Source organism: Lepidochelys kempii, chromosome 7 (genome assembly GCF_965140265.1).
Source record: "Lepidochelys kempii isolate rLepKem1 chromosome 7, rLepKem1.hap2, whole genome shotgun sequence".
NCBI classification, from domain to species: domain Eukaryota; kingdom Metazoa; phylum Chordata; order Testudines; family Cheloniidae; genus Lepidochelys; species Lepidochelys kempii.
Genome location: NC_133262.1, coordinates 702,530 through 840,763, shown reverse-complemented (window position 1 = coordinate 840,763; position 138,234 = coordinate 702,530). Strand labels below are relative to the sequence as shown.

General features: G+C 57.9%; 4 protein-coding genes and 1 long non-coding RNA gene across 14 annotated transcripts in view; 1 reads left to right on the top strand and 4 right to left on the bottom strand.

The window, feature by feature from the left end:
• Window positions 1-1,470, bottom strand: part of OGG1 (8-oxoguanine DNA glycosylase) — a 6,903-nt gene extending 5,433 nt beyond the window's left edge. Inside the window, exons 1-2 of the mRNA XM_073350805.1 lie at window positions 1,297-1,470; window positions 396-724 (exon numbers count right to left, since the gene is read on the bottom strand). Of these exons, the coding sequence (XP_073206906.1) occupies window positions 396-724; window positions 1,297-1,394 (427 nt within the window). The 5' untranslated portion in view covers window positions 1,395-1,470. The remainder of the gene's footprint in view (window positions 1-395; window positions 725-1,296) is intronic.
• A 221-nt stretch (window positions 1,471-1,691) lies between these two features.
• BRPF1 (bromodomain and PHD finger containing 1) lies at window positions 1,692-24,680 on the bottom strand. Of its 2 annotated transcripts, none has more exons than XM_073350798.1 (14): window positions 24,514-24,680; window positions 23,502-24,110; window positions 21,058-22,017; window positions 16,664-16,820; window positions 15,412-15,543; window positions 14,785-14,931; window positions 13,527-13,839; window positions 11,197-11,499; window positions 6,384-6,671; window positions 6,143-6,290; window positions 5,270-5,406; window positions 5,059-5,177; window positions 2,818-2,972; window positions 1,692-2,641 (listed from the first exon to the last, which is right to left on the bottom strand). In XM_073350798.1, the coding sequence occupies exons 2-14, from the start codon at window positions 24,098-24,100 to the stop codon at window positions 2,458-2,460; spliced, it is 3,642 nt and encodes a 1,213-aa protein (XP_073206899.1). In that variant the 5' UTR covers window positions 24,101-24,110; window positions 24,514-24,680; the 3' UTR covers window positions 1,692-2,457. The 2 variants fall into 2 exon arrangements, with proteins under 2 accessions (XP_073206899.1, XP_073206900.1); XM_073350799.1 differs by having other exon boundaries at window positions 14,803-14,931.
• A 5,092-nt stretch (window positions 24,681-29,772) lies between these two features.
• On the bottom strand, window positions 29,773-74,924 carry CPNE9 (copine family member 9). Of its 2 annotated transcripts, XM_073350800.1 has the most exons (20): window positions 74,715-74,914; window positions 67,998-68,038; window positions 59,352-59,398; window positions 57,917-58,020; window positions 54,651-54,690; window positions 50,125-50,201; window positions 44,336-44,399; window positions 43,902-44,005; window positions 43,675-43,779; window positions 42,821-42,862; window positions 41,799-41,874; window positions 41,365-41,418; window positions 40,031-40,092; window positions 39,400-39,446; window positions 38,050-38,231; window positions 37,505-37,632; window positions 36,967-37,069; window positions 36,030-36,087; window positions 30,708-30,781; window positions 29,773-30,261 (listed from the first exon to the last, which is right to left on the bottom strand). In XM_073350800.1, exons 1-20 carry the CDS (start codon window positions 74,789-74,791, stop codon window positions 30,109-30,111), a joined length of 1,638 nt encoding a protein of 545 aa, XP_073206901.1. In that variant the 5' UTR covers window positions 74,792-74,914; the 3' UTR covers window positions 29,773-30,108. The 2 variants fall into 2 exon arrangements, with proteins under 2 accessions (XP_073206901.1, XP_073206902.1); XM_073350801.1 differs by lacking the exons at window positions 29,773-30,261; window positions 30,708-30,781 and adding an exon at window positions 34,781-34,929 and having other exon boundaries at window positions 74,715-74,924.
• Window positions 74,925-75,644: 720 nt separating this feature from the next.
• Window positions 75,645-131,000, bottom strand: MTMR14 (myotubularin related protein 14). 7 transcript variants are annotated; one of them, XM_073350792.1, is made up of 20 exons: window positions 130,929-131,000; window positions 126,993-127,113; window positions 123,547-123,695; window positions 114,939-115,047; window positions 113,157-113,232; window positions 111,998-112,058; window positions 110,424-110,546; window positions 109,641-109,714; window positions 105,291-105,361; window positions 104,057-104,131; window positions 100,898-100,964; window positions 99,623-99,708; window positions 99,094-99,170; window positions 98,768-98,804; window positions 97,663-97,733; window positions 96,786-96,835; window positions 96,440-96,578; window positions 92,966-93,133; window positions 80,419-80,574; window positions 75,645-76,002 (listed from the first exon to the last, which is right to left on the bottom strand). In XM_073350792.1, the coding sequence occupies exons 2-20, from the start codon at window positions 127,023-127,025 to the stop codon at window positions 75,822-75,824; spliced, it is 1,803 nt and encodes a 600-aa protein (XP_073206893.1). In that variant the 5' UTR covers window positions 127,026-127,113; window positions 130,929-131,000; the 3' UTR covers window positions 75,645-75,821. The 7 variants fall into 7 exon arrangements, with proteins under 7 accessions (XP_073206893.1, XP_073206889.1, XP_073206888.1 ...); XM_073350788.1 differs by lacking the exons at window positions 126,993-127,113; window positions 130,929-131,000 and adding an exon at window positions 124,086-124,506; XM_073350787.1 differs by lacking the exons at window positions 105,291-105,361; window positions 130,929-131,000 and having other exon boundaries at window positions 109,603-109,714; window positions 126,993-127,080.
• Window positions 125,841-137,763, top strand: LOC140913995 (uncharacterized). Of its 2 annotated transcripts, none has more exons than XR_012159729.1 (3): window positions 125,841-126,091; window positions 135,293-135,402; window positions 135,869-137,763. It is a non-coding gene; the product is annotated as an uncharacterized lncRNA (long non-coding RNA). The 2 variants fall into 2 exon arrangements; XR_012159730.1 differs by having other exon boundaries at window positions 125,841-126,099.
• Window positions 137,764-138,234: the final 471 nt, after the last annotated feature.

Sequence of the window (138,234 nt, the reverse complement as noted above, 5' to 3'; positions counted from 1 at the left end):
ATACGGCGAGGGCCCCGGCTGGGGCGAGGCCCAGCAGGGCTACCACACACAGACCAGGCAGCAGAGGAGAGGAGCCGCCCTTGGCCATGGCATCGCTCAGGGCTCAGCGAGCGGGAGCCGTGCTGACCAAGCAGCCCCGGCCCAGGTGCAGCTTGGTCAACGGAAGAAGGCTCCTGCCCTTAGCTCAAGGTAGCCAGTGTCTGCCCTTCGGGGTCAGGGCGCTGGAGCTCGGCCAGGCCAGGCCCCCAGCGAAAAGCCCTGCTGGCCGGACGTGCAGAGCACTGGCCAGACGGAAGTCCCAGCGAGACATCGCGCCCTCCCAGCCAGCCTGCCAGGCGAGACACGACACGTGCGCGTTCCCCCAGCTCAGCCCTTGGCTCTGGCCCCCAATATACCTGGGAAATTGGCAGCCACTTTCCGGAAGTGCGGGTCCATTGCGCCCCAGGCCTCGTACAGCCCGGCCAGGCCTACGTCCAGCTGGAAGTAGTCACGGAGGATCTGCTGGGCATCACAGCCGCCCGGAGCCGCCCTGGCAGGGGCCTCAGGCTGCCAGCTCCCCGGGTCGCTTCCCCTGGGCAGCAGCTCCTGCCCCGTGGCCTCTGCGCGGCTGCCTTCCTCCTCCTCCTGGTGAACCATGTACCAGAGCCGCTCTTCCGTCTGCCTGAGCGTCCACACGCGGCCCGCCAGGACCCCGGTCCAGTGCCCGGCGCTGCTCTCCCTCCAGCTGACACACACCCGCCGGTCAGGGCTGGGGCGGCTGTGGCAGCTCTAGGCCAGGGCCCCCCCCCCGCCCCAGCCTTCCCCTACTCCCCCAGGCCCCCCCCAGACTCCCCCCGCTCCGGGACCCCGCCCCAGCGGCCCCCTACTCCCCCAGGCCCCCCCCCGCCCCAGCCTTTCCCTACTCCCCCAGGCCCCCCCCAGGGCCCCAGCCTTCCCCCAGGCCCCCCCCGCCCCAGCCTTCCCCTACTCCCCCAGGGCCCCAGCCTTCCCCCAGGCCCCCCCCAGACTCCCCCCGCCCCGGGACCCCGCCCCAGCGGCCCCCTACTCCCCCAGGGCCCCCCTACTCCCCCAGGCCCCCCCCGCCCCAGCCTTCCCCTACTCCCCCAGGGCCCCCCCGCCCCAGCCGATCCCTACTCCCCCAGGCCCCCCCCAGGGCCCCCCCGCCCCAGCCTTCCCCTACTCCCCCAGGGCCCCCCCCGCCCCAGCCTTCCCCCAGGCCCCCCCCAGACTCCCCCCGCCCCAGCGGCCCCCTACTCCCCCAGGCCCCCCCCGCCCCGGGGCCCCGCCCCAGCTGACCGGAAGGCCTGGCCACAGCGCAGCACCAGCTCCAGCCGCAGCTCCGAGCGCCGGCAGGGCAGGTGGCCCCACAGCGCCGGGCCCCCGCCGCGCCCCATGCCGCCCCCCCGGCGCTCTAGGCTGCCGCCGGCAACTCTATGGCGAGCCGAGGCCACCGAGCCCCGCCCCGCGGCGCATGCGGCCCAGGCCCCGCCCCAGGGACGTGCCCTACCTAAGCCCCGCCCCTTGGCACTGCCCAGGCCCCGCCCCCAGGGACGTGCCCTACCTAAGCCCCGCCCATTAGCACTGCCCAGGCCCCGCCCCCAGGGACGTGCCCTACCTAAGCCCCGCCCATTAGCACTGCCCAGGCCCCGCCCCAGGGACCCCTGGGCGGACCACGCCCCCCCGCCCGCAGCACCAGGCCCACACCGGGGTCCCCAGAGACGGTTTATTTTCTAAGAATCAATAGATTTTCTTCCTTCCAAATAAATACAAACGAGCGTCCGACCGCGGCGGGGAGGAGACGCGAGTCCAGTGGGGGCGGGCAGGGCGCAGCCGATCCCAAGAGCTCCCGTATCAAAGTGTGCGAGTAAGAAGGTTACAAAGAGACGGCCCAGGCCACGCAGGCGGGAAGGGCCCGGATAGGAAGCGCTGTTTAGTACCAAAATGCTTCCCCCAAGACACTGAAACGGGCTACAAATGAGAATAATTTAAATTCTCCATCCTGTACAGTATTTACAGTGCCCCTGCGGGCATGGGAACTTCACCCACTGGAGGTGTGCTCAGTGAGCGAGGCACCAGCCCCAGGCAGCCGGGCCTCGCCCCTGGGAATGTGAAATTCGAGACCGAGCAGGGCCCGGCAGGGCAGCACAGTAGGAGGGGAGGCTCTAGCAGCGCCAGCTGGAAAAGAGGGAGGATACAGAGGGCACTGCTGGGCCCTGCCTTCTGCAGCAGGCTACAGCTCTGCCTGCTTCCGCTCTAACACACTCACTCCTGCGCTGCAAGCGCCAGGTGCTCAGCCACAGCTGCTTTCAGGAGCACGCTCTCTGTCCCAGTGACTAGGGCAAGCCCCTGCTCCTGTGCAGACCAGCTGCACTAAGTGCCCAGGACTGAGAGCCCTGTTTGCCCTGAGACTGAGAAGCCATGAGCAGAGCCAGTGGATCAACGAGGGAGCAGCTGGTGTCAGTCGCTCTCGCTGGAGTCACTGCTCTGTTCGCCTTGCACCTTGTTGCGATGCTGCATGGCACGGTGGTAGGCGATCTGCACAGACTTGCGGATGTTTGACTTGCGGCCCTCCAGCATCTTCTCCTTATCCAGGTCCTGGTTCACACCCAGTGGCACAAGCTTGGTCCGGGGCAGCCACTGCCTGGAGGAAAGGACATCACACCTCATTTGAGGCTTCCCATCATCTGCATACCCCACCCCCTCCCTGGTGGAGTTCACTGACTTGCCCTCACCACCACCCCCAGCAGGCCATGCTCTGTCTTGCTGGGGGGCACAGAGCTGGCACACATCAGGAGAAAGCCCTGGCCCGGCCCTTACCAGGTGCGCTTGTTGTCAAAGAAGAGGACGAGGTAGAGATGCTCTCGTGCTTCCTGAGTCATCTGCTCTCCCAGCTTCAGCACCTCCAAGGGAGGCACTGGAATGGGGACGCCATGATGGAACATACCCTCCCGTGGCATCTTCGGATCAATGATCTGCCAAACCAGCAGGGAGACAAAGGTGAGATCCCAGGGAAGGGGCAGGAGGGGGAGCATAGAAGCCCTCACCAGCCCCACTAAGACACTGAGGAAAGCCTTTCCTGGGGGGTATAAAGACAGAATCAGGATTGGAACAAGCAAAGTGTTGCCCGGCCCCTAATAATCCGCTCTTGCACCCCCGCTCCCTCCCCCCGGCTCAGCTCTTGGCAGCAGTATCCCTTGGAACCCCACCCAGCAGGACTTGGTTTGAACAGTTCACTCTTAAGTCTTGTGCTTAGGACCCAAAGGCCCCGTGTCAGTGATTGCACTGGAAAGCGGCTGGCTGACACCAGCTCCCTGAGCGCCATGTCGGTCACCGTGACAACCCGAAGCAAAGGGGCTGCAGGTGTGTGCAAAGAGGCAACACCACAACCAGTTCAGGCTAAGTCACAGGGGCTCTCTCCAGCTCACATCCCCACTTCAGAAACAGTCTTAGCTCATGCTTGTGTTTGCAATTCCTTGCCTTCCGCGATGGGCCTCTGGCATCACTGACAAGACAGCAGCTAGGCAGCTGGTGTGCAGAGAGCACTGCCTGCCATGCTGACCAACAGACTCATTGTTTCCTTCTGTCGTCTCTGCTCTTCGGTTTAGACTGCGAGCTGACTGGGGCAGGCTCTGTGCATACAGCACCTAGCACAGCACAGGCCTGGTCTGTAACTGGGGCTCCAAGGCAATGCCCCAATACTAACAAACCAATTGTCTTGAGAGCCTCAGGGAAGAAGAGCCTCCAGCTCTCCAGGGGCTGCGCCTACCACTGGACTCACAAGTGAAGCCGTATTGGAGACCCTAGAGCCCGCAGCTCAGCCTCCCGTCACCTTGGGGACCAGATCTGCAGGGACAGGGGTATTTCCACGCTCAGAGCTCAGGCTGGAGAACCTCCCTCTGAGGTTTGATTGCTAGATTTTAAGGCCAGAAGGAACTTTATAATCTGAGCACCTGCATAACACAGGCCAGAGAGCGCCACCCAGTGATGCCTGCACTGAGACCCACCACTGGGGCTGACTAAAGCAGGACTAGTTAAGAACTGAGGAACAGCTGGGGCCAGGATCACTAGCCAAGGGAGCCAGCCAGCAGGCCACACTCTAAAGGGATTCACATATGATCATCAGTAGGACTGTGCTGGGTCAGACCAATGGTCCAGCTAGCCCAGTGTCCTGGCTCTGGCAGTGGCCAGGTGCTGTAGAGGGAATGAACAGAACGGGGCAGTTATCGAATGATCCATCCCGTCGCCCACGCCCAGCTTCTGGCAGTCAGAAGTTTAGGGACACCCACAGCCCGGGCTTGTGTCCCTGCCCACCCTAGCTAACAGCCGTTGCTGGGCTGTCCCCCATGAACTTGTATCGTTCTTTTTTTGAGCCCAGTCATACTTTTCTTCACATCCCCTGGCAACGCGTGCCACGCGAGAAGTACTCCTGCCTAACCATGTTATGTGAAGGGGCAAATGCTGCTTCCCTGTTCACCCGCCCCACCAGTCACGATTTTACAGGCCTCTCTCCCATCCCCCCAGTCCTCTCATTTCCCAGCTGAACAGCCCCCGTCTTCTTGCTCTCTCCTCATACGGAAGCCGTTCCATGCCCCTAGTGAAGACCATGCATAAGTGTTCTCTCTGGGAGGCCGGGGGCAGAGGAGACCTGAGGCCACCCCCAGATCTCAGTATAAGACCCAAGAACAGGGGTACCCCACAGGATTTGCACACTGGAGCAAATGGCAGATGTGCTTTAGCCCTAATTGTTATGGGAAACAGCAAGCCCCTTAATTCCCCCACTAGTCACAGGGCTCAGGGAGACTAGCCTACTATTGGCACAAGAGCAGCAAGCCTCCAGCCGGACTGGCCCAAGGATGGCAGTGACATGGGGTGCAGATCATTTGGGTGCAAAGGGAGGGGATTCCCAGAGTTCTGGCCCATCCAGTAAGAGTGTCAGCTCGTTGGCCACAGAGAGTCCATCCAGTCCCTCACTATGAGCCAGGCAAAGGTTCTGCCAGGCCCCGGATCCTGCAGGGGGAGCAAAAGGAGAGACGAGGACACGCAGCCTGCTGTACCCACCAGTGCTGGGTACGATGGGTACCCCCGGCACTTAGCCCACACCAGGTCCAAGGCATCCAGAGAGGAGTCTTCATCTTCCGACAACCACCCGGCTCCACGCCCAATGCTCTTCCGCACCACTGCGCCAAAGAAAAGGGGGGAAGAATTAGCACCGATGCTTCCAGACAGTGACAGGAGCTGGAGGCTGCTGGCCGAGGCCCAAGATACTCACTGCTGTGACCCACCCCTCGCCCAGCACCAACAGAGTACGACTCGTTTTCCGTTCCAGAAGTATCCTCACTGCTGTCCTCTGGGAAGTTCACACGGGAGAAGGAGGGCTTCCCTCTGCCCTGCTTCGAGGGCGTCGTGCTGTGGGAAGGCAGGGGAGCAGTCCTGTTACTAGGCGCCACATTACCCTTCCAGGCACTGCGTGCGTGCGTGTTTGTGTGGTGGGAAGGGACCTTAGGACACCCACGCTTTGGGGAGGAGGCCAGCTAGTGCCCTCAGGAATAGAGCCCACAGCGCTCGGCAGAAGAACTGCCCACAATAGTGTCCTGAGATATGGGGCTCTCCAGGTGCCTTTGAAAGGGGGAGTCAGTGGTTAAGTGAGAAGGGTTCCCCCAGATGGCATGGGCCCCCCCCACTTAGCCTGGGTCTTCACTCCAGGGCAGGCCTGGGGTCCCTCTATCCACAGAGAGGAAGGAACTGGCACAATCCACCCCGTCCATGCTGGCCTCCAGCAGACACACGTGCGGGAGCAGCCTCTGTGCAGGTCTCTGGTTCGGGCTCTCCGGCCGTGGCCTCACCAAGAGGGCTGTTTGACAGCTACCCGCAGGGCAGGGCAGGGCTGAGCGCTGGCAGACTTATAGCTTGCCAGGCCCAACGAGTCTCAGCGTCTGGGCCTTCTGCCCCTCGGCAGGCGTGGCTTTGGGCGCTGCATGTGACAGGAAGGGGCAGCGGTGGCGGGTGCTGCAGCCTTGAAAGGGTCACTGCTCAGGGGCTTTACGAGCAGGCTGTCGGCCCCACTCCTGGCACAGCCGCTGGGACGGAGCCCCTGGCTGGCCTAGTGCCGGGGCCAGCCGGAGCAGAGCCGCCGGCGCGGTACCTGGTGCGGTCCGAGGCAGCGCTGCTGCTGCTACTGCTGCTGGACTCCGAGTCAGAGCTGCTCCGCGGAAGGCTGCAGTCGTTCCGGTAAACCAGGAAGCTCTTTTTAACCGGCTGGCTCCCGCCACTGAAGCCATTGGCTGACAGGTCTGCAGCAGAGCCAGGTGAGGGACAGCGTAAGTCACACACACGGATCCAGCACAGCCCCCGCCGACCCACGCTGCTGCCGCGGCCACACTCACCAAGGGGAGGCTCTTCGGTGGATTTATCGCTGTCACTCTCTGAGCTGGAACTTGGCCGTGGGCTCCTCCCTCTTTTCCGCTGGCGCTGCGACCCCTCCATTACTGGAAGCTGGGGGGGACCTACTGGGCTACTCCCATGCCCTGCAGCTAGCTGACTGTCCCGGTTCTTGGGTGGGCGTCCGGGGCGTTTTGGGGGCCCTGCGGTTTTGGGGTTCTTTTTGGAGAAGAGCACAGAAGTCCTCCGGCCGACCTCATGCGCTGGGGTGGAGGAAGAGTTGGGGCCCAGACCTGGAAGATGAGGAAGAAGAGAGAGGATGAGAGAAAGCATGTTCAGAAGCTGGGCAGCAGGCTCCACCACCCTGCCCCACTCCCAGCTCCCCAAGGGAGCTCTGGAGATCTGCCCCCACAGCTCCCACCGCCTCCGGTGAGGCCCTCGGGCAGCAGTGTGCACAAGCACGAGGGGAGAGCTGTGGGGAGCCCAGAGCTAGCACAAGAGGCTTCCGATCAGCAGCAGAGCTTCATAAGGAAGGGAAAGTCCCATGCCTTGTCCCATCCTGCGGGAGCCTTGCTCCTGGGCCTTGCCACCACTGCCCTCACATCACCAAACCGGGGCAGTTAGTGGAGTTGCTGAGACTCCTCACCGGAGGGGATCTCTGGAGAAGACTCCACCCTAGCAGGTGCAGCCACTCCCTCATGTTCAGAGACGCCAAATTCAACGAAAGGAAGCAAGATGAGCAGCAACAGCATCTCCCGAATTCCTCAGGCTCCAGCTGGGAGCTGCCCAGCCCTGCTGCACCCCTGAAAAGCTACTGACATCTGAAGTGCTTGTGAAAAAGCTTGCACTTCCTTGTGCTAAAGGCCCAGCAAGCCTGCAGCAGGAAAGTCGTGCAGCCCCCCAGGGGCCCGGACTCCCACTGGGCCCCATGCCCACAGTCAATTCATGGCCTGTGGTTATTTCTGAAAGGGACTGGTTTGAAGGATGGAATTTCTGCCATGCTCTCAAGGCAGCCAGGCCCAAAGCCTCCTTCCTCGTGTGCACCAGGGAAGGGGGAGCTTGTAGCTGGTCAGTGGCTCAGCCCCTAGCTCTTGGTTGCTGCATTGTCCTCCAGGAAGCCTAGCTGACCAGCCAACACTGCTGGCTCCCATCCACCTCTGACTCCGTCCTCTGCAGCCTGGCTCCAAGGCACAACGCAGGGAGCATGCCCTGTCAGCCAATTAACTGCCTCTTGGGGGAAAGCTGCCAAACAAGTGGCAGCTGCAGGCAGGTCCTGGCACAGCTAGGAGACAGGAAATGAAATGCTGGGCACCTGGTGCAGCAAAAAGGGAATCCTGGATTGGAAAATGCCCAACTCTACACTCTGGAGTTGGCAGCTGTTCCATCTGAGACGAACAGGACAGGTCATGCCTGCCAAAGCTATTGATCCCAGCTTTCCTGACCTTCCTGGGTCACGCTCACGCATGGCCCTGCTAAGGAGTGCCAATATGTGAGGTGTGGTAACCCTGCCCTGGCACTAGCCCCTGCAAACAGCAGCACAGAATGCTGCCCTGGGGCGGGCCGGCCAAGGAGGGGGGCACGAGCTGGGAGGGGGCTCGGGACTCACCCGAAGAGGCAGTTGGAAAGAGCTATAGTGGAAGGAGGAGGATGCAGAAGCTGGAGTGGGTGGAGCTGGGGAAGAAGGTAGGGGATCAGATAACAGAAGAACTGGGAAGTGAGAAGGAGGAAAGCAGGAAAAGAGGAAAGTCAGACCTGGCTCTGGGACCAGACACTCAGAGAGGGAAGTGGAGGGAAAACATCTACAGATGTGCAGCAGAGAGCATCAAGGCAATCTACCCGGTTAAAACAGGACAGGCTCCAAAGACAGTTTAAACCAGATCCTGCAAAGGGTAAGCGAGACATCCCCTGCCCCCAAAGAGCCTGAAGCATGTGACCAGAGATTGACCGTTGTCAGATTCAGCAGGGAGAGGGGAGTGTTGACCTGGGAATGTGCCCTGGGGATTGGAGACCTGAGAGCCTGTCACCTGAGCCGGGAGGAGGAAGGGGAGGTAACACCTCTGCCCAGGAATGTGAAGACAGGCTGCAGGAGAGAGCCTGCTGGGGGGGGGGGGTTGTTTAGTTTCAGTTTGGGGCTGGGTGGAGGAACGCAGGGAACCCCAGGGCTGGGGTCTAAGCTCCCTGCTCCCCCAGAAGGACTTGACTGAGGGGTCCTGGTTGTACCCACAAGCTCTGGTTTGGACTGTGTTCCTGTTGTCCAATAAACCTTCTGTTTTACTGGCTGGCTGAGAGTCTCAGTGAATCCCAGGAAGAGGGGTGCAGGGCCTGGACTCCCCCACACTCCGTGACACCGTCTAGTGACACAATACAGGTCAAAGGGGCCCAGTGCCCAGGTGAAGGCCCCAAGTGAAGAAACCCGCTTGGGGACAAACTGGGTGCAAAGGGACAGCCTCAGGAGCAGCCACCCCAAGGAGAGGCAAAGAACAGGCCAGCGAGAGCAGAGATGCACTGCCAGCCCAGGAGAGGAAAAGCTGCCCAGGCTGCCGGAGAGCGATCTCTGTTGCTGACAGCACGGCTTTGGACCTAGCTGGGCAGCGTGGCCAAGGCCCCATGGATCCTGAGCAGGGATCCTAGAGATGGCCGTTCTAAGCATCATGCCTTGGCCACGACTGTCCAAATTTCAGCTCCTGCTGCCTGTAGGGCTTTCCCGTCTCACTTCTCAACATGTCAAAGGAGCCCTTGTCTTGGTTTGCTCCACCTCCCCTCCCAGTTAGCCCAGCCGGGTCAGCCCACTCCTCTCAGCAGGTTCCTGTCCCCGCCCACACCCCGCCTCTCCTCCTCAAGGGCCCAGCCCGACCCCCATCCAGAGCCCCACCCCCACCTAGGCTTCCCCCTGCCCCCATACAGGCTCTCCTGGCCCCACCACCACCTGGGCTCCTGCCCTGCCCCCATCTGGGCTCTCCTCCCAGTTAGCCCAGCCAGGTCAGCTCACTCCTCCCAGCAGGTCCCCATCCCCTCCAGCTCTAGCGCCCCCGCCACGCGACTTCACCCCACCCTGGGCTCTCCCGGCCCCTCCCCCACCCGGGCTCCTGCCCTGTCCCCATCCAGCCTCTCCTCCCCAGGGGCCCAGCCGGACCCCCATCCAGAGCCCAACCCCCACTTGGGCTTCCCCCTGCCCCATCCAGGCTCTCCCGGCCCCACCCGGGCTCCCACTCTGCCCCCATCTGGGCTCTCCTCCCAGTTAGCCCAGCTGGTTCAGCCCACTCCTCCCAGCAGGCCCCCTGCCCCCATCCGGCCTCTCCTCCCCAGGGACCCAGCCCGATCCCCATCCAGTGCCCTGCCCCCATCCAGGCTCTCCTCCGCAGGGGTCCTGCCCCTACCTGAGCTCCTGCCCTATCCTCGTCTGGGCTCTCCTCGCAGTTAACCCAGGCAAGTTGGGTCACTGCAGGGAACTGGCCAAAGGGTTCCATCAGCCTACAGGACAGGCCCCAGGTGGAGCAACGGGTAGTGATCAATGGCTCCATGTCTAGTTGGCAGCCGGTATCAAGCGGAGTGCCCCAAGGGTCGGTCCTTGGGCCGGTTTTGTTCAATATCTTCATTAATGATCTGGAGGATGGTGTGGATTGCACCCTCAGCAAGTTTGCAGATGACATTAAACTGGGAGGAGAGGTAGATACGCTGGAGGGGAGGGATAGGATACAGAGGGACCTAGACAAATTAGAGGATTGGGCTAAAGGAAATCTGATGAAGTTCAACAAGGACAAGTGCAGAGTCCTGCACTCAGGATGGAAGAATCCCATGCACCGCTACAGACTAGGGACCGAATGGCTAGGCAGCAGTTCTGCAGAAAAGGACCTAGGGGTGACAGTGGACGAGAAGCTGGATATGAGTCAACAGTGTGCCCTTGTTGCCAAGAAGGCCAATGACATTTTGGGCTGTATAACTAGGGGCATTGCCAGCAGATCGAGGGACGTGATCGTTCCCCTCTATTCGACATCGGTGAGGCCTCGTCTGGAGTACCGTGTCCAATTTTGGGCCCCATACTACAAGAAGGATGTGGAAAAATTGGAAAGTGTCCAGCGGAGGGCAACAAAAATGATTAGGGGACTGGAACACATGACTTATGAGGAGAGGCTGAGGGAACTGGGGATGTTTAGTCTTCAGAAGAGAAGAAGGAGGGGGGATTTGATAGCTGCTTTCAACTACCTGAAAGGGGGTTCCAAAGAGGATGGATCTAGCTGTTCTCAGTGGTAGCGGATGACAGGACAAGGAGTAATGGTCTCAAGTTGCAGTGGGGGAGGTTTAGGTTGGATATTAGGAAAAACTTTTTCACTAGGAAGGTGGTGAAACACTGGAATGCGTTACCTAGGGAGGTGGTGGAATCTCCTTCCTTAGAAGTTTTTAAGGTCAGGCTTGACAAAGCCCTGGCTGGGATGATTTAGTTGGGGATTGGCCCTGCTTTGAGCAGGGGGTTGGACTAGATGACCTCCTGAGGTCCCTTCCAACCCTGATATTCTATGATTCTATGATCTTTCCCTCCCAGAAAACTGGAAAAAACAGCATCTCTAGTTGGTTCCCAATCCCCTTGGGAGGGGCCCCGCTGCAAGGAGGAGCTCCCAGCCATCTTCAGGGACACTAATGAGGAACCAAGGAAGGAGCAGGACCTCCCCCCACCCCAGCCTCTGCTCTGGGAGGGAAGGTCCATGGCTGCTGATTCTGCATCCTCCACCCTTCTCATGCCCTGCCCAGATGTGGGGTTACGCCAAGCCCCTGGGCATAATGTGCTGTGCCAGAGCGTCAATACCACCTCCCAGCCAGTACCTTTGCCAGTTTCCTGGCTGCTGCTCTCCTCTGCAGCGCTGTCGGTCTGCATGTCCTTCTCACAGGGGTGGTGGGCCTGCAGAATCCCCCTGGCGGAGGGGCCGTGTCTGTCCAGCACATCCCGTGGGTAAGCCAACTTCCGGCGCAGGACTGTGATCTCCTTCTTGATCATCTTGGCACGGCGGGAGCGCCCGATGCTCTGCTTCCCAGCATTGACCTCATCCAAGTGCTCCAGCAAGATCTTAAGCTGCTCCTCCAAGGGCAGGTGTTTCTGGTTCTCTGACAGCAACAGCCGCACCTCCTCTGTGGGCACAAAGAGGGGCAGATAGGTGAGAGAAGCCAGGTAGGTCTTTGGAATTCCCTTCCTCCTGGACAGGGGACATGGCAATCCAGAGGGGATTAACCCACGGGCACTGAACAGTCACCTGAAGGGGCCCAAGAGATGAGCTCCTTGGGAATGGAGGAGCCGAACAGGCTTAGCCTCAGAAATGCACAGAGAATAATCCACATCATGCTGAATGGGCCAAGGGACTGGCAAGAATAAGACAGGGGTTTGCAACTGGATAAAGCAGCACAAGAATCAATTCATTCGGGGGTGTCCTGGAACAGGGAGAGAAGGGTCGTTCCCCCACCACCACCCCCAGCTCTGGGGAGACCCCACTTCCTGGGCCCTGTGCTCAGCTCCAGGCCCCTCAATTCCTCCAGCAGCCCAGACTGCAGGGACAGGGCCAGCCCTGCGGGTGGGTGGTCCAGGCGGTGGCCCAGGGCGGCCCACCAAAGGGGGTGCCGTGCAGGGTTTGCCCAATTCCTACCTGACCTGCTGAGAGCTAGCTGGGCTAACAGAGGCAGCAGACAGGAAGGTGAAGCAGCTCTGGAGAGGGGGGGAGGGACCCGAGCTTCAGGGGGTAGCTGGACGAAAAGCTGAGCGAGAGAACTCCTCCAGAGCCGGGGTGACCATCCTCCCCCAGGCCCCACTGCTCCTGTCCCCCCCTCCCATTCCTCCCCAGAGCTCCTGGTCACTCTGGACTGGGCATATCCTCCTGTCTGCTGTGTGCGGGGGACTGATATCAGGGTGTTCCCCCTCCCCACACCTGTGTACCTGGTCTCTACTGACCTGGGATGATGGGACGGGGGAATCGGTGTGATCTGCTGCCTCTATGGGTCCCAGTAGCAGCTGCTTGGGTCTGAACAGACCTTCAGGCACCTGACCCTGAGTGCTTTCTTAAAGAGATAGCGTGCTCGCCATGCAATCAGCACACACATGGTCTTTCACACACTCCCCTCAACACATACACCTCACAGCACAGTCCTGATATCAGGAGCTGCTGCTCTTTTGCCCTTTCCTTACACAGCCTGCAGGGAAAGTGACCTGGATGCAGGGAGCCCGGATGTCGCTCCTTGCTCCCCCCACACAGCTCCTGTCACTGCATCCAGATCAGTTTTCCCATGTGGGGGCAGAAGGGGGATGCAGAGGCTAGGGGCACAGGAGGGGGGCAGAGGTTGAGGTGAAGAGGGCACAGTGCAGGGGTTAGGGGTTCAGGAGGGGAGTGCAGGGGTTGGGGTCAAGGGGGCACAGTGCAGGGATTAGGGGCACAGGAGGGGCCAGGGGTTGGGATGAAGGGGACACAGTGCAGGGGTTGGGGTGAAGGGAGGGTGGGGAGCCCATGGGGGCCAAGGGCAATGGGGGGGACCCACAGGGACCAGGGTCACCAAAATGCAAGTTCACCCAGGGTGCCATGTTCCCTAAGGCCGGCCCTGTGCAGGGGCGTGGGGATGGCCCTGATAAGGGCAGTGCCCTCCATTCTGCACCCTCACTGCTCTGCTGGAGGGAGCTGAGAGGGGAGCAGTGACTGAAGGGAAGAGTCTGGCTCGGAGGCACACAACAGCAGCTTGCCAGAGGCCCCTGCATGGCACAATATGCACGACGTCACCCTCGAATCCTTAGCACAAGACCACAAAAACCAGATTCTCTTGTTGCAGGCTGACCCTGCGCACCAACAGCACCATGGGGCAAGCCAGGAAGCCCGTCTCCATCTGGGCAAGCGTGTCACAGCTGCCAACCAGCAAAATGCACCTGACCCTTGGGGTCCAGAACTGACCTGGGACTGGCCCTGTCTCTTTGGGGAAAGGGCATGTGGGCTGGCTAGGAGACATAAGAGGATGTGGCAGAGACTGCGGGGGGAGGATGGGGGCACTAGATTATGCGCTGAGGAGGGGGGACAATCTTGCCCTGGCCTCCAATGATCTAACAGAAATTCTCAGCTGTGACTTCCACGGGTGACCCTCCTGCATGCAGCCTTTGCACCCTCGGACGGGGTGTCAGTACCCACCCTCCTCCGTGTCTCGGTGCAGCGCTTCGTCCACAGGGATGCAGTGTGGAAAGTGCATGCCTGTCTCAAAATCAATGCCCATCTTCTCCGCTTGCCGGCGAGCCTGGCGCAGCACAGCTCCCCCCTGCTCTCGCAGCCGGACAGCTGCACGGTAAAAGATTGTGTCCTTGGCATTGTATTTCAAGCAATTGCTGACAATCAGGTTGAAATCTTCCTCAAAGTCATCAAAGTTCAGGTAACGATAGGCCTCCAGGTTCTGCTTCATGGTATAGAAATCCATTGGCTTCTTGATGTGATCTAGATAGTCTGGGACCTGCACAGGGAGAACAGTCAGATCTGAGCCTGGAAGTCATACCTCAGAACTACCTGCTCCAAGAAAACAGCTGTTAGAAGAATCCAGTCCTGGTGCTTTGCCCCAAATGGCGTTGCATACCCTGCAAACACTGCCCGCTCTGTGTAGACACAGGGAACGGCAATACCCCGGCATGACCAGACTGGGGCTAGACAAGCGGCCCTGCATGCTGCAGCCCAACCCAATGCTGGGAGTAATACAATTAGAGGTATTTCAGAGGTGCCATTGCACACCGCACAGCCCTAGCCCTCTCCTCCAGCCGGTGGCAAGCAGGAATCCGGCCCCGGCTCTGGAATTCCCCAGGGCATGGCAGAGGCTTGCTTTAATTCCAGATGGGTTGGAGGGGGTGGAATTTCATAGCCCAGTTACACAGGGCTCCAAGACATACAAACACACAGAAAATTGGCAAGAATGGGGCAGCGGGTGCAGGCAGGCACAGTGCAACCCTCTCCCGAGCCCCTGGCAGGACAAGGCCGAGAATGGCAGAGCTGACAGACTCCGACAGTGTTTTCTGCTGCACCCGCTCGGGAGAAGCCTGAGACCAAACTCATTTCATGTCTATGCCTAGACAGAGTGCTTCCAAGGGAACGGATGGGAGCGTGCTGAGGGTCCCACTGCACCTTGCCTTTCCAAGCAAGGAGACCCGCTTGCCTGGCCTGGCTTGGCCCACCGTGCACACAGAGAGACAGTTGACACACAAGAGGAAGACGGACCATTAATCTCTCTGCCAGTCCCTGCTCGATGCTACAGTCACAGCTGTGCTCAGCTCAGCTGCCCATGTCCCCACTTAGCTAACTGCCCCGGGCTGCCCGCTAGCTGTCTGGAGAGCACCATTTGCTGCCCTTGGCATGGGCAGACGGGGTTGAGTTCGAGCGAAGTAGAAATCTGGGGGGAGGGGGTTCTTACTTCGTAGATTTCTGTTACCTCAGACAGAGGGACCGGCTCGCTGAAGATGTTGCCCGTATCCTTCTCCTGGAGCTGCTCGAGAGTCCTGCGGAGGAGGATGAGGAAGGGGGTCAGCTGCATCTCCAGCGCCACCTGCTGGATTTTAATCTGAAACACAAGAACAGGGCGGGACTGAGCCTTTTGCCTCCTTGACCATGCTACAGCCAGCCAGGACAGCTACTGCCCTTGGGACGCAGACAAGGCTCACAGGGCGAGATCTGGACTTCAGAGAGATCCGCTTTGTAGCAAAGAGGAGCCATTTCCCAGCTGCTTCAAGAGGCCAGCCTCCCCGCGTGCTGGCTGCAGGCGGGGTACTCTGACTGGAGAAACAGGCTCTGACTCAGCCTGTCGATGCCAGTGAAAAGCAGAGATGCAGGGACTGCACCTGCACTTCCCAAAGCCCCACCCCCGTTCAGACCCTGCTGGGGCAGGGCACCGTGTGGGCACAGACAGGAGAACCAGCCAGTACCCACAGGGGGATCCTGCGCTCCTCTCCCTCCCCACACTCTATGGGCTCGCCCCACAGCTCCTGCAGGATGGGCCTGTGCGGTCACCCCCAAGCTCCCGGGAGGGACACACAATGGTTACCGTCTCTCTCTTGAGCTTCTCCCGTTTGCGTATCAGCTCCACCAGCAGGCGCGCACGCTCTAGGTCATGGCGAAGGCGCTGCCATGATTTCAGCTGCTCCTTCAGGGCCCAATTCTTATCCTCTGTCTCCCTCTGCAGGAACATCAGAGACCATGAGATGGAGGGAAGCAGCTCCCTGTGGCAGTGTGCGGGCACTCTTTCCCCCGTGAAGAGGGAGGGGCCTGACCTATCTTTATTTTAAAAAACCTGCCTACATTTTCAGAAGTGACTTGTGATTCTGGGTGCCCGGCACACCCAAAAATGGGTTGATTTCCAGCCAGTGCCAAGCCCCTGCGGTGTCTCCAGTTGGGCAGTCGCTTCTGAAAATGCAGGCTCCTCGTCCCTGAGGTTAGAGAGACCCTTCCCAGCACTGACCCCGCGCAGCACGGCCTGCCAAGTATGCAGATAGAAAAGCTGGCGTCAGCTGCTCAGAGCTCTGCTAAAGGACAGCGGAGCAAAGCTGGTAACACTCCGGCCAGTTTCGCTGCTGGGGCAGCAGGGAAATGGTGAATTTCACTCTGCTGGGGATAGCTAGGGGCAGGCAGTGGAGCTGCTCTCTGGGAGCAGCCCACAAACCTGAGAAGGAGCAGAGTAGGGGAGACCTCTGCCCCATCCCAGCACCCAGGGTGCCGGAGAAGAGGTAGGGTAAGAGACGCCCACGAGCCAGGAGGCTCTAAAGTGGTGAGCAGGGAGCAGAAACCCCCTGCTCCTTTCCAGAAACCAGAGGCACCCACTAGCGACAGACTGACGCAGATGGTAGGAACAAGAAGGGCCCAGAGCCAGAACTCTGGTAGGACCCCTGCATCAGGAATGGGGGACTGTGTTTTTCCTCAGGACACTGCCATGGACCTCACTAGTAGGTCCCCCACTCTCAGCTGGCCTCTGGCTAGCACTCTCTAGTAGGTTTTTCCAACCCCTGCCAGCTGGAGATGGGCAGGAGAGACCAAGCCAGCAAGACACACTCTTTGCATCCCTCCCCACGGTGAGCTTTGGAAGGTCATTGCCTGGCAAGTCTAGGATGCTGAACAGAGTAGAGAAAGGGGAAGCAGCTGTGGTGCGGAGCTGGGACTGCCCTTTCCTCCCAAGGACAGGTCGGGCCATTCTCCGGCATGGCTCTGAAATTGCAGGCATCACGTACAGGAAATGCTTCGGCCCCAAGGCCCTGGGATGCACAAAGCACACAGGGCATCAGTGCCCAGAGCCCACCCCGTACCTGGTCACAGTTCCTTTGTGACTGCAAGTGTGTCTGCAGCCGGCGCAGCAGAGGCACCCCATTGCGGGACTGTCTCTTCAGTGTCCAGTAGCTGTGAAGTCTCTGCATGAACTGGCTCTTCCTCGGGATGGTTAAACGGTTAGTGATCTTACTGAGCCTGGGGAGGAGAGGGAAAGCACGTACATGATCAGCCAAGTGAGCCCTGCCACTACCAAACCAGGCCCAGCAAGAGGGGCCTAGTCACACAAGCCAAACACCAGAGACCCAGCTCAGGGTTGGCTGGGGAGTTTCCTGCAAGGCAGCAGTCCAGCTGAGAAGGGCATGGGACAGACAGGCTTCTCTGCGGGACTGTGCTCCATGGCATTCTGGGGGACAGTTATCATCCTTCCTCCTGCACACCAGTCTGGCAGGCGGGGCTGGGAGCTCTGCACAGGGGTGTCGCAGACAGGATGGGCCTTCGCAGGCCTCTGTGAAAATTACAATTATTATGTGCACGGTCGTAGCGCCCACATCCTGGGTCTGGGCCCCGTTGCTGGGCGCTGCACACACAGCGAAGGTCCCTGCCCTGGAGGGCTCCCAACACACAATCCGTGTGCGTAAGAGGAGGAAAGGGGGGATCACGGGGCTACAGGGTTAGCACCAGGCCCAGCTGAGTGACAGGGCCCAGGGACTCCAGGGACATGGGTTTCTGTTGTCAGTCACCAGCTGAGGGGCCATCACTGGCCAGCCTCAGGGCCCTGTTTCTTGTGGGGCTCGCTGCAGGGCGGGGCTTGAGGAGGGCTGTGCAGGCAGCAGCCATGTGGCCTGGGACGTTGACCCAGCCATGGGGGCCTACAGGAAAATCTTAGTCCAGCAGTTCTCAAACACATAGTCTATGGGAGTCTGCCAGACACCTGGCGCTGACTCTCCTCAGTACTGCACATGTGTTCCCAGTGCTTATTTCCCACCTGGGCATCCATCAGGCTCATGACAGCAGTGGCTAAGGAGCTAGCAAGAGCCAGGTGCTGTACAAAGTCCAGCACAGAGCCACCCTGAAGAGCTTACGGTCTAACGAGACCAGAAAGACCCAGGGCGGGGGAAGGCGTCGAACGCCAGCTGAGTGACCAGTGTGGTGGCAGCAAACAGCATGCTAGGGCCATCACTTTTGGGGGGCGGTGTTAGAAGGAGATCAGCTAAATGGAAAGGAAAGGGAAAAGAGGGACAGAGGAGAAGAAGGGGAGAGTGAAGGGCCAGTGTGGCGTAAAGCTGAGGTGAAGAGACTGGGGAGGGTTGGCGCAAACAGACAATCCGCACAGTCCAGTCCTCTAGACACCCAGAGTCCCTGCTTTGGCTACTCCTGCAGCTCCGCAGCTGGAGCCTCTGGCTGACTCTGGTCTGTGGGGAGCTGGGGGCTGGGCAAGGGGTGGAAGGTGCCCCTAACAGACCCTCTGTTTAGATGTGATCCATTCTTCCCCGTGTGCCACATGCATTTCTGAGGGAGCAGGGGAGGGCAGCCCTGTTAGATACTTGTTGCCACAGTTTGCACAGTAATAGCCAGCATTTTCACACACAGTTTCTCAGAAACAGGAGGGCCCCAGGTCAGAGCAATCACTTCTCCATGTGCTCCACTGCGACATAGTGACAGCAGCAAGCACACACGCAGGCTGGCAGGGAGTCAAACAGGAGTCAAATCACCAAAAGGAGAGACTGCAGGCCCAGAATCAACCAGGAGAAAGGCAGTGAGCCAGCCTAGTCGGCAAAAGGCCACAACCCCAAGCCATCAGCTCAGGAACAGAGATCTCTCCCTGCACAATACACCACAGCACTGTCTCTGAGCAGTCTACACCCATGTGAACCAAACCCCACCACTTCTGCCTATCCATCCCCCAGCCAACAGGGACCCAACACAGCCTCAGAGATCTACTATCAGCCTGAAAGAGAGAGTTGGAGTCTAGCCACAGGATGTGCTCCAAGGAGGAAGTAGACTCAGTAAATATTCAGTCCTATCAGGCATCCAGCGTGCTAGGATTTCACATGGTCACTGTCCAGGCCCTAGTTCATCCCTTCTCCCCATATCACAACACAAGAACAAAGAGGCATTTAATTAAACGGAAGATGGCAGACCGCATGAACTGGCTCTTCCTCAGGATGGTTAAATGGTTAGTGATCTTACTGAGCCTGGGGAGGGAGGGAAAGCATGTACATGATCAGCCAAGTGAGCCCTGCCAAGCCCAGCAAGAGGTGCCTAGCCACACAAGCCAAACACCAGAGACCCAGCTCAGGGTTGGCTGGGGAGTTTCCTGCAAGGCAGCAGTCCAGCCGAGAAGGGCATGGGACAGACAGGCTTCTCTGCAGGACTGTGCTGCATGATATTCTGACCTCAAACCCAATAAGAGGAAACACTTTATTCACACAACATGTAGTTAGTCTGTGGAACTCTCTGTCACATGATCTCACTGAGGTCAAGAACTTCAAGGCTTAAGCCAGTTTCTAACTATTAGAGACCAGGATAAGGTCTAACAAGGAGGGGCAGATCATCCCTAGCGTGGGGTTCTCCTTCCTCTGAAGCTTCTGGGGCTGGTCATGGTCAGATACAGAAGACTGGATTAGATAGACCCTGGGTCTGATCCAGTCTGGCAATTGCTATCTCCTTGCAAAGCCCCACTGCTCTGCTGGTTACCAGCCCTTCATCCTCTTACCCAGCTCACTTAGCAAGGCCACTGTACAACTGGCATGCTCCCTGTCCTGCTTGGAGGGTAAACTGCAGGTCATGAGACAGCTAACAGGAGGTGAGAAACACCATGAGGACACCACAGATCCTGAGATTAGATGACCCTTGTGGTCCTGGCTAACCTTATGGGTCTGTGGAGCACAGGGGGTTTCCTAGTTCCCACAACTTCTAGTTGTGCTCCAGAGGAGAGCAGGTACCACTACAGGCTGGGAGACGGGGCTGGTTAACAGCCAGCAGAAAGCATAAAGTTAGTGCCTTTCCTGGGACCCTCACATGGTATCCCAGCAGCCAGCTCCATTCTGCACAGACTTCTTCAGCAGGATGGCCTTGGCCCTAACAAAGAGCTGAAAGAGCAGTAGGGCCAAGGGGAGAAATACAAGTCAGATAAATTAACAGTACCCCCTTTCTTCTACAATGGTTTGTTCCAAAGTCCCTGAGGTTAACATAACAGGAAGGGAACCCTGGGAACCCCCAGCTGCTTCCTGCTGTTAGACTAAGAGAAGCCCCCTCCTGCTCCTGCCCCAGCCACACAGAGGAGAAGAGGTCAACTTGGACGGAGGAAACTGGCAGCAAGCCCCGGAGTCACACTGCTTGCCAGATCCACCAGCAAAGCCACCGAGCACCGCGAACACGGAACGAAATAAACAGAGCTTGGAGGGGCTAATGACAGGGACACAGACTGTCTGGACAGGCGGGCCGTACCTGTGGGGGGCACGCAGGGCCCCGAGGCAAGGGGCCATACTGGGGGGAGGACAGGGGACGCAGGACCCCAAGGCAAGGGGCTGTCTGGACAGAGGGGAGAGTGCTGGGAGCCGTACCTGTGGGGGGCATGCAGGGCCCCAAGGCAAGGGGCCATACTGGGGGGGGGCCCAGGACCCCGAGGCAAGGGGCTGTCTGGACAGAGGGCAGAGTGCTGGGAGCCATACCTGTGAGGTGGGATGCAGGGCCCCAAGGCAAGGGGCCGTACTGGGGGGGGCCCAAGACCCCGAGGGAAGGGGCTGTCTGGACAGAGGGCAGAGTGCTGGGAGCTGTACCTGTGAGGTGGGATGCAGGGCCCCAAGGCAAGGGGCCGTACGTGGGGGGGCCCAAGACCCTGAGGCAAGGGGCTGTCTGGACAGAGGGCAGAGTGCTGGGAGCCGTACCTGTGGGGCGGGATGCAGGGCCCCAAGGCAAGGGGCCGTACTGGGGGGCCCAGGACCCCGAGGCAAGGGGCTGTCTGGACAGAGGGCAGAGTGCTGGGAGCTGTACCTGTGAGGTGGGATGCAGGGCCCCAAGGCAAGGGGCCGTACTGGGGGGGGCCCAGGACCCCGAGGCAAGGGGCTGTCTGGACAGAGGGCAGAGTGCTAGGAGCCGTACCTGTGGGGTGGGATGCAGGGCCCCAAGGCAAGGGGCCGTACGTGGGGGGGCCCAGGACCCCGAGGCAAGGGGCTGTCTGGACAGAGGGCAGAGTGCGGGGAGCCGTACCTGTGAGGTGGGATGCAGGGCCCCAAGGCAAGGGGCCGTACCTGTGGGAGGCACGCAGGGCCCAGAGGCAAGGGGCTGTCTGGACAGAGGGCAGAGTGCTGGGAGCTGTACCTGTGAGGTGGGATGCAGGGCCCCAAGGCAAGGGGCCGTACTGGGGGGGGGCCCAGGACCCCGAGGCAAGGGGCTGTCTGGACAGAGGGCAGAGTGCTGGGAGCTGTACCTGTGGGGTGGGATGCAGGGCACTGACACCACAGGTGCTGCCGCTCGCTTTTCTGCCAGGATCTTCCTTGCCTTCTTCATTTTGATTCTGGATTTGGCCTTTGCCTTCTTCACCTTCTCTGAGCTCCAGCCTTTGCCCTCCTCCTCCTCCTCCTCGTCCTCCTCCTCCCCTTCGCTGTGGGAGAGGGCAGGCAGCCTGCGCACAGAGCCGGGTGGCGTGTGGATGTCACAGTAGGCAGTTTTGCGTACACTGAAGGAGGTGCCGTTTGCTCCCGTCTCCCGGACGGGCTCCATTTTCATGTAGAGTCCAGCCTGCTGGGCACAGGTGACATGGAAGGCAGTGTAGCAGTTGGCTTTATGGCACTGGATGCAAGCCCCAGAGCCACGCTGCTTGCAGATGTAGCAGGTCAGCTTCCACCGGGCAGGTGGGATGTGTTCAATGCTGTCTATGGGCTCCAGGAACACAGTGTTGGCAAAGCAAACCTCTGGGATCCAGAGGGCACAGACCACATGTGCCCAGCGCCCATCATCTGTCTGCTTGAAAGCACCACCCTTGTTCGGGCACAGAGCACAGTCCACTGCCCTGGAGGGGGACTGGAGACACCTTCTGCAGAGCCACTGGCCCTCGGGGATGTAGGGCACCCCATAGCACTCCTGATGGACAGCCAGGTTGCACATGTCACAGAAGAGGATGACATTGCTGTTCTGACACTCTCCATCATTGCAGATGCAGCAGACTGCATCCTCATCAACCAGGGCATTGGGGTCCCCCTTGTTGTGACTCTCAAAGTAGGACTCCTTCTCCAGCCGGTCCATTAAGTACTCAAAGATCTCCTGGGGAATGGGACTCACACCCTCTGTCTTCCGTCGGTCATTCATGATATCCAGCCAGATATAATCTTCCTCGTCCATGTCATACTCCACCTCCTCATCCAGCTCCTCTGCTGACTTTTCAATGTACCTGAGAGGCACATAGAGAGGGAATGAGTGACTGGGAGGGACCAAGAGCTAGTCCAGCCTAACCTTCCAAAGGGACGAGAGGGGGAGATTTTACCACCAGGGCCACAAAGCAGCAATGAGCCAGAAAGAAAAAGGAAGGGGAAGGAACCCACTGAAATGAGAGTTGTTGCCGCACGCCCCTTTTCTCAGTTACTGAGCAGAACTGCAGTATGCTGGTGCGGCCAGCACAACACAGCAAGCACACTGCACCAAACAATGCTCCTGCTTGGCAACTGATGAAGCTTGGGGTGTCTCACGAAGACAAGGCAATCAAACGGAACATGGTAAAAACCCCCAAGCAAGTTCCCATGTGTTCCGGGGCCATTTGACCTAACAATGCTGAATTCTGTGGAGAGAAGGCATAGAGCACAGTTTGGGTTTGTCATGAAAAGGGACCGAATACTCTCTTTCCCTCCCAATTGGGGGATTTGGTTTTTGGAGGAAGGGCTTGACCTTCTGGTTTCCTATTCCAGCAGCTAAGGGCAGCACTGACCTCGCCATTATCCTCACCCCCTCCCAAACAGCCACCCCGATGAGGCACAGGACTTGGAGATCTCTAGTACAGGGATCAGAAATTCAATAACGCTGGCCTCACATTCCAGAGACAGAACAGCAAAGTTCAGCTAAATGGTCCCCATTAGTCTGCAGACAAGTGGGGTAGTTCAGCTATTCTCATGGGCTGGCTGCCACATCAAGTCCCACTTGGAATCTCTTCTTCACGCACATAAGAGGAGAAACTTGTATTGTGTTTTAAACACTTACATTCTGGAGCAAATTCTGCAGCCAGTTACACGGAGCAGAACAGTGGAAGACACAGGGTACGTCTACACTGCGGCAACACACAGCAGCTGGCCTGGGTCATCTGACTCGGGCTGTGAGACAGTAAAATTGCAGTGTAGACCTTTGGCTTGGGCAGGAGCTAGGCCTCTGAGACCTGCAAGGGGGGAGGGTCCCAAAGCCTGAACGTTTACACTGCAATTTGCTAGCCCCCAGTCCAAGTCCGGTGACATGGCCCAGTCACGGGTATTTTACTGAAGTGCCGACGTACTCTCAGGAACCATCAGGCTCCCGTTCCTCCACCTGCTATGGGACTGTACCAGTGAGAAGGGATTTGATAACAAGAGAGGTTTTGGCAGCCAGACAAGAAGTGGGAACCGAGTCTCCAGCTTACAGACCCCAGTCCAGGGCTAACGGAACACCACAAAGGGGAGCAAAAGAAAAAGTCCCTGGAGCCTGAAACAACAGTGCAGCAGGATCTGTAGGATTCGCCTCCCCAGACAGGCACCAGAGAGGCCCAGAGAAGGATCAGACAAGTACCATCTACACAGCGCCTGGACAAAGTACTAGTAAATAGAATATGGGGAACAATCCTGCCCCAGCCCCTGGGGGACAGCTTAGATGAAACCTAGCAGGGAGTCCCCCCGCCCTCCAACATGCAGATGGTACCTGTAGTAAGAAGTGGGGCGAGGTGGTGCATCAGGGGTGTCCTGCTCCAGCTCCCGGTACACCACCTCTGGGAGCTTGGGGGTGGTGCCTGCAGAGGCACTGTGGTGATGGTGGTGGTTGGAATCCTTGCGCTTCTCCTTGTTCTTGTGCTTGCCAGCTTTAGGGGTGGTGGCCGGGGTCTCGGTGTTCTCCTTGTTGCTCCCATTCTCCGGCAGCTCCTCAGGAGCCTCCTCATCCTCTGACACTACATCCAGGTTGTCAAAGATGCTGATGCGGTGCACGCGTCCGTGCAAGTCCACTTCCACCATGCGCTGGGCCTGGGCGTAGGTCATCACTTCACGGCCCGGTGACTGCGAGGTCTCCGAAGCGCTGGGGGACTGCTTGTTGGCGGCGCGGGCCTGGCGCCCCTTCTTCTTGTGTTTGCGGATGGGAGTATGCTGGGGTGGAGGGGGGTTGTCATGGTCATAGTGGTAAAGATGGTACTCGATGCCGCTGTAGCTCTTGTAGATCTTGCGGCAGGTGCCCACGGGGCACTCGTAGGGGGGCTTGGTTGCCCGCAGATTGTGGCAGAATGTCTTCACGTCAAAGTCCACCCCCATGGCGTCACCTCTACAAGGGAGAGGGGTGCGAGACAGGCATGGGGTGCTGTCACGTGCCCTCGCCCCCCAGCGCTCTCACTACCCGCCCTGCCCCCTCCCTCATCCCCTGCGGGCTCGCCCCCGGTGCCCCCCGCCACTCTCCCGCCCCCCGGTGCCCCCCACGCCCCGGGCTCGTCCCCCGCCCCACGGTGCCCCCCCGCGCCCCCCGGGCTCGCCCCCCCCGCCCCGGGCTCGCCCCCCACGCCCCGGGCTCGTCCCCCACGCCCCGGGCTCGTCCCCCGCCCCACGGTGCCCCCCCCGCCCCGGGCTCGCCCCCCCCCCGCCCCACGGGCTCGCCCCCCCCCGCCCCACGGGCTCGCCCCCCGGTGTCCCCGCCCCGGGGCTCCCGCGCGGGGCAGCGGCCTGGGACGCACCGGCCGCCCGGAGGCCGCGCTCAGCGGCGGAGCCCGGTCGCGGCGGGCGGGGGCGGCGGGGCCATGGCGGCGGCGGGGCCGGGCCGGGCCCGGAACAATGGAGGCTCCGGCGGCTCCTGGCGCGGGGCGGCCCCGCTGGGTAAAGCGCCTCGCGGCCCTTAGCAACCGCACTTTCGCCACGGCCGGGCGGGACAGCGGGCGGGCCGGGCGAGGCCGCGCCGGGCCGGGCGGGACAGCGGGGCCGGGCCTGGCTGGCGGGCCGGGGCGGGCCGCGCCCTACAGCGCCCCCCGGAGCCGGGCCGCGCCGGGCCGGGCGAGGCGAATCTGCGGCCGGGAATCACTGGCGGCTCCGGCCCAGCCAATGAGCGCGGGGGGCGCCGGACGCCTGGGTTCTCTCGCTGCTGGCGGTTCGAGGAGCAGGCCCCGCCCCCCCCGCGGCCAGCTCGGGATAGGCCCCGCTGGGGGGGGTCGGCGGGGGGCTGTGGGGGATGCAGGGAGGGCTGTGGGGGGTCGGAAGGGGGGATGGGGGGCTGTGGGGGATGGGGAGGAGAATGCAGGGAGGGCTGTGGGGGGTCGGCGGGGGGCTGTGGGGGATGGGGAGGGGAATGCAGGGAGGGCTGTGGGGGGTCGGCAGGGGGGATGGGGGGCTGTGGGGGGTCGGCGGGGGGCTGTGGGTAATGCAGGGAGGGCTGTGGGGGGTCGGCAGGGGGGATGGGGGGCTGTGGGGGATGGGGAGGGGAATGCAGGGAGGGCTGTGGGGGGTCGGATGGGGGGCTGTGGGGGATGCAGGGAGGGCTGTGGGGGTCGGCGGGGGGGATGGGGAGGGGAATGCAGGGAGGGCTGTGGGGGGTCGGAAGGGGGGATGGGGGGCTGTGGGGGATGGGGAGGAGAATGCAGGGAGGGCTGTGGGGGGTCGGCGGGGGGCTGTGGGGGATGGGGAGGGGAATGCAGGGAGGGCTGTGGGGGGTCGGCAGGGGGGATGGGGGGCTGTGGGGGGTCGGCGGGGGGCTGTGGGTAATGCAGGGAGGGCTGTGGGGGGTCGGAAGGGGGGATGGGGGGCTGTGGGGGATGGGGAGGGGAATGCAGGGAGGGCTGTGGGGGGTCGGAAGGGGGGATGGGGGGCTGTGGGGGATGGGGAGGAGAATGCAGGGAGGGCTGTGGGGGGTCGGCGGGGGGCTGTGGGGGATGGGGAGGGGAATGCAGGGAGGGCTGTGGGGGGTCGGCAGGGGGGATGGGGGGCTGTGGGGGGTCGGCGGGGGGCTGTGGGTAATGCAGGGAGGGCTGTGGGGGGTCGGAAGGGGGGATGGGGGGCTGTGGGGGATGGGGAGGAGAATGCAGGGAGGGCTGTGGGGGGTCGGCAGGGGGGATGGGGGGCTGTGGGGGATGCAGGGAGGGCTGTGGGGGTCGGCGGGGGGGATGGGGGGGGGAATGCAGGGAGGGCTGTGGGGGGTCGGAAGGGGGGATGGGGGGCTGTGGGGGATGGGGAGGAGAATGCAGGGAGGGCTGTGGGGGGTCGGCGGGGGGCTGTGGGGGATGGGGAGGGGAATGCAGGGAGGGCTGTGGGGGTCGGCAGGGGGGATGGGGGTCTGTGGGGGGCTGTGGGGAATGCAGGGAGGGCTGTGGGGGGTCGGAAGGGGGGATGGGGGGCTGTGGGGGATGGGGAGGAGAATGCAGGGAGGGCTGTGGGGGGTCGGCGGGGGGCTGTGGGGGATGGGGAGGGGAATGCAGGGAGGGCTGTGGGGGGTCGGCAGGGGGGATGGGGGGCTGTGGGGGGTCGGCGGGGGGCTGTGGGTAATGCAGGGAGGGCTGTGGGGGGTCGGAAGGGGGGATGGGGGGCTGTGGGGGATGGGGAGGGGAATGCAGGGAGGGCTGTGGGGGGTCGGAAGGGGGGATGGGGGGCTGTGGGGGATGGGGAGGAGAATGCAGGGAGGGATGGGGGGGGTCGGCAGGGGGGATGGGGGGCTGTGGGGGATGCAGGGAGGGCTGTGGGGGTCGGCGGGGGGGATGGGGAGGGGAATGCAGGGAGGGCTGTGGGGGGTCGGAAGGGGGGATGGGGGGCTGTGGGGGATGGGGAGGAGAATGCAGGGAGGGCTGTGGGGGGTCGGCGGGGGGCTGTGGGGGATGGGGAGGGGAATGCAGGGAGGGCTGTGGGGGTCGGCAGGGGGGATGGGGGTCTGTGGGGGGCTGTGGGGAATGCAGGGAGGGCTGTGGGGGGTCGGAAGGGGGGATGGGGGGCTGTGGGGGATGGGGAGGGGAATGCAGGGAGGGCTGTGGGGGGTCGGAAGGGGGGATGGGGGGCTGTGGGGGATGGGGAGGAGAATGCAGGGAGGGCTGTGGGGGGTCGGCAGGGGGGATGGGGGGCTGTGGGGGGGTCGGCGGGGGGCTGTGGGGAATGCAGGGAGGGCTGTGGGGGTTGGCAGGGGGGATGGGGAGGAGAATGCAGGGAGGGCTGTGGGGGGTCGGCGGGGGGGATGGGGGGGTTGTGGGGGTTGTGGGGGGTTGGTAGGGGAATGCTGTGGGGGGATGGTAGGGGTGCCATGAAAAATGCATTTTGGGGCCGCTTTGCTGGTAGGTTTCTCCTGAAATGGGCCATGGTGGGTGGAGCCCCGTGGGGAGCAGGCCTGCCCTGTGCTGGGCCGGGCCTGCCCACCCCTGGGGCCGGGTAGGTGATGTTGTTGCTCCTGGAACCTGTGTGCTCCTCTCTGCCAGTCGCTTTGCCTGGTTATTCTGGGCTGGGCCTGGTGCCTGGGCTGGGGACAGGAAATGCCCCATGTGACACCCGCCTGACCCTGTTCTTCATTGATTCCAAGGCCAGAAGGGTTCCTGGTGATCCCCGAGTCTGACCCCTGTGTAACACAGGCCAGAGACCTGCCCCCCTCCGTAACCCCGAGAGCAGAGCTGTTAGAAAACAGCCACTCCTGGTTTAAACCCTGTGGGGCATGGAGAATCACCAGGCCCCAGGGAAGTTGTTAGAAGGATTAATTACTCCTCCTCTCAAACCAGGGGGTGTGGAATGATCCAGACCTAATGCAGGAGTTTCCACACCGAGTCCCCCCCCCCCCAAAAAAAACGAACCCCCTCCCAATGGCCCTGGCCCTGGGAATTGAGTGCAAGAGGCAGTGGGTGGAGCCCTCCACTGAGATTCCTGGCTCTGCTGCTGGGTGGCCTTGGGCAAGTCCCTGCCCCTCCCACCCCCTGTCTATCTAGATGCTGAGCTCTTCGGAGCCAAGCTTGACTATCAATGTTCATCTTGTGATGCTTTCTGGTGGGGTGGGGGTCTGTCCCACGCCCGGCACAGTGGGGCCCTGATCTCTGCTGGGCGGGCAGGATGCTGTACAGGTCTGGTTTGCACTGTGGGGCCCTGATCTTGGGGGGTGGGGGTCTGTGCAGCAGGTGGTATAATGACGCCTGAGTTCTGTCAGGGGGAGGGGAGGCTGGGGGCTGTGCAGAGCCCGGCACAGTGGGGCCTGATCTCAGGCATAGCCATAACATGAAATGCATTCAAGGCTTAGCAGAGAGGCAGGCCTGCTAGCAGCATGCTTCATCTATAATAGACTCCCCCGCCCCTCCAGCCCCCAGAGCTGTGAGGCACCCAGGAGTAAAGTCGTATCGGAGACCCTAAAGCCAGCAGCTCAAGCTCCGATTACGATGAGGAGCAGAGCAAGAACAGGCCTGTTCCTAGACTCTGGAGTTTGTCTACATCTGTGCAAAGGTGACCTGGGAGTTGGGGGAGAGGGGAGGATGGAGGTGGGCCCAGAGCAGCTCCCTCCATGCTGCAGTGCTAGAACCCACCCAGGGGATCAGTGCTTCCTGCAGGGCGCAGCTGGGCTCCAGGCGTCTGTGAAGGCAGGTGGTTCCGGATGCTCCCCACCTACAGTTGAGCAGTGAGATCTGGAGGGGCTGCTGCCACAGGCCTGGGCTGGTGCTGTCTTGGCCCTGAGTGCTCTGTGTCCCAGGACTGGCCATGATCTTTCAGGTGGGGTGAGCCTGCGTGGGTTCGCAGCATAGCTAACAGGTTGCTGGGCGTGCAGAGGTGCTTTGGCCACACATGCCCACGCTGGTGAACGGCCCTCAATGCTCGTTTAGAGAGAAGTTAACACAAGGGACATTGCTCTTGGCTGGCAGAAGTCTCACCAAGCTGTCCTGGTGACCAGGGACTGGCTAGGATGCAGCCTGCACTGACCTGCTACGGGTAGATCACTAAACCCTTTACTGCTAAACTACTTCCTTAGCTGTAGGCTGTGCCAGCCACATAATGCCTCATGGCACGGCAGCACACGAGCGCCCAGCACAGAACCCCCCAGGGGCAGCGGTGGTACTGTGTCGTGGCCCTTCCCTGCCCCCTACCGCACCATCACGGCATGCCCCGCCTGTCACCTGGGAGTGTTTGCACTAAAGTGTGTGTGGCGGGGGGGATGCGGCAGTCCCTTAACTGGGGCAGCTGCTTGGCCCATCCAGAGCAGGAGGGCAGGCCAGCTCCATAGCTGCCTGCCATGATCTGCCCTGAACAGAGCTGGGCTCCCCAGCAGGGACCACAGAGCCCAGCCGAGGCTGGCAGAGTTGCCCTGATTGATCGGAATAGGGACTGGCACCCACCCCCAAAAGCTGCAGGGTCTGTTTGAAGAAATGGCCTCGGCTAGGGTGTGCTCACAAATCATGGGCTGGCTCCCTGGCACGTGCCCAAGGCCCCATTAGCCCTGCCCCCAGCTTGTCCCTCTGCCCGGCTCAGGCTGAAGAGCCTGGGGCAGGGGGGTGTCTGGGGCTCGATTTGGCCAGTCCCTGGCAACCATTGAGCCAGGGATTTCCTGGGCGAGTGCTCGGCGTGAAGGAGCTGGTGGCCCAGTCGCCCTGTGCCCTCACCCACGGTCCCCAGGGGAGATGGTGGGTGGGAGCCCCAGACAGGTTTGGAGGGGGGCAACCCACTGGCCGAGCCGTGCAGCATGGAGCCTGCTGCCCATGATCAGCAGGTGCCTGAAGAACAGCAGCCCCTGCCCGCAGCTCCATGTGGCAGGGCCCTGGGACCAGGTGCAGGCAGCTCTCACACCCCACTGCCATCTCAGGCCCAGGCCTGGCTCTGCCGGGGACACTGCCATGGCCTGGGCAAGGACCCAGGAGGAAGCCCTGAGTCCCAGCTGGGGGCACTAGCCTGACGCTGCCGTGTCAGCAGGGAGCAGTGTGGGGGCTGGCAGGAGAACAAGCCTGCGGGGCCTGAGCCAAGGCTGCCCCGAGCCCCAGCACAACACAGGCACGGGGCACCAGGGCGCCTATAAAGCTTTATTGTTAGCGTCTGGACAGAGCAGGGCTCCGCGCCCCTTACTGGGCTGGGGGGCTGACGAGACACTGCTGAACACCTCTGACCTCACCGTGCTCCCAGGCCCCTGGGCTGCCTGCAGCTGGCAGGGAAGGGAGCCCAGCCACGGGAAGGGCCGTTCGTGGGGCAGCTGCCCTCCTGGCCGACGGAGGCGCAGTCCCAGCCCCGCGGGGCCGAGCCAGCCTCCGGGGGCTGCATCCAGGGGGCGACAGCCAGCCCGGCTCTGGTGGATGCATGCTGGAGGGGTGCGGTCTGTGTCTGGCTTGGGCAGCACACAGGAGGAGCTACTGTGGGTCGGTAGGGCGGGGCTTGATGTCGTGACTCTTCATGTAGGAGAGCAGCTGCTCGGGGATCTCGGCCAGCACATCCTTGGCCAGGCGCGCCATGCTCAGCACCTGGTTCCCGGAGCGATCCACGTAATCCCGGAACGGCACGAACTGCAACACGAGACAGGCAGTGCTGGGCCCCGAGCACCCCGCTGCAGCCAACAGGGGGGCAGTGCTGGGCCCCCCAAGCACCCTGCTGCAGCTACCAGCAAGGCAGTGCTGGGCCCCCAAGGGACAGGGCAGTGCAGGGCTCCCTCCCAGGGGACTGGCCTAGGGAGTGGGAGCTCCGGAGCCATGCCCTCAGTCCTGGGCCACGTTCTCAGGTAAGCGACATCACACCCTGGCTCGAGGGAGAGACAATACAGCAGGTGCCGCCCTCCTGCCCCATCCCCATCGCAGGCCAAGGGCACTGTGTGAGGGTCAGAGACGGGGGCTGCATGCATGCCGAGGGGCCCGAGGTCCTTCCCCAGCCCTTGTGCCCCTCTCTACTGTGCCGTCCTGAGGGCCATGCTGGGTCGGGGGCAGCCCAGGGGGTGCTGGGGGTGGGCACGAGTTACCTGCACGATGTCCCGCTCTGCATAGCGCCCCCTGGAGGAGACCCGCACGTCATCTCCATCCAGTTCTTCCATGGCTGGGGATGGGGACTCCAGTCAACATTTACAAGCTGTCACCATCGCATCCCCCCACCAGCCTCTCATGCCTCCCCCCCACACCCGTCCCCATGGGGCTGGGCTGGGCTACCCCAGTGCTGTGACGTGGGGGCGCTGCCTCCCCCACCTCCCCGGGTGCTCTGTGCATCTGGCCCTGCTGCCAGCTTTTCCTGCCCTCACAGCAGACACATAGTGCCCTCGGACTCTGACTCCCCCACCCCCGCAGCACCCCTGGACTCCAAACACCCTGCAGCACCCTCAGACTCTGACACCCCCACCGCCCTACAGCGCACTCGGACTCTGACACATCCCCCGCACAGCAACCTCAGACTCCGACACCCCCACCCCTGCAGCGCCCTCGGACTCCGACACCCCCCACACACCCCTGCAGTGCCCTCGGACTCCGACACCCCCCACACACCCCTGCAGTGCCCTCGGACTCCGACCCTCCACCCATCAGAGGAGACCTGCCCAGCTGAGCCAGTGCCCTGTGAGCAGCCTTGAGCCATGGCTAGCGCTGGATGCTGTGACGAAGTGGGACTGTTCTTAATGGTTCCTCTGAATAGTGTGGGGGTGCCTCAGTTTCCCCTATGCAGTTCTTAAGTATCTAGGTGGTGGGATAGGGGTGTATGATCCTTGCAGAGCCCTAGAGGGCAGGTGTGTGCAGGGGTCTGGACACAGAGAATGGCCGACACCCTGTTTCCTGGCAACTGGTGGCCTGGGCCCTTCCCCCCTGCAAGGTGAGAGCTAAAGGGTTGGAGAACAAAGGAATCAGGTGACCTTCTGGCCTGGAAAAGGGACAAAGCCCAGAGGAGGAGGAGGGGCTGGAAGGAGTTTCATTTTGGGGCTGGCTAGGACATGGAGTGAAGGGCAGACATGGTTGTCTAGCTCACTGCCCCCCAAAATGGACCCAGCTGAGGGGTCCTGTTCTCTGCACCTGCAAACTCTGTTTTAGACCATGTTCCTGTCGTCTAATAAACCTCTGTTTTAGTGGCTGGCTGAGAGTCACGTCTGACTGTGGAGTTGGGGGGCAGGACCCTCTGGCTTCCCCAAGACCCCGCCTGGGCGGACTCGCTGTGGGAAGCGCACGGAGGGGCAGAGGATGCTGAATTCTCCGAGGTCAGACCCAGGAAGGGGGAAGCCAGGTGAGCTGTGTGTCCTGCAGACAGGCTGCTCCCAGAGAGGAGACTGCCCCAGAGTCCTGCCTGGCTTCATGGGGAGCAGTTCCAGAGCATTGCCCGGGGACTCCGTAACAACTGGTGGCAGAGGTGGGATCTATTGCACTCTGTGGACTGCGCTTCCTGCAGTAAGTGACTGGGAAGCAGTAAAACGAAGGGGGATTGACGGGGACCAGGCGTGCTGAAGATTCAGAGAGAGACGGTTTCAGGGGGTGGTTAACTCCTGGGAGTGTGTGAGCAGCGAGAAGGACTTTTGCAGGAATAGGGTCCCCTGGGGGATTGCAGTGAGCAGTCCCAGGGGCGGAGGAGTCTGCAGCTCAACCCTGGCAAAGAGGTGGTGACCTCGAGAAGGGCACGCTAGGGGTTCTCCCTGGAGACCGTGGGAAGCTGAGAGCACACAGGCCTGTGAGTCCACAGCAACCTGGGAAGAGCGGAGTGATGGCCTGTCACCGTCTGCTGAAGAAGGACATTGTAACCCTGTGCAGAAAGAGAGGGTTGAGCATTGGAAAGTTCACCAAGGCACAGTTAATCGTGCAGCTGGAGGAGGATGACCGCTCTAAGGAACAGATTCCTGACCCCAACTGGGGCTATAGCAGGATCTGGGAGCAGCTGGAGTGGGAGCCAGGCACTCCCAAGACTCCTGTCCCCGACCCGACGAGGGTGTTCATGATCGGGTTTCCCATTGGGGGAATCAGAAACAGATGGGACTGGAGCTGAGTCTGAGAGAGCAAGAGGACTGTGAGAGACAGAAAGAGCTGCAGAAGCAGCAGCAGCATGAACTGGCGGTGGGGGGGCGGAGAGACCTAGGGGACCTCCCCGGGGTGAGTGGGGATAGACCCCGGGGGGCCAGTTCCGCAGGGAACCTCGAGACTAAATTGCTGCCCCTGGTTAAGGGGGGGTGCTGTGGATGCCCACCTCACTGCCTTTGAGAAGGCTGGAGATTTGAACCAAGGTGACCCTGCGGAAAAGCCCTGGTGTCTAGCTCCCTTGCTGGGTCCCAAGGTCATAGACTCTTATCAGCCAGATGGGTGGGGAGGTGGACAGGCTCCCACTCCTGACCCCAACCTATATGTCTGTGTGGAGTTTCCTTGGGCCAGGCCCCTCGGACCCTCAGTGGGAGCGTAAGGGGATGGTCAATGGGGAGACATTCCTGGGGTGGCAAGATCCTGGATCAGAGAGAACTGGTGTCAGGCCCTGGGTGGTGCAGTCTCAGATGCTGAGGGGCTGTGTGAGCTGTGTGAGGGTCCCAGGGATGAAGGCCCTCACCCTGCCTATGGCCCACATCCCTGTGCAGACACAGGAGGGGTCGGGCTGGCTGGCTGGCTGTTGGGGTGCTCCAGGATACCAGCTGCGAGACCCTGTTGTGGGGTGACTGTGTCTCTTTGGGACAGGATCCAGGCCTTGCTCCTGTAACTGCTGAGGGTTTTGAATTTGAATCCAGGGAACCAATCGGCAGAGAGGGAAATGGTCAGTGAAAATGCATATGACCTGGCTGGCAGCAGGGAGGAGCTGCTAGGCTCAGGATATCTGCCTGCCTGTAACCAGACCCCTGGGGCTGGGTGGGACAGAGAGATGCTCCCCGCCCCCTTGCACACCGGAGAGGGGGCTCACGCTGGCTCTGATGCAGTGAGGAAAGCAGCGAGCTCGCTGCCTGCCCCCACTGGGACAGCAAGGGCAGCGCTGAGCACAGTGGGAGCTGAGACCCCAGCTGGGGGCGGGGAGACACAGGGGGCAGGGGATCTGTGGGGAGTGGCAAGGTGGTGGGTAAGGAAAGTTTGGATGAGCCTAGGCAGCCTTGTGAGCTGATGGCTGTGTCTAGTCAGCAGGATGGGAAGGCAAGGAGAGTGGAAGATGAGTGTCCCTGAACCTTACCTGTTAGCTGGGTGGAGAATTGTGACAGTGAAGGAAATGTGTCTGTCAGGGGTATTGACTTGCCTATGGAGGGAGCTACCCTGATCTCCAAGCAGTTGTCTGTGACCAGCCTTGTGTGCTGGGACAAGGGGAGAGAGGTCCCAACCTGTGTGTCTGGTAAAGGAGAAAGTGTGTCCGGCTCTTCTTGGTCTGTGGAGCAGACAGCAGGGGCCTTTCAGCCTGTGATGGTTGAGGGTCGTGAAGTTGTCTCAGAGTTGGTTCTGGATTCAGCTAAAGCCCAGGAAGGGAATGGCCCTAAGTTTGTGTCTGCTCGGGAGAATGGCCCTGTAACTAGGTCGCATCCAGTTAGTGTCTATGTAAAATCCCAGAGACCAGACAATTCTGGTGCTTGTATTTTGCCTGTTGCTAGTGTGTGGCTGGGAAAGGGTGGAGCAACTCTGTCTAATCAGGGTGAGATCCTAGCCAGGGCACAAGGAGAGCAGGAAGGTGATGTGATTGTGTTACCTACTGAGGGTGTGGAAACCTGTAGCAAGAAGGAAAAGATTTCTGAGCTTGTGTGTGGCAAAGGGAAGGAGAATGCTTCTGACCTGTTATCTAGGAAGTCTATAAGTTTGCCTGAAAGGGGATTGTGTAGGAATCCACCGGATGGGCCAAAGGTAATTCTGGATGTAAGGGAGACCCAGAAAGAGTCTGTTGTTGCTCAGGAAAGTGTTCCTCTAGAGCAAGCCCTAGGTAAAGAGGGTAAGAGCAGAATTTCTGGGAGGGGTGAATTGTTGCATAGAAAAGTCCCAGGGAAAGGAATCCTCATGGAGTCTTTGCAAGCAGTTTACTGCAACTGAAGGGTGTGAAAGTGATTTAATCAAGAAAGTTTCAGTTCCTAACGGCCAGAAATTTTCTGTTGTGAATAGAAAAGGAGTACTTGTGGCACCTTAGAGACTAACCAATTTATTTGAGCATAAGCTTTCGTGAGCTACAGGACACGGCTGTTACTCTGAAATCTGTTGTGAATGGATCCACTGACTTTTCTGTTGAAAGACCCAGTGTGGATAGCTTTGAGAAGGTCTCAGATGGAGTGAAAGCTGTTAAGAAAGTTAAACAGTCCTATAACCAAGTGGCTGTGTTTGGCCAGCTTGTTGGGGAGAAGACCCAATCCCAGTTTGACCCCCTGGGACTTTGGGGTGGCCAAAGGGCACAGGCCACATAAACCTTCCCACATGCGGCCTGCGAGTGCTATCGACCACCCCCAACCTAAGGGAGGGCATGAAACTGGAAGGGCCTGGTGTAACTCCTACCAAGGAATGGGAGAGATGCTGGGGCATCCATGGGAATGTTGGTGGCTTCGAACTTCCCCAGGTCACCGGGTAAAGTGACCCCGCTCAGTTCGATCTCGAAGGGGAGAGAGATGTGACGAAGTGGGACTGTTCTTAATGTTTCCTCTGAATAGTGTGGGGGTGCCTCAGTTTCCCCTATGCAGTTCTTAAGTATCTAGGGGGTGGGATAAGGGTGTATGATCACTGCAGAGCCCTAGAGGGCAGGTGTGGGCAGGGGTCTGGACACAGAGGATGGCTGACACCCCGTTTCCTGGCAACTGATGGCCTGGCCCTTCCCCCCTGCAAAGTGAGAGCTAAAGGGTTGGAGAACAAAGGAGTCAGGTGACCTCCTGGCCCGGGGAAACGAACAAAGCCCAGAGGAGGAGGGGCTGGAGGGAGTTTTAGTTTGGGTCTGGCTGGAGACATGGAGTGAAGGGCAGATGTGGTTGTCTGGCTCACTGCCCCCCAAAATGGACCCAGCTGAGGGGTCCGGTTCTCTACACCTGCAAACTCTGTTTTAGACCATGTTCCTGTCGTCTAATAAACCTCTGTTTTACTGGCTGGCTGAGAGTCATGTCTGACTGCAGAGTTGGGGTGCAGGACCCTCTGGCTTCCCCAGGAGCCCCGCATGAGCGGACTCGCTGTGGGAAGCGCACGGAGGGGCAGAGGATGCTGAATGCTCCGAGGTCAGACCCAGGAAGGGGGAAGCCGGGTGAGCTGTGTGTCCTGCAGACAGGTTGCTCCCAGAGAGGAGACTTCCCCAGAGTCCTGCCTGGCTTCATGGGGAGCAGTTCCAGAGCATCGCCCAGGGACTCAGTGACAGATGGTCAGAACTGCACACCCACAATGGCCCTGGCCACCGAACTTACCATCAAACTCCGCCGGGCCCACTCCCACGATGATGATGGACATGGGCAGGGCAGAGGCCTGCAGGGCAAAGGAGAGAGTTACTGTCAGCCTGGGGCCTGACACCTGTGGCTCCTCCATGCCTCGCCAGCCTGGGCCCCCTGCTGTTCCCAGGGCTGACACAGAGCTCAGATGGCACAGGTAAAGCGTGGGTATCCCAGCCAGTATCCCTTCACTCCAGGGCCTTGCTGCCCAGGGAATGGAGCCCTCAGGCCAAGTCAGCCTGGCCCCGGAGCTGCGGCACTAGCCTCACCCCAGAGGTGGCGGTGCGAAGGTGGGGGAATTGGGCTAAGGGGGGAACAGCACAAGGGGGACGGCCGGGGGAAGGAATAGTGTGCGGAGGGCGGGGGGAGTAGCGTGCAGGGTGCAGAGGGGGGCAGGTGGAAATAGTGCGCGGGGGGGGGAATAGCAAGCGGGGAACGGCTAGGGGTGGGCGGGAATAGCACGCAGGAGCCGCCCAGGGGGAGGGAATGGGGGTGGGGGGATAATAGCGGGATGGCCGGTGGAAATAGCGCGCAGGGACAGCTGAGGGGGAGGGAATGGGGTGGGGGAAAGCGTGCGGGGGGCCAGGGCGGGAATAGCATGCAGGAGCTGCCCAGGGGGGAGGGAATGGGGAGTGGCCGGGCTGGGGGGGGGATAGCATGCAGGAGCTGCCTGGGGGGTGATACTGTATAGGGATTGGGTGAGGGGGGGCCAGGTCAGATCAGCCTCACGTGAATGAGACTCTGCCACCCTGGGCAGCGCTGAGCTTGGGAGACCCAGGCCCGTGGGAGGGCGCTGAGTCAAACCACCAGATGCTGGCTCCAGCCCGGTTCCCCTACGTGGGCTCCCTTGCCTGCAGCGGGACCGGGCTCCCCCCCCCACCCCCGCACTGCCCCTGCCCCCGCCCACCCCACTCACGTTGACGATGGCCTCCTTGGTCTGGAGCATGTCGGAGATGACGCCATCAGTGACGATGAGCAGGATGTAGTACTGAGATCCATCTGTCACCTGGGCAGCCGAACTAGGGCACAATGCAGAGGCAGGGGACTCGTGCCAGCCCCACTCTGCCCCCCACGGGGCAGTTTGCTAGAACTTCCCCCTTTCTCCGCCAGCCAGGTGTGGCTCCTGGGGGCCATGCTGGCGGCTGCACCACCTGGCTGCCCCTCAGGGTGCCCAGCCACAGCCCCACAGAGCCCATGGCTCCTCAAACGCCTGCCCAGCCCAGCCCTGGAGCTCAGCTCTCAGGCCTGGCCATGCCTACTGCTTCCTAGCCTAGCCCACAGCTGCTGGGCTCCAAGCTCTGAGTGGCCCCCCTTCCCCGCAGCCAGCGCCGGGCCCCAAGCTCTGAGCCAGAGCCTCCACCCCACCCCCTGCAGCCAGCGCCGGGCTGCAGGGCTCTGGGGCACAGGAGGGCACCCTCCCTGTGTGCCCGTGGCCCAGCCTCTGCCCCACTCACCAGGCCACCTGGTTGATGACAGGGGCAAAGTTGGTGGGCCCGTACAGCTGCACCGTGCGCAGGCTCTGGAAGTAGGACTCCAGGACGCCATCGATCCCCACACAGCTCGGGTTCTCCACGTCGCTGTTCTAGCAGGGGAGAAAGTCAGGAAGGCTGGGCTCAGCGCTGGGGCAAGGCCCTGGGTGTGCACGCGCTGGAGACAGCCATAGGGCTGGGCCCTCTCCAGAGCTCTGCACCCAGAGGGCTCTCCCCACAGGAGCCTGCAGCCAGCGGATCAGCCAGGACAGACCCATGGGATCGCCAGACCATTCCCAGAGCCGGCGCAGAGCTTGAAGGCCTAGCGGGGTTCCCTGGAGCCTGCCCTCCTGCGTGCTGCCCTATCCCATTCCAAAATGCCCCATGCTGCCCCATCTCCTCCCGGCTCGGCCTGCATGGTGGGAGCAGCAGTCAGGACCCAGGGCAACACCACTGCTGGGAGTCACCTCCCATCCCACCTGGCCCTGGGCTGGTGTGGGGCTGGCAGAGGCCCTGGCACTGCCTCCTACCAGGGGGAACTGATGGGAAATGCTGCCGTCGGGTGGGACCTTGGCACCAAAGCCGTACGCGGGGAAGAGCTTGTCGCTGTCGTAGTCCTGGATGATCTCGCCGACGGCCTTCAGTGCCATGGCGTAGGCGCTCAGCTGGTATGGGCTCACGTAGTGCAGGGAGGTGGGCTGCGACGGGACCCCTGCCGGGCACACACAGCACCCACCTCAGCCTGAGCTGTGCTCCCCGGTCCCTGGCCCTGCCCCATCCGCCCTGGGCCCCTCGCTCCTACCCAATCCACCCCGGCTCCTCCCTCCCCCCATCTTCTTCAGGCCCCTCCCGTCCCTGCCTCCCACAGGGTCCCTCTGCCCCCATATCCTCCCCAGGCCCCGTTTCCCAGGACCCCCATGTGACGAAGTGGGAATGTTCTTAATGTTCTCTCTGAATACTGTGTGGGTGCCTCAGTTTCCCCATGGCATTTCTTAAGTCTCTAGGTGGGGGGATAAGGGGGTGTGATTGTGGCAGAGCCCTAGAGGGCCAGCGTGATGGTGTCTGCACAGAGAATAGCCGACACCCTGTCCCCTGGCGACTGATGGCCTGGGCCCCTCCTCTGCAAAGGGGCCGACTGAAGGGGTTGGAAAACAAAGAGATCAGGTGGCCTCCTGGCCCGGGAAAGAGACAAAGGCCAGAGGAGGGGTGGGAGAGTTTCAGTTTGGAGCTGGCTGGGGAAATGGAGGGAGGCCAGAGGGGGCTCTGGCTCCCTGCCCCCCAAGACGGACCTGACTGATGGGTCCTGTTCTCTGCACCTACAAGCTCTGTGTTAGACCATGTTCCTGTCGTCTAATAAACCTCTGTTTTACTGGCTGGCTGAGAGTCCCGTCTGACTGCAGAGCTGGGGGGCAGGACCCTCTGGCTTCCCCAGGACCCCGCCTGAGTGGACTCGCTGTGGGAAGCGCAGGGAGGGGCAGAGGAGGCTGAATGCTCCGAGGTCAGACCCAGGAAGGTGGAAACCGGGTGAGCTGTGTGTCCTGCAGACAGGCTGCTCCCAGAGAGGAGACTTCCCCAGAGTCCTGCCTGGCTTCATAGGGAGCAGTTCCAGAGCATTGCCCGGGGACTCCGTGACACCCCATCACCTTGCCCCTCTGATCCCCGTTTGAGGAAACCCTGTGGCAGACCCCCAGAGTCTGGGAGGCGGGTAGCTGGGACTGGGGCGAGAATGGGCTGGAGAGCAGCTCCCTGGAGGCAGAACCCCCAGGCCCTTGCCGTGAGATGGGTGGAGGAGGAAGGAGCTTGAGGAAGGACCCAGGGCTGAGCTGTCCCTCGGTTTCCGTGGGAGGCACCTGGGCCCAGCCCGTGCAAGGGGCACTTACCGTTGGAGGCCGTGAAATCGATGGCGACCGTGAAATTCAGCTGTGTCCTGCGGGGGCAGGAGAGGAGAGTGAGAGAGCACTCCCCCAGCCCCCCAACGACCTGTTCCCAGCTCCCCTCACTCCACCCTGCTCCCCCAGCCCCCCAATGATGCGTTCCCAGCTCCCCTCCCGCTGTCCTGCTTCCCCAGCCCCCCAACACATTCCCAGATCCCCTCCCCCCACCCCATCCCCCTCCCATCTCCCAAACCTGCTCCCCCAAACTCCCCTCACACCAGCCTCCCCTTCCCAGCCCCTGCAGACCCCTGCCACCCCTCCCCGCAACACCAGCAGCATCGGTTCCCTCTCCTGCTCTCCACCAGCTCTTCCCACCTCCCGCTGTCCCCTGCCCCCTCAGAGGCCAGGGCCCGTCTCCCCGGCCCAGGGGCTGCTGCCAGCATCGGGTGCACGACTCCCTTGGGTCTTCGCGCGGGAGGCTGGGCCAGGGTCATGGGGGCAGGGTGGGCAGATGCAGCCCATGTGGAAGGGGGGGGCGCAGGGTGAGGAACAAACCCCAAAGGGGCTGAGGAGTGCAGAGGTTTGAACAGAACTGCCTGGGGGGCCATGCCGGGGGGGTCCCTGGGCACCTGCTCACCCGCCTCGGATGTAATCCACAAAGGTGAACTCGGACTCCACGGCGAAGGAAAGAAGGGTCACCTGCCGGAGACAGAATGTCAGAGACCCCCGAGACAGGTCCTCCCCTCCCCACTGACAGACCCCCAAGACAGACCCCCCCCCCCACAGACACAGACCACCGAGACAGGTCCCCCAGAAAGACCCCCGAGACAGGGCCCCCCCCGACAGACCCCCCCTTCTCCCCAGAGACAGACCCCCCCCAAGACAGGCCCCCACTCTCCCCAGAGTCAGACCCCCCTGAGATAGGCCCACCCAGAGTCAGACCCCTGAGACGGGGCCCCCCTCTCCCCAGAGCCAGGCTGTGAGGGAGTAGGGAGTGTTACCCGGGAATGCTGCGTGGCACTTTTACAGGTTACTGTCTGCATTGGTACGAGATGGTGGTGGGATGTCAGGGGGTGACTTCACTGCGGGGAGATACCTGAGCAGGTAACCTGAGCCAGGAGGGGGTCGGGGCCAGGTGACACCTTCTGCCCGGAACCGGTCAAAGGCTGGAGGAGGGGCAGGGGGTGGGTGGGTGAGGCTGCTGGAGGGGGTTTCAATTTGCAGTTGGCTGGGGAGAACCCAGGTCTGGGCTCCCCTCTGCCCCCCAAGAAGGACCTGACTGAGGGGTCCTGTTCTCTGTACCTACAAGCTCTGTTTGGGACTGTGTTCCTGTCGGCTAATAAACCTTCTGTTCTACTGCCTGGCTGAGAGTCACGGTGAATCGCAGGAAGTGGGGGGTGCAGGGCCCTGACTCCCCCCCACTCAGTGACACAGGCCCCCCCCAAGACAGGTCCCCCCAGAGTCAGACCCCACTGAGACAGGCCCTCCCAGGGTCAGACCCCTGAGACAGGGTCCCCCTCTCCCCAGAGTCAAACCCCCCAAGACAGGGCCCCCTCTCCCCAGAGACAGGCCCCTAGAGAGATATCTAGAGACACTTATTGGAAACAGAATGTCAGAGACCCCAACCAGAGACACCCCACAACAGCCTCGCTCTCCCCAGGACAGACCCCCCACAACAGACCTCTGCCCCTCCACATAGAGACCCCCCAAATACCCTCTGTCTCCCCAGAGACCCCCCCAAAGAAATCCTCCCCCACTCCGCAGGGAGACAGAGCTGGAGAAACCCCTCTTCTGTCCCCCCCAGGACAGACTGAGGCTGCAGGGCAGGCGCAGGGCTAGTCGGAGCTGAAGGAAGGGAGCCGTGGGGTGCATCACCAAGGGGGCAGGGGGCAAAGAGGGAGCCGGGGGCTCTGCCTGGTCGCGGCGGGGTGGGGGCACATTCCCTCAGGGGCCCCGGCAGGTTTCACGCACCGTTCCGGAGTTGATGTATTTCTTCTTCTTGCATTTCTTCTTTGGATTTAACACCTGATGGAAGCAGAGGAACAGTTCAGGAACCCCAACATCAGCACCTCCCCTGGCTGTTCCTGACAGCCCCCCCTCCGGCTGCCAGTCCCCCTGGCAGTTCCTGACAGCCCCCCTGGCCACCAGCACCCCCCCACCCCGGCCATCATACTCTGTGAGTTAAATTCCTGAGCCCAGAATCTCGCCTGGATTCTAACCCTGCAGCAAACTCCACAAGAATGAGGCCCCCGCAAAAGCCACCCGAACCGGCAAACGCCCGCCAGCCCAGAGCTGCCCACTGGGAGAACAACTCCATGCCCCAGAGCTGGCCCAGGCCCCCAGCCCCAGTGGGGCTGAGCCAGGCATGGGGGGAACCAGGAGAGCTGGGCAGCAGCAGGCCTCACCTCATAGACAGTGAACTGGCTCTGAGCGCGGGAAAGCTCCCGGTAGCTTGTGGCAAACTCCCCGATGAAATCGTGGCTGTGGGCCAGAGAGCACAAGGCAGGTGTCAGTGGGCAGCACAGATGCTCACTCAGCCTGTCGTGGAGGGAGAGGGCGTGGGGGGCCTCGGCCACTATAACCTGGCACACCAGGGGCAGAGCCTGCAAGACAGCCCCCTGCTCCGACCTCTCCATCCCACTCCCCTTCCAGAACCAGAGATAGAACCCAGGAGTCCTGGATCCCAGCCCCCCGCTCTAACCGCTAGAGCCCACTCCCCTCCCAGGAGAGCCCACACACCTGCTGGGTGTGTGCTGTCCCATCTTGTGGCCCTGAGACCACTTGGAGATTAATGAGTCTGCTCCAGCCTTAACTAAGGGCTGTGTAGCTTTCAGCTCATCCCTTTAGCTCCGGGGGTTTGTCGCCACTCACAGGGAGAGAACCCAGGAGTCCTGGCTCCCAGCCCCACCCCCCTGATCCAACCCACTAGACCCCATTCCACTCCCAGGACTGGGATAGAACCCAGGAGTCCTGGCTCCCAGCCCAGTGCCCACTAGCCCTTGCTCCCTCACAGGCAGGGCAGAAAGGGGGTGGCTGGAGGACGAGAGAAGGGGCAGCCCTGGGGCCCAGACACAGGAGCCTTCCAGCAGGCAGCCCCAGCAGGGCGGAGAGGTGGGGCCCAGCAGGTAGGGGCAGGAACCCAGCCAGGCCAAGGGCTGCTCCCGCTGGCTCTGGACAGACTCAGGGACTGGCTCCCTGGGCCCCAGAGCATGGAGGCCGGCGGAGATCCGCCGGCTGCAGGGTGGCCAGGAGAGCAGTGGCATGGATACAGCCCAGGGTGAGCCCAGGGTGAGCCCAGGGAGAGCCCAGGGAGAGCGAGGGGGAGGGGGTTCTGGCCAGGGCAGGCCCAGGGATCAGGCCTAAGGCCAGGCCATGGCTGGACGGGGTGGGGGCGGGCACTGGGGACATGCTAGCAGCCTGATCCCACCTTCCATCCCGGTCCCAGTCGTACACGTCTATCTTCACCGTCCTGAAATACAAGTGCGGGTAGCAGGTTAGCAAGCACCCAGGATGGGCCCGGAGAGCCCCACGGGGCCTGGCACCCCACGCTCCCCCATCCCCGCCCCCGTTCCCCTGCTGGGGCCCCGCTCCCCCATCCCCGCCCCCGTTCCCCTGCTGGGGCCCCGCTTCCCCGTCCCCGCCCCCGTTCCCCTGCTGGGGCCCTGCTCCCCCATCCCCGTCTCCGTTCCCCTGCTGGGGCCCCGCTTCCCCGTCCCCGCCCCCGTTCCCCTGCTGGGGCCCCGCTCCCCCATCCCCGCCCCCGCCCCCGCCCCCGTTCCCCTGCTGGGGCCCCGCTCCCCCGTCCCCGCCCCCGTTCCCCTGCTGGGGCCCTGCTCCCTCATTCCCACCCCCACTGGGCCCCCATTCCCCCGTCACCACTCCCGGGCCCCCGCTCCTGCATCCCCTCCCCCACTCCTCTGCTGGGGCCCTGCTCCCCCATCCCTGCCTCCACCAGGGATCCACTCCCCTGACCTCACCCCCAGGGCCCCACTCCCTCATCCCTGCCACCCTGCTGGGGCTCCACTCCCCCATCCCTGCCCCTGGGGCCCCACTTCCCCATCTGCTCCCCCGCTTTGGCCCTGCTCCCCGCTCCCCTCCTCCCCCAGGCCAAGCCATGCCAGAGAGCTGCCCCTCCTGCCCCACACAGGACTGGCTCAGAGAGCTGCCCCTCCCCACAGGGCCTGCTGGGCCAGGGAGTTTGCGTGTCTGGGATCTGCTCGCTCTGGCTCTGTGCTTGCAGCCCCCCCCCCCCCATGGCGGGACACGTGTCTAGCTCCTGACCTGTCATAGTCCCCGTTGCACAAGGCTCGCACGGGGATGGAGAATGGCTGCCACACCGGGTTGAGTGTGTTTTTCACCACTTCTGTCTTGTGGCAAATTGTGAACCTGGAGGCGGCACCAGAGAAGTGGGGCTGAGGGCAGGCACTAGCCGGCAGGAGCCCACCCCAGCTGCCCCCCGCTGGGCGCCCGCCCATGCAGAGTGGGGCGTCAGACGGCCCCAAACGTACGTGCCGTCCTCGTTGCTGCGGTAGAAGACAAGGAAGGGGTCGGATTTCCCGAAGAAGTCCTTCTTGTCCAGCTTGTTGGCGCAGAGCTGCATGGTGACAATGTCCTGAAAGAAACGGACTCCGTCAAGGCAGGGGTCAGGATCCAGGCAGGGGGTGGGTGGTGAGGGGCAGCTGCCGACGCGGGCAGGCGGCTCGTTCAGAGCCTGTAGGGAAGGCCCTACCGGACCTGGGCCAGCCCACTGACCTGGGGAGAGCAGCGCCCCACCCAGCCCCATGCCTTCTCCACACGCACACCCCTTCGGCCCCCCCAGCACAGCCCCCCAGGTACACATGCCTCAGCCCTCCCCTGCCCCCAGCGCCCCTCAGCGTCCCGTGGGTCCCGCAGCCAGCCTGGAGCGTGGGCAGCGTGGCCAGGCCAGCGGAGACGCACTCACCCGGCAGTTGCTGAGCTCCTCAGCCGACAGCAGGATGGTCCCACACTTCTTCCCTGGGACCCCCCTGGGACAAGAAACACCCCGTTAGGCCGGCAGGAGTGGACGGCAGGCAGCCCAGGGCGTGGCTGCAAGGGGTTTGGCTGCTCTCCCCGCCACGTCCTGTCTGCCCGATTTCAGCCCACTGAAGGGCCCAAGCCAATGGCCAGAGCAGAGCACTCTCCCAGCAGGGGGCGCTGTGGGGGCAGGGCAGGATGATGGCGGGGCAGGGAAAGCTCCCAGCAGGGGGTGCTGGGGGGGGCAGGGCAGGCACCGGATGTGGGGGGGCTCCCAGCAGGGGGTGCAGGGCAGGCACCAGATGTGGGGGGCTCCCAGCAGGGGGCGCTGGGGGGGGCAGGGCAGGCACCGGATGTGGGGGGCTCCCAGCAGGGGGTGCAGGGCAGGCACCAGATGTGGGGGGCTCCCAGCAGGGGGCGCTGGGGGGGGCGGGGCAGGCACTGGATGTGGGGGGGCTCCCAGCAGGGGGTGCTGTGGGGGGGGCTCCCAGCAGGGGGTGCAGGGCAGGCACCAGATGTGGGGGGCTCCCAGCAGGGGGCGCTAGGGGGGCGGGGCAGGCACCGGATGTGGGGGGGCTCCCAGCAGGGGGTGCAGGGCAGGCACCAGATGTGGGGGGCTCCCAGCAGGGGGCGCTGGGGGGGGCAGGGCAGGCACCGGATGTGGGGGGGCTCCCAGCAGGGGGTGCAGGGCAGGCACCGGATGTGGGGGGCTCCCAGCATGGGGTGCTGTGGGGGGCGGGGCAGGGCGCTGGCTGGGGGCGGGGAGCTGACTCAGCGACAGGTGTGGTGGGTGGCGGGTGGGACGCTGGCTGGCTGGGAAGATGGTGGTGCTGAGGAATCGCTGACCTCGGAGCCCAGGGCCCTGCCGTCGCTCGCCCGCACTGCTAGGCAGGCTGCTGGCTGCAGTGGGAGCCATGGCTCATGTGGGGCAGCAGGCAGGGGGCGCTGGTGTCTCCCTGGCCCTCTACGCTGGGCACTTCCCAGCCACACTGTCCCTGGGAGAAGCTGGAGTGTGGCTGGCCGCCCCCGGCCAGGCTCGGCAGAGCCAGACTGCGCAGCTCCTTGCACTGTGTGTGGCTTGTACACCCCTCCCCTGGGCACCAGGGCCTGAGCCTGAGCCGGGTCACGGCCCCCTGCGCCAGGACCTGCAGATTTCAGGGCGGGTTTGCTTGGCACATCCCCACTGCCCTCAGGAGGGAGAGCACGTGCTCTGCCGGCCGCGGGGACCCCTTCCCTCGGGGAGCTGCACCCCCACAGGGAACTGAGCCCATGGGGACTGGCTGCCCCTCCAAGCCGCCTTTCTGCCAGCAGGCAGGGCCAGGAGCCTTGGGGGCAGGGCAGGATGGTCCCTGGGGCTGCGGGACGTTGTTGGGGGTCCCCCCCTCAGCCCAGCCTCCCCCAGCTACCCCCTGAAGAAGTTGTCTCACTCCCTTCCTGGACCTGTGTCTGAGTGCGGCTGGCCCTGCTGCTCCAGGCTCCATGAAAGGCCTGCCCAGCCCCAGCCCCCCATGTGCACCCTGGCATGGGCCTGGCGGGTTCAGGGGCCTTTCCCCTCTGGGGGACACGGGCTCTGACCTGGCTCCAGGGCAGGGCCTGGCTGGCTCTAGGGGAGAAGTATGTGGCGGGCAGGGACTGGCTGGCTGGGGGCAGTATGTGGGGGATGGGGGCACTGGCTGGCTGGCTGGGGTCAGTATGTGGGGGACGGGGGAACTGGCTGGCTGGCTGGGGGTCAGTATGGGAGGGACGGGGGGACTGGCTGGCTGGCTGGGGGCAGTATGTGGGGGACGGGGGGACTGGCTGGCTGGGGGCAGTATGTGGGGGACGGGGGGACTGGCTGGCTGGCTGGGGGCAGTATGTGGGGGACGGGGGGACTGGCTGGGGGCAGTATGTGGGGGACGGGGGGACTGGCTGGCTGGCTGGGGGCAGTATGTGGGGGACGGGGGGACTGGCTGGCTGGGGGCAGTATGTGGGGGACGGGGGGACTGGCTGGCTGGCTGGGGGCAGTATGTGGGGGACGGGGGGACTGGCTGGCTGGGGGCAGTATGTGGGGGATGGGGGCACTGGCTGGCTGGCTGGGGTCAGTATGTGGGGGACGGGGGGCTGGCTGGCTGGCTGGGGGCAGTATGTGGGGGACGGGGGGACTGGCTGGCTGGCTGGGGGCAGTATGTGGGGGACGGGGGGACTGGCTGGCTGGGGGCAGTATGTGGGGGACGGGGGGACTGGCTGGCTGGCTGGGGGCAGTATGTGGGGGACGGGGGGACTGGCTGGGGGCAGTATGTGGGGGACGGGGGGACTGGCTGGCTGGCTGGGGGCAGTATGTGGGGGACGGGGGGACTGGCTGGCTGGGGGCAGTATGTGGGGGACGGGGGGCTGGCTGGCTGGCTGGGGGCAGTATGTGGGGGACGGGGGGCTGGCTGGCTGGGGGCAGTATGTGGGGGACGGGGGGACTGGCTGGCTGGCTGGGGGCAGTATGTGGGGGACGGGGGGACTGGCTGGCTGGGGGCAGTATGTGGGGGACGGGGGGACTGGCTGGCTGGCTGGGGGCAGTATGTGGGGGACGGGGGACTGGCTGGCTGGCTGGGGGCAGTATGTGGGGGACGGGGGACTGGCTGGCTGGCTGGGGGCAGTATGTGGGGGACGGGAGGACTGGCTGGCTGGGGGCAGTATGTGGGGGACGGGAGGACTGGCTGGCTGGGGGCAGTATGTGGGGGACGGGGGGACTGGCTGGCTGGGGGCAGTATGTGGGGGACGGGGGGACTGGCTGGCTGGCTGGGGGCAGTATGTGGGGGACGGGGGACTGGCTGGCTGGCTGGGGGCAGTATGTGGGGGACGGGGGGACTGGCTGGCTGGGGGCAGTATGTGGAGGACGGGGGGACTGGCTGGCTGGCTGGGGGCAGTATGTGGGTGACGGGGGGCTGGCTGGCTGGGGGCAGTATGTGGGGGACGGGGGACTGGCTGGCTGGCTGGGGGCAGTATGTGGGGGACGGGGGGACTGGCTGGGGGCAGTATGTGGGGGACGGGGGGACTGGCTGGCTGGCTGGGGGCAGTATGTGGGGGACGGGGGGCTGGCTGGCTGGCTGGGGGCAGTATGTGGGGGACGGGGGGCTGGCTGGCTGGCTGGGGGCAGTATGTGGGGGACGGGGGGACTGGCTGGCTGGCTGGGGGCAGTATGTGGGGGATGGGGGGACTGGCTGGCTGGGGGCAGTATGTGGGGGACGGGGGGACTGGCTGGCTGGCTGGGGGCAGTATGTGGGGGATGGGAGGACTGGCTGGCTGGGGGCAGTATGTGGGGGACGGGAGGACTGGCTGGCTGGCTGGGGGCAGTATGTGGGGGACGGGGGGACTGGCTGGCTGGGGGCAGTATGTGGGGGACGGGGGACTGGCTGGCTGGCTGGGGGCAGTATGTGGGGGACGGGGGGCTGGCTGGGGGCAGTATGTGGGGGACGGGAGGACTGGCTGGCTGGGGGCAGTATGTGGGGGACGGGGGGCTGGCTGGCTGGCTGGGGGCAGTATGTGGAGGACGGGGGGACTGGCTGGCTGGCTGGGGGCAGTATGTGGGGGACGGGGGGCTGGCTGGCTGGCTGGGGGCAGTATGTGGGGGACGGGGGGACTGGCTGGCTGGCTGGGGGCAGTATGTGGGGGACGGGGGGCTGGCTGGCTGGCTGGGGGCAGTATGTGGGGGACGGGGGGGCTGGCTGGCTGGCTGGGGGCAGTATGTGGGGGATGGGGGGACTGGCTGGGGGCAGTATGTGGGGGACGGGAGGACTGGCTGGCTGGGGGCAGTATGTGGGGGATGGGAGGACTGGCTGGCTGGGGGCAGTATGTGGGGGACGGGGGACTGGCTGGCTGGCTGGGGGCAGTATGTGGGGGACGGGGGGACTGGCTGGCTGGCTGGGGGCAGTATGTGGGGGACGGGGGGACTGGCTGGCTGGCTGGGGGCAGTATGTGGGGGACGGGGGGACTGGCTGGCTGGCTGGGGGCAGTATGTGGGGGACGGGGGGCTGGCTGGCTGGCTGGGGGCAGTATGTGGGGGACGGGGGGCTGGCTGGCTGGGGGCAGTATGTGGGGGACGGGGGGACTGGCTGGCTGGCTGGGGGCAGTATGTGGGGGACGGGGGGACTGGCTGGGGGCAGTATGTGGGGGACGGGGGGACTGGCTGGCTGGCTGGGGGCAGTATGTGGGGGACGGGAGGACTGGCTGGCTGGCTGGGGGCAGTATGTGGGGGACGGGAGGACTGGCTGGCTGGGGGCAGTATGTGGGGGACGGGGGGACTGGCTGGCTGGGGGCAGTATGTGGGGGACGGGGGGACTGGCTGGCTGGCTGGGGGCAGTATGTGGGGGACGGGGGGCTGGCTGGCTGGGGGCAGTATGTGGGGGACGGGGGGCTGGCTGGCTGGCTGGGGGCAGTATGTGGGGGACGGGGGGCTGGCTGGCTGGGGGCAGTATGTGGGGGACGGGGGGCTGGCTGGCTGGCTGGGGGCAGTATGTGGGGGACGGGGGGCTGGCTGGCTGGGGGCAGTATGTGGGGGACGGGGGACTGGCTGGCTGGCTGGGGGCAGTATGTGGGGGACGGGGGACTGGCTGGCTGGCTGGGGGCAGTATGTGGGGGACGGGGGGACTGGCTGGCTGGCTGGGGGCAGTATGTGGGGGACGGGGGGCTGGCTGGCTGGCTGGGGGCAGTATGTGGGGGACGGGGGGCTGGCTGGCTGGCTGGGGGCAGTATGTGGGGGACGGGGGGACTGGCTGGGGGCAGTATGTGGGGGACGGGAGGACTGGCTGGCTGGCTGGGGGCAGTATGTGGGGGACGGGAGGACTGGCTGGCTGGGGGCAGTATGTGGGGGACGGGGGGACTGGCTGGCTGGCTGGGGGCAGTATGTGGGGGACGGGGGGACTGGCTGGGGGCAGTATGTGGGGGACGGGAGGACTGGCTGGCTGGCTGGGGGCAGTATGTGGGGGACGGGAGGACTGGCTGGCTGGGGGCAGTATGTGGGGGACGGGGGGCTGGCTGGCTGGGGGCAGTATGTGGGGGACGGGAGGACTGGCTGGCTGGCTGGGGGCAGTATGTGGGGGACGGGGGGCTGGCTGGCTGGGGGCAGTATGTGGGGGACGGGGGGCTGGCTGGCTGGCTGGGGGCAGTATGTGGGGGACGGGGGGCTGGCTGGCTGGGGGCAGTATGTGGGGGACGGGGGGACTGGCTGGCTGGCTGGGGGCAGTATGTGGGGGACGGGGGGACTGGCTGGGGGCAGTATGTGGGGGACGGGAGGACTGGCTGGCTGGCTGGGGGCAGTATGTGGGGGACGGGAGGACTGGCTGGCTGGGGGCAGTATGTGGGGGACGGGAGGACTGGCTGGCTGGGGGCAGTATGTGGGGGACGGGGGGACTGGCTGGCTGGCTGGGGGCAGTATGTGGGGGACGGGGGGACTGGCTGGGGGCAGTATGTGGGGGACGGGGGGCTGGCTGGCTGGGGGCAGTATGTGGGGGACGGGGGGACTGGCTGGCTGGGGGCAGTATGTGGGGGACGGGGGGACTGGCTGGCTGGGGGCAGTATGTGGAGGACGGGGGGACTGGCTGGCTGGCTGGGGGCAGTATGTGGGGGACGGGAGGACTGGCTGGCTGGGGGCAGTATGTGGGGGACGGGGGGCTGGCTGGCTGGGGGCAGTATGTGGAGGTATAGGAACTCCAGCTCCAGGCCCTCCCCCCGCATGGAGCCCCCAGGGGCAGGTGAAGGGAGGCTCACGTGAGGGGTCTCTCCAAGCGGCTCCGCTGGGATCCGATCACTTCGCCCAGCGCCACGAACGCCTGGCCCAGAAAGTCCTGCCAACAAGGCTCGCTAGTTAGGGCACACAGAGCACTGTTCTTGCCTGCAGGTGGGGAAGGCAGCCCATGGCGTGCCTCCAGCCCCCACCCCGGGGTGCCTCCAGGGCAGGACATCTCAGATCCCCCCACACCCCATCCCAGGGTGCCCCCACAGCAGGGAAGGTCAGAACCCAGCAACCCCCATATGAAATGATGGGGTCAAAATGAGCTGGGACCACTCGAGAGAGATCTCATAGAATCCTAGAATATCAGGGCTGGAAGAGACCTCAGGAGGTCATTGTGACGAAGTGGGACTGTTCTTAATGTTTCCTCTGAATAGTGTGCGGGTGCCTCAGTTTCCCCTGTGCAGTTCTTAAGTATCTAGGGGGTGGAGTAAGGGTGTATGATCATTGCAGAGCCCTAGAGGGCAGGTGTGTGCAGGGGTCTGGACACAGACAATGGCCGACACCCTGTTTCCTGGCAACTGATGGCCTGGGCCCTTCCCCCCTGCAAGGTGAGAGCTAAAGGGTTGGAGAACAAAGGAATCCGGTGACCTCCTGTCCTGGGAAAGGGACAAAGCCCAGGGGAGGAGGGGCTGGGGGGAGTTTCAGTTTGGGGCTGGCCGGGACATGGAGTGAAGGGCAGACGGGGTTGTCTGGCTCACTGCCCCCCATAATGGACCCAGCTGAGGGGTCCTGTTCTCTGCACCTACAAGCTCTGTGTTAGACCATGTTCCTGTCGTCTAATAACCTTGGTTTTACTGGCTGGCTGAGAGTCCCGTCTGACTGCGGAGTTGGGGGGCAGGACCCTATGGCTGCCCCAGGACCCTGCCTGAGTGGACTCGCTGTGGGAAGCGCACGGAGGGGCAGAGGAGGCTGAATGCTCCGAGGTCAGACCCAGGAAGGGGGAAGCCGGGTGAGCTGCTTGTCCTGCAGACAGGTTGCTCCCAGAGAGGAGACTGCCCCAGAGTCCTGCCTGGCTTCGTGGGGAGCAGTTCCTGAGCATCGCCCAGGGACTCTGTGACAGTCATCTAGTCCAACCCCCTGCTCAAAGCAGGACCAACCCCAACTAAATCATCCCAACCAGGGCTCTGTCAAGTCTGAGAGTCCTCGGAATCCTTGTGGAGACTTCTCTGAAATCATCCACTCACTAGGCAGCGGCAGTCAAAAAAGTGAACAGAATGTTGGGAATCATTAGGAAAGCGACAGATAATACGACAGAAAATATCATATTGCCCCTATATAAACCCATGGTATGCCCACATCTTGAATACTGCATGCAGATGTGGTCGCCCCATCTCAAAAAAGATATATTGGAATTGGAAAAGGCTCAGAAAAGGGCAACAAAAATTATTAGGGGTATGGAACAGCTTCCGTATGACGAGAGATTAATCAAGATTGGGACTTTTCAGCTTGGAAGAGATGACTAAGGGGGGATATTATCGAGGTCTATAAAATCGTGACTGGTGTGGAGAAGGTAAATAAGGACATGTTATTTACTCCTTCCCAAAACACTCCAACCAGGGGTCACCCAATGACATTATAGGCAGCAGGTTTAAACAAACACAAGGCAGTGCTTCTTCGCACACCGCCCGCCCAGCCAGTCTGCGGAGGGCGCCACAGTGTCCAGGCCAGGGGGTGCGAAGGCCAAAAGTGTAACTGGGTTCAAAAAACCAACTAGATCAGTTCTGGAGGATGGGTCGGTGACTTATTGACTTGAACTGGGACCATATAGAACATCGTTGCAACCCAGGTCCCGTAGTGGCACTAAATCTTGTATAAAGGGGGTCAACTAAGGTGTCTCAGACGAGGTGATGGTTTGCTGGTTAGGATGATGCTGTCTGTGTGCGTCTATCATTTTGTAGTTAAAGTTATGAATATTGGCTCTGTCCTGTCTGTAGTTCAAACCTGTGCTCTGCTTCTGGGGGACACCCCAGACACGTTGGGGTCAGCTCTGCCTAGCCTGCTGGACGGCCCATTAAGGACCATCAGCGACACAACTGACCCAGTGAGAGAAGGCAGACGCGCCTGGGGACTCGGCCAGGCGTGCAGGGACCTGCCTAGGGACCGAACTCTGAGGTGTTTCCAGGCCATGGATGGGCAGCTTGTCCTTGGGACACAGAAAGCAGAGACCACACGGCAAGAGACTTTCAAAAGCTGCTGCAGCTCTTCCAGCTGGTCTTCAGTCCTGCTTCTGGCCTCTGGAGGGACTTGGCTACCCTGAAGCTTTGACCCAAGGACTGAAAGACCCATCCCAGCCGGGGATGTTCTCCAGAGACTGGATTTGAACCTGCCGTTTATTCCATCGCTGCTACAAGCCTGACCCAAGAACTTGGCCGTCACTGGATGTCATTGATTCCATTGAACCCGTTCTAGCTCTCGTCTCTGTCTTTTCCGTTTATGAACAAACCTTTAGATTTTAGACTCCAAAGGATCGGCAGCAGCGTGATCTGTGGGTAAGATCTGATTTGTGTATTGACCGGGGTCTGGGGCTTGGTCCTTTGGGATCGAGAGAACTGTTTTTCTTTTACTGGGGTATTGGTTTTCACAACCATCTGTCCCCATAACGAGTGGCCCTGGTGGGGTTACTGGGAAACTGGAGTGTCTAAGGGAATTGCTCGTGTGACTTGGGGTTAGCCAGTGGGGTGAGACCAAAGTCTGCTCTGTTTGGCTGGTTTGGTTTGCCTTGGTGGGCACAGAAACCCAGCCCTGGGCTGTAACTGCCCTGCTTTGAGCAGTTTGTCCTGAATTGGCACTCTCCGTTGGGTCCTGCCAGAACCAGCCTCATTACACGGTCCACCAATGGCTGTTAGCCAGGATGGGCAGGGACACAAGCCCGTGCCCTGGGTGTCCCTAAGCCTCCAACTGCCAGAAGCTGGGCATGGGCGACAGGATGGATCATTCGATAACTGCCCCGTTCTGTTCATTCCCTCTACAGCACCTGGCCATGCCAGAGCCAGGACACTGGCCCAGACGGACCACTGGTCTGACCCAGCACGGCTCTGCTGAGGTTCTGGATTCCTGCCTGCACCCTTCCAGCCAGAGCTTGCTGCTGAAATGAGGCTAGTGCTGCAGTGGGGAGCAGGTGCTATGGGGCACCCCGATGGGGAGGCATGCGCCATGTCTTGGTTGGCAATCTCCACCAGCCCTTTGTGTTCCGGAGCTGCAGAAACAACGGCCAGGGCCCAGGAGAGGATGGGGGGAGGGATGTCCCCCGGCCGCCAGGAGAAGAGAGGCCTCCCGTGGGGGAGGCCTCTGTGCTGCAAGGGCTCTAACTGCTTCTCTGCCCTGGAGGAGTCTGTCTGTCCAGGGCCCCCAGGCCCTCCCTTCTGGCGGGAGGGGAGGGGAGGTGTGGGGCACTGCCTGCAGGGGTTACCATAAGAACGGCCAGACTGGGTCAGACCAAAGGTCCATCCAGCCCAGTGTCCTGGCTGCCGACAGTGGCCAGTGCCAGGTGCCCCAGAGGGAGTGAACCTAACATTCAGTGAATCAGTGATCTCTCTCCTGCCATCCATCTCCACCCTCTGACAAACAGAGGCTAGGGACACCCTTCCTTGCCCATCCTGGCAACATCCTGGTTCAGTCCCTGGTGACAAACGACCCCTGCCCACCTGGGGCTCCCCCAGCCCAGTTCTTGCTCCCGGCTGTGCTTTGCCTGTTTGCCACGGGGGGCAGGAGAGGCACGTACCTTCTGTGGTCCCAGGGTGGGCAGCAGAGAGAGAGCAGGTTAGACAGGGTGAGGATGGAGCCCGGGCTGCCCCCCCGAGGGCCAGCAGCAGGTAGTGGGTCGCCCCATCGCTCACACAGAGCCACGCTCTGGGCCACAGGCAGCACCGGATCCAGCCAGGCACCCTGGGGGCAGGCTCTGGAGAGCAGCAGGGAGGGGATGCCGGAGAGCTGGTGTCAGAGCCTGGGTGAGTGGGGCCAAGCGGCGGCCAGGGACAAGGCCCATGTTCTCTGTGCCAGGTACGCAGTGCAGCTCCTTGGGCACACAGCGCCCGCACTGCGCTCTCCTGCCGGGACCAGACGGCCAGCTGCTCCCGGGCCAGCGCCCAGGGCACTGCCTGGAAACCGGGCTCAGCCCCTGCTCGGCCACACATGCCCTGGGCGGTCTCTGGCCAGTCCCTGCCTCGCCAGGCCGCAGCTCCCATCTGTGCAGTGCGGCTGTGAGGTGCCCCCTACAAACAAGGACAAGCTGCCTCTGCACTCACAGCTGGGGAGACCCTGACACCTCCCGCCCCCCACCCCGTAGGTCACAGAGCCTCAGCGTCTCACTGGTCCAGCAACATGGCAAAACAAGGGACCCGCAAGGCACAAGGGGGAGGGCTGAGCCCAGGGGAGGGAGGGCAAAGCTGGGGGCTGAGCCCAAGGGCAGGGCTGAATCCGGGAGGAGGGCGGAACCAGGGGCTGAGTCCGGAAGGGCAGAGCGGGGGGCTGAGCCTGCAGGCAGAGCCGGGTCCATACTCACGTGTTTAGAGATGTTGCAGCTCTTGGAGTCCACGTTGTAGCTTGGGGGGAAGAGAGGAGAGCCGTGAGAACCCTGCAATGGGTGCAGGACCCCCACAGTGCTGCTCCAGTCGGAGTCCCGTCCCCCCCGCCCATCAGCCCTCCTCACCCAGGAATGAGCTCTGTCCGGGGCATTGCTGGCACGGGATGGGGGCTATAGGGCCCCACATGCAGGGCCCTGAGCACAGCCAAGCCCAGCAGGTGATGGAGGCTGGCGCCTGGTGGCTGCCCTGACACCCAGCAGTGCCCGGAGAGGCCTGAGAGCCCGGAGAGGCTCCTGGACCCCTTCTCATAGGCCACTACTCCGGACACACAGCTGGGGCTGCGCAGCTCAGCGACTGGGAGCACCCTCCGGCCAAGGACAAGCACCGGCTCCCACGGTGTCCTCCGGCCGCTGGAAGCTGGGTCCTCCTGGAGTTCCTGAGCTGCGCTGGGCACTGCACAGACAGATCAGAGACAGGCCCAGATGTGCCCCCTGGCACCAGACACAGCTGTTCTCCAGCCCCCCCGTCTCATGTTCTCGCCCACCCCGGGCGCTGCTGGGTGTTCGCACCACTGGGCTCCTACCCTGAGTTCCAGGGTCATGACGACTTCAGGCCGGCCCCTGTTACACGCTGGCCCGAAGAGCTTCTGTTTCTGACTACGGCAGAGTCAGGAACCCTGGGAGCAGCATGGCAACTGCCCTGCCTTGCTGCAGCCAGCCCGCCACGCCACCCCGCCACCCCCCACCGCCACTACCACCCCGCCACGCCACCCCCACCGCCACTACCACCCCGCCACGCCACCCCCCACCGCCACTACCACCCCGCCACGCCACCCCCCACCGCCACGCCACCCCCCACCGCCACTACCACCCCGCCACACTGCAACCGCCACTACCACCTCTCCACGCCACCCCCCACCGCCACGCCACCCCGCCACGCCACCCCCCACTGCCACTACCACCCCGCCATGCCACCCCCCACTGCCACTACCACCCCCCACCGCCACTACCACCCCGCCACCCCCCACCGCCACTACCACCCCGCCACACTGCAACCGCCACTACCACCTCGCCACGCCACCCCCACCGCCACACCACCCCGCCACGCCACCCCCACCGCCACTACCACCCCGCCACACTGCAACCGCCACTACCACCCCGCCATGCCACCCCCCACCGCCACTACCACCCCGCCACGCCACCCCCCACTGCCACTACCACCCCCCACCGCCACTACCACCCCGCCACACTGCAACCGCCACTACCACCACGCCACGCTACCCCCCACCGCCACGCCACCCCCCTCCGCCACTACCACCCCGCCACACCACCCCCCACCGCCACTACCACCCCACCACACCACCCCGCCACACTGCAACCACCACTACCACCCCACCACGCCAACCCCACCGCCACTACCACCCCGCCACACTGCAACCGCCACTACCACCCCACCACGCCAACCCCACCGCCACTACCACCCCGCCACACTGCAACCGCCACTACCACCACGCCACGCCACCCCCCTCTGCCACTACCACCCTGCCACACTGCAACCGCCACTACCACCCCGCCACGCCACCCCCCACCGCCACTACCACCCCACCACGCCAACCCCACCGCCACTACCACCCCGCCACACTGCAACCGCCACTACCACCACGCCACGCCACCCCCCTCTGCCACTACCACCCTGCCACATTGCAACCGCCACTACCACCCCGCCACGCTACCCCCCACCGCCACGCCACCCCCCTCCACCACTACCACCCCACCACGCCACCCCCCACCGCCACTACCACCCCGCCACACTGCAACCGCCACTACCACCCCGCCACACTGCAACCGCCACTACCACCCCACCACGCCAACCCCACCGCCACTACCACCCCGCCACACTGCAACCGCCACTACCACCACGCCACGCCACCCCCCTCTGCCACTACCACCCTGCCACACTGCAACCGCCACTACCACCCCGCCACGCTACCCCCCACCGCCACGCCACCCCCCTCCACCACTACCACCCCACCACGCCACCCCCCACCGCCACTACCACCCCGCCACACTGCAACCGCCACTACCACCACGCCACGCCACCCCCCTCTGCCACTACCACCCCGCCACGCCACCCCCCACCGCCACTACCACCCTGCCACACTGCAACCGCCACTACCACCCCGCCACGCCACCCCCCACCGCCACTACCACCCCGCCATGCCACCCCCCACTGCCACTACCAACCCCCACCGCCACTACCACCCTGCCACGCCACCCCCCACCGCCACTACCACCCCGCCACACTGCAACCACCACTACCACCCCACCACGCCACCCCCCACCGCCATGCCACCCCCCACCGCCACGCCACCCCCGACCGCCACTACCACCCCGCCACGCCACCCCGCCACACTGCAACCAGCACTACCACCCCGCCACGCCACCCCCCACCGCCATGCCACCCCCCACCGCCACTACCACCCCGCCACGCCACCCCCCACCGCCACGCCACCCCCCACCGCCACTACCACCCCGCCACGCCACCCCGCCACGCTGCAACCGCCACTACCACCACGCCACGCCACCCCCCACCGCCACGCCACCCCCCTCCGCCACTACCACCCCGCCACACCACCCCCCACCGCCACTACCACCCCACCACACCACCCCGCCACACTGCAACCGCCACTACCACCCCGCCATGCCACAGCCGCTCCGCCACGCCACCCTGCAGCCACCCTGCCATGTCCCAGGACACTGCAACTGTCCTGCCGTGTCACACGATGGCCACCACGTCTGTCATACCACAACTGCCCCAGAGCTCTGCAACCCCACCTCCAGTTTCCCCAGTCAGGAGTCCACTTTGGCCCGGTTGGCAGCCATACCACAAATCACCTGGTCTCCGACTAAGGGCCAAGTGGGAAAGCAGGGAGTGAGCAGAGCCGAGGCAGGGTGGGGAGGGGGACCAGGTGTGGGGGGTAACCAAGATGGGATTGGGGAGGGGAACTGGGCAGGTGGGACCTGAGGCAGGGCAGGGGGGCCAGGCAGGAGGAGCCAAGGCAGGGTGAGGGAGGGAGACCTTGTGTGGGGATCAGAGGAAGAGCAGGGGGACGTGGATCAGGTGGGGGAGGGGAGCAGGCAGGGGGAAGCAGAGGTGGGACAGGACAGGGGAACTGGGCAGGGGGGAGCCGAGGCAGGGTGGGGGAGAGGCATCAGGTGGAGGAGGGGGAGCAGGTTTCACTCACACATCAAAGCGCAGATTCTGCTTCTCCTCAAAGAAATAATCAAGGACGAACTTGCGGACGAAGTCGGGGTTCAGGGTGTTGTCAATCACTTCGGTGCGTCCAAACTGAGGGGAGAAGGGGGTGAGGGGACAGCACCCAACCCAGAGGGGCCACCTGGGGCCACGTGGCCATGGCCCTGGGGTCCCAGCATGTATGTGAGGAAGGGGCTGTCCCCCAGAGCCCCTCGTTTAATTTCTGCTGCCTCCCTGGCCTGTAATCCAGATTCCCTGGGATTAAGGCCAATGGCAGAGCCAGATCATTAGTGTGGGAGCAGGTGGCCATATGGGCCTGTTTAGCAGAGCAGGGGATTAGGTGGCCCTGGCTGGGAGCCCCCGCAGGGATCGGAGTGGGGCAGGCCCAGCCCTGCAGCAAGGGGGCGCTGGGTAACCCCCGGCCAGGCCAGGGGCCGCGCTGTTGCTCCTGAGCCGGTGCCCGGAGTGCAGGGACGCGTGGAGCTATGGGTGGGCGCTGCTCAGACTGGCTAGTGGAGCAGGGGCAGCCCCCAGCAAGAGTCTATTCCGGTCCCTGGGCAGCCCAGCCCCGAGGCCCCACCTCTGACTGATCTGGGCTGGGCCGAGGACGGACTGGAAATCCCCAGGCCTGCAGGGCTCAGCCCCGGCTCGAGGGGAGCAGCAGGAGACTTTGCTTCTGGCCACTCAGCCCTCCCCACCCCATGACCTGAGCCCAGGGCAGGAGCCTGGGGCTGCCCTCCCCCGTCAGGGCCACTGGTGGGGCCTCTGCAGGGCGCATGGTGCTGGCACAGGGGAAGGAGACGCCCTGCGGCAAAGCTGAGAACTAGCCCCCACCTGAAGCGAACAGGCTGCCAGACGGGCAGCTCAGTGGTGCAGAGGAGGGGGCCCAGGCTGCTCACTGCACTGCGAGCTGCCCGCTCTGCTGCCAACACAGCACCCTCGGGGTGACCGGGGAGCCAGCGGCCCTGCTCAGCAGCCAGGCCCTGGGCTATGAAGGAGTGAGACAAGGAACCCTCTCTGAAAACGACTCAGAGCCACTGGGCTTGGGGCTGGGCTCCAGGGGAGGGGGAGGAGACAAGGTCAGGTGGCTAAGTCCCACCCTGGACTTCCAGCCGGTCGGTGGCCAGCTGGCGGAGAGGTGGGTGCTCAGGTCTGCTAGCTCCTTGACAAAGACTCAGCCGTGGCAGATGAGCCCACTGACTTGCTTGGGGGTGGGGGGCACAGGGCTAGATGAGCGCATTGGCAGTGGAGCTGGGGTGGCAAGCGGGTCTCCCGAGCCCCGCATAAGGAGCCCAGGGCAGCAGAAGGTCTTTGCCCTTCTCATGCCCGGCCTGTGCCAGAGCAGGACAAACATCGACCCCTGCTGCAGCGGGGGCAGAGTGCTGGCTCCGGGCACTGGGACGGGCCCCACTGCGCTCACTCACCTCCCTCCACTCCTTGCTGCCGCTCCCGTGGATGAACAGAACCACTACTGCAGAGAGGAGAGCGCGGGGTTAATGACTGCCTCTGCATCAGAAGCCACCCCATCCCACTGCATGTCTCTCACACTGCATCCGCCAACACAGCCATCCCACTGCATGTCTCTCACACTGCACCCCCGAAACACCCCGTCCCACTGCATGCCGCACACACTGCACCCCTGAAACACCCCGTCCCACTGCATGCCTCACACACTGCATCCGCCAACACAGCCATCCCACTGCATGTCTCTCACACTGCACCCCCGAAACACCCCGTCCCACTGCATGCCTCACACACTGCACCCCTGAAACACCCCATCCCACTGCATGTCTCACACACTGCATCCGCCAACACACCCATTCCACTGCATGTCTCTCACACTGCACCCCCGAAACACCCCGTCCCACTGCATGCCGCACACACTACACCCCTGAAACACCCCATCCCACTGCATGCCTCACACACTGCATCCGCCAACACACCCATTCCACTGCATGTCTCTCACACTGCACCCCCGAAACACCCCGTCCCACTGCATGCCTCACACACTGCACCCCTGAAACACCCCATCCCACTGCATGCCTCACACACTGCATCCGCCAACACACCCATTCCACTGCATGTCTCTCACACTGCACCCCTGAAACACCCCATCCCACTGCATGCCTCACACACTGCACCCCTGAAACACCCCATCCCACTGCATGTCTCTCACACTGCACCCCTGAAACACCCCATCCCACTGCATGCCTCACACACTGCATCCGCCAACACACCCATTCCACTGCATGTCTCTCACACTGCACCCCCAAAACACCCCGTCCCACTGCATGTCTCTCACACTGCACCCCTGAAACACCCCATCCCACTGCATGTCTCTCACACTGCACCCCTGAAACACCCCATCCCACTGCATGCCTCACACACTGCACCCCTGAAACACCCCATCCCACTGCATGTCTCTCACACTGCATCCGCCAACACAGCCATCCCACTGCATGTCTCTCACACTGCACCCCTGAAACACCCCATCCCACTGCATGCCTCACACACTGCATCCGCCAACACACCCATCCCACTGCATGTCTCTCACACTGCACCCCCAAAACACCCCGTCCCACTGCATGCCTCACACACTGCATCCGCCAACACACCCATTCCACTGCATGTCTCTCACACTGCACCCCCGAAACACCCCGTCCCACTGCATGCCTCACACACTGCACCCCTGAAACACCCCGTCCCACTGCATGCCTCACACACTGCATCCGCCAACACACCCATTCCACTGCATGTCTCTCACACTGCACCCCTGAAACACCCCATCCCACTGCATGCCTCACACACTGCACCCCTGAAACACCCCGTCCCACTGCATGCCTCACACACTGCATCCGCCAACACACCCATTCCACTGCATGTCTCTCACACTGCACCCCCGAAACACCCCGTCCCACTGCATGCCTCACACACTGCACCCCTGAAACACCCCGTCCCACTGCATGCCTCACACACTGCATCCGCCAACACACCCATTCCACTGCATGTCTCTCACACTGCACCCCCGAAACACCCCGTCCCACTGCATGTCTCACACACTGCATCCGCCAACACACCCATTCCACTGCATGTCTCTCACACTGCACCCCCGAAACACCCCGTCCCACTGCATGTCTCTCACACTGCATCTGCTGACACACCCCATCCCACTGCATGCCTCACACACTGCACCCCTGATACACTCCATCCAACTGCATGTCTCACACACACTCCCCCATGGCACACACCCCTCATGTACCTGCCACTGTGCATGCATACTTTGCACATCACAGTGAGTATACACACACCTCACTGCACATACACACCTCGCCCCTACACATTGCACACCCCACTCCTCTGTGCACACACTGCATGTGCACTCCACCACCACACACTCGCACATGCACACCTCATGGACACCATCCCACTGCACTGCACATCCCATCCCACCTATGATGCAGCAGGGACTGAGTGGGGCGGATTGAACTAGGAATGTGGCAGGGGAGTTTACTGGGACTGTCTGATCAGTGATGAGATAGCAGGGAGTGACTTCACTGCCTGGGATGATACCTGAGTCTGTAACCTGAGTTGGGAGGGGGGTTGGGTCCAGGTGACACCTTCCACCTGGGGAAACTGGACAAAGGCTGAAGGAGGAACTGGGGGGAGGCTGGGGGAGTCGGCTGGAGGGGTTTCAGTTTTTGGAGTGGGCTGGGGAAGAGGAAAGAGTCGCAGAGCGGGGGTCTAAGTGCTCTACCCCCCAGAAGGGCCTGACTAAGGGGTCCTGTTTATGCCTGCAAGCTCTGGTCTGGACTGTTTTCCTGTCATCTCTAATAAACCTTCTGTTCTACTGGCTGGCTGAGAGTCACGGTGAATCACAGGAAGTGGGGGTGCAGGGCCCTGACCTCCCCAATCTCCATGACAACTGCTGTCAGAGGTGGGATCTACTGCACCCCGTGGATGGTGCTTCCTGCAGTAAGTGACTGGGGAACAGTAAAACAAAGGGGGATTGACAGGAACCAGGTGTGCTGAAGAGTCAGAGAGGAGTGGGTTTGGGGGGCGAAGGAGCTATGCTTAACCCCTGGGAGTGTGTGACCAGCAAGAAGGACTGTTGCAATAATGGGGTCCCCTTGGACACTGCAGTGAGCAGTCTCAGGGGTGGAGGAGTCTGTGGCTTGACCTTGGAAGAGGGGTGGTGACCTGGAGAAGGGTTGGCACAGTAGGGGTTCCTCCTGGACACTGCAGCTCGAGCACCCAGGCCTGCTCGTGGCCACCAGGGAGATGTACGCTAAGCGCCTTAAGAGCAACCTGGTGGAGCTGAGCAGGCAGAGGGGGCTGCACATTGGAAGGCTCACCAAAGAACACCTGATTGCCCAGCTGGAGGAGGAGGATCGCTTGGATGCACCGATCCCTGCCTCTGAGGGAAGCAGCCTAGCAGATGCAACATGGGCCCTGGTGCCTGACCCGGCTGGGAGGGGTCAGATTGCAGCCAAGGGCATCCCGAGACCCCCCTACCTATGCCTAGGGGAGGGGCTGGGAGGACCCCAGAGAATACCGAAGGCACCCTGACCCAGCAGCCAGCAGGGGATCCTCCGGCAGAGTTCTCCATCCCTGGAGCTGAGGCGGCTGGAATGGGAGAGGGAGATAAAATTGAGAGAGTTGGAAGATCGCGAAAAAGTGTGAGAGGGTCGCGAAAGGCAGCGTCAGCATGAGCTGGAGCTGGCCAGGCTGAGGAGCAGCGAGGCCCCGGCTTTGGTGAGTGATGGGGGACCCAGGACTGCATGGAGATTTGATAAGTGCGTCCTGGCCCAGCGTAAGGAGAGGAGGACATCGATAGCTTCCTGAATGCCTTTGAGAACGCCTGTGAGATTCACTGGGTTGACCCAGCAGACAGGCTCCAGTTTCTCACCCCCTTACTGGACCCCAAAGCCGTGGAGGTGTACAGCCGAATGAAAGGGGCGGAGGTAGGGGACTATGAACTGTTCAAACAGGCCCTGCTCTGCGAGTTTGGGCTGACCCCCGAGATGTACCAGAGAAGGCTCTGGAGCCAGCATAAAATGCCTGAGGGCACATATCTACAACTGGCCCTCCAGATGCAGGGATATGCCTGCAAGTGGGCAGATGGGGCCCGGACGAAGGAGGACCTGCTTGACCTCATTGTTCTGGAGCAACTGTATGATCAGTGCCCTTCCGACCTGAGGCTGTGGCTGGTGGACAAAAAGCCAGAGAACCCCCAGCACGCAGGGCAGCTGGCCGACGAGTTTGTGAACAGTCAGTCGGGGAGTGGCAGGGAGGAACCCCAAACGAAGAGGCCCCCCACGATGCAGAGAGAGAGAGTCACCATGGGACCTCCCAAAGGGGGAATGTAGAGCACCCCATCCCAAGGAGAACATCCAGCATCAGGACCAACCGACCCACTTGAGGGGACCAATGGGACCTGAGCTGCTATCACTGTGGCCGGAAAGGCCACATACAGACCCAGTGCCCCAAGCTCAGGGGCAGTCTGAGCAGACCAAACCCACACAGGGTTAACTGGGTAGGGACCCAGCTGGACGAGGAGCAGGCTTCCCAGGCAAGGGAGGCTGGCAGCTTACCAACTGCTCAGGAGGGAGGAGTGCCCCAGACCAGCTCCTCTGGGGGGCTGGATGCCCCGGACTCAAGGTCCTCAGTTTACAGGATGGGCGCAGGGCTGTCCCTCCAGAGCGAGTGCCTTGTTCCCCTGGAGGTGGATGGGAGGAAGGTCAATGGATACTGGGATACGGGCACGGAGGTGACACTGGCCCGGCCCGAGGTGGTGGCCCCAGATCGGGTGGTGCCCAACACCTACCTGACCCTGACAGGGTGGGCGGGACCCCATTCAAGGTGCCTACGGTAAGGGTACACCTGAAATGGGGGGCCAAGGAGGGCCTCAAGGATGTGGGGGTACACCACCATTTGCCCGCTGAAGTTTTGATGGGGGGAGACCTAGAGGACTGGCCAAGCAACCCCCAGAATACCCTGGTCGTGACCCGTAGCCAGAGCCGGTGAGGGGCACTGTGCCCTGACCGTGGGGAGGGTACCACACTGGAGGCGCAGGACCCTACCTTGGTGGGAAGGGAGGGCCGAGGGGCATGGCTCAGAGAGGCTGAGGCCTCAGACCCGGCCAGTGAGAGGGAACCGGGCCCCATCCCTTCCCCAGCCGCTGAGTTCCAGGCCGAGTTGAGGAAAGATCCCTCCTTGCGGAAGCTCAGGGACCTGGCCGACCTCAGGGTGGTACGGACCATGAGGAGAGGCTGCCAGGAGAGGTTCCTGTGGGAGAAGGGGTTCCTGTACCGAGAATGGGCTCCCACAAGGGAAGTGGAGTCCTGTGGGATCAGGAGGCAGCTGGTGGTCCCCCAGAAGTATCGCCGCAGGCTCCTGTACCTGGCCCATGACATCCTCCTCGCAGGGCAGCAGGGAATCCGGCGCACCCGGCAGAGGCTGCTACAGAACTTTTACTGGCCCGGGGTCTTTACCACGGTCCGGCAGTATTGCCGATCCTGTGACCCCTGTCAGAGGGTGGGGAAGGCCCGGGACAAGGGGAAAGCGGCTTTGAGACCTTTGCCCATCATAGAGGAGCCTTTCCAGAAGGTGGCCATGGACATCGTGGGGCCTCTCAGCAAGACGACCCGGTCGGGGAAGAAATACATTCTGGTGGTGGTAGATTTTGCCACCCGCTACCCCGAGGCAGTGCCCTTAGCTTCCATTGAAGCAGACGCCGTGGCCGATGCTCCTGACCATTTTCAGCCGAGTGGGGTTCCCCAAGGAAGTCTTGACAGACCAAGGCTCCCACTTCATGTCGGCCCTGCTCCGGTGCTTGTGGGAGAAATGTGGGGTCCGGCACGACTGGGCCTCAGCTTATCACCCCCAGTCCAGTGGGTTGGTGGAGAGGTTCAATGGGATGCTAAAGATGATGCTGAAAACCTTTATGAACCAGCACCCGCAGGACTGGGACAAGTACTTACCTCACCTGCTGTTCGCATACAGGGAGGTGCCCCAGGAGTCTACCGGATTTTCTCCTTTCGAACTGTTATATGGCAGGAGGGTGAGGGGCCCCCTGGACCTGATGAGAGACGAGTGGGAGGGGAAGGCCACTCCCGATGGAGAGTCAGTGGTGGAGTATGTCCTGATCTTCCGAGAGAGACGGGCGGAACTCATGGGCCTGGCCAGGGAGAATCTGGCCAGAGCCCAGAGGAAGCAGAAGGTCTGGTATGACCGCACGGCACGGGCCCGTGCCTACGCCACCGGGGATCAGGTGATGGTTCTCATCCCAGTGAGAAAGAACAAACTACAGGCCGCCTGGGAGGGCCCTTTCAAGGTCGTCAAGCAGCTCAATGAGGTAAACTATGTGGAGGAGCTGTCGAACCGGGCGCACCACCGCCGGGTGTACCATGTGAATATGATGAAGCCATATTATGCCAGGGGGAATGTGGTGTTGGCCGTGTGTGGACAGTGGGAAGAGCAGGGAGATGACCCTTTAGTGGATCTATTCCCTGGGACCAGAGCTGGTTCCCCCCTGGAAACAATTCCCCTCTCGGATCAGCTAACCCCTGCCCAGCAAGCTGAGGTCGGGGGGTGCTGCATCCGTACCGACAGCTGTTTTCCAACCAGCCTGGACACACTAATCTAACTGTCCACCGTGTGCAGAGAGGGTCGCACCCGCTGATAAGATGCTCCCCCTTCCAAGTCACAGGGAAAACTGCTCAGGACCTGGAAAGAGAGGTCCAGGACATGCTGGCTTTGGGGGTGATCCAGCTATCGGCCAGCCCTTGGGCCTCGCCGGTGGTGCTGGTCCCCAAAAAGGATGGGTCGGTCCGGTTCTGTGTGGACTATCGGACGCTCAATGCCATCACTGTATGGGATGCCTACCCCATGCCCAGGCCTGATGAGCTCCTAGACAAGCTGGGAGGAGCTCGGTACCTTACCACCATGGACCTTACAAAGGGCTACTGGCAAGTGCCGCTGGATGCAGATGCCCGGCTGAAATCGGCCTTTATCACCCCTCTGGGGCTCTGAGTTCCTGACCCTGCCTTTCGGCCTCAAGGGAGCGCCGGCCACCTTCCAGCGCCTGGTGGACCAGCTACTGAGGGGGATGGAGAGTTTTGCCGTGGCGTATATTGATGACATCTGTGTCTTTAGCCAGACGTGGGAGGACCACGTGTCCCAGGTTAGACAAGTGCTGGACCGACTCCAGGGGGCTGGGCTGACTGTAAAAGCGGAGAAGGCAAGGTGGGGATGGCTGAAGTATCTTACCTGGGCCATCGGGTGGGGAGCGGCCGCCTAAAGCCGGAACCAGCCAAGGTGGAGGTGATCAGAGACTGGCCCGCTCCCCACACCAAAAAGCAGGTCCAAGCCTTTATTGGGATGGCAGGATACTACCGAAGATTTGTGCCCCACTTTAGCGCCATCGCCACCCCCATCACGGAGCTATGCAAGAAGGGGAAGCCAGACAAGGTGGTCTGGACCGAGCAGTGCCAGGAGGCTTTCCGGGCGCTGAAGGAGGCTCTGGTCAGTGGCCCAGTTCTGGCAAACCCAGACTTTGACAAGCCCTTTGTGGTGTTCACCGACGCCTCAGACACGGGACTGGGGGCGGTGTTAATGCAGGAGGATGAAAAGGGGGAGAGACACCCCATCGTGTACCTGAGCGAGAAGTTGCTACCCCGGGAGCAACACTACGTGGCCATCGAGAAGGAGTGCCTGGCCATGGTGTGGGCCCTTAAGAAACTCCAGCCATATCTCTTCGGGCGACACTTCACCGTCTCCACCGACCACTCTCCCCTGACCTGGCTGCACCGGATGAAAGGAGCCAACGCCAAACTCCTGAGATGGAGCCTGCTCCTGCAGGATTACAACATGGACGTGGTCCACGTGAAGGGAAGTGCCAACCTGATAGTGGATGCGCTGTCCCGGAGAGGGGGCCCCGAACTTCCCCAGGTCACTGGTCACAGTGACCCTACTCAGTTCAGTCTCGAAGGGGGGAGAGATGTGATACAGCAGGGAGGGGGGTGGACTGACCTAGGAATGTAGCAGGGGAGTTTCCTGGGACTGTCTGCATTGGTGATGGGATGGCAGGAGGTGACTTTACTGCCTGGGAAGATACCTGAGCCTGTAACCTGAGCTTGGAGGGGGGTTGGGTCCAGGTGACCCCTTCTGCCTGGGAATCTGGACAAAGGCTGGAGGAGGAGCAGGGGAGGAGGCTGAGGGAGTCGGCTGGAGGGGGTTTCAGTTTTTGGAGTGGGCTGGGGAAGAGGAGAGAGCTGCAGAGACGGGGTCTAAGCTCCTTGCCCCCCAGAAGGGCCTGACTAAGGGGTCCTGTTTGTGCCCACAAGCTCTGGTCTGGACTGTGTTCCTGTCGTCTCTAATAAACCTGCTCTTCTACTGGCCAGCCGAGAGTCACGGTGAATCACAGGAAGTGGGGGTGCCGGGCCCTGACTCCCCCTCAGGCCGTGACATCACCACCCACACTGCACATGTGCACACCCCGCACTGCACACACATGCCTTGCACATCACGCTCCATGCACCCACAGACATAGTGCCTCACACTTATACACGTTAACCTTACTCACCCCAACACTGCACGCCCGCCCATCCCCCCTGCACACACTGTGCGTGTCCCTTGTGCAGCACACCAAGCATCCCCCCTGCACGCCCGCCCATCCCCCTGCACACACCGTGCGTGTCCCTTGTGCAGCACACCAAGCATCCCCCCTGCACGCCCGCCCATCCCCCCTGCACACACCGTGCGCTCCATCCCCAGTCTCCGTCTCACAATCAGCGTCTGCCACGAGGCCTAGTGCTCGTCTCCGCTGACGGGCCCCGCCGGGCTGCGCAGCTGCCCGCACCCCCACTCCCTTGCCCCGGACAGGTTTGTCTCGGTCCCGGCTGTGCAGCTTAACGCAATCACACACCCCTGCCACCACGCAGCGCCAGGCACAGCCCGTAGGAACCAGCTGCCCAGGCCTTGCTGCCCCCTCAGGACACGTTGCCCGCCTGCCCTGCCAGGGACTTCGCCCTGAGGCCGGTCCCCTAGCTAGCTCCACTCCCCACACGTACCAGGGTCAGACTTGGAGAAGGTGTCCACGTCCAGCAAGTTCCTGGGGAGACAGACAGATGGACGTGAGCCAGGCAGGAAACTCATCCAGCAATGGGAGAAGTGGGGGAATCGGGCTCTACGAACTACTGCAGAACCTGCAGCCCCCGAGCATTGGGCCCCAGCCCAGCCGCCCTCCCCACTCCCAGGCCAGGCCAGGCCTTCCCTCCCCTCCAGAGCCGCTGGAGTCCATCCGCATCAAACCCACCAGCGAGAACAGGACAGGTCAGTGGAATCTGCACCCAGGAACAGGCAGCCTCTCTGGAGCTCAGACACGGGGTCCCTGGGCTGTGGGGGAGGGCGTTGGGGGCTGGGAGAGGAGGCCAGTGTCTGTGTGTGGTGGGGGACCCACCCCGCCCCTCAGTATAACCTCTCCTGGTTGCCATGGCAGCTTTGCAGTGGCACAAACAGTAACTAAAATTAATACTTCTGTTAACAGCTGGTCCCTGCAGCCCCCACCCTCCTGGACACGTCCACTGGGGAGTCCAGCCCAGCAAGGGGCTGGAGCACCCCTGGGCGGTGTGGGGCAACAGAGGGGACTCAGTGGGGCAGGCAAAATCACAGGCAGCCAGGGGACGGTTACTAGCTGGGGCTGCCCTGACCCTGCAGCCCCAGCGCTGGCTGTTTAGGCTCCTGTACTTGCCCTGGGGTCCTGTCTCTGCTTGTATCTCCTCTTGGGGCCTCTGGGTGAAGCGTCTGCTCTGTGCAGCGTGGGGAGGAAACGCAGCTGTTCCCTGTGCCCGGAGGGCTCCAGGTGTGCCCAGGGGCAGGGAGCCCAGCCCTCAGCTCCCCGTCAGCCACCACCCTCCGAGGCAGCTCTTCAAACAAACAGAATCATCCACACGTTATAAACCATGGCAAGAAACCAGCATGGCTGTGGCCACGGTGCACTCCCAGCAGGGGGCGCTGTGGGGCGGGGCAGGGCACTGGCTGTGGGGTGCGCTGTGGGGGGCAGGGCAGGGGGTGGCTCTGGGGGGCTCCCAGCAGGGGGTGCCATGGGGACGGGGCAGGGTGCTGGCTGGGGGGAAGCTCCCAGCAGGAGGCGCTGTGGGGGGGCAGGGGAAAGCTCTGGGGGGGCTCCCAGCAGGGGGCGCTGTGGGGGCGGGGCAGGGGGCTGGCTGTGGGGGGGGGGTCAGGGGGCTGGCTTGGGGGGAGCTCCCGGCTTCCCCAGCCCCGGGGTTTCATTCTTTCCCAGCAAGCCCACACCAGGCAGCTGCAGAGCCGCAAGGGACCCACGTTACCTGCCACAGCCAACGAACAAGTCCCTTTGGGCTCCCTTTTTTATGCCTTCAACATAAACATAAGGCATCAGAGCTTCACCCCTGGCGGGTGCTGGCCCCCGGGCCGCAGCCCCCAGGCCAGAGCCCGTGGGGATGGGAGGAGTCTAGGACCCACCTGTGTGCAGGGGGCGGGTGCTGGTGCCAGGGGGCTGGAGCGGTTTGATTGCTCAGCCCCTGCGGGCAGCACAACTCGGCCAGACGCAGCTCGCAGGACACAGGCGGCTCTGCTGAGGGATGCTCTCTCCAGCCAGGCCGGGAGTCCTGCGGGCCGCGCTGACTCTGGCTGGGGATTGGGGACTCTACCCGGTAAAAGGCACGAGCAGCTGAGTGGGAACAGCCCCTATGGGTGCAGTGCCAGGGATGCTCCCGGATAGGGTGACCATATCTCCCCAAAAGGAAAACAGGACACTGCACCCCCCCCGCCCCACAGGGCTGGCCTCCCCACTTGCCCAAGCCCTCCTCCTCAAGCGAGGCTGGGGTCTCCGCTCACTCCAGCCCTGGCTGTCCCCCTGCACGGGGTGGGGTCTCCGCTCACTCCAGCCCTGGCTGCCCCCCTGCACAGGGTGGGGTCTCCGCTCACTCCAGCCCTGGCTGCCCCCCTGCACTGGGCTGGGGTCGCAACTCACTCCAGCCCTGGCTGCCCCCTGCACTGGGTTGGGGTTGCTGCTCGGCCCCCCCCATGTTCCTTTGCACCGCACCCCACATTTTTGACAAAAGTGGACATTTGTCCCATTTGCTCTTGCAAACTGATCTAGTCGGCAAGAACAAATGGGACAAACGCCCACTTTTGCCAAAAAAGTTGGGACAGGGCTTAAAAAAGGGACTGTCCTGGCCAAAACGAGACGTATGGTCACTCTACCCCCGGGATCCCTGGGAGGTGCCAAGGCAGAGGGTGCAGAGCAGGGAGAAGCCTTGCACCCACATCCTGGGTCTGGGCCCCGTTGCTGGGCGCTGCACACACAGCGAAGGTCCCTGCCCTGAAGAGCTCCCAACACACAATCCGTGTGCGTAAGAGGAGGAAAGGGGGGATCACGGGGCTACAGGGTTAGCACCAGGCCCAGCTGAGTGACAGGGCCCAGGGACTCCAGGGACATGGGTTTCTGTTGTCAGTCACCAGCTGAGGGGCCATCACTGGCCAGCCTCAGGGCCCTGTTTCTTGTGGGGCTCGCTGCAGGGCGGGGCTTGAGGAGGGCTGTGCAGGTGAGCCCGGGGGGCTGACCCACAGGGACGAGAGCCGGGGCTGGGAAGCAGGTGCTTGGAGAGCAGCAGGGCCGTGCAGGGAGGGGGTGCACTGGTGTGGCTCTGCGAGAAGCAGGCTCCCGCTGGCAGAGCGCGTTCTGGGGGGAGGTAGGGTCGGCAAGCTGAATGGGGTGAGGAAGAAACAGCGTCTCTGGCCCAGACGGTGATCGAACATGACAGGCAGCCCGTTTACTAGCGCACTTGGTGATGGCTGAGCGGCCGTTGCTCCCCGGCACGGGAGTGTCCGCAATGGAGAGATGGGCCGGGGGAGGCAAAGTGAGAAGAAAAGAGACTTAGCAAGGTCTGAGCAGCCTGACTGAGTGAGCGGGTGCCAGGGGCTGCTCCCCCCAACCCCCTGAAACAGCAGCCGCCGCAGCACTTTGGTCATTCCTGGCTGCGCAGAGTTTAACACTGAAAAGCACCAAAGGCTGCCATCAAATCCTCTGAGCTCTTTCCTGTGCCCCATGACACCTGCTCTCACCAGGGATGGGAGACACCCCAGCCCGAGGCTGGTGGCACATTCAGAGCAGGGCTCTGCCCTGCCTGGTTCCAGGCCAGGGTCCCAGGGGGTCTGAGCCCCCCACCCTCCTGGGCCTGCCCAGGAACTCAGCCAGAACAGAGGGTTTCCTCCACTCTTCCCCACCTCTGCTGGGAACACGGCCCAGGCCAGTGGAGCAGGACCCAAGGGTGTTTAACACTCTGCTGGGCAGAGCCACACAAGGGAAAATTGTTCGGCTGGAGAAGGAGCCCTTTTGGCCTGGGTTCCAGCTCACTAGAGACCCTCAGACCAGCTGCCAGCCCCGTGCCAAGCATGGAGGCTGTAAAACACTAAGGGTCCCTGGCCCATCCCAGCACAGACACGCCCAGGCCCCTCCCTGCAACACTTCCAAAATTCTCACTGTTCCTTCATATTTGTTTGCAACAGGGCCTCCAAACGGGCGCGTCCCGGATCAGTCTGAGGATGGATGGGCAGGTGAGGGAAAGGGGAGTTCTGCACAAGTCACCTGGATTTGCCAGGAGCAGCTGGGTCTGTCAGAGGGAGGTGGCAAAGGACGAAGAGGGACCAACCAGATGAGCTCAGGTCACACCCTACACAGGAGGTCATGAGGAAGGAGACACAGAAGCGACAGCTCCAAGGATTGTTACCTGGCCTCCTTCCCGCTCCCCATCCTCAATCCCTATAGGTCTGACATGTCCATGCACATGGCAGTGAAAGAGCAGACATTTGAGAGCAGGCTTCAAGCTATGGCCACAGAGATGCTGGAGCTGTGGGGGCGGGGTGCTGCCTGACCCCTTGGCTTGAAGGGGTTTCCATCATATCCAGGTTTTGCAGTTTGGTTCAATGGCTCTCAGCCCCCCGTACAAACTGTTCCAGCACCCCACATGGCCATGCAGAGAAGAAAGGGCCCAAAGCCTTTGGAAGCTGGGGCCAGGCCCAGCAGATCCGTTTCCTTAGGGAGGTGATCTGGTGAGGACCGGGAAAAGCTGAGAAGCTTGGGCGACAGCCTTGTGCTCGGTGCGGAGCGGAGCTCTCTTGATCCAGAGAGCTGCCCTGGCTGACCAGAGGCAACAACTGCTGACCTCAGAACAGCTGTAAAGAGCAGACACGCCCCCCTTGGGGAGAGGATGCCATTTCTGCATCTCGCCCCCCCAAAGCACAGGGCGATGTGAGAGATCCATCCCATGCCCCCCGCCTCCAGGGGCGAAAGCTTCCTCGCTGCCCTTCGAGATCAGAGAGTTAGTCCCTGCTCCCGCGGGTCTCCGTCTGCTCCGAGCCGTCAAGACCTGGCTCTGCGGCTGCTGGAGGCAGAGGAGCAGGCAGCCTCGCCAGCAGCCAGCAGCAAACCCACTTTCCCAGCTGGCAGAGGCGCTTCTCCCCGTCCACGCACCGAAGGCTGCAGCAGCCAGGCACCAGCACCCCTGCAGGCCTGCTCCTAACCAGAGCCTCGAGGGGTCGCAATTGTTCAGTTCATTTCCCTGTTTTGGGGCTTCCCCTCGCACCAGTCACGCTGGGATCCCAGGGGTGCACACAGGCACAGTAACCCCTCAGCTTCCCCTGGCGAGGAGCTGGGCAGACGGTGCCGCTTCCCAGCCCCCTCGTACCTTGGCCCTGCCTCACCAAAGCCCTCGTGAGCACACGGTGCTGTCAGACAGACCCAGCTGAAAACCAGCGACGAACATGAACAGGAGCCAGAGCTCGGGCATCTGGCCCCTGCACAGAGCGGGCGTGTTCCCCAGGACACCCGACGGCTCTGCCCGTGCAAAGGGGTGTGTCCGGCAGCCAACTCTGCCTCTCTTTGGAGCCAGACAGCCCTGAAAGCGCCTTCTGTCCCATGCAAACCCTGGGCTGGGGTCAGAACCAGGGGTGCTCTGGAGACGTGGCGGGAACGTGAGCAAACACTGCCCATGGAGCCATGTGCAGCCAGGGACACCGCCCGCTCTTCCGCACGGACCTTCCCCCAGCTCATTCCCAGGAGACAGCACGGGGGCCAGGCCCGCCGACAGCAATTCCGGAGCCCAGGGCAGAACAGTCAAGGGGCCCCCAGCCTGCACGGACGTGCTTAGCCTGGCATTTGGGTGGTGCTGCACCTGCGCTGGCTGGTGCCCAGCGAGCTGCCAGCTGCACTGCTGGGCGCACTCTTCTGGCACGGCCAGGGCTTCCACCTGCCCGCCCAGCCGCCTTCGCTGCCCTGGTACCACCCCACAGGCGCCTAGGAACCTGCGGCCTGCCCGGGGCTCTGGGGCAGCCTGCCACAGACCCACTGGGTGGGAATCCCAAGCTGCAAGCTAGGGAGCCACTGGGAAGAACCTCAGCTGTCGTCTTTGCCTGGGCCTGAGTCTACGGAGACCTGCCAGAGGAGGGGCGCTGGGTGAGAGCGAGCGAGTCGGGGGGGGGGGAGCGCTGAGTGAGAGCGAGCAGGGGAGAGGCACTGGGTGAGAGCGAGTGATGGGGGGGCGTACGGGGCATGGGCCAGCCCTATCCTGGGCAGGTCAGGCTCTTCCCCGAGCAGGACCAGAGGGAACAGTCTCTTATGCAGCTCTTGCACCATGGTCCTGCCGACAAAGTCTCACTGAGCAGGGCTGAGGGCTTAGGGTGTCGCTCACACCAGCAAACAGCACGAAAGCTGCATTTCCATTGGGGGGTTAAGAGGAAATAATCACTGAAGAGCAAGTTTGCTGCATGTTCGCTCAAACACACTATCCCCTGCACACACACCAGGCACACACGCTCACATACACCCACTCTATGCACACATAGTAGACATGCATATGTGCTCACATGCACACACAGCAGGCATACATGCATGCATTGCACACTCACACGCTCCCCATGTGCACTGGGTGGCTGGGCATTACATGCTCACATGCCATCACACACACATACATGATGAATATGCTTTGCACGCTCATATGCTGTTGCAGTGAACACATGACGGACATGTGTTGCATGCTCACATGCCTTGCCATGCACGCACACACAATGGGCATGTGTTGCACACTCACATGCTGCCTGCCACACACACAATGGCAATGCATTGCACGCTTACATGCTGTCTCCCCCACATACGTTGACCATGCTTTGTATGTTCAAACACTGTCACACACACAATTGACATGCGTTGCATGCTCACATGCTGTCCCCACACACATACGATGGACATGTGTTGCACACTCACACTCTGTCCCCCACACACATGATGGGAATGTGTTGCACGCTCACACGCTGTCCCACGCTCACATGACTGGACATGAGTTGCATGCTCAGACATTGTCCCACACACACACGATGGGCATGCGTTGCACACTCAGATGCTGCCCCCCCACATGATGGACATGCGTCGCACGCTCACACACTATCCCCCGCACACAGTGGACACACTCACACATGGTCTCCCACACACACGATGGGCATGCGTTGCACAATCAGACACCGTCCCCCCACAATGGACATGCGTTGCACGCTCACACACTATCCCCCACACACAACGGGCATGCGTTGCACGCTCACGGACAGTCTCTCTGGCCAAGGAGCCCGCTCCAAGCTGCCCGCCCCGCGCCCCTTCCCCGACGGACCCGCGCTGTGCCGAGGAGGGAAGGTGTGGCTCGGCCCCGGCTGCCGGAGGCTCCCGCCCGCGCCCGGCGCTGCCCGCGGCCCCGCACCTGCAGGAGACGGTGAGCTCCAGCTTGGTGGCCGGGACGCTGGCGGGCGCCGGCTCCAGGGCTCCCGGAGACGCCATCCCCGCTGCCGGCTCGCTGCGCTCCGGGCGCGCCACGCTAAGGCAGGCGCGGGGCGGGCTCCACGGGCGGGGAAGCGGCGGCGGCCCCGGGCAGGTCCGTGCGCCGAGCCGGAGCCTCCCGCGGGCGCCCTGCCTCCGCCCCCGCCTGCGTCCGTTCCGCTCGCCCGGCGCAGCGCGTCTGGCCGCGGCCCCCTCCCCGCCCGGCGCAGGGACCGGCCCCGGGGAGTCCGCCGCGCTCCGCAGCGCCCGCGCCTAGGGAAAGCTCCACCGAGGCGCCCCCCGGGGACCCCACCCCGACCCCAGGCGGCCCAGAACCGGCCCCGGGCAGGGCTGCCCACTAACATCCCCGCACCGGGCACAGGCAGCTCCGGCGTCGGCCGCTGGTGGGGGGGCAAAGGGCCGGGCCCCCGCACCGGGCACGAGGGGAGGGGCAGGCCCAGGCCTTGGCTGCTGGGGAAGCCGGGGGTAGGAGCAGAACCCCAGCACTCCTGGCGGGACGGAGGGGCAGCCAGGCCCAAGGGCAGTGAGAGGTGGTGCACGGGACGCACCCCATGGCCCCACCGTGCCAGCCAGATCGAGCCAGGGGCTACTTACCCCCCACCCCTATTTGCAGCCCTGCCCACGTCCATATGCTCCATGGCACACAGCCCCACTGCCAGGATCCGGCCTGAGCTCAGCCTAGTGGCCAAGATAGCCTAAGCAGACTCAGGCAAAGATCATCTGCCAGCCAGGCACCAGGCTCAGGTCCCACTCAGACAACATGGGATGCTAAGCAAACAGAAGCACCCAGCCCCCAAGGCCCCCCCTCTCCCCGACTGCTGCCACGGCCTAAAACCAGAGGCAGGGCAAAGGCAGGGGTGCAGATGCCTTTACTGAAAAGGGCTGTCACAACCAGTCAGGGCTGGCCGGGGGCAGAGCCCCTGGTGCAGGCGGCAGGACAGGCCCAAGGGGCAGCTCTGCCCCTTGCATGTCTTTCAGGTTCCTTCTGCTGCTGGACACACCTAGGAGCCAGTCCAAGTGTACAACATGTTCAGAGGGTGCTACTGCTTCCTCTCAGTCCAACGCCCCGTGCAAACTGCTCCAGCAGGCCCCCAAGGGCTCCGGCGGGGCTGGATGGCACAGCCTTCAGGCCAATGGTGCTGCTGTAGGTGGCTAGGAAAGCAGAGCGCACTTCCTCCAGCCGGGACTCTCGGCCTGCCACTGGCACCAGCCTGCAAGACAGAAGGGGGAGGGGTCAGCAGCAGCCTTCCCTGGAGCTAGCTAGCTAGCCCCAGCCGTACCCCACCATGGGTACACATCAGCCCTTCCCCCAGCAAGGCAGGAACCCCACAGCCCCCGACCGAGTCTGGCTGCAACCTGCCAGCTAACACCACACAGCTCCAAGCCAGGGAGTTAGCAGCAGAATAGTTCTCCGGGGTAGAACCTGTTACTAACCAGTCCCTGGCAGCTGGTGCTAGAGTAGGGGATCCGGGCTGGTGTCCTGGCCCCATGCCAGCCTCGTCTCAAGGTTCCAAGCCCCAGCTCTCCAGCACCTGGGCCACAGTGCTGCATTCTCCCCCCTATGAAGGCAGCAGAACCAGCCCTTCTCTCTGCTTCCCTCCCCCACCCAACCCCCCTCCATCACATCCCTCGTTTTTACAACAGTCCCAGACCTCCCAGCAGACAGTATCACAAACTGTCTCCCTTGGTCCACGCTGGCCTCAGCGGTTGGGCCTGCAGCTCCCGGCCTCTGGCAGAACCTGGGTGTAGCTCCAAGTCTCACCCAGCTACATTTTGTCCCTTGCCAATACCTCACTTTTTGCTCCTCCTGCCCGCATCTGCAAGGCCCGGAGGAGCAGTTTCTGAGGAAAATGGTACACTTCATTTCTGAGTTCACAGGTCAGATTTGACCCTGGATGCTGGCCAAATTCCAGCCTAAGTGGGTCCCGCACGCAGTTTAAGTGGATACTACTAAGCTTCACTTCCTCTGCAGTGAGTTGCAGTTGGGTGCATTGGGATCCTTCTGGACTGACGATTACAGTGATAGCATTTAGTGATCTTTGGGTATTTCCCACTTCTTCTGCCCCTCTCACCTCCCGTCCTCGTACAGCCAGCTCTGAGCACGGGATAAGCTAGGTTGGATTTTGGGAGGTGGGTGAGGGGGTGAAATCCCCGAGGGTTCCAGCCACAATCACTAGAGTGAAGAGATTTTTCACATCTGTTCCACTGCAAGCCTGCGCTGTGTCTGCGTCACTCTCCTAGAGCAGGGCCTGGTTCCCCTGGGACCTGCTCTCCTCTCCAGCTGCTCTAGGTACAGTTTCAGGTCGGGGGCAGAGAGAGAAGATAACAGGATATTCCCGATGAGAATGATTACAGTTCAAAGGCAGCTGTTCTAGGGTTTAGGATTGAAGCAGTTCTTGCTGTGTCTCCACCAATGGAGCCGTGGTTCCCGGAGAGAATAAGACATTCTGCAAAGGTTATGCCAAGGGCAGAGCACAAACCTTCCTCTAGAGACTTCCCTTGATTCTTGCTAGCGCCTGGCTGGATCTCCCCTGGCACAGTTAGTGAGTGGAAGTGTTAACCACCCCCAGCCAACAGCATTCGTCCGGAAACAGCAGCAAGAGGGGAGATCTGGTGGGAGGCTTAAAAACACCAAGTGATACTGAGGCAGCCAACTACGCTGCTAGTTACTTTCCTAAAAGCCAAGCAGGAGGGCATGCTGGAAGGCAACACACTTAACAGATACAGAGGAAATACTTTAGCCTGTAGAACTCTGTGGCACAGGATATTAAGGCAACTTCTTAAAATTAAAAAAAAAAGAATTACATATTTATATGACAAAAGTCTCCTAGTGTTCAGATAATCAGACTGTCTCATGCAGCACAGAAACAAGGGCACATCTTTGGTTGTGCATCTAGACTGGTCGTGTATTTACCTCCCAACTGTCAGCTGCTTACCTGCGCAGCTTTACTGACTGCTTCATATTTAGATTCCCCGTTTATTTCTGAAGGAAAAATAGGTGGTCTGGTTTCCTTCAACAGAGAGGTCAACTAATGCTTGTTAGTGCTGTAGACTAAGTCATGTACACAGCCACTGATGAGCAGTCAAAGAGCTGAGGCAGGCTTTCAGCCAGGCCCCCAGGTTTGTCACTGTATAGAGGGTAGACTTGGATACTGCGGAGATGTTAAAGCTTCACGGGAAGTTTAAACCCCAGCTAAGGGGGCAAGAGGATGCAGGGCCTGAGACAAGACTATGTCCAGGCCAAAACTCCAAACTGGAGACTTTGTGGTAGAGGCCCACAACAGAGTCTGAGTAACGACTCTTTGGAAAATGTCCTGTCAGCAGAGAGCAAGCCTGCGAAAGCTCAGCCATCAGGTGCAAGCTCCATACCCAGAGGGAATTAAAATGGAAACTCGTTTGTATCCTGAACTAAGAGACAGCTGCAACTGTTCCCAACAAAAAGAAAAGGAGTACTTGTGGCACCTTAGAGACTAACCAATTTATTTGAGCATGAGCTTTCGTGAGCTACAGCTCACGATGAAGTGAGCTGTAGCTCACGAAAGCTTATGCTCAAATAAATTGGTTAGTCTCTAAGGTGCCACAAGTACTCCTTTTCTTTTTGCGAATACAGACTAACACGGCTGTTACTCTGTTCCCAACAAAGGCTGCTACTCAGCAGAGAAGGTAAGGACCTGAACCCCAGATCAGGTTTGGAGAAGTCACCTGGATTACCCCACTTGACCCAGAGGCAGACCATTCCAGATGGCCAGTCTAGCCCCACCAGGTGGAGGTTAAGTAGGTTACGGGTCTGAAAGCCATGGAAACCCAAGGCAGCTGGACATCAGGGCCACGGTTTCAGTTGTGAGTTTTTTGGGGGTAGCGGTGGTTAATCAATTATACAAATCTGAGGAAATAAGCAATTCTCCCTTGTCCATTGCCCTTGGCCTGGCTGGGCCCAGAAGTTACACTCTGAGCACTTCACATGCTCCAGATTCCAGGTGCAGACCTGTCCACTGCAGCAGAGGGACGCTGCCAGGACCCACAAGTCACACTGAAATCCCAAACCAGAGGCAACACTTCCAGGAGATTGAGCTGTCTTGAGGCCAGACCCACCTAGGACTTAATGTGGGACTGCAGCTGAGGCTCACTCTGCTTAGTGCTACCCGTTCCCAGACACTGCAGCTACCCTAGCCCGGGGGGGGGGGGGGGAGGGAGGGGACGACTCACCAAAGGACAGACATGAATTAAGCTGTACATTCAAATGGTCATTCATTGACACTAGGTCTTTCAAGATTTCTCCTCCCACCCCTTCCTGCCTGTCAATCACATCTCAGAGCCACATAGAGTGCTCCTCGCAAAAGAGGACTGTCACCACCTTGTGTGGTTGAAGATGCCTTTCTGAGGTCGTGCCCAGCATCCCTCCCAGGGTTTCTGGCTGTTAGTTTAGGGTTTGCGGCAGTGCAGGAAGGTACAGAAGCTGCTGCTGTGGTTCTGGCCTGCAGGACAATAGATGGTCACATTTCATCAAACAGGGCTGGTCGCACGGAGAGTTTGTCTCAAAAGAAACGTGTTTTCCAACCCTCCACCTCCCCCCATTTTAGGAGGCGTTAAAAGGGTGCTAGGAGAGAGCAGCGCAGATGTCTGCAGAACGAGAGCAGTAAAGATTAGCTGACAGTTCAGTGCACACACTGCATCCGCCACTGTGCAGTCACTGGATTGACAGTTCAGAGGGAGAGACAGCAGCTGACATTTTTTAGTTGCAATTAAAATGCATTTCATGTCTTTGAAGGTCCCTCACAAATAACTTGCTGTCTGTGGGGCAAAGCATTTGCTTCGCCTCAGTTCTATGAAGCGAATGTCAGGTGTTTATCTGGCACTGTGGCTTGCCCTGAACCATGCTCCGATATGGCATGAGCAAGTGGACAGCTGTAAGTCAAGCAGAGGGTGGAGGGAAGGAAGGAAGGAAGGGGAAAAAAAGCAGCAGCTCAAATGTTTTGGAGGGTCTGGAATCCTTGAGTGCAGGGACTGGACTAGATGACCTCTCAAGGTCCCTTCCAGTTCTAGGATTCTAAAACGTGGTAGAGATAAAGGGTCTCTCTACACAGCAAAGAAAAACCCACGGCTGGCCTGTGCCAGCCGACTCAGGCTGTTTCAGTGCTGTGTCGATTTCCAGGCTCGGGCTGGAGTCCAGAAATCCACATAGCAGTGAAACAGCCCTGTGAGTCCAAGCCAGCTGGGTACTTCCTTGCTGGGTGGACATACCCAGAGAGGCTATGTGGGATCCAGGGAAAGAAACAGGCCTGACTCATTCCTCCCATTCCCTCTCAGTGTTATATGGCAGAACTGCAACCTCTCTCCCAACTTGTGCCCAAACAGTGCAATGACTCCAATGAAGAGCCCAGGATTCCTTTCCCTGCCTCAAGGCTGGGCACAGTTCACGTAACACTAAGCAAGCCTGGTGGTGCGTATGCCGTGGCTTAACTCAGAGTGCTCTGTGGCAGAATGCACTTCTGATAAGCGTTAAGGCAGGGGAGACTTCAGTAGCCCAAACGATTCTTGAGGCTAATGCAGCTCTCTGGCTTGTCCCAGTTTCATAGCCAGTCAACTGTTATGCACAGGGAGCCATCCTCTGTGCTCAGCACACTTACAGGCCACTGTTAGGGAGCTCATCCGGGAAGCTGCCAGGGAGAGCGGCGTCTGTGCTCAGGATTGCATGCTCCTGAATACTGCCACACCCTGTTACCATCTGCCAGCTGCCAAAGTCTGTAGAAACGGAGGATCCAGGCAGGGAGTGGTCCACTGATCTGGGTCAGAAAGAGAGAGGGGACATGGGGCAGTCAGTGAAGTCATGCAATCATAGGCTTTTCTGCTCAACTCTTGTGCCAGTGGGCACGGTGGGGTTGACTGCCAACATTTGTGCCAGCACGTTCTGATGCTGGATGTGAGGGTGCGATGACAAGTGATTCTGGCACATAGCACAAGGCAAACCTTCCTTCCAAAAGCAAAAGGAGAAGCCAAGCTGGTTGTGACCGAGAAAGCAGTAGATTCATTTGTGAGCTGGTAGAGCAAAGCTAGCAAGGAACAGAGGATCATGCAAGAACCGGGAAACCCACCAGCAAGATGCAACAGCACGTCCTGACCCCAGAACCAGAAAAATGGACACTGCCCCACAAAGGGCATCCCTCCACAGCCCACTTCTGCTGTTAACACATCCAAATGCAACTGCGGGGACTTCGAGAATACAAATGTGGCTTGTCTGGTGCCTTCATATACTGGAGACTGTTTGGGAAAGTCCTCGAGAGCCCTGCTTCTGCAGTCAGTGGAATGCGAGTCCCTGAGGGAACACACCTGATCTTGGGGGAAAAGGTAGAGCAGCCACACCAGTGCCCAGCGAGCCCAGAACTGAAGACCTATGAAGATGCTTTTCATTCACTCATCAGGAGCAGTATGCTGCAGGAGCAGGCAGTTAGGCAAAAGGCCCCAAGGACAGGAAAAGGAGCCCAGGAAAGAGGATGTACTCAATGCATGCAGCCTCCTACCAGAAAGGGAAACATGAGTGAACTGGAGGAGTTCCTCTGACAATCTCCACAAGCAGACGCCCGGGAGTGCCTAAGGTCATTGGGCCCTGCAACATGGCAGTGTAGACACATGGCCCACGACACAGAGTTCTCAGCAACCTGGAAGGTGGTTCCGAGTTTGACAGCATGATTGGTGGGTGCGGGGGGGGGGGGGGGGGGGAGAAGCTGGAGAGAAAACTGGTATTGCCATTTACTTGCTGATTTTACAGTAGCAACCTAAGGAGGAATTGAAGAAAAATCCCTGGGCTATTAGAATGCCATCATAGCCTGGAGCTCGGGCAGCTGTGGGCATTGCCAAAGGCTGGAGTTTGCATTTGACCAGCAGTAACCATCCAGATTCTTAAAGGTCACCAGTACATGCAGAGAATAGTGTGTCTCCAGCTGTTAAAAGCCATTACACCTATATCAGAGACACTTGCTTGGTTCTCAATGCGACAACCTCTGGTTTCTTAATATGGCTCAGAATTAGCACAGGCTTCTCCCAGAATGGGGGTTGGCTGTTAAAGCTTATCACGTGCCTTTTACCTGGGTGCCTGTGCTGAGAGATGTATAGAACTCAGACCCAAGGCCACCCTGTCGCCACACTCTCCAGTTCATTGATCTTCCAGGGATTCTGCTGCTCTCCCCCTGGTGAGGACTCCTGTCCTAGCAGATAAGCGTTTATGGGGACACCCTCTCTGGAGAATGAAGATACTATTTCAAGGTTGGAAGAAGAATCTCCTGGTTCCCAGGAAAGAGGGCATGAATCCAAGCAGTAAGAGCTGTTGGTGGTAAGAGCAGAGCCCGCTCCGATGCTTCCGGTGAGCACTGGAACTCAGATGTCACAGGTCGAAACATGAAAGCCAGGTTCGGAGTGACATTTGCTAAAGGGAAGAATTCCCTGCTGTGGCAGGTGGGCGTCACTGAAGCACAAGGTTTAGGAGACAAATGTAAAGAAGCCAGTTTGCTCCCCCAAGCCTACACTTACATGGTGCTTTGAAAACCCATAACAAGGACATCCCATTCCCTAGCCTCAAGGAGCTCCTTATACCCAGAGCCACAGTTGAGAGGTACTCTCCCCCTCCCCTCTTCGATCTCCTTGAGCGAAAGGAGCAGGGATCTGAAGGAAGAGAGGACGTTGGGCAGATGAGGACAGTACAATGCTGAGAACCAGAAGAGGGGAGAGGATTGGGAAGGACACAGGAAGCAAGGGGGAGTAGGGGAAATGAGAGTGGGACTGCAGGTGAGGGCTGGCATCTGAGTGAGGACAAGGCTGTAGCAAGAGGCAGGATAGCAATGGGAATTCAGAGAAGAGGTGAGGAAGGGGACACCAGCTGTCCCTTTGGAGGGCATAAGGGGCAATCCGAGGCAGGGAGGCCAGACCCAGGAAGGTGACAGTAGCTAGGGTGCACTGCAGGCAGGAGAAGGAACGGTGAATTAGAGCTAGACAAAGCAGCAAGAGGACTTTGCAATTGGCTGTGGGGAGAGGGGACATGTGAAATGACAGCAGGATTATGGGAAGGGTTGAGAGTTGCCAATAGAGCCGGGCAAAAGGAGCAGGGGCTGGGCAGAAAGGTGAGGAGATCTATTCTGGAGGGGCTGAGTTTGAGAAGAAGCCAGGGTGGAGATGGATGAGACAAGTCCCAGCATGAATGCACAGAAGGGAGAGCCGGGTACCAGCTAGTGAGAGAAGAGCCGAGGGTGAGGAGCCAGGATGGATCTGAGCGTGAGGTCAGTAAGGCAGGGGAGAGCGAGGCAGTGATGAAGTGCAGCAGGGGCGTTACCAGGGAACACACAGAGGAGTGCTCTGGTGTCGCTAAGTAAGGCCAGGTTCACGTCGAGGTGAGATGATTCCAGCTGCAGAAGACGTCCGGGCAGTGAGACTAATGGCACACCAAGGTTTTGGAGGCAGAGGGAAGAGAAGAGACTGCTTGGAGGCAGACAGGAATGTGCCAGGGGCTCTAGAACAAGGGGCGACTGTAAAGAACAGTCTTCTGCCAAAATCATTTGTTCTATAGCCTCTGCAGACCCACAATGAGATTGTACAGCCTGCCATGGGGGGGGGGGGGGAAGGGGGAAACAGATTCAAACCTGGAGTCACAGCGACCACCCGAATGCTTGGGAAGTTGGGCTAATGGTTAATCACCCCCACTTAAAAATTTGCATCTTATTTTGAACCCAAATTTGGCTAGCTTCAACTTCCAAATAATTGCATCTTGTGCTTTTGTCTGCTAGCCTGAAGAGCCCTCTAGTATCAGATGCCTCTTTCCCACGTAGGTACTTCCAGAATGATCAGGTCACCTCAAATCCTCTCTTTGGTAAGCTGAATAGGTAGAGCTTTGAAGTCTCCCTGTACAGCAGGTTTTTCAGCCTTCTTCTTGGAAGCCTCTAGGCAGTGAGGAGCTAACTACACAGCAGCTGTTGTGGTGTAGTTGTGGTGGCCCAGTAGTGCAATTCTGTCCAGGCCACTGCCATCTTCAGCACCGGCCAGGGCTAACGGAAGGGACAAGCCTGGAGCAGAATGACAGCAACGTGGCCACAAGGACTTCGCAGGCTCCTAGGGAAAATGGGGCTGCATGTCTATGGATTCTCCAAGTCCACCTGTGACATGGACAAGGAAGATTCTGGGCCAGACTCCTCATGGCTGTGAACTCTGATGTCCAAAACACTTGCACCAGGGAGCAATTTGCTCTTTTAGGTTTTAGTCTTGTGGGGACCAAAGGTGTCCAAATGGTGCAAGGATGTGCCTAAAACCCTTGTATTTGGGAGGTCTTAAAAGGAGGCATTGCAGGCCAAAGAAGAAAAAGACAACAGAAAGCACAAAGCATCAACTCCAAGGCCAAGGGGGAGACAAATACAATTTGAACTGGATCAATGGTGTGGAGTCTCCTTATGGCCCATCCTGCCTGTCCCACTGCCCCAGAGCAGCTGCACCCCCAACTCTTGCTGTATCCTCCAGAATTTGAACTTCTTCCTTCTGCTTGCTAAGGTCAGGGTCTTCGCTACTTAGCTGAAGGCTCATCTGCTGCTGATTTACCAGAAGGAAGAATCTCATTTCCATTTCACGTGCCTACTACTGTGCTGCCACACAAAAGCTCTGTACAGGAAACGGAGAAGTTCAGAGCTCAGAAGTTCAGTATCTTCCAGTAAAGATATTGGAATGGAACTGGCATAGAGGACAGACAGGAAGCCACCCTCCAATTGTGGTTCTGCTGAAACAGAAACAGCGGTTCGTAGCCCTAAGAATGTCAGAGAAGTGGCCCAAACACTTGTTTTTTAAGCTAGGTAGAGTGCAGCTCCAGACATCAATTTCTCCTCTGGTAGAGCAGATCCTAGCCACTCCAGAAGCTCCAAGTCAGAAAGCCAGCCCTGCACACTGCAATCAGGTTTGAGGTTGAGGTTCCGTCTACAATAGGCAGATTTGTGCTTTTGCTAACTATTGCTACAGGAATTGGGATATTCCTACGACGATGAGTACACGTCTGGCTTTTGGCAGACCTTGGTCTGGATGCTCTGAGTGGCACATCCCCACTCCATCACAGTAGCCCTCCAACTCCTTTCCTTATAAAAGGGATGTGGATAATAAAACAAGTAGAGCAACATGCTGCCAGGGAGTGAGGGGGAGTCGGGGCCCTGCACCCCCACTTCCTGCGATTCACCGGGACTCTCCGCCAGCCAGCGGAACGGAAGGTTTATTAGACGACAGGGACATGGTCTAACACAGAGCTTGTAGGTGCAGAGAACAGGACCCCTCAGTCAGGTCCATCTTGGGGGGCAGGGAACCCAGACCCCAGTTCTGGGCCTCCCCCACCCCGTCTTCCCAGCCAGCTCCAAACTGAAACTCCCTCCAGCCCCTCTTCTGGCCTTTGTCTCTCTTCCGGGCCAGGAGGCCACCTGATCTCTTTGTTCTCCAACACCTTCAGGTGGCACCTTGCAGGGGAGGGCCCCAGGCCATCAGTTGCCAGGAGACAGGGTAAGTTGCCATTCTCTGTGCAGACACCATCACACAGGCCCTCTAGGGCTCTGCCACAATCACACCCCCTTATCCCCCCACCTAGATACTTAAGAAATGCATAGGGGAAACTGAGGCACCCACACGGTATTCAGAGAAAACATTAAGAACATTCCCACTTCGTCACACATGCCCTGTGGGAAGGCCTGACCATCAGCACCAATGCCTAAGCAGCCATTCCTCTCCAAGAGTTTTCTTGGCTAAAATCAGTTAAAGTTGGTAACAGCTGCATATCTTTTTTACCCAACCACACATGGCCACTTTTTGGAAGACAGCTGTAAAATTTTTGTAAATTGCCAGACTAACCTTTTGGCGACCCCAGATAGAAACTGTGGCTTTCAAGTGTTTATTCCCAGTTGTAATCAGCCATCCATAATGCCTTAATGCAGCAAGTTCCATGGCTGTAGCTCATAAGGGCCCTGGAAATCCCATGATGGCCTTTTGATTTTTGATGGAATGACCAAAGTTGAACTTTTGGAAACTCCTCGTACCCCAATCTACTTCCCAACTGTCTCGACTTCCTGGGCCTCCATGTTCCATCTAGGAGCTTTACAAACATCCTCTTCTCCTGTGACGAATCCATTCTTTCTTGGCTAAGCACTAAAGAGAGAGGTGGTGGCAGGCGTACGGAACGAGTATCCCAGACTGAGATGTTAGTTCAACAGGAATATGTCAGGCAGTCACCTGATACAATACCTAAAGCATAAATAATAAAGACCCAGTTGGACCTAAATTCTGAAGCAAGATTCCTGGATTCTGAGACTCCCTGCTGCGCGGGCTCATCGAGCCAAGGGTAGTTTTTAATTACATGGAAAGTGACTGGTGGGGGCACAGCAGCCCACGTTTATTTTACTATTTCATTCAGGTTTGCACTGGCCCCACAGCTTTAACTATGTCAAAGAACTGAAATAATCCCTAGAGCACTTGGGAAAGAGGGACAAAGCACTCCCAAAACACAGGCACCCAGGTGAGGAGGGGGACGGCCGGCAGGTCTCACAGCCCCTGTCACGAGCAGTGGGGTACAGAAGTGTACCCCACAGAGAAGGAGAGGGGAGACTGGGTGGCATGCGAGCGTCAAGCCCGAAGAGGGCAAGAGATTCGCTCGTTTAGAAACAAAGCTGTCTGCAGGGGGTGCACACAACTATCTGGTATCATAGCAGGATCTGCATCAGAGCTGCGCTCTTCTCACAAACATCTGATGGTGGAGAGGGGACACTAGGATGAAAATGAGCCTCAGACCCCCCCGCGTTGGAGGAGAATCCCTCAGAAATAAGAGACAGGGTAGTGAGACACGACAGACAGAATATAAAGAGGAGGGGCACGGCTGTCCCTTTACGCAAGTGCAGCAGGACGATTAAGTCTGCTGGCTCCCTAGGTGGGCCACAAACTAGCAACTGCTACCCTAAAATGGTTCCATGTAATTAGGTCATGGCTCCCCGTGCAGCACCTTTCCCCACAGAACGCTCTCTCTGGCTTCCTGAGCATGCAGCCTCCGCCTGCAAGGAGGGAGTCGAGGCTTTCAGCAGAGGAGCAGCCAAGACTAGCTCCTCTTCTACAAAAAGCGTGCAGACTCGTGTCAGCCAGCCTGGCTGCTTGGCTTGCATCTCACTCCTTTTCTGCCTTCTTCACATGCCATTTGTCCATGTAGTTATAAACCATTTGGAGAAGAGGCTGCATTTCCCTGCACCCTTACACTAGTGCAAGCATCACCAAATTCAGCTGCAAAGTATTAATGCTCTTCAGAAGGTTAAAACAATCACAAACTGGCCGAGAGCATCGATTTCAGAGGTAGGACAGGCAGGTTTCTTGCAGCCCCTTCCAGCCCTCGGATGGAAACGGCTGGCAAGCGGCACTTGGCAGCTAGTGGCATTTACAATATTGGCTAAATCTCAGGCACCTATTACCAGTCTTCTTAATGCTGTAGCATCCTGGAGCACAGTACGGCATGAGCACAATCCCCCTGCAGCATAAGCCACATGCCAATCACAGACCCACAGGTTAGCAGGGACCACAAGGGTCAGCTAGTCTAACCCACTGTCAAGGTGCAGGATTTGTTGTGTCTAAACCATCCAAGAGAGACGGCTATCCAGCCTCCTTTGGAAAACCTCCGGGGAAGGAGCTTCCACAGCCTCCCTAAGCAGGCTGTTCCACTGTCCTACTGTTCTTACAGTTAGGGGAAGTTTTTTCTTGGCTTTAATCTAAATCTGCTATGCTATGGTTTGAACCCATTGCTTCTTGTCCTGCCCTTGGTGGCAAAAGAGAACAACTTTTCTGCATCTTTTTCGTGGCAGCCTTTCAAGTATCTGAAGACCGCTATCATATCCCCCCATCTCTTTTCCAAACTAACCATACCCAGTTCCTTCAGCCTTTGCTCATATTGGTTGCATTCCATCCCTTTGATAATTTTTGTCGCTTGCCTCTGGAGCATTTCCAGTTTCTCTACATCCTTTCTATACACTGGTGACCAAAGTTGGACACCGCTACTCCGGCTGAGGTCTCACCAGGGCTGAATAGAATGATACCATCGCCTCCCATGACTTGCATGCTATGCCTCTGCTAATGCAACCTACAATTGCATTTGCTTTTTTTGCAACAGCACTGCACTGTTGACTCATGCAGAGGCTTTGATCCACCACAACTCCCAGATCCTTCTCAGCAGTGCTGCTGCCAAGCCAGTTTCCCTCCATTCTGTATTTGTGCCTTTGGTTTTTCTTCCCTAAGTGTAGCACCTTACATTTGTCTTTGCTGAATGTCATTGTGTTCTCTAGAGCACAGTTCTCCAATTTATCAAGATGCCTTTGAATTTTAGATCTATTCTCCAAAGTACTAGCAACCTCCCCCCACCCCTGCCAGCTTTGTGTCATCTGCAAACCTGATCAGTCTGCTCTCTGTATCTACATCCAGGTCATTAATAAGGATGTTAAACACCACCGGACCCAGAACAGATCCCTGTGGAACCCCACTTGAGACCTCCCTCCTACCCAACATCATTCCATTAATAGTTACTCTTTGTTTGCAGTCATTTAACTAATTATGTACCCATTTAACAGTAGTTCTGTCAAGCCTGCTTTTCTCCAGCTTACTTATCAGAATGTCCTGTGGGACTGTCAAAAGCCTTGCTGAAGGCCAGGTATATTATATCCACCGCATTCCCAAACCAGTTACCCTGTCAAAGAAGGAAATCAAGCTGGTTTGGCAGGGTTTGTTCTTGGTAAATCCATGGTGGCTGCTGGTGATCATCCCTCTGTCCTCCCAGTATTCGCACATGGAATGTTTGATACGTGGCTCTCGTCGCTGCCCGGGTATCGAGGTCAGGCTGCCTGGTCTATAGTTCCCCGGCTCCTCCTTTCCCCCCCCTTTTAAAGATGGGCACAATGTTAGCCCTTCTCCAGTCTTCTGGGACCTCAGTCAGGGTCTTGGCAACTTCACACTCTTAGCCACAGTATCAGTTCAATTTGTAGCGTAATCAGAGCTTCAGTTCTGGAAAAACTCCTCATTTCCTTCTGCAGATATTTCAGTCCTGGTCCTGGCAAGTTTTGGGCCTGATTTCTAACACCTTTAGGACATAGAGAATGACAGATGCCCAGCACAGACATGGTAAAACCTCTAGCTACCAAGCACCTCAAAGCAAGTGTGAGAAAAATTTCCCAGTGCTGGCCAAACAGAATACATTATGGTTACCAACTACAGCATCCACAGATCCCACTGCGTAGCCACACCAGGGGGTGCTGCTCTGTGCAGTCAGCGCACATTACTGAACTGGCTGCAGCAGCATTTAGAGCTAGCGTTTCCTGTGATTCACACAGCTGCCAGAACCCCGGATTCCTTGCCTCACGACCGAACACAGCACACCAGGGCTGGTTAACAGACACAATACAAACACAGGCAAAGTTTACCCAGTTTGCTAACCCAGCGTCATGATGTGTGTGCTTGCGAGTCAATGGCCCAACGCAGACACACTGCGTTTCTCTGCAGCTTCACCAGCTACTCCTCCCAGAAGTAGTGTGAAACACGAGCTCAAGCGCACTGTATTTACAGCTCAATCCACATGGGCACAAGGAGTTAGAGGCAACTTGTGTTGCTTTCTAGACACAAAGCATTCAGCTGGAGAGACCATCGTGTCCTGCTCTGCAAATAAATCCAAGGCATCTCCACAGACATGTCTAGCAAGTTTGGGAAGCACACCCTATGCAGAGATGTGGTGGGAAGTGGTTTTCTGTCAGCCAGAGACCTGACATCTGACTTTGCCTTTAAACTGGGTCATGGGCCACTAATCACATTATTAGTATGACAGAAGCTCCAGGGCAAATCTCTTGTGATCCAGCCCCTGGAGGAGCCCACACACTGGCCAAGTGTAACATATGCAACATTTCCCTCTAGGATGCCCCAGTGGAAACACCTAAAGGGTCATCCTGGCGTTCAATCTTTAGGTGTTCTGCTCAGGTGCCCTTCCCCTGCCTCCATGACAAGTCAGCATTACTCTGCTCTCCATTCCGGCTGCACCTGGAACAACGGGGATTAGCGGCTTGAAGTGCTGTTGGCCCACTAGGAACAGTCCATTTCTCCCCTGCTGCTGCTGCCGGGATAAGTGTTTTGTTGCCATGACCACATGGCCAGAGGATTAGATAGTCAAGTGCAATTGTTTCCTCAGCTTAGACCTTCCCCAGGAACCAGCCTCCCGCTGTAGAGACAAGAGCATTTCTGGCAGCATGGTCAGCCAGTGGACTCCAGCTGCTCCCATGAGGATACTCCAGCCAAGTATCTGGCTGCTTAACTCTGTTCATAAGGGGACAAGGGAAAGGGCTTCCTCCTTGCTCTCCTCTCACATATGCTCCTCTCGCTCCAGCACAGTGATGCTGGATGGACAGGTCAGTGGATAGGATGTTGGCCTGGGCCCCAGGAGCCCTGGGTTCAATTTCCCGCTCTGCCAGGGACTTCCCTGTGACCTGGGGCAAGTCACTTAGCTTCTCTGTGCCTCAGGGATAAGTACATTGATGAGTGGGAAACACTTTGACATCTACTGGTGAAACACACTATATAGGAAATAATATTGCCTATTTTGCATTCAAATGTACGTTCCCCCCAGTCTCCAGGTACAACTTCAGCTGGAGATTGCGACAGACTCTCTGTGACTGGATGTGACCCGGATTCACATAGCCAGAGGAAGAACTAGCCGTGCTGAGTGCTGCGATGCAATCCCTTCCCTTCCCCAGCCACAGGACACGCAGACACCATTCATGGAATTCCGGGCAAGGGGAAGGCCCCAGCCATGTCAGTCTCTAATTAGGTGGGTGTCTTTGGACCATGCTCCCAGCTAGTCCAGTAGTGATCAGCTCAATCCCTGGAGAAGGCAGGCAGGCTGTGTATGGACCAAGGGGTGGCTGGATTCAGCAGGGAAGTGGGAGCTGGAGCAGTGTAACTGGAGCCAGAGGACTAGACCAACTGCTGCCCTGCAAACTGCACCCCTTTCCCTAGGGCCACCCAGCCATGAGCTTACAGCTGGCTTTCAAGGGCATGGGGGGGGGGGAAAGAGAAAATCCAAGCTGCTTCTGCATCAAGGTAAGGAGCCAAGTCAAGGCTCCTTACATTGCTGGAGCTGCTGGCCAAGCGCAGAGATTCCAGCTGCCTGCACACAGCTGTCTTGATCCCCTCAGCCTTATTACTGATGCCCTCCCCTGTGCTCCTGGCTCCAGTATTTACCACTGCAGAGTCCAGCCCCGGTTCACCCCACCCCATGCTCTTGTGCAGGAGCCTGTATATTCCAATTGTCCAAGGGAACGAGAGTCCAACTCAGCCCATTACACACAACTGTCTCCACGAGGCAGCAGGCTGGAGCCAGTATGAACAGGACGTGTCCCGTTAGAAGAGCTGTGCTCCGAGTTCTCCTGGGGAAGTCACGGATCAGCATAATGACGAGCTGGAAGACTCTAGAAAGGGGAGGAATGTTCCTAGTGGAAATTTCAGTGTGCTTCTGCTTGGTCCCAGTTAACGGCATGAGACGGCCACCCCTTCTTGGGCATTGTTTAGCAGGGCAGAGAAAGAGCTACCAGCAGGGCTGATGGATGGACAGAACAAACTTTACCCTACTGGTTGCTACTGCCTCTGCCTGGCCATCTCTTGGGACTGCAGAATCCAGCATGACTCTCTTGGGTATTCACCCTGAGTGGGAAAGGCATCCTTACCAGACAGACCCAGGGAGGGACATCAGCTGCACTGGCTTTTGCTAAATCCTGAACACTGGGGTCCTGCTGTCATCCCTCCCCGGGGTCACTTTTCCTTCTCCGACCTTGTTTCTCTTCCTTCCCCTCTTATAAGACAGAGGCAAAAGTCTGGCTGAGCTGCCAAGACAGTGCCTCCTTTTACAACAGACTGGGAGCCTGTGACCAGAGAGGCAGCTTAGCCAGCGTCAGTGAGGGGCTACGCTGGTCCTCTGTTACTCCAGCAGGGAGGTTGCAAACAAAAGCAGCCATCAAGATACAGAAGCTGTATTTGTCTTTGCTATTTCCCCCTCCCCTTGGGCCATTATCTTCCCGTCGCCTGTTCATTTCAAGACAAAACAACAGCAGCAGCTTGAGACCATCAAAATGACCGCCTGCGGCACAGAGAGGACCCTTCAGAGACGGTCAGTGGTTTCTCTCTGTAACACGGACTCCACACACACACCAAGTGCAATTAAAGGCTCTACCTGTTTTTCTTCTGTTTCACTAGATTGAGGAGAGGTCAATACAATTTAAATGGCGGCTGTTGTGATGGGAGTCACCAGCGACAACTCAGCAGGAAACCCCACATAATAGTGAACAAGGGCTTAACAACATCTTATCCCTCACAGGCCCTCAACACACAGAGTCCCTCAACATGCAGGTTCCTCCTCTCCATCCCTTGCTCCCCAGACTCCCCTCCCAAGTACCCCAGCTCGCTGGTGCTGCAGAAAGGCAGTGATCAGACTCGAGGCTGCTGGAATTCCCTTCATTATGGAAAGCAACTCACTTGATTTTAGCCTGTGTCCTGGCAAACCCCCGGCTTCCCACCATGCCCCCCTGCACTGTGGGAAAGCACAGCCACCACACAGCCCGACGTGTAGGCCGAGCCCCTGTGCTGTGCAAGCCTCACTGCCTGCTCTTAGCAATTACATCTTCCTCTGCCATAGGCACCCCGGGGTTCAGGGGAACAGACTCAGATGTCAATGGGTGCAGTTCAGTTCGAGCAGGTCCCCGTTCCCCCGCCACATGACACTTAACTTCAAGTCTCCTGTGCACATACTGAACACTCACTGCCAAGCACAGAGCGCACCTCCAGCATCGGGAGAGCTGAGCATGCAGGCGGGAGAGACCAGAGACCCTGTACTGACGGAATCAGCGGGGCTGAGACTGGCATGCAGTTCAGGTCAGGTGGGACCACCATCACCAGCTCTGCCTCCGCACACTTATGTTATTCATGCATATGGACTGAGGCAAAAATCACCGGGAGCAATTCTCTGGCCTGTATTATACAGATAATGGCCCCCTTCTGAGCTTCAGTCTCTGAACCCACTGCACTCCAGGTCTTCAGAGCAGCATGAATACAGCTCTCCTTCCCTAAACCTGACCTTCATTTTGCTAAGAAATGGTCTGCTCTGGTGCACCTCACCTGGGTTTCGGGACCTCCAGTGGGCTGCTTCCGACCCTCAGGAAGGTGTCCGAATGGTTTGAGGAGGAGGAGCTAGAGGACTTTGCTTCCTGGTAAGGCAGTCTGTCTTCAGACTGTGGGGTCCGGCTCCAGAGCACTGTTTGGGGAGAGGATGTGCGACTCTTCCTCCTGCAGGACAACAGGAGCCCTGGGTGAGAAGTCAGCTTCCCCATGCAAGAAGCCATTCCACCTCAGGGCAGAGATTCCCCCCTCACCCGCCCCCAACTACAGAGATTCAGCTCCCTCCAAGCCCAGGAGAACAAATTAGTCAGGTGTAACTGCACCAGCAGAGTCTGCCAGACAGATGTGCCCTGCCCCCAGCATCTTCTGAGCTCTTGCCCTCCCCCCCCCCACCCCTCGAGCCAGCTCACACTTCTGGAGTGTGGCATGTCAGAGAAGAGAGGGAGCAAGAGGCCACCTTGGCCCATCACCCAGGGGCCAGGCCAGGATCGGCCCATCCGGGACCATCCTAATGTCCTGCCCCATCTCATTTTAACATGCCCTAAGCGCCAGGCCTCCCAGCACGTCTCTGGGGAAAGACGACTCCAGTCGAATGGCAATTCTCCAGTGAACGCCCATAGCTGCGTGCAGTGCTGTCATGAAGGGGTCGCCTGCACTGCAATGAAACACTTGCAGCTGGATCGTGTCAGCTGACTCAGCTTGCGGGGCTGTAAAATTGAGGTGTAGACATTTGGGCACAGGGACCCCTCCCTCCTCATGGGGACCCAGAGCTTGGACTGCAGCCTGAGCCCAAACGTCTACACTGCAATTTTACTTCCCCAAGAGCTGGAGTCAGCCAACGCAGGCCAGTGGTGGGGGTTTCACAGCAGCGTAGACATATCCAGGGGAATAAACCTGTGTAAGCAGCTCAGAGGTGAGGGATCCGAGAGGACAGAACAAGTCAGCCAGCCGTGCCAGGCCTCTGATCACGGTCACTCCTCTCTGACATTCCTCCATTTGGGCCCCCTGCTGACAGGGGGCAGCCGCATCACAGCTCGAGACAGTGCTGCTCTCCCTACGTGGGTGGCATGTCTCTGCATTGCCCCTCTTCTAGTCAGACCACATGCCAAACTCCTGTCCAGTTTGCTGCCCACCACTGCCTCCCGGCTGACAGCCATTACTGCTTCCCTTACATGCCTGCCCACGAAGGGAGAGTTCTGAACTGATCCCCCAGCCTTGCAAGTCAATCAGGGTTCCCCTCAGACACCAAGGATTTTCTGGCAGGAGTGCCAGCTCCATTCTCCCAAACGACAAGCAGTTGGCCAAAACCCTCTCTAGCCCTTACTCTCTTGCTGGTACTGTAGTGTTGTCCTCAGTGCAAACCAGCAGAGCTAATGAAATGCCCCATATGGTGACAAGAACTGGGGCAGGCAGAGCCCTGAAGGAAGGTTTTAAATCCAAGGACCCCTACAAGCTAGTGTGGCCATCCTGGCTTCCAAAGAGACCACAAGCACAGACAGCAGAGAATCCACAGCTAAACCCATCTCTTTGTGCAGAGGAGGAGAACCCTGTGTCCTCCCTTTACCCCCCAAGGGCTTGTCTGCACCATGGGGGCTCCCGTGCCATAGCTGGGGTGCCCCAGCAATGCTGCTGTCACAGCCACGGAGGGTTTCCGTTGCTGGAGGAACTTCACCTCCCGAGAGGCAGTAGCTAGGCTGAGAAGCATTCTTCTGTCCACCAAGCTGTGTCTGGGGGTGAGGCAGGCACAACGATGGTGTTCAGTTTTTTCACACCTCTGAGCAAGTACTTATGTTGATCTAGACATTTAGTGTAGACCAAGTCTCAGATGTCCCACACCTCAGCCGCTAACGGCGTGCTATGGACCTCACATCAACGCTCTGCCAACATTCCTCCCTGCATAACCTGCAAGGATCTCCATGTATAGCTAAGCAAGGAGTGCCTGGCGTTTGGCAGAACGCATGTACGCCGAATTGTTTGGCACCCACAGCAACGCCCCAGCCCCCCGGCACCCACAGTAAGTGAGCGAAGCAAAAAACACACAAGTGTGAGTCAACCCCACAAGAACAGCAGCTGTTTCCTCCTCTAGTTTTCCCAGTGCATCCTGGCTAGTCCATGTTTTGCTTCAGCAGGAAGCGCCTGGGGGACGAACAATGCTATTCAGGTTTTGAGTCTGTGGCCTACTGTTGTGGGTCCTATGAAGTACTGGCCATTACCCAGAGCCCTGGGGTGGGGGAGCTGCTTTGTACTTGTCGCGGTCGAGTTGCAGTGGACAGCCAGTCGCTTGTGTTAGAGGTGACCCTGCACTAGGTCAGGTATACAAGTGCGCTGTTTCAGGCTTCTCATCCCTGCTCTCATGGTCCTCAGGTTCGTTAAACATCTCACTGCACCAGGCGTGAGGAAGCCTGGGCTGCCAGAAGCGTGCCGCAGGTTACTCTCCCCCAGAGCGTCTCCAGACGCCCCAAGCACAGCCCAAATTTAATTTAAAATAATTGCAGCACAAAATAGCACTGCTGCTCGCGTTTCGGGAGAGGAGAGAAAAAAATTAAACTCAGAGGGGCAATCCCAGAGAAAGGCTCTGAAATCCCCAATCCCAGCTGCCCCTACAACAATGAGCCTGCCAGATACCCGCCCTTTCCTGACCCCAATTTCACCATTGTGGCTTCATACCAGCCACAGGGTAACCAGATCTAGGAGAGACTCTCTCCCGTCACTTTTCAGGAGAAGTGGTCAGTGTTTTGCAATCTTTTCGGAGCCATCTTCAAGAGCTGTAAGTAACAGTCTAGCCAGCTTCTGCCCGCAGGCCAGCCACTTGGCTTTACAGAGGCTGCTCTTAGCTTGGGCGGCCCACTGTACGGGGTTAACCCCGGCTCCAGCTGGCATCACCACTCTGCGCAAGTGGGAGGAGATGCCAGCTGGGTGCACGGGGAGGGAGGCCTGCTCCAAGAAGTCCTGCTTTTGGAGGGATCATTCTTCACCCAAGTCCCCTGTGAGATGCAGAGTCACTAATGGGAAGTGAGAAAGCCACTCCAGGTATGGAACCACTGGGGCAAACGGACCCGCAGCTCCGCAGTGGGCAAGACTGCCCGAAACAACTGGCTTTGATGTGATTTCAGTGCATTTCAGAAACAAACAGAGCAGCTGCTCTGTCCTCAGATCATTGGCCAGGCTGTAGGCGAAGGCCTCCTGCAGAAGCACAAGGCAGCCCCTCATGGCAGGAGCATTTTCAGGACCTGCTGTAACAGAAGGCCCTGGAGCTCTGTAGCACGGGTCTGGGTTAGTACTACTCACAGCTGAATTCCTTCCTTCTTTCTCTCCGCAGTGTCTTGCTGGTCCCTGTGCCACATGGAGTGGGCGCTCAGCAAGGGGATGGCAACTCCCTGCTCAATACGCCACCTTCTGAGCACTGCATAAGGCAACACCTTGAACCTGCCCCTGCCTGCTATGCCCTGGCCAGGTGCTTGGGTGGCTTCTTACCAAGCGGCCTGGGTCTGCGTGCCAGCTGGCATCAGCTCCACCACCTCAGAGGTGAAGCTCCCAGATGCTCCTGGTGAACTCTCCAGCACTAGGGAGAAGTCACTGCTCAGGCTTGTGGTGCTGCCCCGATCCCTCTGCTCTGCAAGAAGGAAGACAGAAGAAGACTGAAGCCAAGCCTGGAAGCCTTTGATTAGCCATGTCCCCATCCTACTTCCCATCCCAATCCCTTGCTGGTGCCCAAGGGCTTCATGCGAACACCTCGTGGCACTTCCCCCACAAACCCACTCAGCCCTGAGCTCCTTATGCACACCCAGGGGAGTGGCCAGCGCTCCGGGATAGCACTCACTGAGCATGCAGATCTCTTCCACAGTGAAGCCAGGCAGCAGGCTCTTCCTCCTGGGGGGAAAAGGAAACAGTTACATAGGATCAGAGCCATGGGGATGTCCGCTGCCATCCTGCCAGGCCAGGCCAGGAGAGCGAAGAGGGGATCCCAGAGCACTAACTGACCCTCGACCTGTCCCTAGCCCTCACGCCCTCTGCCTTCCGTCACGGCAGCAAAGGTTGCAAACAGAATGGGGCTTGTCCCTCTGCTCGCCTGGCACATGACAGAACTGGTGTTTGGAGTGTTTTGGGTCCCAGTGTTCCCCTTCCAGGGACGGGGGCAGTGAATGAGGAGCCGACCCGGAGCAGTCCCTGGCTGGGGTGATGGTAACGGACATGCTTCTACCCCCACTCCCAGCTGGGGTGGGAAGGGAGGAGAGCGCTCAGCTCCTGCAGCCTGGAGGGACCCGGCAAAACCCTATGCAGAGAGGCTTAAAGTCGTTAGAAGCCTCCCCCAGGAGGGGCTGGATTCCTGCCATCTCTACACACCGAGGGGCTATTGTTCAGCCATCTCTCCTCCCCCAAGGCCCTTGACTTACAGCAGCACAGACAGGACTTGCTGTGGGCCAGAAGGCGAGTCAGAGCCCTCTCGGCCATCGGCTCAGCCGGGCTAATGGACCCCCCAGACACTTCATTCAGTGGAGAGCACATTTCAGCCTGGGCAGCTTTTCTGAGTGTGACGTGCGCACCTCACAAGCCTTGGCCCCATTCTTCAGCCTTCTGAGTGCAGAATAAATTAAGGGAAAGTGGGCCAGGACACGAGGGCTTCCATCTCCCCATGGTAACAGCACTAACGAGTCGCTTGGCTCTAGTCCAGGCAGCAGCTGGCGCAAGCTCCTTACCTCTGCAGCGTCACAGCAGAGAACTCCTCAGAGGTGATGTGCTTCAGAAAATTGAAGCAGAAAAAGAAAATCTGAGCAAAGGAAGAGAGAAGAGAAGCTTGAGAAAAATCCACAGGGGCTGCAGCCTCTTACTTTAATGGGGGGAGGATGCTGAGGGGAGGGGGCAGCAGTGCATCTACATCTACCACCAATGTCCACCATTAGCCACAGTCACATTTTGGGCCTTCTGTCTCAGAACCCGCTGCTGGCTTGCCGTGGATCGGAGTGTGGAAGTCCCCCGTGTGGCGCTGCGCCACCCCCCCTTCCCTGACCAAGGGGAGGTTCCCTTGCCCTCTGAATGGGCCAGCTGGGAGATTGCATGTCAGAAGGCTCCTAACCCAGGCACGCACCAGTCGAGAAGGCCAGGACAGCTTCTCTATCCTTGCCAATGCAGCACCAGTGGGCGAGGGTCACTCAGCAGCAGCTTGCCAAGAATAGGGACGCTCAGGAGAGCGGTGACCTCCCCAACACCAAATATCACGGCACAGCCTGCTCTCTGATCTGGCTGTGCCCCACATGGCTCCCGCCACCCGGCACAAATGTCTCTTGCCAGAATGACAGCAACAGGACAGCTTATCGGCAAGGATCACAAGTCAGGATTGTGGTGCATCAGCCGACAGCTAAATAGCAGCTATGAACCCCCCCCGGTGCCAGAGCACCCGGAAGAGAGGCACGTGGTTTAGCCACCCAGTTTGTGAACAACTTCTCAACTAACTATGTTTCAGCACTCCGAATTCAGAAGCCTGAAACGTCCCTTCTCAGAGCTGAACCAAACCGTTATGTCTCCAGGCACTTTTGTCCGAGATGAGGTAAGGAAGGCCCTTACTAACAGGACATGTCGGGATTACAAGATCTAACCCACCCACATATAGTCCTTGGGCCCTGGGACAGCGTTCTTTCATGGAAGTAAGGAGCAGACAGTCCTAATACCACCAAGGTCAATAAGATGTTGAGCTGCAAAGACTGCTGCTACCTTGAGCCTGCTGCTACCTTGAGCCTGCTGCCTAGTGGGTAGAGTACTGCGTTCAGACCCTGCTCACCTACTGCCTCCTGCAGGGCCACTCACCTCTTCTCCTTTACTGAGCCGATCAACCAACATGTGCCTGGAAAGAGAGCAAGGGAAAGGAGATCACAAAGTAGGAATGAGAACGAGCAGTGATGGACCAGGCCATGAGCGGTCAGGGACAGCCAGCGGCCTTAAGCGTCAGGCAGAACCTGCACGAGCCCCTCCCACCAAGCAAGGCGGCAAGCAGCTCAAAGCAGATGTGCCAAGTCCCCTAAGGAAAACCATCCCCTCAACCCAAGCAGGTCACCCACTAACCAGACCATGAGAGGGCCCCTCTGAGAGCCTGCCTACCCCTGGGCAGTGTCTGCACCCCTCAGTGAACCTACCCAAAAAGGAACCAGTCATAGGCCACTGTCAGGTAAAGAATCTCCGCAGGCTCCAGTGAGGCATGGATAAGCCCATCCTGGAAAGGAAAGAGGAGGGAAGCCTCAGGGATGCAGCAGCCACTCGAACTGGGACTGAGGGTGCAAGCCGCACTGGGAATCGCCAAGGAGAGTGCCTCCCAGCACCACACGGGGGACATCCAGCTGGCTCTGCCCCACTCCACGTGCGGACCAGCCCCCATCTCCATTACATGGCATCTCACGTCCAAAGCAATTTCTCGTCAGGCTGCAAGTGCAGATGCAGCCCTAATGCAGAGCTGTAGATGCCTTACCTTGCCCCCTGGGAATACTGGGCCTCCGTACACGCCAGCACGCCAGGCCGTGCCTCCAGAGCCCATTCCTACACCCCTCTCCAGACACTGCCTTGGTAGCTAGGAACAGTGACTGCTCTTCACCCTCTTTGGGTCACACGGCTGCTCCGCCACCCCACGCGGTCACTCCCCAAGGCACAACAAGTCCATTCCGTACTCACAGCCCACAAGGAGAGGCGCAGGAGGGCGACGAAGAGAGGGGTTCGGTCCCAGCCGGATATACAGTGTACCAGGAGCCCGCTGTCATCTGCTCCAGGGGTGGGAAGGAGAGGGAGAGAGAGAGAGCTTTGTAAGGAGAACGGAGCATTACTTGCACCGTATCTGTGATTCACTGCACACCACCCCCATGCAGCACCGAGGGCTGTTTGCAGGGGAGGGAAGCAGAAGCACAGCTGGTCTTACTACCTAGAACATCATCTTGGGAGAGGGCTGTCTCCAGAATGAAGAACTTGGAAGGTCCCTGATTCAGCATGCCATGCCAAGCTGTTGAGATCCTAGTCTCCCCAACTGCTAGGAGTAAGGAATCCCCATGACAGGGGACCAACAGCCTGCCCACAGCCTCGAGTTGCCCAGTTACACCGCCTCTAGCCCCTCACCAGTCAAAGCACCAAGTCTGCTTGAGGAGAACATTTCCATCCTTTCCCCAGTCTGAATGAGCTAGACCTCAGCTCCAGGAGCAGCAGGTCCCCTTTCACCCCCGAGATGTGATGACATCTCCACAGAGCAGAGCGGCCAAGAACAGACCACCACCACCTCCATTGTACAGACCGTTCACAGGCACGTGCCATGTGGCAGGAGCACACAACTTGGCTGCTAAGTCACCCCTGGCTCCTCCTAGGCATTGGCAGAGATTGGATGGCTCTAACTCTGTGCGTGCTGGGTGCAGTGTCTGACACTGCCCTAGATCTACATGCCACCAGCCCACAGCTGAGGGGCTTGGCAAGAAGCAAATGAAAATGAAAACGAAAACAGATAAAAGGAGACCCCCCCCTTTTGGAGCCCCTTCTAAGGCCACACCCAGAGAAACAGCCCCAGCAATACAGGAACAGCAGGGTTTTCCCTTCAGCATCTACAAACCTTAGTCCTAGTGCACAGCTTGCAAAAGCACTGAAGTGACTTGGAGCCCATCTCATCACACCAGGGAGGTTCAGAGCTGGGGGAAAATGGGACCCTGGCCTTTGACAATCTAATTTTTACATAATCAGCCACCCATCCAGTGGGGGAGGAGAAGCCTCGTCCAGGGGTTGGGATTTTCCTGGGTAACAGGACTCCCCTTTGAGTACTGAAGTCCAGGACAACACCCCACAAGGGGCAGGAAGAGAAAGAGTCAGATTCTCTACAAGGCCTGGCCAATAGCAGCGTTAAATGCCCTGGAGAAGGCCCATAAGCTCTGGCCACAGAGCCAGCTGGGAGTGCAGAGAAGGAACAAATCTCACCGTCCCCATTGATGAGTGAGATCAGCAGCTTCAGGTAGTTCTGTGTCTGTTGCACCAGGTCCCAGCTCTGTGGAGAACAGGAGGTGAGGCCCTTCATACAATTAACCACTGCCCTGCAGCATAGGGAGCCTGCTCTGCTCTCTCCGTGGCCGAGTGCAGGAAGAGGGCGCTAGGGCTAAGACAATCCCATGGCAATGTCCAAGGGGCCAGTCCTCCCACTCCCTACCCAGCCTCCCACTGGCGTGCCAAGATGCCAGCCGTGCCATCCAGGAGGCCCTGCAGACAAGACAAAGATTGGGACCAGGGGCTGGGCTATGAAAACAATTCTGCTGCTCACAGGACTTCCCCAAGAGGCTGGTCAAACCGCCGAGAACAGGTTCTTTTGACTAAAGGGAGGACACAGAACCCATTTTGCCATCACAACAGCAGGGCGAGCCAAGCTGCATAGGAAATACAGACATTCTGCTGAGCTCTCCCTGAGCCACAGTATGTTCAGAACAACGACACAGAGCCAATGAACTCCCTGCTGGGTGCCAACCCACTTCTGCCAAAGCCCCAAATGCGTATGGGGAAAGGTGACTGAGCGGTGGTGTTCCAGCTGCAGAGCGTGCTGGTTCAGGCATGCCGTGGTGAGGAGAGCCTGCCCTGCGACTGGAGTGCTCTGCCTGCAAGTCTCAGACAAGCTTAAGTGACCCCCTCCCCTTGCTCCGCAGACAGGTAACAGACCGCAGGAACCACAGCATTCCCAGCAGGAGCACAGGAGGGTGGCTAAATCCAGAGAGCTCAAATGTTAAAGGGACACAGGAAGCAGATATTTTACCTCCCTAAACAAAACCCTTCCAGTGCCCTATTAGCACGATCACAGCCCATCGGCATTTGGCCACCAAGTGGTGACTGACTGCAAGAGGCTCTGCCTCTGCGGCAGCCTGCACTCCCCACCCCAGCAAGGCTGCACTGGGGGAATGCACGGATGGTGCAGGCAACTGAGCCGTCTAATCTCCCCCTGCCATCAAATGAAAGGCGGCTCCTCTCAGCCCTGCTTCAGCAGCAGCAAGTCAGAATGCTGCAGCAGCACCCGAAAGCACCCGGTGATGGTCAGACGTCCAAAGACACGTGCCCAGCTCTGCAAAGCCAGCACTCTCAGAAACAGATGAGTGGAGAAAGGGACACACCATATGCCTAGACGGCAGGGGCACATGTCCTCCCAACATTTTAGGCTGGGCCTTTCATCTGCTCTCCCCCCAGTCTTGTCAGGGTACCTGGGGTGAGCAATTCCTAGAGGTCATCCGCCTGCCCGGTATTCTGATGAATAGAGCCAGCCGTGCTCCAGGGCATCTGTGCTCCCACTGGCTCTGCTCTGAGACTGCTGGTTACTTTTGATTCATGTTGCTTATGTTGGTATTTTAATATTTTCGTTGCTGATCCTTTGACAAATAATGGCACCAACTCTGAGGGGCTGAGAGAGCCTCTTAGTACTCCAGGGTGAGCAGTGGAGGATGGAGCGTGCCAGGCGCTTCCACACTACAGCTTGCCATGGAAAACCGGAGAGGCTGAGGGAGCTCTGGAAGGTCAGGAAGCAAAGTGGAACAGCCTGTAGTATCCCTGTGCTCTAATGCAGCATGGAAACGCCAGCGTCAAGGAAGCCGTGGGAGCCTCAGCAGTAACCTGGGCTGCTGCTGCTGCAGCAGTGAATGAGGGGAGCACACTGGTCAGGTGAAGAGTCGTCCACGTTCCAGTCTGAACTGACTACAGAACCCCTGCCAGTCTGAACCAAGAGCACTGACTCACCTGGCTCTGTGAAGGGCAGAAAGAAAGAAGCCCTGGCTAATAATCTTTCAGTAGTAAATGAAATCTGTCCAGAAGTGCCATGAAAGGCATGCTCCTTCTGGCAGTGTCTAGCGAGCGTGGTAGGGTGTGTGCGCAATACTCGGCATTTACAGAGCTTTTGGCCCAGATTTTGCTTTTTGCTGGTGATGCATCAATATAACAGGATGAAATGCCAGCTATGCCAGAGACGTGATAGCGTGGCATGTATTTTACAATCACCTGTATGTACACCACCTTTGCAGGTCATCACCACACTGAACAATCGCACCTTGAGGACTCTATGGAGCAGGAGGGGTCATTGCTTCAGCAATCAGTCAAACGGGAACACCTTTTCTGTGGGCCCATCTGGAGAACCCAGGTCTCAAGTTCCTTTCACATGCACAACTGCACAAACCAACCCTGTGAGCCTACACAAGCTAGGTCTGTATAGCTAGGATTGGGTAATTTACTGCAGCTACTATTTGGCTACTCTGAAACCAAGGGATGTAGTTTTCAAATCTAAAAAGGGCCTTGTTAGCCGTATGTGAGGGCCCGTAACAAAATGGGGCATATTAGAACAGAACTGCCTATTTCTCTGGAGATTTTGAACCCATCTAGAAAACAGGCAGCCATTTTGCTGTCTCCCCACTGCCCAGTTTAATTTGCAACGGTACCTATGCATGCAAGCAAAATGGCTGAGGCCAGGAATGCCCCACGTTAGTGACATTTCTGGCTTGTGGGTGTAAGTCAGCTGCTTTTCTAGGCAATGCTGCAAGGGGGTATTGGAGTGATTGGACCAGACAAAGGTGGAGGGATGATTCCACAAGGTGACTCCATGCACACAGGACAGCATGGAGATGCTCAGGAGAGAAAAGAAAAGGAAGTGGAGGCTGGCGTCACTGGAAGAGTGGCGGGGACACAGAAGGAGGCCACGCAAGCACACACACTTTGAAAGTAAGAGCAAGAGCAGATGCGAGGACCCCAGTGAAGCAACACTGAGGGGGCAGGAGGCCTGGAGGGCCGTGCTTGGAAGCAAAGGCAGGAAAGGATTTGGCAGTGGCCTTTTGGATGGAACTGCCTCACCTGAAGTGATGAGGGGGGCTCATTCTGTACGTGCAGTTCCCTGCTGTTAGATACAAGGAGCGACAGCCTCATGATCTGAGTGCTTGCATGACAGGCATGTTCCTGCTCGCAGGCCTCTGCTGCCGGGGAGCCATCCTAGCAGGGCATGCAGGTAAACCTGCCACCTAGACTCACTGGGTGATGCTGCACAACCTGTGTCATGCAAGAGGACAGACCAGAGAACCAGAATGGCCTTACTCTGAATTCACCAGCGAGTGCCCCACTCCTCACCTGGTACTCGCGCCAGTCAATGTTCAAAGACCGGGTCAGAGACACTGGGATACTTAATGGAGCATCTACGTAATCCTGCAAAGAGACACCTCAGTCAATCACAGAGTACTGCTGAAGAGAAGGCATTGGGAAGTAACTAGTTAGTTACAGACAGCAAAACAGCAAGAGATGAACAATGCTTCTAGCAGAAGGGGGCCCAGTAGCACAAACTGCGGAGTGATTTGATCACTGCTCCTGTTCTGGATTCTACCAGTGCACGACTGTTTCTGGATGGGGATATATGCAGTGAGGTGAACAATTATAACCTGCTGGAATGACTGGCGTGCACCATGATTGTTTCCCCGATCAGGAGAGGAGAAAGCTGGGGACAAAGCAGTCGCCAGCCATTTCCAAGAGTTCTCCATTGCAGAGCTGTCCCAGAGCCACACCCACCCAAGAACACAGGCTGCTTGAGAGCTGAAACCAGCTGTCTGCAGTGTCGCTCAGCACTCTGTGAACAAAGAAGTGATGCCCTTGCACAGCGCTTGGAGACTGGAAATATTTCAGCTTTGAGAGACCATTCCCCTGAAGAGAGCAGCATATTCCTTCCCCATACAGTACAGAGGAGCTCCCACAGATACTCCACACATCACAACGTGCTGCCCGCTGCCCACCACCCCAGAAATTCTTATGACTTGGGTTATTACCAGACCCCAACACACAGCTTCCCTCACGCTCTCACGCCCACATTCCCCTTGCTCGGCAGCATGCTTCTCCAAAATTGGAGACACCAGGACCGGTAGCTGCAAGGCATTCTTTCCCATTCTCCTTGCACGGCCAGCATCCAGAACAGACTACATCACTTCTGTTAAGCTCTGTCTGCCTCACGAGAGAGAGAAGCATTACAGTACAGCCTACAGCCAGGTGAGTTCAAGGGTCCCCAAGGCCTGTCCCATCCTCCCATGAAGGACAGACAAAGTAAATACAGAGGACATCTATTACATGATGACATCATGTTGCTGGATACCAGGACACCAGAACACCACACTTGCCATAGGAGGCTGGATCATTGGCCTGAGCTGCTCTTTAAGGAGTCAGCGTTCAGAGATGCCCTCCATTTGTTTGGTTTGAGGGCTGCTGATTCCCTTCCCGTGCCAGGGAGGAAGCACAGACTTCACCTGCTATTTTGAAAGTCCAAATTCAATTGCCAGACATAACAGACCCGAGAGCTACCCAGTCAGAAAGATCTTGGTACCTGCTTCCAGTTAAATATGAGACCCTCAGCTCTGTAATCCCGGTCTTTGTACTCCTTAAAAAATTCACAGCCTGCAAGAGAAGAGGTAATGAATGACAGTGCAGACAACTGATCACTAGCAGCAAAAGCCCCTTTGGGACTGGTAGTCTTAGCTCAGGAGCCAGAGGCCCCAGAGCACCACGTGAATCAGCAACAGTATGTCTGTAGGAGTTAAAGAGCAGCAATCAGCCCAGCATGCAGCAATGATCCAAAGTACTGACTCGGAGAAAGCAAACACCAAAGACTGAGCACGTCTGGAGCTTGAGAGACCCTGATATTCCTCCCTTCCCAAACGGCACATTTCACAGAGTGAGCCCCAGCTCCCAGGACCAGCACAAGGCTGTATCAGGATATCAGGAAAAACAGGGAAGAAGGAGGATCCAGGGAACTACAGGCCAGTCAGCCTCACCTCAGTCCCTGGAAAAATCATGGAGCAGGTCCTCAAAGAATCAATCCTGAAGCACTTGCATGAGAGGAAAGTGATCAGGAACAGCCAGCATGGATTCACCAAGGGAAGGTCATGCCTGCCTAATCTTATTGCCTTCTATGATGAGATTACTGGTTCTGTGGATGAAGGGAAAGCAGTGGATGTATTGTTTCTTGACTTTAGCAAAGCTTTGGACACGGTCTCCCACAGTATTCTTGTCAGCAAGTTAAGGAAGTATGGGCTGGATGAATGCACTATAAGGTGGGTAGAAAGCTGGCTAGATTGTCGGGCTCAACGGGTAGTGATCAACGGCTCCATGTCTAGTTGGCAGCCGGTATCAAGTGGAGTGCCCCAAGGGTCGGTCCTGGGGCCGGTTTTGTTCAATATCTTCATAAATGATCTGGAGGATGGTGTGGATTGCACTCTCAGCAAATTTGCGGATGATACTAAACTAGGAGGAGTGGTAGATACGCTGGAGGGCAGGGATAGGATACAGAGGGACCTAGACAAATTGGAGGATTGGGCCAAAAGAAATCTGATGAGGTTCAATAAGGATAAGTGCAGGGTCCTGCACTTAGGATGGAAGAATCCAATGCACTGCTACAGACTAGGGACCGAATGGCTAGGCAGCAGTTCTGCGGAAAAGGACCTAGGGGTGACAGTGGACGAGAAGCTGGATATGAGTCAGCAGTGTGCCCTTGTTGCCAAGAAGGCCAATGGCATTTTGGGATGTATAAGTAGGGGCATAGCGAGCAGATCGAGGGATGTGATCGTTCCCCTCTATTCGACATTGGTGAGACCTCAACTGGAGTACTAGGTCCAGTTTTGGGCCCCACACTACAAGAAGGATGTGGATAAATTGGAGAGAGTCCAGCGAAGGGCAACAAAAATGATTAGGGGGTCTAGAACACATGACTTATGAGGAGAGGCTGAGGGAGTTGGGATTGTTTAGCCTGCAGAAGAGAAGAATGAGGGGGGATTTGATAGCTGCTTTCAACTACCTGAAAGGGGGGTCCAAAGAGGATGGCTCTAGACTGTTCTCAATGGTAGCAGATGACAGAACGAGGAGTAATGGTCTCAAGTTGCAGTGGGGGAGGTTTAGGTTGGATATTAGGAAAATCTTTTTCACTAAGAGGGTGGTGAAACACTGGAATGCGTTACCTAGGGAGGTGGTAGAATCTCCTTCCTTAGAGGTTTTTAAGGTCAGGCTTGACAAAGCCCTGGCTGGGATGATTTAACTGGGAATTGGTCCTGCTTCGAGCAGGGGGTTGGACTAGATGACCTTCAGGGGTCCCTTCCAACCCTGATATTCTATGATTCTATGATCCCAGCAGGTGCCTCAGCAGAGCCCTGGGGGAAGGCCAGGACTGAAGGGCCCTGGCACACTAGGAAAGAGGTCCTCTGCCACTGAGCACCAGAGCCCCACACCTCCCCTCAGATCACACCAGAACATGTGCCGTGTTCACAGGAGCACCGTGGTAAGTGTTTCCAATAGGACTTGAGGAGCACACCAGTGACTGTTAGCCAGCTCGTCACAGGGAAGTGGGGCACCGAGTCCCCACCCACACGAGCAGGTCTAGAGGCAATGCTGGGGGAAGCCCAACCAGTTTCAGACAACCCCATGTTTGGGCAGTGTAAACCCTTGATACACATTGACTGTTGGGAGGGAAAGAGACCTCTCTCTCTCTTTCCCCAGAGCCTCGTGGACTGGGGAAACCCACTAGCCCACACCTCCTATAGCCTATGTTTTTTGGGTCCTCTTCTCCTGTGAACTACCTTACTACTCTGCTACCATCTGCACAGGTCACTACCTCCCAGAATTCTCAGAACCAAGCAGAGAGAGTCACTTCAACCTCCTGCTGCTGCTGGGCAAAGCTCTGCATAGCAGCATTAACAGCTGTCTGCAGACTCCAGCAGACCACACTGCCCCAGGCAGGAGCTCTTCTGAACCACTGTTTGTACAGCAGTAGTGAGTAGAAACCAATCAGGGATCATGGCCCCACTGTGTTAGGCACTGCACACAAGATGGTCTCTGCCCCAGAGAGCTCTCATTCAAGGAACCAGAAAAGACAAGACATTTCTATTTAAAAAAAAAAAAAAAGTAAACTTATATCTGCCTTAAATGATGGCTTACCCAATGCCCCCACCCCAGTAAGAGGCTCCTAGACACTTTGTTGAGTTGTTAAGGGGGCTTTTCAAACATTAAACAAAAGAAGTCCAGAGAGCCAATTCAGAGTGATGGCCGTGAGAACTAACACTTAAGTACCGCAGTGATGCGCACATCAGATGTCTGCGAATGAGAGGAAGCCATTTGAATTGTGGGAGCATAAGCACATCTACAGACCCCTCTCCTTAAATACACGTTCTCACTACATTCTGGAAACTCCAGATCAGAGCAAGCCAGGCTAAGAACCTGAAATTCTTACAATGCAACTCGTGATGCAACCTAAATTTGAGTATTTGCACAGAGTTCTACCACCCATTCGCCATGTTGCTCAGCTTGTGTGTATATGCACCTGGCTTAACGCAATACACAGCATTACTCTCCTTCCACACCACTACTGTGATCAGGCAGTACCCTGAAAGAGGTGAGGCTGGTACTCTAGTTACATTAAGCTCAAGCATGGAAGCGAGGAGCTGTTAAGGGCAGCAGCTGCAAGGGCACGAGGAGAGGAAGGAGCACTTTGATGTTGCTGTGACTATTATAAATGGGGTGTGCCAAGCCCCACAACACAGCAGCATTTCATTTTCACAGCCTCCTGTACAATTCTCCCTCTTCTGTCTAAAACCTTCACAGAATTAGCCACTGGGCCTGGCCATGGGGACATTATGGCTGAGCCTAAACTCTGTCGCACACACAGGTACTCAAATTGCGTAGAAGTGGCAGACAGATGTTTTTGGAGCTAATCCCAGAAGCCAGCGACATTGGCTTCACTTCTTGGCACCTTGACTATGTGGCACAGCAAACTCAGTACATAGCTTAGTTTACATAACTTATATTAATGCAGCCCCCCCCCCCCCCCCCAGTTTTCTTTTGTCCCTGGTCTTTGTCTCAATCTGCACCTTCACTGTAGGACATCGGGGGACACGCTGGGAGGTCTGGCAAGGGAGAGGAGCGGGAGAGACAGTTTGGGTTTGGAGCAGCAGCTGGGGCAGCTGAGGCTTTGCAATAGGGGGAATGAATCTCCCTTTCACCCCCCCCCCTTTGTGGGCAGGAGCAGGGGGATGGAGCCTTGAACCCCAAGAATCCCTCCCTTCCTCCTGGAAAGCAGCCATCTCACTCTCTGTACACTCAGCCATGTAACTGAATCCAGCACCAATGGGCAGGCTGAGCCCCTCCGTTTGTGTTTAGGTGATTAGCATTAACCAGTAACTGACAAGGGCCCTCACTGTGCTCCAGAGCTAACACAACCAGCACGGCCAATCGGAGCAGTTCACACCAGTTGGCAGTCTCGGGGCACGGCACTGCAGACACAGCATGGCAGTTCTCTTCAGAATGACAAAGACTAGAAACATCTTTAAAATGTTTTTGCGACAAAAGGCGGCTTCCATGGCAAATTCCCAAGCATGCAGCCTGGGGTGGGGCTGCAATACCCTGGCTGGATATGTAGAGGAAGCTTCTGAACCCAGCTACAGCTCTGGGACCTCCTCCCTGCACTGGAGACCCTTCTGCCACCACAAGGAGGGCTCAATGCAGATTGGTGCTGGCTGAATCCTCTAGTTCCTCCCCTGCTGCCCTCAGGAGAGGAGTTCCCCCTCCAGAGAAAAAAAGAGAAACATCCAGCAACTCCCAGTTGCCTCACCACACACAGAGACAATTCCCAATCCCCACCAGCAGATTGTCACCTGGCCCTTGGGAGTCCCTCTGGACATCAGTCCTATACCTGGATATGGGATGGAGAGGAGGGTAAAATCGGCATAGCGCTGAGCTTTGTCCACTTTCTCGGAAGACGTCACACTGAGAAGAGAAGAGAACGGTGCATGTATTTAGTGCAGGAGAGCACTCCATCTGGCCTATTAGAAGAATCTGCCTAGCCAAGCAATTCCTCCTACAGTGCTACATGACAGAAGAGCCCTGACTCCAGTTGTGGGTTGTGGAGTAAGAGTTCAGCTCACGGACAGTTACATGCTCAGCTCAGCTGAATCCCAGGGGAGGCATTCCCAGTCACTCATCCACCCACAGACTGGAAGGACGCCCCCACTCAAAAATGAGTCTCCTGATCATTGCACCAACTAGCCCCATAGGAGGAAGTCACATCACTGCTGTGATGCCATGGGGGATTGTGCCCCATGGATCAGAACATCCACCCACTCACTCCCTACTCAGAGAAGCCATAGGACAAACAGGAACCTATTGTGACTGCAGAAGATGACAAAGTTAAGCAGCTACCATGGTCTTCACAAAGGTACTGGTATGCTTGACTTGGGTACGGAAGAGAGGACCTTGATGTATGGCCTTGTATACCACTGGGGTTTCACTTTAAGGAACTTGCTGAATAGTCTGGATAACATCTCTAGAAGGCCCTGCCGTGAGGGATCTAGGAACTCCTTCTGGAATGCACTTTGGGGAAGTCAGACTTTTGTGCTTGCTTTAGTCGCTGGTCTGCACAATCTAAACAGCAGCTCCATTCCAAAGCCCACATATGGGCAAAGGACGCCATACTCACTTTAAGCCAAACTTCACTTTCTTGTTCTCCACCATCAGGTCACAGATATATCTGACAGACAGGTATCGAAGCAGCTTGATGTCATGTCCTCTGACCTTGTCAAACAGCTGGGAGTCTGCATTTCTGCAACAAGGTACAAGAGAAGGCAAGATTCTCAGGGCCAGTCAGACAGATTCAGTTTCCTTCCCGGGCTGCAGAGAGCCTGGATTCTACTTGCTGAAGTAGCACTCCACCAGCGGCACTCAAGCTGCCCTGCCCAGAGCTCTCCTACCCTACGCCACAGGAACGCCTTCGCACCCCTTCAGCAGAACCCTGCAACCAAGAAGCAGGCTGGTGCCATTCATTCCCACAACGACTGCCCAGCTGCTCACGGAGAACTCAGAGGGGCTAAAGGGCTAATTTTATAACAAGTAATTAGGCAGAATCTCAGAAGAGCCATCAGAACCGGTGTGACTTTCTGTGATGTACTTATCCTTGAGAGAAAGTGCACAGCACCACGCAAGAAAAGCAGGCCTCAGTTCCTGAAGGGCTGGAGGCCTTTCCCCCCATGGACTTGGACACGCTCAAAAAGCGGAACCTCCTGGATGACCGAAAGCCAGTTTACCCCCTGGAGCTATCCCATCTGCAGAGGCAGAGCGTGCATTCCTGCCCTTTTCCGAGGCTGCTACAAGCAGCCTGTTCCACATAACTATAACATGCAAGCGTCAGAACCCCAGTGTGGAGAAGTGAATGGAGTCCTCTAGCCATAGCCTAACAAGAGCTGGAAAGAAAGGGGCTAGCCACTTCCTGGTGTGATTCACAGATGTTACAGGCAGATGGGACTCCTGATAGCCTGGTCTGACCTGCTCAGCACAGACCTAGGACTTACTTGAATTCATTCCTGCTTCAAGTCCAACAGTGTGAATGTGATGCCTCGTTTATACAGCTCAGAGTCACACTGACTTTGTTGCCATATTGTGCTGTGAACCTGTCTAGTTCTGTTCGCCAACACCCATAGGTCTTTCTGCATTGCTGACCCCACATGGCTCTCCCACCCACCGAGTCTCAATTCGGCAGGATTTCCCTTCCAGGTACATCAGCTGCAGTTTGGCAGGCAGGCAGAACGGTGCTACTTTCAGTGTCCTTCTTCCTGCCCCAAACCATCACCATGCTGCAGTCACATATGCAGCCTGTTCCTCTCTAAGCAGAGGTCCAGAACCATTTCTCCTCGGTATGGATTATACATCTCGTAGACCCAGAAGTACCACTTCTGCGTAATTTAGGAGCCTCTTTAATGACTTGGATCTGCCTGCCCCAGTCCCTCCCTCTCTCAGCCTCCAGTGGGAGACGGGGTGGCTTTAGGGAGCTAGTTGGCCCCAGAGTGCTAGCACATTCGGTTTTAGTTTTTGTACCTACCCCCGAGACGTTCTGAAGGGCCCGTCTTTATGAGCAAGGCAAACAAGAGCCCACAGCCTGCAGTGACCCCACACTGCACCCACAGTTCAGTTTAGACATGAAGGAGTTGGAAATTCAGAGACTGAACTAGCCAATCAGCTCTTAACTCCTCTCCCTCCACCCAAATACCACGTACAGACCTGAACGCAGAGTCTTCTTCTGAAAGGTCTTCGGTATCAGCCCAAGGATCATCAGAGCCCCCTGCAGGGAAGCCACAGCAGGGACCATGCATTAGTGGCCAAGGCTTGTGTAACAACTCCAGCTTCTCTCCCACTTCCCATCCAAGTGGGTTACAAGTTGGCTTTGTCACCTCACTTAAAAGAGTTCTCAGCTGTGACCATCTCCAGCGAGAAACAACCCCATTGTCCCACACACCCAGCCCATCAGTTTCATGAGAGCAAGAAAGGGTTTGGACAACCCAGGCAGGTTTGTTCCAGGATGGAATCCAGAGCGGAAAGATGCCATTAGATCACAGAACCATTCTCTGGCAGCTACGGCAGAAAAATTACCCACGCTCACTAGTGTTTTGTCCAGTCTAGTTTTAGAAGATCCAGGTTATGGGCTCCTGCCACTTCCCTTGAGACTCACAGACTAATACATGTTACCATTACCAGAGTTGCAATCCTAAACCTAGATTTTATGCCCTTATTCCTAGTTCCATTCCATGTAGTACACCAAGTTTTTCACCCTTTTAGTGACAACACCCTTCAAATATTTGCAGATCAATGCTCCCCGCCAGCCACCCTTTAACCAAGCTAGATATACTGATCTCCATAATGACAGGTTTCAGAGTAGCAGCCGTGTTAGTCTGTATTCACAAAAAGAAAAGGAGGACTTGTGGCACCTTAGAGACTAACCAATTTATTTGAGCATAAGCTTTTGTGAGCTACAGCTCACTTCATCGGAAGCATTCATCATGTTCTCTGTGTATATAAATCTCCCCACTGTATTTTCCACTGAATGCATCCGACGAAGTGAGCTGTAGCTCACGAAAGCTTACGCTCAAATAAACTTGTTAGTCTCTAAGGTGCCACAAGTCCTCCTTTTTGATCTCCATAAGTCACCCTCTCCATCACCCAAACATTTTTTGCTACTATTCATTGAACTCTCAACTGTGTCAATACCTTTCTGGAAATCAGGAGCCCAGAAACAGACACCATATTCCAGGGTGGTACCATACCAGACAGAGATTATTACATACTGGCCCACACACCCACCCCCAAATATGCCCAGGTGCTATATTCACACTGATTTTCAGGCACTGAATAGCCACTCAAGTATATATGCTTCCGCACTTACCCGAGAAAATGTAGTTGTACCCAGTACGTCCATACAGTTCTCCCCATCCAGCCAGGGTCGCTGACCTACAAACATGCTGGAGAAAATGTCGTTATTAACTACTTATAAAAATTGTATTCCTCTGAAGGCCTTCTGCCCATTTACACTGAAAGCCCATGCCTTGTTTCTGTCCACTGAGAGCCCTCTATCTCATCATTCTCACTTCCCAGGTTTCTCCCTGGAACTGAGTCTCTATGGTCTGGATTATTTTTCATTAGCTTGTGTATTTTCCAGATGAATTTCAGGGTTATTTCTTACCACATTTCTGACCTCTAGTGCCTGTATTTTCCTCAGTCTCACTAAATTAGTCATGTTGGAGTTCTGATAACATACTGGCTGAACCTGATCTTCCCAATCGTTACCTCACTACCCTCCCCCCCACCCCCCACCAATTGATGACATCGATTCACTCGTTCTTAAGGGCCAGCAAAGTCCACATGACAGTATCCTAGCCACTGGTATTTCGGGTAAGACATAATGAGCCAGAAGACCGTTAACATAGTTCTTCGAGTGTGCCACACATGTCCTTCCACTGTAGGTGCATGTGCTACTCCTGGGGGAATTCTGTGACACCGCGCAATGCAGAATTTGCCAGAAATTAACGTTGTGCGCGCAGAATTTCCTTTCCCCGCACAGAAATGGGCTGCAATGCTGCTAGCCACCACTACGGGCTGCTGGATCTGGCAGAGCCCAGCTCTTACACAGAAGACACTGTGTGGGTGGGTGGGTGGGGGGGGGGGGGGGAGAGAGGGAGAGAGCTAGTGTGATCCTGGCAGCTGCACTTCCCAGCATGCCCTGAGGGAAGGAGAGGGCAGTGTCTGGGCTGGGGGAGCCTCAGCTGGGCTCTGGGTGGGTTGGGGGGGGGGAAAAGAGGAAGGTGGCAAAGAAACAGGAACTGGGTTGTCATAGGGGTTTCTTTAACTCTCTTCTCCTGGGAGAGTTTTTGTGTGCGTCTGTATTGTGACAGGTCTCAGAGGAGCGACCGTGTTCGTCTGTATCCACACAAAGAACAGGAGGACTTGTGCCACCTTAGAGACGAACCAATTTATCTGAGCATAAGCTTTCGTGAGCTACAGCTCACTTCATTGTTTCAGACATACTTGCTGGCAGGTATTTTGAAATAAATTACCAAAGTAACTGAAACTGGTGTGATTATGTCGTGTGATTTTGCATATACAGCAAGCTACTTAATCTGGTCAGGAACAACCTCTGAGGCACACCTCCAGAATAAAACTATTTGAGAGAACGTTTCCAGCAAAGACAGGGCTACAGAGAAGGGTAATCCTCCCTCTCAACCCCCTCCCCTGAAATTTCCCTAGCTCTTCAGGAAGAATCTGGCAATCAGTGAGATGCCAGATGAGGCTTTGTTTGGCACCCTGGCACACTAGAGTGGTTGCTTGATGAAGCAGTACAATGTTATCTCCAATGCTGTTCTCAGAGTGAGTGTAAGAGCTCCATCCAAGAGCAGTGCTTCCCCCCTAACCCCAGCTTCCAGGATCCTAGCACAAATCCCACCTGTTTGGGGCCTGGAGCACCAAGCAGTGATCATCTCCATCACTGCTCCAAGGCACCTTATCAGACTCTTTAGTCTGTGCCCAGGAATAGACACGGAGGGGGCAGGAGAGCTGATGGCCCATAAAGACCTGCCTCTGCATAGCTCCAGTAAACACTGTTCAGAATGCCAGGAGAAAGGACATTCCTGAAGCTAAAGCAAACAAGACAAATGTGCTTATGCAGCTTTACCTTTCCCTTGTACAGAATGACTGGGCAGACAAATCGTCCTCTACATCTGGCCATCTTACTGCGGCTGATGAGGTCCTGCAGTTTGCTGACCTGCACAGTGCTCTCAAACCTATCAAACAGAGAGAAGAGTCCCCATTATCTCATATCATCATGGTGGTCACATTTTGGCTACAATCTCAGCACCCACATCCCTTTAGCTGAAAGGCTGGCTATGAAGTCAAGGAGCCAGGGGACTCTTTGAGGAACTGCTTGGCTTGTAATCAGATGGATGTGCTCCCACCACCCAAGTCAATCTCTTGCTGCTGAAAAGCACCGGCCTGGTTTGCTCTTGAAGACACTCACTGCAGCAGGATCAGGTGTGCAGAAAGTCTGTTGTCACATGCGATGCTCCTGGGGGTATATGCAAGGCTGTGAGGCACTTTGCTACCACCTGCCCTGAGAGTGAGAGCATCTTGTCTGCACCTGCCAGGGGTCGGGTCCCTGACAACCCTAGGCACAGAAGCACAAACACTCCTCCGTCACCACCAGCCTCAGCTCTGCTGCCCCTCTACAGGTAAGCGATAGATGTACTCCAAGTCCTCCAAACAGCCCCGGAGAGCCCAACCCCTGCTCCACCAGACACACAAATTACCAGAACCGCTTTCTCAAAGAAACAGGACGCAACAGCTTATTAGCCCACCTTAGATTACAGCTCCACTTTAAACAAATCTAAGTGGTGTGTGTTTAGAGAAAGAAAGTATAAGTTTATTTAGCAAAGAACAGAGATTCATGAAATAGAAAACAAATACAGAAGAACCTCAGAGTTACAAACACCAGAGTTATGAACTGAGCAGTCAACCACACACCTCATTTGGAACCAGAAGTAGAGACCCAAAAAAAGCAAATACAGTACAGTACTGTGTTAAACTCGGAGGTTCTTTTGTATTGGAAACAAAAGGTTAAACAGATAAACTCATACCACACTTTCTATGGTTTAAACTCACCTAACAAGTTCTCCTCCTGTCCAAAAAAATTTCTCACCCAAAGTTCTTTGCAGCATTTTCAGACAAGCCTGGCTGAGATCCCCTTTTCATGAAGCAAACCCACTGTCAGTTTATTTCCTTGGTGAAGGATGCCAGGATGTGTGTTTTCCACCCCGAGAAATACCAGATCAAACATCTGACCTTCACCTGAAAACAGAATTCCCTCCCCCATGTCCCGCTGTTTACCTCTCCCTGTTAACTTCCTTCTGAAATCTCCACAAGATCGCCATTAGCATTTGACTTAGGATGCTAACAAAGGTCTACTGTAACACAACACACAGTACTCAGTGCTTAGCTAGGGCAATAACATCTACCCCTCCTGTCTAGCAACGTTTGTCTCAAAGCACGCTACCTTTGAGTGACCTGCCTAGAATTACAAGGCCCTAAGGACATAATTTCCCGTATATACATATATCTTCTTACACATTAAGTGCACACACCTCTCGCAATGATTTCGCTGACCAGTGAGACACAGGCTTTTGTTGGAGACCTTCCATGACATTCCCTGGGGGACTAGCAGGTAGACACCAATCCCAGGGGATCTCTGTAACCCTCAGGCACTCCTGGGCCCAATGCCAAAGAGGTCCCTGGGTCACAGCGTGACACTGTTTCGGGTTTACCTGACGTGTCTGGGGCAGATCCTCCCGCTGTGAGCAGGTGGCCGTGAAGGGCTGGAAGTCCACCAAAGGAAACACTCCCCTGCCACTGGCTGCTAGTGACACAGGTGTTCTGCTTCTGTCCCCTGGAGCTCCGCTCTTTCCCCGTTCAGGCTAGTAATTTACACACCCCACCTTGTTACACTTGAGAGCCCAATCCCCTATTCTGGACACCTGCAAAGTGCACCGATCCACTGCCTCCATGGAAGGAAGCCTCCCAGCTCACTGGTTTCACCTCCGTGCAACCCTCTCCTTAGCACAAGGCCCTTAGACAAGTCTGTAGTGAAACCAAACGGATGGGTATGTGATAGCGCTTGACCTAGAGATTCCAATATAAATGAGTATAAGGATTTGGAACACAAGATTACAGAAAAAACAAACTGCAATCTCTAGCCTATAATTATTACCAAGTTACTAACCCGTCTCAGAAGGTATTTCTCACCCAAGGGTGGTCTTTGCAGCACCTGTCCAGCTCAAGGTGGGACCCACTTTTCATGTCACCCCTCCACCCCTGCTCATAGAGTCTCCTCCTGTAACGGATAACCATGTGGGCCATTTCTTCTGCGCTTAGACACTCACAAGCTATTGTTTCTTAGACCAGGGCCCCCCTCTTCCCAAAACTCTCCTGGCTGTAGTTTGCCTTTGTAAATCTCCAGCCTGCATCTAGTACAGAGAGGCTGTCTCCAGGGACAATCATTGTTCTCATGGGACGGTCACTGTTCTCATGGGACAGGAGATCCTTGGCATGGCTACGGCTGGCCTGGGTCAGCTGACCAGGCCTCACACAGTATGTAATGTTGTAAAATTAAAATTGTAAAATTGCAGTGTAGCTTTTTGGATTTGGGCTGCAGCCCGAGCTCTGGGACCCCATGAGGGGGCAGGGTACCAAAGGCTGCGCTCCAGGCCAAGCCTGAACGTTTAGCCCCGCACTCCAGGCCCCATGAGCCCGAGCGATCTGACCCGTGCCAACCGCGGCCGGGCCACAGGTCTTTTATTCCAGTGTAGACGTATCCAGGCTGATTGGGTCAGCTCTCAGAATGCCCCTCCACAGGTGACAGGTTTCTCTTCTGGCAGACTTGGAACAGAATATCCTACATGTTACACAACTCCACAATTGCTCTCCATACAAACACCTTACACTAACCATTACAGTCGGCTAGTTCTTAGCTTTGGGCAGAGACCACACACAATCCCTTTCAGTAGGGCATTGAGAAAATGGTCGGACCCAGATGTAATATACCTGCCTGGGCATGTTTGGACATGTCGGTTTCTTACATGGCTATCAGAATAGCCTGCTATAGACTGGCTGCAGCAGCATCGCAGTTCACTAGTTTAAGGCACTAGTAAATGATATGACCATGCCTGGTAAAAAATCCACTATTTTCACACTGTTTTTTCCTCAGAAAAACCCAAACCCTCACACCCACTGTTCAGGCTGCATTTATATACACAGATCAAAAAAGAGAGAACTCAAGCCTGAATGCTCACTGGACTTTAATGTTGATGACTTGTGCATGTACATTTTAGCATAATTAGACTTATCAACAGTCTAAAACTGGCTGGAAATTAGAGTGCTAGGTAATTAGATTAATGACGCATCTAGAGAAGCATCTCCACTGTCCAGGCTGCACTCAGCTATCCAGTTAAAGCGAAACTGAAATCCCAAAAGTTTTAGCCCTGAAGATACATCGACCACAAGCTAAACCTCTGTCACTTACACCCACATGAGAGTTTAGGGTTTATAAGAATATGAAGCTACTCCTCAATGGGTTCTGGATGACTCAAAATGATCCATGGGTAGAGTTTGTGGTTGGTATTTAACATTTTTCATATTCTTCTCATAGACAACTTTATTTCAGCTCTCCACTTACAAAGAATTTTGATATGCAGAGGATTTTAAAGAATTAAAAAAACCCAAGTAGTTGCCATTCTTTAATGGTTTGCATTCACAGCCATCTAGGGGAAGTTAGTAAAATACCAACATGCAAGATTATACATAACAGTGGGTAAGCCTGTGTGAACCTTCGTACAGAAAAAAGTTACCGAAAGATGCATCTGCCCAGAAGAGACTCTGCAGAGACGAGGTCCCTGTTTCAACAGAGATTAGGAGCTCTGCAAGGCAAGCACCTTCTCATGTATCTCAGAGTGCGCTCCTCTACTGCACACCGGAGGGGTACAGAGGGGAAAGCCTGGTGGCAAAGAAGACTGTGCCCAATACACAGTTTAATGCCAACCCAATTTAAACCTGGCAGTTAATAAAATTCCCAAAGTAAAAGCCTCTGTTACCTGATGGGTTGCGGAGGTAATATATAGCCTTTCTGCACAGGTATGCCACTACAGCATTTTCCATAACAAAAATGTAATCCGTAGAGGCTAGAAGCAATCAGTTAAGGTAACGTCCCTAAAATTCCCACTATCCTTTATGGTTCCTAAATCTGGTTGGCAATACAGTCAAATGAGACATCATCTAACACAGTCGGACAGACAGCGTCCGAGACGTATACATCAGGAATGTGTGCGTTGAAAGAGTTCATAGCGCGCCTTGTTTAAACTGGATGTGTAATGTGAAAATTCACAGAGTCAGGAACTAATTTCACAGACCAAAAAAGCTTTCTTCATGCAGAGCTCAGGTGTCCGGTGGTATCTCGTGTCCTTTCAGAATGTCGAGCTCCGCAAAATAAACTTCCAAAAACCAGGAAATAGAGAGTTAAGGTAAATGCTTATGCAACCTTAACTCTGCCCCCACTGGAGCTGGCAATGGCCACTGGCAGTTATCTGCATGCACTCCAGCTGCATTCACTGTCTTAGGTATATGCATTAGATAGAAGAGCTGGGACTATGATATGAAGTGATCTTGGGGGCAGTATGTGTGTGAGCCCCTCTTCCTGACCCCCTCATGTTGGTGGGGGAGAGAGATGACACAAAAGAGGTACACGTGTACCTTGAGAGATCCAGTATGCCTCATCTCAGCACTGTGCTATGTGAGTCATGGGCTTGGCAGCAGTTAGGTGGGAGAGGAGCATAGTCTGTGGGTAAGTGAAAAGCATTAGATGGCATTGTGCACACAAGGGTGAAGGGGTTGTAACAATTAGCAGATACGGTGTACAGTCTGTGGAGTAGGCAGATTATTTGAGCATAGGACAGGTGAGGTAGCTGCTGCTCAGTACAGGGCAGAGGCAGATTGTAAGTATGTGTTATGAGCACATTGGGGCATTACCTCAATTAGGGCAGAGTTAAAGTTGTGTGTCTATGTACCTTCACTCTATATGTCCCGGTTTTCAGAGGTTTGAGATTTGCTCAACTCAGTCTTCTGGAATGGTGCAATATACCATTGGATAACCTTAACTGTATGTTACAATGTTTGTTGCCAGTGAATTTCCTAGGTGCATGGTTTGGGGTTTGTTTTTTTGGGGGATGGGGGCAGAGAGTTATAACAGAAAGCGTGTTGTGGGTAGAAGTTTGCAGACATTTAGGCAGTTGTAATTCTCTTATAGGTCTGCAACTGAGACTCTGCTGTGACCAGTTGATAATACCTAACCCTTGTATAGCACTTTTCATCAGTAGCTCCAAAGGATGGAAACATCTCTGTGGTACAGATGAGGAAACTGAGGCAAAGAAATGAAGTGCTTCACCAAAGTCAACCTTCACGCCAGTGGCAGAGCCAGGAACACAGCCCCAGTTTTCTGAGTCCCAGTAGGCCACAAAGACACTAGGTGATTGCTAGGTGCCCACCTCCCTCGGTGTACTTTCTTCTAGTGGAGTGGGGATAACCACTGTGCTTTGAAGTGTGGGTATCATGCAATTGCTAACAGGGCCAATGCCAGAAATCTCATCTGTGGGCTACGTCCCAAGAACTTGACAGTTTGCTTATGTCATAAACATACAGCTAAGGGTAGCATAAAATCCCTCCTTTACCTGTAAGGGGTTAAGAAGCTCAAATAACCTGGTTGGCTCCTAACCAAAAGGACCAATAAGGGAAGAAGATCCTTTCAAATCTGTGGGGGGAGGTTTTGTTTGTGTGGTCTTTTGTTGTTCTCTCCGGGACAGAGCGAGACCAGGGCAGGGAAAAAAAAAAAAAACCTCTCCTAAAACCCTTCCTGAAAGAAGCATCTAGATTACAAAAATTGTAAGTAAAGCAAGGCAATGTGTTAGCTTGTGAATTTTCACTATGCTAAGCGGGAGGTTTATTCCTGTTTTTTGTAACTTTAAAGTTTTGCCTAGAGGGGAATCCTCCGTGTTTTAAATCTTATTACCCTGTAAAATTATCTTCCATCCTGATTTTACAGAGGTGTTTCTTTTACTTTTTCTTTATAATAAAGTTCTGTTTTTAAAAACCTGATTGGTTTTTAGTGTCCTAAAAACCCAAGGGTCTGGTCTGTGCTCACCTTGTTTACCTATTTGGTTGGTATATTATTCTCAAGCCTCCCCAGGAAAGGGGGTGAAGGGGCTTGAGGGGATATTTTGGGGGAAACAGGAACTCCAAGTGGTCCTTTTCCTGAATCTTTGTCTAACTCACTTGGTGGTGGCAGCAAGGAAGAATTTGTGCCTTGAGAAAGTTTTTAACCTAAGCTCCTAGAAACAAGCTTAGGGGGTTTTTCATGTGGGTCCCCACATCTGTACCCTAGAGTTGAGAGTGGGGAGGGAACCCTGACAGCTTACACGGTGGTTACAGGTTTCAGAGTAGCAGCCGTGTTAGTCTGTATTTGCAAAAAGAAAAGGAGGACTTGTGGCACCTTAGAGACTAACCAATTTATCTGAGCATGAGCTTTCGTGAGCTACAGCTCACTTCATCAAATAAATTGGTTAGTCTCTAAGGTGCCACAAGTACTCCTTTTCTTTTTACGGTGGTTACAGGAACTTTAAGCATCTGAGAAAAGACTAGCATCTCTTCCCGCTCTCACCACACCCACACAACATATAACTCTCCCCACACTATTTCCAGATCACCCTCCCTTCCCTAAGTCATTAGAAATTTAGAAGCTAGGTGCCCACAAAACGCAGTGGTAGAATGTGTGTGAACTTTACAAAAACCTGTTTTTTCCAGGGGTTGTGTCTCAGGAACCACTTGCTCAAATGACCCCAAATTTGGATCTCTAACCCTACCTCGCACTCCCATGAGGTACACCAAATTTCAAGACAATGCAAGTAAGCATAGGGGTTTTAGAGCCCTTAGAAGAATTCTTCTTTAAATAGAGAAGTCTTTTCAATCGTAACAGTTGTAAACTACTGGCCCTCCTCTATAGCACGGTATGGAATTAACCATCAGCAGCTGCACTGCTATACCCAGATTCCCAGGGCCCCTGCTGAGGACGTGCACCAACACGAGGAGTGCAGCATGGACAGGCAAAAGCAACTCAATTGCTGTGGTTGCTGTATGTCAACATAACTTTGGTTGACTTCATTTTGTCATGTAGACTTCCCCTTAGGAGTACTCAATATTTTCCTTTCTAGCCTATCCAATTAGAGGACAAGAACACCATTTTCAGAGCTCTTATTTCATTCTACAAATGCAAAGCATTTATCTCACTTATTCCCCACAAGACTAACATGTTACACAACACACACCTCAATCACATCCAATCACTATTAAAAAGTTCACCATCAACAGCAGCCTATGTATGACCAATAAGGACTTAGCTCTCCTAGGCCCAACTGTTAGACCCTCCAATTCCACAGCGTTTAGTCCCACTCACGTAGTTTCTGGGATAACTTTTTCAAAAGCTTTATAACTTAAGTCAAAATCAATGGTTTCCAACATATAGTAAGCTGATTCACTAATAGGTTACAAATAAAAGCATAGAGTTTGGGTTGTTGTATGTGGCTCAAAATTAGTATCTCCAATACACGAATCCCAGAAGCCGAACAAGTTTTATCAGCAAATGATTGTCCAAAAACATATTACAAAAGTTTGAGTAATTTTCATGTTTGAAAATTTTCAGTCATCTGACGAGGCAGCGCAAATACCATGGAACTTAAATAACCAGTCATAACAAACCTACCGCACATACGAAGAGAGCAGCTTGCTGACTGCCTGAAAGCGATTCACACTTTGGGACCTCAGAGCCAAGTACTGGCCAAGCCTAACTGTGCTTGGTAATGAGATCTGACATAATCTCAGCCCAAAGTACAATGAATTTCTTACTCCCACAGTCAGTGGCACAAGACAGTTCACAGAAGCATTCTGCTCTCATCCACATGCTCCTGCCTTGCACCTACACCTGATTCAGCCTCACCCCCCAAAACAGGGTCAAAAGTCCAGTTGCATTTATTTAACACCAAGAGAGCATTCATCGCTATACAAATATGAAGAATGCTACAGTACCTACACCAGATAGTGTAATCTGAAAAAATTAGTCCACCCTTAACTGCTGTGCACCTAAAGCTGCCTTGCAACATATTCGGGTTTTCCCATCCAACAAACTGAAAAAAATTAGCTTATTTCTTCTCTTGCCGAAAAGCCCAAGAGTTTGAGGCAGCAGCTGCTCTGAAAGTGCCAGAAAGACTGCAAAGCTCCACAAGATTAAGGACTAGAGCAAAGTATCCTAAAACCATGGAACAGCCTCCCCACTGCCAACTTCTCAGTAAGGTGCAGAGACACAGTTCTGTAGGACAAAAGTAACCTAGTGGGTAACCTGCCTAGTTAAAAATAGGGAGTTTGTACATCCAGCAGGCAGTGCAGGCACAATTATAACGCTGCAAAGAGGGCACTTTCAGTTTTTTCCTGCTTCTCAAGAGCCCAGTCATGCAGGTAAGATGGGAAGACTAGCTAGCCCGCTGTGGAAATGCCACCTTTTGGAGCTACTCAATCTGGAGCCTTGGAGCACACTCAGTCTATGTGTCTCGTAGGTGACACAGGGTTTGTTCTGTATGGCTCTTGTGCAGCCAGCTCTCCTGGCACGAAGGAGGGAGGCCGGGGCAGGAGTTACTTACATGTTCCGGTCCCTGTCAGTGCTCTCGTACTCTAGGAAGACGATCTGCCGGGGATAGTGGCCACAAATTTCCCCGTTCACATTCTGGATCAGGCTGTAGCAATAGTCCCTGCCAAACAGCTCCAGGCAGCGCTTCTCAATCCTCTCCACCTGCAAGACAGCCAGATTTACAGCTCAGGGGCTGGAGCTCAGGCTGCCCCCTCCCCTCAGGGCACAGGACACCTCTGCTATAGTCGCCACCACAGGCCTTGGCCTAGGCAGGAGGGGGCGGCTCTGGCCCAGCTGGAAGCGAGGTGTGTTTCAGGGGGTCTCGCCCAGCCAGCAGGGGGAGAGGGCGTCAGCGTCTCTCAGACCAGGGAAAGCCAGCGGGGTCCCGCGGGTGTCTCTCGGCACAGCCGGGGAAGGGTGGCGCGGGACGTGCCTCGGGGGACGTGTCTCGGGGCCCGGCCCGGCCGTAGAGAGGGGTGTCGACCCAAAGGGGCGGGGCTCTCGGGGGCCGCGGGCAGCGGGTCCCGCCGGGGCTTGGCCTCGGCCTCTCACCTTCGCGGTGCTCCCGGCCCCGCCGCCGCCGCCCCCGTCCTTGGCCCGATACTGCGCCCGGGAGAACTCGAGCAGCAGCTCGGCCAGAGCCCGCTCCCCGGAGCCCGCCTGGGGGCAGCCCCGGGCCCCCGCCATCCCCGCCCGCTCACGGCTCCCGGCCCATCGCGGCCCGCACTCGGCCCCCGGGCTGCGTCCGTTCCCCGCTTCCGGGGCCACGGCGCGCACCGGACATTCGCCGTAGGCCCAGCCAATCCGCTGCCGAGAGGGGACCGGGAGGCACCATCCCTTCCGGGCGCTGGCGTGACGTCATCACATCGCGACGCAGCGACTCGAGCACCTCGCGCCAGGCCAGGCGCTCCCGCTATAGACGAGCACGCGCCTGGCGGGGTCCCTGCCCCGCCCCCCCTTCGGCGGCGCTGCAGGCTCCCGCCCCGCCCATTGGGCGGCCCCGCTGGCCTGGGGACCCCAGCGGCGCCTGCTCCAGCCCCGCCCCCCCCCGCATCGCCCCGGCCCCCAGCTTCGCCTCAGCCCGCTCCGCCCGGCCCCGCCCCCCCCCGGCCGCCAGCCCCGCCCCCGCTTCGCCTCAGCCCGCTCCGTCCGGCCCGGCCCCCCCGCCCCCGCTTCGCCTCAGCCCGCTCTGCCCGGCCCCGCCCCCCCCGCATCGCCCCAGCCCCCAGCCCCGCCCCCGCTTCGCCTCAGCCCGCTCCGCCCGGCCCCGCCCCCCCCCGGCCGCCAGCCCCGCCCCCGCTTCCCCTCGGCCCCGCCCCCCCCGCATCGCCCCGGCCCCCAGCCCCGCCCCCGCCCGCTCCGCCCGGCCCCGGCCCCCCCGGCCCCCAGCCCCGCCCCCGCCCGCTCCGCCCGGCCCCGGCCCCCAGCCCCGCCCCCGCCCGCTCCGCCCGGCCCCGCCCCCCCGCATCGCCCCGGCCCCCAGCCCCGCCCCCGCCCGCTCCGCCCGGCCCCGCCCCCCGCATCGCCCCGCCCCCCGCATCGCCTCAGCCCGCTCCGCCCAGCCCCGCCCCCGCTTCGCCTCAGCCCGCTCCGTCCGGCCCCGCCCCCCCCGGCCGCCAGCCCCGCCCCCGCTTCGCCTCAGCCCGCTCTGCCCGGCCCCGCCCCCGCTTCGCCTCAGCCCGCTCTGCCCGGCCCCGCCCCCCCCGCATCGCCCCAGCCCCCAGCCCCGCCCCCGCTTCGCCTCAGCCCGCTCCGCCCGGCCCCGCCCCCCCCCGGCCGCCAGCCCCGCCCCCGCTTCCCCTCGGCCCCGCCCCCCCCGCATCGCCCCGGCCCCCAGCCCCGCCCCCGCCCGCTCCGCCCGGCCCCGGCCCCCCCGGCCCCCAGCCCCGCCCCCGCCCGCTCCGCCCGGCCCCGGCCCCCCCCGCCCCCGCCCGCTCCGCCCGGCCCCGGCCCCCCCGGCCCCCAGCCCCGCCCCCGCCCGCTCCGCCCGGCCCCGCCCCCCCGCATCGCCCCGGCCCCCAGCCCCGCCCCCGCCCGCTCCGCCCGGCCCCGCCCCCCGCATCGCCCCGCGCCCCGCCCCCGCCCGCTCCGCCCGGCCCCACCCCCAGCCCCCGCCCGCTCCGCCCGGCCCCGCCCCCGCCCGCTCCGCCCGGCCCCGCCCCCAGCCCCGCCCCCGCCCGGCGCCGTGGGTCGGGCTGCGCGGGTGTCCGTGTCCCGCCCTGGCGCTGCGGCGCTGGAGCCCAGGCCGGAGCGGGCCGGAGCGGCCGGGCGGGGCCGGGGCCGGGGCGTGTCTGCGCTGCGCGGGGCCCTGGGCGGGTCTGGCGCCAAAGCATTAAACATTCTGCGCGCAGTATTTTAAAGTCCCGCAGACCGTGTCTGTGAAATAAACGCGGAGGCTCCCGCGGCCCGGGGAGCCCCGGCCCCTGCTGCCCAGAGGCGGGCGATCAGCGTGCGGCTCCCCGGGACACGGACTCAGCGACCAGGCGCCACCACCCTGGCACAGCGCAAGGACGGGACCTGCCCCGGAAACACCCCAGGGCCCGGCCCCTCTGAGCCAGGTGACCAGGTGTGGGCAGGCAGCTCGGCAAGGCAGGAGCTCTGCGTGGGGGGTCCAGGTGCGGGTCGGGAGGGCTCTGTTGCGACAAGCAGGGTGCGGGTGGCTCGGTGCGGGGTCCGGGTGCAACAGTAAGGGGACTCTGCAAAGGGGTCCAGTTGAAGGTGGTTGGGGTTCAGCAGTGCTCTGGCTGTGGGGCGGATAGAGCTTGGCAGGGGGCTTTGTTTGGGGGGGATAAAGCTTGGCGGGGGGTCTGGCTGGGGGGGCTCAGTTGGGGGTCCAGATGCTGGGGGAAGGGGCTCAGGGGGGTGGGGATCCAGGTGTGGCTGGCTCGTCAGGGTGATCCAGGTGCAGGGGGAGTGGGGCTCATTGGGGGGGTTCTGGGTGCAGGGGGGGTGAGGCTCAGCAGGGGGTTGGGTGGATGGGGGGTGCGGCTCCCTGTACAGGGATCCCTCCCCCTGCAGCTGAGGAACGATGGGCGCAGAAAGCGGGCGGGGGGGAGTTGGCAGAGCTTCCTGCAGCCAGGAGATAAATCTGGGGGGGAGGGGGGGTCTGACACAGCCCTGGATGCTGTGCAAGGGAAGAGGAAGTCCCATCCTCCCCAGCCCAGCTGGGAGTAGCAACTGAGCCCAGGTACGAGCAACCAGCTGGGTCTTCCCTAGTCCTGCTCCCTGCCCCATGGTGATTTACCTCTCTGCTGGCTGCCCTGGGCACCCAAAACATACTGGGGGGGGGGTCACATGACCGCTCTTGTGGCTTCCCTATCAGAAAGGGATTTTTCTGTGGAAAAGCAAAGAAATCTGTAGGGGACATAAATTCTGCGCATGCGCAATAGCACAGAATTGCCCCAGGAGTAAGTAGAACTGTGACTGAGCCATCTCCCGAGTGATGTAAGTTACACCCACCTCAGCAGTAGGTCTGGGGAGAGTTGCTCCCATCAAGACAGCTACCACCTCTCCGACGGGAGCTCTCTCCCCTCGGCATAGAGCGTTTTCACCCGACGCAGCGCTTCTAACGTGGACCAGCCTGGAAAGAAAGTCAGCTCAGGGTGCTGCTGGCTCAGGAGCTGGCATATGCCAGCATGTGCATCCCTGCCTCTGCTGCAGCCCAATTACACAAAGGGATGGGGAGCCTCTTTGTCCTGTGTCAGCGTTGCCTGCCATACTCCTTCACCTTCAGGCCAGAGTGGCTGCCTCTCCAGGCTGCTCTCTCCAGCCTTTCTCCACCCTACAAATTTAGTCACGTCACATCATTATGCCTCCATACCAGGGTACATCTGTCATGCCCAGCTGTTTTGTCTCCGGCTTGTCTGAGCTCTGCTGTCTGTCAGACACTGCTGTCTGTCAGACACAGCAACTGCCAGGCCTGGCAGGAATCAGATGAGGCATTTTGTGAAAGCTTTTCATGCCTCACTAGGCTTCAGTTTGAGCAAGTGGTTCTGACATGCAGCAAAAAAAGCAGGAGTTTGTCCTAATCTGTGTATTGGCTGCAAGAGCAAGGAGGCAGCAGTGCACAGGAACAGCCAGGCTGTGACACTAGATAGTGAACTAGCCTTTAGCTTCGTGAAAAGGGCCCTACCAAATTCATGGCTGTGAAAAACACGTCAGGGACCGTGAAGTCTGGTCTCCCCCCCGTGAAATCTGGTCTTTTGGGTGCTTTTACCCTATACTATACAGATTTCCCAGAGGAGACCAGCATTTCTCAAATTGGTCCTGACCCAAAAAGTTTCAGGGGGGTTGCAAGGTTATTGTAGGGGGGGATAATGGTATTGCCACCCTTAATTTTGCGCTGCCTTCAGAGCTGGGCAGCCAGAGAGTGGGGGCAGTTGGCCGAGTGCCCGGTTCTGAAGGCAGCGCCCCGCCAGCAGCAGCGCAGAAGTAAGGGGGCAATCCCAGACCAGGCCACCCTTCCTTCTGCGCTGCGGCTGGCGGGGCTCTGCCTTCAGAGCTGGGCTCCCGGCCAGCAGCCGCCGCTCTCCAGCTGCCCGGCTCTGAAGGCAGCGCCCCGCCAGCAGCAGAAGTAAGGGTAGCAGTGCCTACAATAACCTTGCGACCCCCCCCCCCAACTCCTTTTTGGGTCAAGACCCTACAATTACAACACCATGAAATTTCAGATTTAAATAGCTGGAATCATAAAATTTATTATTTTTAAATTCCTATGACCGTTAAATTGACCAAAATGGAGCGAGACAAGTCAGACATCGGCCAGGGATACAGATGAGCTCAGAGCCTCTCTCCATTTACACTTCACAGGGAAGGGGCTCTCCAGGGGGCAGAGCAAAGTCAACTGGCTCCCGAGGGCACAGATACATGCCTGCTGCTGAGCCAGGGATGAGAATTCACAGCTGTCCATGTGGACTGGGGGAAGGAGGCTGTGTCCAAGGGCCGGACTGGACACCATTCCTGAGCCTGCAGCCATGGGGACCAGGATGTTTTCTGCTCCTGCTCCAATGCCCAGTGGTGCTGACCGGGGATTGCTTCATGCTGGTTGCCTAGCCCCTGGGGAATCCTTATCACAGCCCAGCTCAGGCACATTTCAGGTCCTCCCCCCTTCCCCGTTTAACAGGATATCTCTGTGCATGATTCCCTTAACTCCCTCCACGAACAGTCAGGACTTAACCCCCTGACAAAAAGAAAAGGAGTACTTGTGGCACCTTAGAGACTAACCAATTTATTAGAGCATAAGCTTTCGTGAGCTACAGCTCACTTCATCAGATACATATCGTGGAAACTGCAGCAGACTTTATATATACACAGAGAATATGAACCAATACCTCCTCCCACCCCACTGTCCTGCTGGTAATAGCTTATCTAAAGTGATCATCAGGTGGGCCATTTCCAGCACAAATCCAGGTTTTCTCACCCTCCACCCCCCCACACAAATTCACTCTCCTGCTGGTGATAGCCCATCCAAAGTGACAACTCTTTACACAATGTGCATGACAATCAAGTTGGGCTATTTCCTGCACAAATCCAGGTTTTCTCACATCCCCCCCACCCCCATACACACACAAACTCACTCTCCTGCTGGTAATAGCTCATCCAGACTGACCACTCTTCAAGTTTAAATCCAAGTTAAACCAGAACATCTGGGCGGGGGGGGGGTAGGAAAAAACAAGAGGAAACAGGCTACCTTGCATAATGACTTAGCCACTCCTAGTCTCTATTTAAGCCTAAATTAATAGTATCCAATTTGCAAATGAATTCCAATTCAGCAGTTTCTCGCTGGAGTCTGGATTTGAAGTTTTTTTGTTTTAAGATAGCGACCTTCATGTCTGTGATTGCGTGACCAGAGAGATTGAAGTGTTCTCCGACTGGTTTATGAATGTTATAATTCTTGACATCTGATTTGTGTCCATTTATTCTTTTACGTAGAGACTGTCCAGTTTGACCAATGTACATGGCAGAGGGGCATTGCTGGCACATGATGGCATATATCACATTGGTGGATGTGCAGGTGAACGAGCCTCTGATAGTGTGGCTGATGTTATTAGGCCCTGTGATGGTGTCCCCTGAATAGATATGTGGGCACAATTGGCAACGGGCTTTGTTGCAAGGATAAGTTCCTGGGTTAGTGGTTCTGTTGTGTGGTATGTGGTTGTTGGTGAGTATTTGCTTCAGGTTGCGGGGCTGTCTGTAGGCAAGGACTGGCCTGTCTCCCAAGATTTGTGAGAGTGTTGGGTCATCCTTTAGGATAGGTTGTAGATCCTTAATAATGCGTTGGAGGGGTTTTAGTTGGGGGCTGAAGGTGGCGGCTAGTGGCGTTCTGTTATTTTCTTTGTTAGGCCTGTCCTGTAGTAGGTAACTTCTGGGAACTCTTCTGGCTCTATCAATCTGTTTCTTTACTTCTGCAGGTGGGTATTGTAGTTGTAAGAAAGCTTGACAGAGATCTTGTAGGTGTTTGTCTCTGTCTGAGGGGTTGGAGCAAATGCCTCTGTCTGAGGGGTTGGAGCAAATGCGGTTGTATCGCAGAGCTTGGCTGTAGACGATGGATCGTGTGGTGTGGTCAGGGTGAAAGCTGGAGGCATGCAGGTAGGAATAGCGGTCAGTAGGATTCCAGTATAGGGTGGTGTTTATGTGACCATTGTTTATTAGCACTGTCATTGGCTAAGTCATTATGCAAGGTAGCCTGTTTCCTCTTGTTTTTTCCTACCCCCCCCCCCCCCCCCGCCCAGATGTTCTGGTTTAACTTGGATTTAAACTTGAAGAGTGGTCAGTTTGGATGAGCTATTACCAGCAGGAGAGTGAGTTTGTGTGTGTATGGGGGTGGGGGGGATGTGAGAAAACCTGGATTTGTGCAGGAAATAGCCCAACTTGATTGTCATGCACATTGTGTAAAGAGTTGTCACTTTGGATGGGCTATCACCAGCAGGAGAGTGAATTTGTGTGGGGGGGTGGAGGGTGAGAAAACCTGGATTTGTGCTGGAAATGGCCCACCTGATGATCACTTTAGATAAGCTATTACCAGCAGGACAGTGGGGTGGGAGGAGGTATTGTTTCATATTCTCTGTGTATATATAAAGTCTGCTGCAGTTTCCACGATATGCATCTGATGAAGTGAGCTGTAGCTCACGAAAGCTTATGCTCTAATAAATTGGTTAGTCTCTAAGGTGCCACAAGTCCTCCTTTTCTTTTTGCGAATACAGACTAACACGGCTGTTACTCTGAAACCCCCTGACAGCTGACCTGAGGTGGTTGGGGGTCACCTCTGCAAGACCTGAGATTTAGGGGTGAACGTCTTCCTCCCCCATTCTAATGACTGCAGAGGGCACCCTCTCCCACACTGCCCTAGACAGAGAACCCTCTGACGCATGTGTAAATCAGCCACTATAAAGCGCTAACCCAGCATCACAGGAACTTGCCAGACCTTGCCTTGTGTCCTGGCGAGGCCAGAGTGGGATAGGTTCAGCCTGAACTGCAGGGACGACTGTGTGAAAGTGAAATAAGATGCTTTTAAAAAACAACCATTGTTTAGATCCTTTGATTGTTAATTAGCTTGACACGGGGGTTTCACATAGCACAGAAACACGCTACTGAGCGGGTGACCCCGTGTGCTGGGATCCTGATTCCCCCAGGTGCGGTGCAGGTCAGGTCATCGAAGGGGCGCAGGGAGAGCATGGTAAATGGGCTGTATGACCAAACCCAGACTGTCCCACAGGGCTGCTGCCTCCTATGGGTTCCCATGTGCCCCTTGGGGAGCAGTGGTGCAGACTGGCTATCTGGGAACCAGGTCAGTCAAGCAGCAGCCAAGCCTGCCATTTCACACAAGCCAATCCCCACCGTACGTCTCTTCCAGGGCACAGTGGGGTCCCCTCCCCACAGCTAGGGTGTTCCAGGTACATGGGAAAGTCTTAAACAAGGGTTCTATAACTAGGTGCTTCATTGTTCCCACCTGGCTTGCCCAGACACACACGGCCCTAATGAACCTGCTATGACAGCACACACAGCCTGGGAGGGGGAGGATTTCTTCCAGTCCAAAGTTCTGGGTCTGGAATACAGCGGAGAAGGCTCAGGGACATTGCACTCCACTCCCATCTGGGGCCTTCTCCCTTTTTCAGCTCTCGCCTGCACTTCCCTCTCCTCCTGGCCAATCTCCTTTCCTCCTCAGTTTCTGTGCAGGCCCCGCCCCATGGTGGCACTGACTGCAGCCCCTGGCCATGGCCTCCTCACCATAGCGCTTGCTGCCCACTCCACTTAGGTGCTGCAGAACGTCCAGGACCTGATTTTCATGTAGTGGGCCCTTTATGTTGCTCTAGCAGAGCCAATGTAATTTACAGTAGTGTTAAAGTCCCTTTATGCGGCCAGAGCAGGGCAAAGGCCACAGCGAAAGTGAAAATCTGGAAGGTCATATTTTGGAACCTGTGTGAAGTCAGTGGGACCTTGCAGAGTTTGCTCCACATGCAGGCTCCTGCCTCTGGCTATCAAGTTGTTCCCGTCCCTCTCAAGCCTGGATGCTGAATTTACCCATCAGATGGGGCTAGGGCTTCTCTTTCCTCCACCAAATCAGCCAGTCTGCCCAGGCTCATGGTGAGCACCTATGGGTGCAGCTCTCAGGAGCCCGATGCCACCCCATGGCTCTGCACAAGGCCATCCTCACTCTCACTCCGTGCTCTGCCACCTCTCACCAGCTCAGCCACTTACACCTCTGCACAGAAAAGGGCAGGTTGGTGGGAAAGTGCCATTCCCACTGGCTAGCAATGACAGTGCAAAGATGCAGGGCAACCAAAACTCTGGCCCTTCCCCACCTCCCTGTGCCTTTTCTCAAGATACCCCTGTAACCATGCTCATCTCCTACAAGGCCTTCCTAATCACTCACTGCTTCTGGGCCAGGCCACCACTCCCTGTTTGCTCATCTCCAGCACATACAATTACTGTAGAGCTGCCAGCCAAACCTAACGAGGCCTGTGCCTAGGGCCTCCTGCTACCGTGCACCATTCCTGTGACATGCATTGTCTAACTCGGAGTGTGAATTCATCTGACATTGTGCTACTCACACCTCTGCTGCTGCAGCAGGCACCTTACGGAGAATAATGGCCAGTTGAGCAAGGGTCTGGGAATCAGAACGGCTGGGTTCTAGGCAGCTGTGGTGTCAGGGGGCTGGGAGTTAGGCCTTCTGGGTTCTATTCCTGACTCTTGCTGCGTCCGCATGATTGGAGGAGCACAGGGGTGGCCCTCTGAGAGTCTTTCCTCCTCACACTCACTCCAGGCCACCAGCACGCCATTGGCAGCAGTGCTATTTATAGGTCCCAGCCAGCTCCCCCTCTTGCTCCTGGGGGGCAGGGAGCAGTACTAGCAGTCAGCTCTGCCTTCCTTCCTCGCCCCACTCCGGCTTCCTTCCTCTCTGCTCCCAGCTGCTGGGGTCACTCCCCTCTAATCAGCCCTTCAGCTGTGGCTTTACTTGTTAACTAACCCTCTGTTTAGACCCCAATTAACTTCTCCTGGTGGAGATTTGAGTGGCCGGTCCTGTCAACTCCTGACCCAGAACCCCTGTCACAGGGAGGTTTGCTTGCCCACATGGTAGGCCATTCTGTGTGATCCTTTGCTAGTCTTTCTGTGGGTAAACAGTCCTTGTGATCCATCCAAGAAATTCTTTTTCTGCAATCAACGTTCCCCTCCAGTGTCCATCAACATGCATTGCCCACGGAACCTCTTCAGCTGTGCCTCGCCACTCAAATCTCTCTTTCCATAAGATCTGACTGGCATCTGCGGAGTTCCAGTCATCCCCAATGATCTGTCATTGGTTACTCAGTCTGTCCATGACATTTTCAAGTTCTTCTAGAGCACCATAATTTTAATTATTGTAATTTATCATTGATTGTTTGAATGGCCGGGCTTCAATTCAACACAGACCAAACGTACATTTTTAAGAGTCGGAATCTAGTCTTCAGAGTCTGAACATATAAAGTGCTAAGTGGTCTGTCAAATGAAGTTCTAGCTGTCTCAAATGGGCACTCAAAATTAGTGGACACTTTTGGCCTTAATCTCCCTGTGCCTCCGTTCTCCTTTGTAAAATGGGAATAATATCACCCTAAACTGGGGGCATTGCAACGAGAAATTCTTTAGTATTTGTGAGATTCTCAGACCCTGCAGCGAGGAGCCCCATTGAAACAGCCAGGAGGAAAGTAGTAATTCTGTGTTCTATGGAGGATTTGGATGTGTGCAGAACACATGGCCTGGGGGCCACACACTGAATGAGAAGCATAAAGAGAAATATGGACTAGTCACTGATTGAGGGAGCACCACTCACCCTGTGCCCCGACTGGGTTGAGGCCCTGGGCAAAACCCAGGATGTGATCATGTAAAAACAGACTAATAATAATGCATACACACTTGGGGTCACAAGCAACCTGCAGTCTGGCATTTTGTAACTTTTCAGTGCTTGACTCTGCAACCTTAACATTCTTTTAACATTGACTCCGATGAAGTGAGCTGTAGCTCACGAAAGCTTATGCTCAAATAAATTGGTTAGTCTCTAAGGTGCCACAAGTCCTCCTTTTCTTTTTGCGAATACAGACTAACACGGCTGTTACTCTGAAACTTTGTATGAAATAATAATTATTATAATTAGTAATAAATCACGACCACGAAATCTCTTCAGAGTGAGATGCCCCACTCCAGCAAGACCTGGCACTACCCTAACCAACATGTAGGGATGCCATTTTTACTGTGTGACTGCCCTAGCCCTGGACTTCCCAGTTGTGCTGCAAGTAACTGACTTAATAGTAATTGTAAGCCAGGCACCCGATCTCTCTGTAACCTTCTTTTTCTCCAGTTCCTGTTTATTTCTCTGGCTTGGCTCTGGTTGGGGACAGACAGGCCTTCCCAGCAGGCCTCGCTTCCTCTACAAATTCTTCTTTTTTCTCTCTTGGTTAGTTTCGTTTCTGTTCTCCTTTCTCGCCAACCCATCAGCAGCTCCCCCTTTGCAGTGTGATGGAAGGGAATGGGGTCTCCTCTCCCTGACTAGCTTCATCCAGGCTCAGCCCACAGTGAATCAGGTGTTCAGCAGCTCCAGTGTGAGATCCAGGAGCCATCCACATAACCTTGAAAATTATGTGGTTCCCCCATCCATGTCTGACCAGATGATCAGCCTGGGGAGCAGCTTCCCCCTCCACCCCCCCAGTTCTCTCTGCTCCACCCACCCGGCACCACATCAGATCTGTTATTTGGGCTAAAACAATACATGACAGATGATTTAACATGTCCTATCCCAGCGTGAGTGCCAATCATATGGTCCATTCACCGCCAGGGCACCTCCTGGCCATATCTGGGGATTAGCTCCACTCACGTGGGACACCCCTTTCTGGTGCTTGCTGCACACCCTACCACCATTGTCTCTCTCAGGGTGCTGTTGTAGTCATGGCATTTGATGTTTGTATTTTGTATAATTTAGAATGAAGGATAAAGAATAATAATGTAGCATGCATTAAATGTATTGATGTATGATTTGACCATACCCTGCCAGCCACCCTTTCTGAAAGCAGAAAGGAATGGCCTAGCATGCCGTTGGTAAAGATGCATCAGCCAGAATCTTGTGTCTGAAGCTGATTTCAAGGTAGTGACAGACCTTTAGGGTCACCATTTTGTTGTAAATTTAGCATTTTGAAATAAGTAAAAGAATGTAATGATTGTTTTCTCCTGCATTGCAATTTGATGTTCCCATTCAAATGCTCTGTGTAAATCAATCCTGTTTTGTGTGTGTGAATGAGGAATGTGTGTTAGAAGACAAGCGTGAAGGCCATCACCAGACCAGATGTTCTAGGGAGGAACCGATGACAGACATAAGGACAGCGCTGAGAGTAACTGAGGCCACTTACAGGTACGGGGCAGGGTGGCTCTGGCCCCCGGAAGGGGCGGGGCCTCGGGTGGAAGGGGCGGGACTGGGCATCAGCATCCCCCAGCCAGCCCTTCCAGTCCGGCTGGCCCACGCCACCCAGGGCTCCCGTGTTGATTTAAAGGGCCTGGGCTTCCAGACGCCGCTGCAGCCGTAGGGCAATGGCGTCTGGAGCACCAGCCCCTTTAAATCGCCAGCCCCAGGGCAGCTGCTCCCTTTGCCGCCCCCGCCCGTCGGCAGCACCAAAAGGGGCAGGAATGTTAAAGCGCAGCAGGGTCTTTCCTCCCCACCCACCGGTAGGGTCCGTCCCAGCCTCAGGCCGCTGACGGGAAGCGAAAGGGGCTGCTGCGGCAACGCTTTACTGTGGGCTGGGTACGGGCCGGGGCGGGTTCTTACCGGTACGTGGTACCGGCCCCTCCCGACCGACTTTCACCCTGCGTAAGGGCACCAGGAGGCTGCACCACGCCCCTGTTGGAATGTCAGAGGAGGGCAGACTGATGACTCTAAAGAGGAGACAGGCACCTATCCATGGGGACAAGATAGCAGTGATCAAAGCCAGCCTGGGGTAGTTCCCTGAGAGACTTGATGAAAGAACAAGATAAAGGATGAGAAGGACAATCTAAGAAAACAAGCTCTCGTCAAACAGCAATTGATTACAGCATGACGGTGCAAAACTCATTGGTCCCAATGAAGGAAAATCACTATAGAAACAGGGGGCCTTGCCATGAAACTCTGGGTTCGCCCTGCCAAGACTTCCCTGGAGCATCGTGTCATGACTGACAGAACCCAGCTCCTTTCTACCTGTGATCAACCTAGTTGGCCACTAGATGGATCCGGACTCTGGACTGGTAACTATAACATCGACTGGTGGGACAGTGCGTGTGTGTGATTGAATGCATATGCTAATTGTTGTATTTCCAATTAATGCAGCATATTGCCTTTTCCCCTGAAAAAGATCCTGGGTGCTTCTTATAAGCATAACTCTGTGTCATCATAGCTTGGCCCTCTGGCCAGGTCACTGTGCATTTTCCCCTTCAGGGGTAGCAAAGTCTTTCTGTACCAATGGTCCCTGGCAGTCTTCTCATTCACAGCCCCTTCCCTGGTGGTTTATAGGGGAACCCAGGCCCACCCACTACTCTGGGTTCCAGTCCAGGGACCTCAAACCTGGCAACTGGGGTCTTCTTTTCCTCAAACCCTGTTGCTCTTTCCCTGAACTCCTTCCTACATCTTCTTTTCCCCCACTCTCTGGGCTTACCAGCTCCAGCTCCCTACTCCTGGAGAGTGATCGCACACTACTTCCCTGCAGCCTCTTTCTGCTGCCAACTTCCTGGCTTTATACCAGCCCCCTGCTCCTCCCCAGTTGGGCTCCATCTTCAATCAACCTGTCAAGCCCTGGCTCTTCCCCAGGTGCAGCCTATCAAGGTAATAACCCTAATTTACTGGCTCTGCTGGTGCCACATAGTGTTCTCCCTTGGCTCTTTCTCCTGGGGGTGGGAAATAGCATGAGTCCAGATCACTATTTGTACATTGCCATAATCACTGTGAAACAAACGTTGAAAATGATCAGGCCCCCTGATGCCGGCAGCTGTTACATTCTGTTCCCCAAGAACATCCTCTGAATCCAGCTCCAAGACCATGGCAGAGCTTCAAGGAGGCGCCTGGCTCTAGTGCCCAGGGCAGCTCAGTCAGCATTATAATGCACTTTGTAGGATAAACATGAAATTAAAGAGTTAGAATTAGCTTAAGGAAATAGATCTGTGCTGTAAAAAAAGGCCCTGACTAGCAGGTAGAAGGAGAGCCTTCAAAATAGTGAGGTATTAGGCCAGAAGTAATGAAATAGGGAGGATGGCTGGTTCAAAGAATAATAAGGGGAGGTTTCTCTAAAGAAGGATAGGGCTGCCTGCCAATTGTTTTAAATAAATCAAAGAGAATCTGTCTTAAAATGAGCCGACATGGTCCTTCCCACCTCACACACCAGTGTTAATTCCTGTGTGAGCCCAGGTGCAATGGGGAACCTGTTGGGTACTAAGAAGGAGGGGAGGGAAGGCCGTGGGAAGGAACGAGGTTGTAAATCTTCTCTGGATTAAGACTGGACATAAGGGTGAACTGTCTCCCGCTGGTTTTTAGCTGAAGTCAGTCATTGCAATGACATCACTTGGTTGTAAAAGGGGATAAAAAGTGAACTCTTCCAGGGTTCATTGCTAATACCTGCCTGCCCATGCTGGAGCCGACCAGCATGGGTCAAAGCACTATGGGTTTTGCCTGTTTGTGCATCTCTTGATCAAATGCGTATCACTGTGTTTTACTGTTTGGATGTAGTAAATTGCTTATTAGTGAGGCTTTTTAGGCACATTTACAAGAATTGTTTAAATACCATTTGACCTTTGGATTTAATAAAGGACTTTATGGTTAAACTAGTGTTTGCAGGTTTTCTATATCAATAATTCCAGCATAGCGACTCATTGCCGTGGGCGCGATGTAGCGGGGGCTGCTCCAAGAGTGACTGCTGCACCATGGCTCAGCTAAATCTCATCTCTCAGCTGGGTCTGCATCCAGGCAGAGCCCAACCTTGCATCGCCTTAGGCCCCTGCTCCCCAATTACTCATTGGGCACCTCTTTGAGCACTGTATGGGGTGCTCCTGGCCCATCAGTTCTCTCCTACTGTAAGTCTGGTGAGTGTCAATGCATATGCCCAATTGCTTATGCCAGCAATGTGCTGGGGCCTGACCCTGCAAGCACAGGACTCCCATGGACATTGAAGAGTGCAGGATCGGGCCCCTGCTGCGTACTTCCTTGGCTACCCTGACCTCTCACTCC

Coding starts and splice junctions, on each gene's coding strand:
- BRPF1 (XM_073350798.1), bottom strand. CDS start 24,100: ATGGGGGTGGACTTTGACGTGAAGACATTCTGCCACAATCTGCGGGCA. Junction 6,291..6,383: donor CACCGAAGAGCCTCCCCTTG/GTGAGTGTGGCC, acceptor GCTCTGCTGCAG/ACCTGTCAGCCAATGGCTTC. Junction 5,178..5,269: donor GCGAGGGGTGGGTCACAGCA/GTGAGTATCTTG, acceptor TCTTTGGCGCAG/TGGTGCGGAAGAGCATTGGG.
- CPNE9 (XM_073350800.1), bottom strand. CDS start 74,791: ATGGCGTCTCCGGGAGCCCTGGAGCCGGCGCCCGCCAGCGTCCCGGCC. Junction 43,780..43,901: donor CGCAGCAACGAGGACGGCAC/GTACGTTTGGGG, acceptor TGCCGCCTCCAG/GTTCACAATTTGCCACAAGA. Junction 30,782..36,029: donor GGGCCCGGCGGAGTTTGATG/GTAAGTTCGGTG, acceptor CCCCATCCCCAG/CCATGGAAGAACTGGATGGA.
- MTMR14 (XM_073350788.1), bottom strand. CDS start 124,220: ATGGCGGGGGCCCGGGGCTGCCCCCAGGCGGGCTCCGGGGAGCGGGCT. Junction 115,048..123,546: donor ACTGACAGGGACCGGAACAT/GTAAGTAACTCC, acceptor TCTGTTTGATAG/GTTTGAGAGCACTGTGCAGG. Junction 112,059..113,156: donor GTACAACTACATTTTCTCGG/GTAAGTGCGGAA, acceptor GCTTCCCTGCAG/GGGGCTCTGATGATCCTTGG.